At 49.5% G+C, this 119,562-nt stretch overlaps 49 protein-coding genes across 49 annotated transcripts; 24 read left to right on the top strand and 25 right to left on the bottom strand.

The window, feature by feature from the left end:
* Window positions 1–13,183: 13,183 nt before the first annotated feature.
* On the top strand, window positions 13,184–13,959 carry N7462_009763 (ThiJ/PfpI; the record flags this gene model as incomplete). Its single annotated transcript, XM_057081477.1, has 2 exons — window positions 13,184–13,778; window positions 13,835–13,959. 2 exons carry the CDS (start codon window positions 13,184–13,186, stop codon window positions 13,957–13,959), a joined length of 720 nt encoding a protein of 239 aa, XP_056928517.1.
* An 85-nt stretch (window positions 13,960–14,044) lies between these two features.
* Window positions 14,045–15,702, bottom strand: N7462_009762 (MFS general substrate transporter; the record flags this gene model as incomplete). Its single annotated transcript, XM_057081476.1, has 4 exons — window positions 14,045–14,278; window positions 14,339–14,714; window positions 14,778–15,520; window positions 15,592–15,702. 4 exons carry the CDS (start codon window positions 15,700–15,702, stop codon window positions 14,045–14,047), a joined length of 1,464 nt encoding a protein of 487 aa, XP_056928516.1.
* A 1,044-nt stretch (window positions 15,703–16,746) lies between these two features.
* On the top strand, window positions 16,747–17,497 carry N7462_009761 (uncharacterized protein; the record flags this gene model as incomplete). Its single annotated transcript, XM_057081475.1, has 2 exons — window positions 16,747–17,026; window positions 17,100–17,497. 2 exons carry the CDS (start codon window positions 16,747–16,749, stop codon window positions 17,495–17,497), a joined length of 678 nt encoding a protein of 225 aa, XP_056928515.1.
* Window positions 17,498–17,732: 235 nt separating this feature from the next.
* N7462_009760 (putative MFS transporter) lies at window positions 17,733–19,324 on the bottom strand (the record flags this gene model as incomplete). Its single annotated transcript, XM_057081474.1, has 3 exons — window positions 17,733–18,808; window positions 18,889–19,096; window positions 19,178–19,324. The coding sequence occupies 3 exons, from the start codon at window positions 19,322–19,324 to the stop codon at window positions 17,733–17,735; spliced, it is 1,431 nt and encodes a 476-aa protein (XP_056928514.1).
* Window positions 19,325–20,160: 836 nt separating this feature from the next.
* N7462_009759 (putative glucokinase regulator family protein) lies at window positions 20,161–22,405 on the top strand (the record flags this gene model as incomplete). Its single annotated transcript, XM_057081473.1, has 5 exons — window positions 20,161–20,393; window positions 20,465–20,918; window positions 20,983–21,356; window positions 21,425–22,325; window positions 22,388–22,405. 5 exons carry the CDS (start codon window positions 20,161–20,163, stop codon window positions 22,403–22,405), a joined length of 1,980 nt encoding a protein of 659 aa, XP_056928513.1.
* A 94-nt stretch (window positions 22,406–22,499) lies between these two features.
* On the bottom strand, window positions 22,500–23,222 carry N7462_009758 (phosphoribulokinase/uridine kinase family protein; the record flags this gene model as incomplete). Its single annotated transcript, XM_057081472.1, has 1 exon — window positions 22,500–23,222. The coding sequence occupies one exon, from the start codon at window positions 23,220–23,222 to the stop codon at window positions 22,500–22,502; it is 723 nt and encodes a 240-aa protein (XP_056928512.1).
* An 873-nt stretch (window positions 23,223–24,095) lies between these two features.
* Window positions 24,096–24,705, bottom strand: N7462_009757 (uncharacterized protein; the record flags this gene model as incomplete). The annotated part of the gene is made up of 2 exons (XM_057081471.1): window positions 24,096–24,555; window positions 24,686–24,705. The coding sequence occupies 2 exons, from the start codon at window positions 24,703–24,705 to the stop codon at window positions 24,096–24,098; spliced, it is 480 nt and encodes a 159-aa protein (XP_056928511.1).
* An 889-nt stretch (window positions 24,706–25,594) lies between these two features.
* N7462_009756 (uncharacterized protein) lies at window positions 25,595–26,336 on the top strand (the record flags this gene model as incomplete). The annotated part of the gene is made up of 2 exons (XM_057081470.1): window positions 25,595–25,819; window positions 25,998–26,336. 2 exons carry the CDS (start codon window positions 25,595–25,597, stop codon window positions 26,334–26,336), a joined length of 564 nt encoding a protein of 187 aa, XP_056928510.1.
* Window positions 26,337–26,550: 214 nt separating this feature from the next.
* N7462_009755 (Con-6 family protein) lies at window positions 26,551–27,008 on the bottom strand (the record flags this gene model as incomplete). Its single annotated transcript, XM_057081469.1, has 3 exons — window positions 26,551–26,641; window positions 26,706–26,864; window positions 26,929–27,008. 3 exons carry the CDS (start codon window positions 27,006–27,008, stop codon window positions 26,551–26,553), a joined length of 330 nt encoding a protein of 109 aa, XP_056928509.1.
* A 497-nt stretch (window positions 27,009–27,505) lies between these two features.
* On the top strand, window positions 27,506–27,724 carry N7462_009754 (uncharacterized protein; the record flags this gene model as incomplete). The annotated part of the gene is made up of 1 exon (XM_057081468.1): window positions 27,506–27,724. The coding sequence occupies one exon, from the start codon at window positions 27,506–27,508 to the stop codon at window positions 27,722–27,724; it is 219 nt and encodes a 72-aa protein (XP_056928508.1).
* Window positions 27,725–28,613: 889 nt separating this feature from the next.
* N7462_009753 (uncharacterized protein) lies at window positions 28,614–28,843 on the bottom strand (the record flags this gene model as incomplete). The annotated part of the gene is made up of 2 exons (XM_057081467.1): window positions 28,614–28,736; window positions 28,757–28,843. 2 exons carry the CDS (start codon window positions 28,841–28,843, stop codon window positions 28,614–28,616), a joined length of 210 nt encoding a protein of 69 aa, XP_056928507.1.
* An 830-nt stretch (window positions 28,844–29,673) lies between these two features.
* Window positions 29,674–31,485, top strand: eng2 (putative GPI anchored endo-1,3(4)-beta-glucanase; the record flags this gene model as incomplete). Its single annotated transcript, XM_057081466.1, has 1 exon — window positions 29,674–31,485. One exon carries the CDS (start codon window positions 29,674–29,676, stop codon window positions 31,483–31,485), a length of 1,812 nt encoding a protein of 603 aa, XP_056928506.1.
* Window positions 31,486–31,861: 376 nt separating this feature from the next.
* On the bottom strand, window positions 31,862–35,210 carry N7462_009751 (uncharacterized protein; the record flags this gene model as incomplete). The annotated part of the gene is made up of 4 exons (XM_057081465.1): window positions 31,862–33,010; window positions 33,072–34,086; window positions 34,145–34,893; window positions 34,953–35,210. 4 exons carry the CDS (start codon window positions 35,208–35,210, stop codon window positions 31,862–31,864), a joined length of 3,171 nt encoding a protein of 1,056 aa, XP_056928505.1.
* Window positions 35,211–37,439: 2,229 nt separating this feature from the next.
* Window positions 37,440–38,530, bottom strand: N7462_009750 (sugar phosphate isomerase/epimerase family protein; the record flags this gene model as incomplete). Its single annotated transcript, XM_057081464.1, has 2 exons — window positions 37,440–38,290; window positions 38,332–38,530. 2 exons carry the CDS (start codon window positions 38,528–38,530, stop codon window positions 37,440–37,442), a joined length of 1,050 nt encoding a protein of 349 aa, XP_056928504.1.
* A 913-nt stretch (window positions 38,531–39,443) lies between these two features.
* Window positions 39,444–40,888, top strand: N7462_009749 (uncharacterized protein; the record flags this gene model as incomplete). Its single annotated transcript, XM_057081463.1, has 4 exons — window positions 39,444–39,614; window positions 39,704–39,863; window positions 39,918–40,041; window positions 40,114–40,888. The coding sequence occupies 4 exons, from the start codon at window positions 39,444–39,446 to the stop codon at window positions 40,886–40,888; spliced, it is 1,230 nt and encodes a 409-aa protein (XP_056928503.1).
* A 432-nt stretch (window positions 40,889–41,320) lies between these two features.
* N7462_009748 (translation initiation factor eIF-2B subunit family protein) lies at window positions 41,321–43,110 on the top strand (the record flags this gene model as incomplete). Its single annotated transcript, XM_057081462.1, has 2 exons — window positions 41,321–41,566; window positions 41,656–43,110. The coding sequence occupies 2 exons, from the start codon at window positions 41,321–41,323 to the stop codon at window positions 43,108–43,110; spliced, it is 1,701 nt and encodes a 566-aa protein (XP_056928502.1).
* Window positions 43,111–43,500: 390 nt separating this feature from the next.
* Window positions 43,501–44,451, top strand: N7462_009747 (alpha/beta fold hydrolase; the record flags this gene model as incomplete). The annotated part of the gene is made up of 1 exon (XM_057081461.1): window positions 43,501–44,451. The coding sequence occupies one exon, from the start codon at window positions 43,501–43,503 to the stop codon at window positions 44,449–44,451; it is 951 nt and encodes a 316-aa protein (XP_056928501.1).
* Window positions 44,452–44,803: 352 nt separating this feature from the next.
* N7462_009746 (putative kinesin family protein (KlpA)) lies at window positions 44,804–47,808 on the bottom strand (the record flags this gene model as incomplete). Its single annotated transcript, XM_057081460.1, has 6 exons — window positions 44,804–44,980; window positions 45,043–46,607; window positions 46,669–46,800; window positions 47,200–47,526; window positions 47,590–47,728; window positions 47,791–47,808. 6 exons carry the CDS (start codon window positions 47,806–47,808, stop codon window positions 44,804–44,806), a joined length of 2,358 nt encoding a protein of 785 aa, XP_056928500.1.
* A 625-nt stretch (window positions 47,809–48,433) lies between these two features.
* On the top strand, window positions 48,434–50,727 carry N7462_009745 (coronin; the record flags this gene model as incomplete). The annotated part of the gene is made up of 9 exons (XM_057081459.1): window positions 48,434–48,467; window positions 48,512–48,555; window positions 48,613–48,672; window positions 48,749–48,891; window positions 48,956–49,004; window positions 49,060–49,163; window positions 49,219–49,680; window positions 49,736–50,498; window positions 50,551–50,727. 9 exons carry the CDS (start codon window positions 48,434–48,436, stop codon window positions 50,725–50,727), a joined length of 1,836 nt encoding a protein of 611 aa, XP_056928499.1.
* A 1,341-nt stretch (window positions 50,728–52,068) lies between these two features.
* Window positions 52,069–55,106, bottom strand: N7462_009744 (RING finger protein; the record flags this gene model as incomplete). Its single annotated transcript, XM_057081458.1, has 6 exons — window positions 52,069–53,297; window positions 53,375–54,058; window positions 54,129–54,375; window positions 54,440–54,828; window positions 54,893–55,002; window positions 55,063–55,106. The coding sequence occupies 6 exons, from the start codon at window positions 55,104–55,106 to the stop codon at window positions 52,069–52,071; spliced, it is 2,703 nt and encodes a 900-aa protein (XP_056928498.1).
* A 919-nt stretch (window positions 55,107–56,025) lies between these two features.
* Window positions 56,026–56,834, top strand: nctA (negative cofactor 2 transcription regulator complex subunit BUR6; the record flags this gene model as incomplete). The annotated part of the gene is made up of 2 exons (XM_057081457.1): window positions 56,026–56,494; window positions 56,578–56,834. 2 exons carry the CDS (start codon window positions 56,026–56,028, stop codon window positions 56,832–56,834), a joined length of 726 nt encoding a protein of 241 aa, XP_056928497.1.
* Window positions 56,835–57,433: 599 nt separating this feature from the next.
* N7462_009742 (uncharacterized protein) lies at window positions 57,434–60,110 on the top strand (the record flags this gene model as incomplete). Its single annotated transcript, XM_057081456.1, has 5 exons — window positions 57,434–57,442; window positions 57,513–57,617; window positions 57,671–58,353; window positions 58,417–58,638; window positions 58,694–60,110. The coding sequence occupies 5 exons, from the start codon at window positions 57,434–57,436 to the stop codon at window positions 60,108–60,110; spliced, it is 2,436 nt and encodes an 811-aa protein (XP_056928496.1).
* A 436-nt stretch (window positions 60,111–60,546) lies between these two features.
* N7462_009741 (putative MFS transporter) lies at window positions 60,547–62,378 on the top strand (the record flags this gene model as incomplete). The annotated part of the gene is made up of 3 exons (XM_057081455.1): window positions 60,547–60,940; window positions 61,005–61,251; window positions 61,328–62,378. The coding sequence occupies 3 exons, from the start codon at window positions 60,547–60,549 to the stop codon at window positions 62,376–62,378; spliced, it is 1,692 nt and encodes a 563-aa protein (XP_056928495.1).
* A 290-nt stretch (window positions 62,379–62,668) lies between these two features.
* N7462_009740 (lysophosphatidic acid acyltransferase LOA1) lies at window positions 62,669–63,804 on the top strand (the record flags this gene model as incomplete). The annotated part of the gene is made up of 3 exons (XM_057081454.1): window positions 62,669–62,699; window positions 62,763–63,000; window positions 63,069–63,804. The coding sequence occupies 3 exons, from the start codon at window positions 62,669–62,671 to the stop codon at window positions 63,802–63,804; spliced, it is 1,005 nt and encodes a 334-aa protein (XP_056928494.1).
* Window positions 63,805–64,342: 538 nt separating this feature from the next.
* N7462_009739 (uncharacterized protein) lies at window positions 64,343–64,804 on the top strand (the record flags this gene model as incomplete). Its single annotated transcript, XM_057081453.1, has 2 exons — window positions 64,343–64,726; window positions 64,757–64,804. The coding sequence occupies 2 exons, from the start codon at window positions 64,343–64,345 to the stop codon at window positions 64,802–64,804; spliced, it is 432 nt and encodes a 143-aa protein (XP_056928493.1).
* Window positions 64,805–66,208: 1,404 nt separating this feature from the next.
* N7462_009738 (uncharacterized protein) lies at window positions 66,209–67,240 on the top strand (the record flags this gene model as incomplete). Its single annotated transcript, XM_057081452.1, has 1 exon — window positions 66,209–67,240. One exon carries the CDS (start codon window positions 66,209–66,211, stop codon window positions 67,238–67,240), a length of 1,032 nt encoding a protein of 343 aa, XP_056928492.1.
* A 142-nt stretch (window positions 67,241–67,382) lies between these two features.
* On the bottom strand, window positions 67,383–68,252 carry N7462_009737 (lipase family protein; the record flags this gene model as incomplete). The annotated part of the gene is made up of 1 exon (XM_057081451.1): window positions 67,383–68,252. The coding sequence occupies one exon, from the start codon at window positions 68,250–68,252 to the stop codon at window positions 67,383–67,385; it is 870 nt and encodes a 289-aa protein (XP_056928491.1).
* Window positions 68,253–68,605: 353 nt separating this feature from the next.
* On the bottom strand, window positions 68,606–69,202 carry N7462_009736 (uncharacterized protein; the record flags this gene model as incomplete). The annotated part of the gene is made up of 1 exon (XM_057081450.1): window positions 68,606–69,202. One exon carries the CDS (start codon window positions 69,200–69,202, stop codon window positions 68,606–68,608), a length of 597 nt encoding a protein of 198 aa, XP_056928490.1.
* Window positions 69,203–69,807: 605 nt separating this feature from the next.
* On the bottom strand, window positions 69,808–70,128 carry N7462_009735 (mitochondrial dihydroxy acid dehydratase; the record flags this gene model as incomplete). Its single annotated transcript, XM_057081449.1, has 1 exon — window positions 69,808–70,128. One exon carries the CDS (start codon window positions 70,126–70,128, stop codon window positions 69,808–69,810), a length of 321 nt encoding a protein of 106 aa, XP_056928489.1.
* A 52-nt stretch (window positions 70,129–70,180) lies between these two features.
* ilv3 (dihydroxy-acid dehydratase ILV3) lies at window positions 70,181–71,733 on the bottom strand (the record flags this gene model as incomplete). The annotated part of the gene is made up of 2 exons (XM_057081448.1): window positions 70,181–71,603; window positions 71,666–71,733. 2 exons carry the CDS (start codon window positions 71,731–71,733, stop codon window positions 70,181–70,183), a joined length of 1,491 nt encoding a protein of 496 aa, XP_056928488.1.
* A 1,864-nt stretch (window positions 71,734–73,597) lies between these two features.
* N7462_009733 (putative protein kinase) lies at window positions 73,598–75,623 on the bottom strand (the record flags this gene model as incomplete). The annotated part of the gene is made up of 2 exons (XM_057081447.1): window positions 73,598–74,145; window positions 74,210–75,623. The coding sequence occupies 2 exons, from the start codon at window positions 75,621–75,623 to the stop codon at window positions 73,598–73,600; spliced, it is 1,962 nt and encodes a 653-aa protein (XP_056928487.1).
* Window positions 75,624–77,139: 1,516 nt separating this feature from the next.
* N7462_009732 (uncharacterized protein) lies at window positions 77,140–78,039 on the bottom strand (the record flags this gene model as incomplete). The annotated part of the gene is made up of 1 exon (XM_057081446.1): window positions 77,140–78,039. One exon carries the CDS (start codon window positions 78,037–78,039, stop codon window positions 77,140–77,142), a length of 900 nt encoding a protein of 299 aa, XP_056928486.1.
* Window positions 78,040–78,334: 295 nt separating this feature from the next.
* N7462_009731 (alpha/beta hydrolase) lies at window positions 78,335–79,282 on the bottom strand (the record flags this gene model as incomplete). The annotated part of the gene is made up of 1 exon (XM_057081445.1): window positions 78,335–79,282. One exon carries the CDS (start codon window positions 79,280–79,282, stop codon window positions 78,335–78,337), a length of 948 nt encoding a protein of 315 aa, XP_056928485.1.
* Window positions 79,283–79,838: 556 nt separating this feature from the next.
* Window positions 79,839–81,098, top strand: N7462_009730 (cyclase family protein; the record flags this gene model as incomplete). Its single annotated transcript, XM_057081444.1, has 5 exons — window positions 79,839–80,023; window positions 80,082–80,193; window positions 80,250–80,292; window positions 80,365–80,475; window positions 80,533–81,098. The coding sequence occupies 5 exons, from the start codon at window positions 79,839–79,841 to the stop codon at window positions 81,096–81,098; spliced, it is 1,017 nt and encodes a 338-aa protein (XP_056928484.1).
* A 353-nt stretch (window positions 81,099–81,451) lies between these two features.
* N7462_009729 (flavin-containing monooxygenase) lies at window positions 81,452–83,080 on the bottom strand (the record flags this gene model as incomplete). The annotated part of the gene is made up of 1 exon (XM_057081443.1): window positions 81,452–83,080. One exon carries the CDS (start codon window positions 83,078–83,080, stop codon window positions 81,452–81,454), a length of 1,629 nt encoding a protein of 542 aa, XP_056928483.1.
* Window positions 83,081–83,649: 569 nt separating this feature from the next.
* N7462_009728 (SDR family NAD(P)-dependent oxidoreductase) lies at window positions 83,650–84,731 on the top strand (the record flags this gene model as incomplete). The annotated part of the gene is made up of 6 exons (XM_057081442.1): window positions 83,650–83,698; window positions 83,758–84,118; window positions 84,172–84,284; window positions 84,333–84,355; window positions 84,408–84,460; window positions 84,542–84,731. 6 exons carry the CDS (start codon window positions 83,650–83,652, stop codon window positions 84,729–84,731), a joined length of 789 nt encoding a protein of 262 aa, XP_056928482.1.
* A 129-nt stretch (window positions 84,732–84,860) lies between these two features.
* N7462_009727 (Zn(II)2Cys6 transcription factor) lies at window positions 84,861–86,723 on the bottom strand (the record flags this gene model as incomplete). Its single annotated transcript, XM_057081441.1, has 1 exon — window positions 84,861–86,723. One exon carries the CDS (start codon window positions 86,721–86,723, stop codon window positions 84,861–84,863), a length of 1,863 nt encoding a protein of 620 aa, XP_056928481.1.
* A 2,629-nt stretch (window positions 86,724–89,352) lies between these two features.
* On the top strand, window positions 89,353–89,856 carry N7462_009726 (uncharacterized protein; the record flags this gene model as incomplete). The annotated part of the gene is made up of 1 exon (XM_057081440.1): window positions 89,353–89,856. The coding sequence occupies one exon, from the start codon at window positions 89,353–89,355 to the stop codon at window positions 89,854–89,856; it is 504 nt and encodes a 167-aa protein (XP_056928480.1).
* A 681-nt stretch (window positions 89,857–90,537) lies between these two features.
* N7462_009725 (protein transporter TIM23) lies at window positions 90,538–91,209 on the bottom strand (the record flags this gene model as incomplete). The annotated part of the gene is made up of 2 exons (XM_057081439.1): window positions 90,538–90,561; window positions 90,619–91,209. 2 exons carry the CDS (start codon window positions 91,207–91,209, stop codon window positions 90,538–90,540), a joined length of 615 nt encoding a protein of 204 aa, XP_056928479.1.
* A 295-nt stretch (window positions 91,210–91,504) lies between these two features.
* N7462_009724 (uncharacterized protein) lies at window positions 91,505–96,909 on the top strand (the record flags this gene model as incomplete). Its single annotated transcript, XM_057081438.1, has 9 exons — window positions 91,505–91,668; window positions 91,723–92,651; window positions 92,704–93,685; window positions 93,740–93,973; window positions 94,029–94,568; window positions 94,618–95,138; window positions 95,186–95,326; window positions 95,381–96,012; window positions 96,064–96,909. The coding sequence occupies 9 exons, from the start codon at window positions 91,505–91,507 to the stop codon at window positions 96,907–96,909; spliced, it is 4,989 nt and encodes a 1,662-aa protein (XP_056928478.1).
* A 338-nt stretch (window positions 96,910–97,247) lies between these two features.
* Window positions 97,248–98,363, top strand: N7462_009723 (uncharacterized protein; the record flags this gene model as incomplete). The annotated part of the gene is made up of 1 exon (XM_057081437.1): window positions 97,248–98,363. One exon carries the CDS (start codon window positions 97,248–97,250, stop codon window positions 98,361–98,363), a length of 1,116 nt encoding a protein of 371 aa, XP_056928477.1.
* A 358-nt stretch (window positions 98,364–98,721) lies between these two features.
* N7462_009722 (PX and BAR domain-containing protein) lies at window positions 98,722–101,816 on the top strand (the record flags this gene model as incomplete). The annotated part of the gene is made up of 9 exons (XM_057081436.1): window positions 98,722–98,731; window positions 98,830–99,114; window positions 99,170–99,435; window positions 99,484–99,762; window positions 99,816–100,650; window positions 100,701–100,867; window positions 100,967–101,080; window positions 101,162–101,253; window positions 101,468–101,816. 9 exons carry the CDS (start codon window positions 98,722–98,724, stop codon window positions 101,814–101,816), a joined length of 2,397 nt encoding a protein of 798 aa, XP_056928476.1.
* An 836-nt stretch (window positions 101,817–102,652) lies between these two features.
* Window positions 102,653–104,012, top strand: N7462_009721 (putative endo-arabinanase; the record flags this gene model as incomplete). The annotated part of the gene is made up of 3 exons (XM_057081435.1): window positions 102,653–103,748; window positions 103,808–103,836; window positions 103,950–104,012. The coding sequence occupies 3 exons, from the start codon at window positions 102,653–102,655 to the stop codon at window positions 104,010–104,012; spliced, it is 1,188 nt and encodes a 395-aa protein (XP_056928475.1).
* A 1,069-nt stretch (window positions 104,013–105,081) lies between these two features.
* N7462_009720 (uncharacterized protein) lies at window positions 105,082–105,368 on the bottom strand (the record flags this gene model as incomplete). Its single annotated transcript, XM_057081434.1, has 2 exons — window positions 105,082–105,209; window positions 105,269–105,368. 2 exons carry the CDS (start codon window positions 105,366–105,368, stop codon window positions 105,082–105,084), a joined length of 228 nt encoding a protein of 75 aa, XP_056928474.1.
* Window positions 105,369–106,563: 1,195 nt separating this feature from the next.
* On the bottom strand, window positions 106,564–107,634 carry N7462_009719 (uncharacterized protein; the record flags this gene model as incomplete). The annotated part of the gene is made up of 1 exon (XM_057081433.1): window positions 106,564–107,634. The coding sequence occupies one exon, from the start codon at window positions 107,632–107,634 to the stop codon at window positions 106,564–106,566; it is 1,071 nt and encodes a 356-aa protein (XP_056928473.1).
* Window positions 107,635–108,285: 651 nt separating this feature from the next.
* N7462_009718 (putative ubiquitin-specific protease UBP12) lies at window positions 108,286–112,980 on the bottom strand (the record flags this gene model as incomplete). Its single annotated transcript, XM_057081432.1, has 5 exons — window positions 108,286–108,947; window positions 109,013–109,661; window positions 109,715–111,051; window positions 111,110–112,715; window positions 112,936–112,980. 5 exons carry the CDS (start codon window positions 112,978–112,980, stop codon window positions 108,286–108,288), a joined length of 4,299 nt encoding a protein of 1,432 aa, XP_056928472.1.
* A 465-nt stretch (window positions 112,981–113,445) lies between these two features.
* On the bottom strand, window positions 113,446–115,152 carry N7462_009717 (putative C6 finger domain protein; the record flags this gene model as incomplete). The annotated part of the gene is made up of 1 exon (XM_057081431.1): window positions 113,446–115,152. The coding sequence occupies one exon, from the start codon at window positions 115,150–115,152 to the stop codon at window positions 113,446–113,448; it is 1,707 nt and encodes a 568-aa protein (XP_056928471.1).
* A 491-nt stretch (window positions 115,153–115,643) lies between these two features.
* Window positions 115,644–116,024, bottom strand: N7462_009716 (uncharacterized protein; the record flags this gene model as incomplete). Its single annotated transcript, XM_057081430.1, has 1 exon — window positions 115,644–116,024. The coding sequence occupies one exon, from the start codon at window positions 116,022–116,024 to the stop codon at window positions 115,644–115,646; it is 381 nt and encodes a 126-aa protein (XP_056928470.1).
* A 1,877-nt stretch (window positions 116,025–117,901) lies between these two features.
* On the top strand, window positions 117,902–119,539 carry N7462_009715 (autophagy-related protein 17; the record flags this gene model as incomplete). Its single annotated transcript, XM_057081429.1, has 1 exon — window positions 117,902–119,539. One exon carries the CDS (start codon window positions 117,902–117,904, stop codon window positions 119,537–119,539), a length of 1,638 nt encoding a protein of 545 aa, XP_056928469.1.
* Between the last annotated feature and the right edge of the window lie 23 nt (window positions 119,540–119,562).

Here is a 119,562-nt window from a genome sequence, read left to right as displayed (position 1 = left end):
TTAACTATATAAATTAGGGGTTTAGTAAGCTTAGTCGCTTCTAACTAATAGGTTTTAACGAATATATAGCTAATAAGATTAACTTCTGCTCCACTATCTAGATCCGCGTGGGTTTCGATATCGTTTCGGATAGTAATCGAAATATAAAATCGAGTTCGGGTCCCTACTAAGGGAGATAGAGATAAAGGCGTAGGGTCTACTCCGTCTCTAGGACTTTTCCCTACTATACTACCTAAATTATTACTAGTTTAGGGTCTTAAGCCCTAGGGTAGTAGGGTAAGTAGTACTCTTCGCTTCCGTATTTAAAATATCGGGTTCGTTTTCCGTCTTCCCTAATACGATTAAGTCTTCCTTATAGAGGTAATCCTTTAGATTTATCGTTTCGGGTTCTCTTATCTTAGGAATCTTCTCTTTTAACCGTAGATTTATAGACCGCGGAAGATATTAATTGTTTTCGTAAGGGTTTTATTAAGTTATCGGTTCGTTTCCTTTTACGTATCTATTCTAATTTTTCTAGATCCTAGAAGTAGTAGGTAATATTAATTATATCTTCGCGGGATTCTAGAAGTTTGATTATATATCGCCGAATAGTTATTTATAGGTCGTACTATAGCTTAGTAAAGTAGGAAAGTGCTCTTTCTTTCTTAGCCGACTATAGAAAATACTGTTCGAGAGTATCTAGTTATGTATAGAACTCTCTAGGATCCTTATCTCTTCGCTGAAAAACCTTTTCTAGCTGTCCTATTACTTCCGATTCTAAGCTTGCAGCGTTTTTAATTAGAGTAAGGATCTACTCCTCGAAGTAGGGCTAATCTTCCTTTATATTTCGTTAGGAGGTCGGAGCCTTTTCTTCGATATATCGATACTATCTCTGCCTATATATTTAATCTATATAGCTAATCGCTCCTAGGATCCGAGTTCGGTCGTTATAATATTTCTTAGGGGCTCCTTTAAATATTTATTGTAGGTTAAGGAGCTACTCCTAACGTTGTTAAAGTAAGGAATTAAGTATAAATTTTAGAAGATCTTTAAATTTGATTTCCCTATCTAAGGATTCGTAGAGGTTTCGGCTAGGATTTATAGAGGATTCTTAATTGCTCCGTAGTATAATCTAAGATTTTAGAATCTCTACTTGCTCCTATAGTTCTTTAAGCTTCTACAGTTTTTCAATAGTATCTTAGGTTGCTTAGAGTCTAGTATTAAGGTCGGTCGGTGCTATCTATTGCTCCGTAGGTAGGCTTAGAGGATCAGCCGTTTCTTCCGTCGAAGGAGTAGAGCGAGTTCTTAGCGCTATCTTCCTAGGTAATCGAAAATAGAAGAAATAGAAATTATTAGAGAATAACTACTTATACAGGGTAGAAAGCCTATCGACTAGGTAGGAAGATAAACGTTAAGTAAGGAAAGCAAAACACTATTTCTTGCTATTATAGATCTCTCTATAATCCTTAATTTATATACAAGCTTCAACACTTTTCCTATATAACTAAGCAAAGACGATAGATTATATTATAATATACGGTCTAACGTAGCCCCTATATATTAGAGATAAGCAAAGGCTACAGAGAAGAGGGGTCTACGAATCCCTAATAGAAGGGCACCGAACCCTTAGGGTCTTATAGGTTATACATCCTTGTTAGGGAGACGTAGGGCTGTTATAACGAAGCCTAACCGATAAGGTGTCGAGTTGACACCTGAGGCGTGAAGTTGGGAATAGCTTCATGTTGCAATATCATATGATAGCTCGATACGCAAGTCACGGTACTAGTACTAATAGGCGCCGCTAACGTAACTCTCACGCTTCCTAAAGTAGAACTATTTAACGGAGACCGTACCAAGTTACAGGGGTTCCTAATATAGATAGATATATATATCTATATAAATAAGGGGAAGCTACCTATAGAACCTAGCAAGGTAATTTTCGTGTTAACTCACCTTAAGGGGAAGGCCTAGGAGTAGATCGAGCTATACGTAAGAGAATATTATAAGAAGGACAAGAGTAAGTAGGTAGGAACTACTACGACGATATTCTCCTACTATACCTAGTTTAAAAAATATCTCGAGAAGATATTCGGCGATATCGATATAAAGAAAGCCGCTAAACGAAAACTAAGAAGACTACGATAAATTAATTCGACTTCAGCCTATATAGCCGAATTTATATAGCACGTAGTAGTACTAGGATAGGAGGACTACGCGCTAATTCCGTACTATAACGATAGACTTAAATTATACGTTAAGGACGAATTAGCACGAATAGACCCTATCGAGGACTTAAATAAGTTAATCGAAGCCGCTGTTAGGATCGATAATCGATATTATAACCGATAAGTATAGAAACGAGAAGTTAATATATAGAGATAAGGTTAGAGTAGACTAAGTTACTAATAGTTATATAGACTAAAAAAGGAAGACCCCTATAGACTACGACTAATAGAGCTCGATATAGCGAGACTCCTAAGTAGAGAGTAAGTAGAAAGGAAAGAGAAGAACCTATACTTTAAATACGGAAAACTAGAATACCGTATTAAGGACTACCTAGAGTAGTATAGCTAGGGTAATAAGCCGAGAGAAAACTAGTATAAGGGCTAGGGAAGGACCTAATAGCTAAGAGTAATATCCGATAATTAAGGCGGATATAATACTATAGGTATCCGAGTATAGGAACTCCGAGCTACTAGTAACGAAGACTAGAGATAGTAGTAGATTACTACCTAAGACTATAAATAGAGCTAGGAAGAGTTTCGGCTAATAAACCGATACGAACGACTCTTTAAGAAGCTAACGCTAGAATAATAAGAGAGAATACTTTAAGGTAGAACTAGCCTAGATCCTAGTAAAATAAAGGAAATCGTAGAACTAGCACGAGAGAACGCCTAACGGGCGTAGATTAAATAATAGATTAAGTAAATACTTAATAAGAATATCGAGGTACCTAAGATATAGGTTACTATAACGCTATAAGACCCGGACTTTAACTAGCTATTTAGGTACTTAGGACCTACGACGCTACGATAAGTAATAAAGAGAAAACTAAGACAACGAATACCGCTAGAGCGAGAAGAAGCCCTTATAAGCAAAGAGATAAAGGAACGATTCCTATCTATTAAAGAGGATAGAGTAGAGAGCTAAAGCTAAGCTTAATATCTTACTACGAAGGATAGTAGCCCTATAGATAGTAAGAGGGAAGAGATTAAGGAGTACGAATAGATATTAAAATCTCTAACGTACTCTACGCTACTAGAAATCCTAGAGATACCTTAAGAATTCCCTGTAACTACTAACGATATAAGCGAAGAAGATAATATAAGTCTTAGAGAGTTCAAGCTATAAGTATAGTAAATACTCGACGAAGAAAGTAAGGATAATATTAGGTAAGCAGCCTTAGAAAGCGTCGCTAGTATTAGAGATAAGATTAAAAACCTATAATAGATAGCCGATAAACTTATAGCGCGTTATCTAAAGGGATACCCCTATACTAACCCTAAATACGTATATATTAGGTACGCTCGATACCTAAAGCACTACGAACGAGCGATAATAGGGTACTACGATAATAACTACGGGATCTATATATAGGGAAAACTCGACTTAGGTATCGAACCTAAACCCTATATATAGATAAGCAAGCTATAATAGAAAGGAGAATTTATAGGACTCTAGATAGGAAACCGGAGGATAAAAATATAGCAACTAGTAGCAATAATATAGGGTAAATATTAGGTTATCGAAGTAAACCTAAACTACTAAACTATAAGAGTAATAATAGACTCGGGAGTAGTAGGAAACTTTATAAGCCTAAGATACTACTAGTAAAACAATATCGATACGATTAGGAAACGAGACCCTATACTAATAGTAGGTCTTAACAGAGAAAGACTAGGCTTACTTATTAAGAACGAGAGTAGACCTATAATAATAATTATCGGATAACACCTAGAAATAATTAACTTCGATATTACCTTAGTCGGGAAGTATAATATCGTTCTAGGGATACTATAGTTAAGGAAATATAACCCTACTATAGATTAGAACGCTAAAGTAATCGATTTTAACAACTACGAATATTATAGGACTAGCTAAATCTAGTCGGGAATCTCCTAAGAGGAGTAGTAATAGTAAAAGAAGAAATAGAAAGGACCTAGCCTAGGGAAAGTAGGTACCTATCAAGATCCCTATTCGGAGAAAGGTAAATCTTAGCCTAGGGGTAGAGTATAGGGGAAACGTAATATAATAAACGTTAGCGTATTCCTTATAATAGAATAGAGACCCGATATAATAGATAATAAACTACGAGACTATGTTATAATCGACTACGAATCGAAGACCTTATATACGACTAAGGAGGAACCGATTATACTAGCAGAATATAAAGAATTTAGAATAATCTTCGAGCTACCGCTAGAGGGTAAGCTACTAGAAAGAGGACTATTTAACTACGAAATTAGACTTATAGTACCTAATACGAAACTACGATACTTAAAAATATACTAGCTATCCGAGAAAGAGCGATAGACGCTAAAGGAATATATTAACGAGAACCTAAGGAAAGGTTATATTTAACTATCGAAATCGTTAGCTAGATCTCCTATCTTATTCGTTAAAAAGAAAGATAGATCGCTACGACTATACGTAGACTACCGATAACTTAATAGAGTTACGAAGAAAGATCGATACCTATTACTACTAATTTAAGAAATTTAGGATATACTTGTAGGTATAAAATACTTTACGAAATATAACGCGGCTAATACGTATAATCGAATTAGAATTACGGAAGGAGACGAATAGAAGATAGTATTTAGATACTACTACGGTCTATTTAAATACCTAGTAATACTATTTAGGCTTACTAACGTACTAGTATTATTCTAACGATTTATTATAGATATATTAAAAGAATACCTTAATATATTTATTATCGCCTACCTAGACGATATTCTAGTATTCTTACGAACCCTAGAGGAATATATTAAATATAATAAGATAGTACTAAGATAATTATTAAACGCTAAGTTCTACCTTAAGCTATCTAAATATAAGTTCTATATATAGGAAACCGGATTCCTAGGATATATAATTACTAAGGAAGAGTTTAGTATAGAGGAAGAGAAGATAAGAAGTATTACTAAATAGCCTATACTACGGAACGTAAAAGAAGTTTAGTAGTTCCTAGGCCTATACAACTATTATAGACGATCTATCGAGGGATTCGGAAAAGTTATAGTTAACCTAAATAAGTTAACTAAGAAAGATACCTAATAGGCCTAGACACCCGAAGTAGAGAAAGTATTCAACGAATTAAAAGAAAGCTTTATAAAACGATAAATTATAAGGATATTCGATAAGGAGAAACTAATTACTATCGAAATAGATATATTAGATTATACGTTAGGAGCAAGATTACTCTAACCTATAGATAAAGAAGGTAAGGACCTAAAGCTAGTCGCCTTCTAGTTACGAAAGATAAGCCCTATAGAGCTTAACTACGATATCTATAATAAGGAACTATTAGTAATAGTTTCCGCGTTTAAAGTATAGAGATACTACCTAGAAGGAGTAAAATATTAAGTAATAGTAAAGTTAGACTATAAGAATCTAATATATTTTACTATAACTAAAGAACTTATAAGACGATAAGTTCGATAGGCGGAAGTCTTAGTAAGTTACGACTATAGGATCGAATATTGTAAGGGAATAGCTAATAGCTAAGTAGATACTCTAAGCAGAAGACTAGACTACTAAGAAGGAGTTAAACTAGTAGAATATATAGTATTCAAGACTAATAATAAAGGGTATTTAGTATATAACTACTAAACGCTCGCTATAATAAGCGAAGTATAAGAATCTAAATAGATATAATAGCTTATATAAGTAACTAAGAGTAATAAAATAATTAACAAGCTTATAAAACTAGAGAAGGAAAACCTTATCTAGATAGATAAGGGATTAGTCCTAATATACGGACTAATATATATCCTAATAACGCTACGCGGAGAAGTAATTAAACGATATCACGATAACCCTACAAGAGGATATACGGGAATAGAAAAGATAATAGAATAAATATCACGAAACTACTTTATACCTAACCTACGATAAAAGGTTATAGGATATATCTAAAGATACGAAATATACTAACAAAATAAGCCTATAAGGCACGTACCCTATAGAATACTATAAAAGAGCGAAATACTAACCGAACTATAGGAATAGATAACGATAGATTTTATTACTAAACTACTAAAGAGCTAAGAATAAGATATAATCCTAGTAGTAGTAGATAGACTTACAAAATATACCTATATAATCCTAACTATAGAGACGATTAGCGTAGTATAACTAGCGTAGATCTTATTAAAAGAAGTATTTTCAAAATATAGAATACCTAGAAGAATTACGAGTAACAGAGATAAGCTCTTTATATCGAAATTCTAGTAGTCGTTAATAGATTTAATCGGAATAGAGTATAGACTCTCTACCGCTTATTATCTATAAATAAATAGATAGATAGAGAGAGTAAACTAGATACTCGAATAATATCTACGAATAAATATAAACTATATTCAAGATAACTAGGTTACACTATTACCGTTAGCCTAGTTTATATATAATAACGCGGTTAACGTAATAACCGGAGAAACTCTATTCTTTATAAATTATAGAAGAAATCTAATAATAATTAGAGAATTAATAGGAAACTATCCTATTATAGAAGAGGCCCGGTTAATAGTAAAAGAATTAAAGTAGCTACACCTATAGCTATACCGAGATATAGAGTTTATTAGTAATAGGATAGTACTCTACTACGATAAAGGTAGATTAAAGGGACCTAATCTAAAAAAGGAGAGGAAGGTTTACCTCCTAAAACGTAATATTAAAATAAAATAACTAAGTACAAAACTCGACTACCTACGAATTAGACTATACGAAATTAAAGAAAAAATTAGCGAAGTAAATTTTCGACTAAAACTACTAGAGAGAATAAAGAAGATATATCCGACGTTCTATATATCGTTACTAGAACTAGTACCGGAGAACGCTTAATATAATAAAGAAGGAGAAGAAATCGAACTCGATAAAGAATTCGAAGTAGAAGAAATACTAGACGAGAAACGAATTAATAGAAAGCACTACTACCTTATTAAATAGAAAGGATACGATACTAATAATAATATATAGGAGCCTATCGAGAATCTAATAGCTTACTAACTATTAGTAGGATAGTTTTACCGGAAATAGAACCGTAACTAGGAGGCTATAAGAAAGCGTCTAGATTATCCTAAGAGAAATCGGAAGACCTAAGGACTTACGATAAACTAGGAAGATCGGAAGTCGCTGCGAGAACCTAATAGTTCGTAGAAAGAGTAGTATCGTTATATCTAGTAATAGTACTAGACTCTGCTCTACGATTATTAAGAGTAGAGGCCTCGATATATTCCTTTTCGAGACGCTCTAGCTCTTCCTTTTCGCGACGCTCGAGCTCCTCGAGCTTAGTAATATCTTTATATTCACGAGTAATAAAATTACCCGCTCGCTTTTTTAATAAACGCTTTTATTTTCAGAGATAAAGGAGTTTAGCTAGGATAAGCTCCTCCTCCTTATCGATTTTACTTTACGAAGCTAGTAAGCGACGCTACTTAGCGTTACTAAACGACTCTAATAGTATTTTATACTTAACACTATAACTAGCGCGGATATAATAGGAATAGTTCTTCGAATAGTCGGAACGAATATAGACGTAGTATAAGTAAGTATAACAAAGATAGGGAACGAGAGACTTAAAGCCCTCGTGTTTAATAAGCTAATAGAGCTTATAGTTAGTAATACCTAATAAAGATATAGTTAGGAAATATTACTAAGAGGAATAAAGGGAAGATCGCCGATAGAGGGAACTTACGACTACTTATATCTTTCGAGGACGAAAGACTAGAAAGAGAGGGAGGTAATATTATAGACCTACCCCTAGGATACTAATTATAGACTCGCCTAAACTAATTAGTTTAGTAATAAGGCGGTTAGATAGATTCTACTAGATAGTCTATCGAGATACTTAGGCTATAATACCTAAGTATAGGATCACGTAATAATCCGTTCTATTAAACGGAACGGACCTAACCGTTAATAGGAAAGGTCCTATCGAAGGAATAGAAGGACTAGATATATAAGGACGCTTATTTACCTATATATATTTAGTTCTTCGCGTTAATTTACCTATTATTACTTATAGTTACTACGAGCTATATTTATTACTTATAATTAGACTTAATATTCGACTATCTTTAAGAGACGTAATACCCTTATAGTATAATATAAGGATACACTCTAACTAGGAGGAACACTTAGTAGTTATCATATAACTACTTAGTCGACTAACTAGGCGCCCTTCAACTATATACGTCTTTGGTCTACTCTATAGATCCGAGCCCGTATAAGGCTAGAGTAGGCAACGGTACGATTACGAGATAGATTATCGGAGATTACAAGAGAGGTACGTTACGATAACGCATATATTACGTTAACCAGTTAGTAGCGCGTAACAGATAGGTAGTAGTATTAAAAGAAGATCAGAGCTAATAACCGAGGCTAAGTAGCTTCTAGAGGGCTCTAGTGTTACTAAGTACGCTTTATTAGGAAAATCAAGATAAAATAGATCTAAAGTATCCTCCTCGTAGACGGACGAGGAGGGGAATCTAGAGTACTAAGATATAGTAAGGGTAGGGGAAATAGAGAACTTACAAAAGGATTAACAAAAGTGAAAGGAATTCGTAGTAATAAAGAGGAGTAATAGGATCTCTACGATAGCGTGTAGGATCAGAGTCGATATATTATAATATAACCTATTTAGACTAGTATACGTCTTCTAATTAGCTAGGTCCTAAGGGTCGGTAAAGGTCACCCGCGGGTTACCCGCGGGTAACCCTTACCGACCCTTACCGACCCTTAGGATCCTCAGCGAATTCTTCTACCTACCCTAGTTTTCTAACTATAGTCAAAAATATCGTCGAGAGGATAGAAGAGTTAGTAGAGTTATCTAATATCTATTATCCTAACCCTCTCCTACCCTATATTTCTGACCGTGGTTAGAAATATAGGCTGTAGGATAGTCTTTTATATGTAAGTATTTCTGATTTTAACCGTGGTCAGAAAATCCTGAATAGCAGGATAGAGATATATATATCTCTCTCAATAGCGGTTATATACATAATAAACATACCTACTTCAACTAGGATAGAATATTCCTTACTATATAAGCTTAAGATTAATTGAATTTCAAAAAAGTTTATAAAGATTTCAATTTAATTCCTTCGATTTAAACTATAATCTTGATTGTAATACTGAAACAGCTATAAATAATAATATTTAACTAAGATTATTCAGCAAAATTATGCATCCTAATTAGGAAAAGCGTCAAAATTTTATGAAAATAAGGGTCGCTGAGGGTCGCTAAGGGTAACCCGCATGAGGGTAGGCGAGGGTCGCGGGTCGGGTGACCCTTATAAGGTTTGGACCCGACCCTCGCGAGGGTCGGGTCGAGGGTCTGAGTCTTGGACCCTCGCGAGGGTCGTGCCGAGGTCTAGTTATTAGTAAGAGCGCTAGTCGTACTCGACGTTTAGGTCCTACTATAGTACTATACCTACTAGATTAGGTTATAGATACTTCGATCTTATAGAAAGCTATTAACGTCTTCGTCGCTAAATACGCGGAAAGTATAGGTATAACCGACTAATCTTAGAAGTAACTATCTTCTACCCCTATACCTAGGATATCAAAAAACAACTATCTCTTGGCAGAATCGAATTCTTGCGATATCTCGCTATCCAGAGGTCCTAGGATCTCTAGACCTAGTTCAAAATCAATCCAACTTCCTACTCTATCGTTTGATACCGGCATTGACCCTGTATCAACGATAGTAGCGGTAGGCGTAGCCGAAATAGGGATTTTGCACCCTAACCGGGCGCGGAATTTTCGCGAACCACGGAACGTATAAACTTAATTCTAACTAGACATCTTCAGGGCCCACGAAAGCCCAAACCCGACCACGGCCCGACCCACGCGTGGGCCGGGTTTTGGGCCTGGTCCTTAGGCCCATAGTGGGCTGTGGGCTTAGCCTTTCGGCCCATAGTGGGCCTATGGGCTTTTCGTGGGCTCTAGAAAAAGCAAATATAGTATTATGTCGTGACTACATAAAATATATAGTATGTAATTCTGATAAGTAAGCTATTTTATGAACGCCAAGACCTTGATTTTATGCAAAGATGGGCTTTGTCGGGGGCCTATTGGGGGCCCGACGTGGGCCTAGTGGTCGGGCTTGGGCCTAAGGTTTAGGCCCAAAGCCCACGTCGGGCTGGGCTTTGGGCCCGACCTTGGGCCCGCTGGTGGGCTTTGAAGATGTCTAATTCTAACGTAACACGCGAACTAACTAGCAAGCGACTACTAATAAGCTATTAATTAACAATCACTCTTCGATAGAGGAAATTGCCTACGTCGTAAGAAGAATCTATAACTAATATATAAACGATATTAACTCTATCGTGCGAGGATTTATCCTCTCTATTGAGCGCTACGCGTTAAATACGCGCGAGAATAATACGTAGAGGATAGCCGTAGTCCTCGCTGCTATCGCCCTTATCGATAAAGGCTAGAAGGACCTTACTACCCGAATAATACGTATTAAATTAACTACTAGCACTATATCCTCCTTCTAGGAATCTGTTAGAGAATAACTACTTGTATAGGGTAGAAAGCCTGTCGACTAGGTAGGAAGATAAACGTCAAGTAAGGAAAGCAAAACACTGTTTCTTGCTATCATGGATCTCTCCATAATCCTCAATTTATGTACAAGCTTCAACACTTTCCTATATGACCAAGCAAAGACGATAGATCACATTATAATATGCGGTCTGACGTGGCCCCTATGTGACAGAGGTAAGCAAAGGCTACAAAGAAGAGAGGTTCACGAATCCCTAATGGAAGGGCACCGAACCCTCAGGGTCTTGTAGGTCGTACATCTATGTTAGGGAGAAGTGGGGCTGTTATGACGAAGCCTGACCGATAAGGTGTCGAACTGACACCTAAGGCGTGAAGTTGGGAATAGCTTCATATTGCAATATTATATAACAATAAGGTAAGGTAGTTTCGGGTACGAAATTTATAAATACAAATATTTTAATTCGGAATATAATTTCTCTAGTTACGAAATATTTCAAAGGTTACGTAGTTTTTAATAGGTTTTTAGGTACACAGCCTACCTAACTATTTTAGCGCGGCCTACTAAGCTCTTAGCGGGCGCCCACTGAACTGCGTTCTCCTTCACGCCTTAGGTGTCAGTTCGACACCTTACCGGTCAGGCTTCGTCATAACAGCCCCACTTCTCCCCAACATAGATGCATAACCTACAAGGCCCTAAGGGTTCAGTGCCCTTCTATTAGGGATTCGTGAACCCCTCTTCCCTGTAGCCTTTGCTTACCTCTGTTACGTAGGGGCTACGTTAGACCGTATATTGAAATATGATCTATCGTTTTTGCTTTGGTTATATAGGAAAGTGTTGAAGCTTGTACATAAATTAAGGATTATAGAGAGATCTATGATAGCAAGAAACAGTGTTTTGCTTTCCTTACTTGACGTTTATCTTCCTACCTAGTCGACAGGCTTTCTACCCTGTACAAGTAGTTATTCTCTAACATATAAACCCGATAATATTATAGCGACTATAGAATACTAGTTATTAACTAGTAGTTATAAGGTAGGAGAAGGAAGGAAGTAAGGGTATTTAAACTTCGATCGTTATATCCGGGAGGCCGAGATCTTTCTTTAAGACGTAGGCTGAATACTACTAGTAAGCGGACTTTTTTTAAGCCTAAATTATATTAGTTCTCTTGCTTTTTCGGCTTATTTTAAAGCCCTCGATAAGGAGGAACTTTTTGCATATAAGGCAGAGCAAATACCCTTAAGTATAAGGACTTTTATATTTAAAAATATTCGTTATAGTAGGCGGGCGTAAAGAAACGACGTAAAAACGGGGTTTCTGCCAGGTAGGGAGTAAAGGAAGTTACGTTCGGTTCTGTAAGATCTTGGCAGAAACCTCACTTGCAGTAAGCCTCAGGCATATATTCCAGTACGGCGCCTACCCACCGCTCAGTGGGTGCCTACTGAACTATAGTCTCCTACTGAGCCGTAGTCACCCTCATTTCGGTTTTCTTATGACAGTTTAATCAGAAACCTTCGTCTTATATTTAATTAGAGGTACTCGGCTTTTTCGTACAAATGTAAACGTACTAGTTGTTACGGAATAAATAACCTTATCTACTATACTGATTCCGGGATAGCTAGAGATATACTAACAGATATACGTTGATTGGATGCTACGTATAAGAGAGGTAACTAAGCACTGAGCGATCACTGAGCGATCACTAAGCCTGTGTGATTAGTCACTGAGCCATCACTGATCGCTAGTCAGCATATACATGACTTCACCTGATCTGATCTCTGAGTCTGATCCCGTGCTGACATCTACTCACTGAGCCTGAGCCTGAGCACCCTCACAAAAGCGGCGGCCGCCAGGATAGGAAAGCCCTACCCGCCAGCCATTATGTGGTCTATATAGCTGCGTTTTCCCGGTTATCTAGACTAGCATAGTTCATGGAAGTACAGATTCCTATGTAGCGTAAGACGTAGCAAACCATTGTTCCCAGAATTGGTTGTCACATTCTCCAAATGAGCCTTTCTTTTTCACAAAAGAGTTATTAGACTGCACTGGACTAAATAAGCTTCTCGTGCCTGTCTCTCTCGTCCTTGAAACCAAGCTTTCCCCGGTGCCCTACAGCCCATGTCATGCAAGCCTAGCCCAACGCCAGAGTCGTCTAGTGAAGAAAGAGTACGAACTTTGGAAAGTGAATAGTCAGGATCCAAAACCTGGGTAATTGAGCGGGGGCTTTGGGCCTTGTCAGCTTGTCCTTCCTTCGAAGTGCACCAATAGCGTCTCCATCCTCAAGCCTTCCAAATGCAGTCAGCAAGCAAAATGAAGAAACAATGAGCTTGATTCTGCACTTCGTATATGCGCCATTTGCGTTATTTAAACTAGCGACCTGCTTCGTTTGGCTCACATTTGATTTATCCTTCTCGTTCGTACCAAGGCAACCCTTGTCCGATAAATTTTCTAGTAAAGCCAGCCCCAAAGCCCACTATGGCACCCTCTCGAAAAGCCCTAATTGCTGTGACTTCGGCCAAGGCTAGCCTCTTCAACGGCAAGGAAACAACAGGTCTATTCATTACCGAAGCTCTCCATCCTTTCAAGGTTCCTGTGGGCGCCGGTTTCGAGGTGGATCTAGCGTCCGAGACAGGGACCTACACGCCCGACTGGTTATCCCAGCAACCCGATTTCCTGAGCAGCGAGGACTTGGAGATCTGGAACAACGTGGACAGTGACTTCCGGAAGAAGCTTGATAATATGCCCAAGGCATCTGAGCTAGATGGATCTCAATACGGTCTATTCTACGCCTCCGCCGGCCACGCTGCCCTGATCGATTACCCGACGGCGCACGGACTTCAGAAGATCGCCGAGCAGGTCTGGGCTAGCGGTGGTGTAGTCGCCTCTGTTTGCCACGGACCTGCCATCTTCGCGAATATCATCGATCAATCGACAAGAGAACCCATCATAAAAGGTAAAAGGATTACTGGCTTCACCACCGAGGCCGAAAATACGATGGGGATTATGGCGGACTTGAGAAGCTGGAATACCGAAATGGTGGAGGAGCTTTCTGCGCGACTCGGCGCTACGTGTAAGTCAAGAAGCAGATATGTCCCAACGGCTAGACTCTAATTGTGATTGCGCCAGATGAACGATCAAGTGGAATTTGGGATGACTTTCATGTTGTTGATGGGCGTCTGGTTACTGGACAAAACCCTGCCAGTGCAACTTCAACAGCCAAAGCCGCAGTAAAAGTATTCGATAAGCTGTAAGGTGATTCAAGGAGAAGGTTGGCATATGAGATAGATTGAATTCTATGACAATCATTTATATTAAGAAAAGGACAGCGGAGAGCGTTCACGCGCCACGAAATCGCTTCATCGGTCCATAGCTGGAGGTAAAAGCCCGCAATGAACCACCGTAAAGATAGAGTGGGATCGCAAACAGAATGCTCACGACCTGAATTGCGGTCATTTCACCAAAGACTGAGCTTGTTCCTTGTCGCTCGATCCAGTCGGTAGCATAAAGCGACAAGAGCATGCCGATGGTGTTTCGAATAACGAAGATGCTCACCAATGCCTCGCCGGTCACCTTGCCCGCAGTTAGTAGAGGAAGAATAACCAAGGTATTCTAATTTCAATTTTCACGTACCGGTTTATACATATCCAAAGCATATGTGACAGCCACATTCGAAATGGCAGCGACACCAAACGCTTGCATGGCGTACCCAACGGCAGGCCCGATCCAATGTGTCTCGTGTGCAACACAAAGTCCGAAGATCAGGATTCCCGCTGGGCCAATCGTACCTGGAATCACAATGGCGGGTAGTCGGTATTCAGGCAGCCGAACACCACCATGACGAACAGTGCTTCGTGTGGAAATGACGTCGATCAGGCGTCCTCCCAGATAAAAGGCAAACAGACAGCCAATGAATCCAGCTATAGACAGCAAACCGATATCCCCTATTTTCCAATTATAAGGTGGCGCGGTAAATGTTTTTGTCGACACAAGTTGCACCACAATATTCCTAGATCATAGGTCAGTATCTTATTAGAAGGTCGAGGTGGATCGGACTTTGCAGTTCACTGACCAGCCCACGGAGATCCCAATGGTAAGTGAGCACCAAATAAGTGGAGGATAGGCGGTGTTGGCCAAGATATCTAACAGTGCTTGGAGAAACGAGGCGTCTCGATTGAAGCCCACCGACAGAGACATCCATTCTCGTTGGGAGCGCTTGCGACCTAACGCCGCGCTGCGATGCTTGATGTAGGAGGTTTCCCGAATAGTGAAGATGGCGATCAGGAGGACGACACCGACAGCGATCGCCAAGAAGTAACACATCCAACGCCAGTTTTCATCCTGGATTAGATATGCGTTGATAACTGGGCCCAAGAAAAGCCCTGCCGTGAGCGCCAGATGGAAAATCATCATATAATGACCACGGTCTGCCGCCGGAACCATATCCGCAACCACGGCGGGGACCGTGGCATCTGCAGCTGCTGCGGGAAATCCGGAGCAAATCCGCGCAGCAAGCAGCTCACCATAGCTAGTAGCTTGACTGGACCAGACATTCATCATGCAGAGGCCCAACATCGCCAATAGGTAGACAGGGCGCTTCCCGATCACCCGCATCAGGGGAACCCAGAAGACGTTCCCAACACCGAACATAAAAACATTGAAACAAACCAGTTGGCCAGCCTTAGTTTGATCTACGTGAAACTCCTTAATGATCGCTTTAGTGGCGACTGCGAAGTTGCTGGAATTCACATTGGCCAAGAAAGTGAATGAGCAAATTGTTAAATAGGTGACTAGCTTGGCGGTTAAGGACCAGTTCTATGGCGCAGGTTAGTTTCTCCTGCAACTCATCTTATTTAGAGGGACAGCGATAGAGACTAAAATCATACCTGCGGGTTGTTGGGATCCGGCGGCAGGATGTCGTGCTCGTCCACCCCGGGCATGTTTTCCAGGTGACTGGAGGTGGAGGACAGCTGCAGCTCCTCTTTTGTATCAGTCATGTTGAGAGGTGGCTTGGGGTTCACAGCAGTGGAAGTCTGTCAGGAGACACAACAAAAGATGATCATCGAGGGGGCCAAGTTATTGAAATAACCTACCATTCACCATTTCTCCAGCTAACCGACCCCCAGGAATTCCTTTTTTCCCCACAATTGGATATGGGGGGAGTTCCGCGCAGCCAGTGGCAAATTGGTCTGATTGGATCGAGGCTGATGGATCGTGAGTGAGGTGGATTTGGGGACTCGTGGGTTCAGTGAGGTGGCTCGGCAATTCCGACTGTTGGATCGGCCTGATAGGGACCTTTCGGACCCGAGTGGGTGGAGATGAGCGGGCACCGAAAACATAGCCTAGTATTTTCAGGCTGGTTCTTCGATTTGAATTCCTTGGCTGTCATGTTTCAAAAGGATCATCTGGGAGATAGATCATTCGAAGTCCAGTTCATGCTCTCCTGTGATGATGTGGGGACACTTCTTTGAAGCTCCCATGTAGTGTTTGGGTGCTATGTCCTCAACCAAATCTAGCCGGGAATCCCGGCTAGATCGCCCTCTTAGCGCTCTCTGGAATTTCCGTATGGAATGAAATGACGGAATGCGTTGTCCCTATGTGCACATTAGTAATTCATTACTGTAGATTCCCATAGGGCGTATCAAGCTAGGCAAGTGTGGTTCACCGAATGTTGTGGGGATGAAAGGACAGTGGTGGTAACATGACGACAGCTTGTGTTATAGAGCAGAACACGTGCACAACTGGACAGCTCCGTCAGTGACGTAGAACAACGAAGTCAACTACTGCTGATATATCGCACGACAGTCTGGGCACAAGTATCTGAAGCCTTTTGGGTCCACGAGCATGCCCTCCCGGTTCAATGACCAGGTGCAGGAGGCTACGGGCTGAGAGCTCGGCGACAAGCCCGAGAGCTGCTTGGGTCCCGCCTGCTCCGCTTTGCGCTGCTTCAATTCGGCCTGCTGTTCTCCGCATCTGCTCAACTTCCTCCCTTCGCTCACCTTCAGCATTTTCGCGCCTCCCACTTTCCACGCCTTACCACAATGGGTCTTATCAGCCGTGTCTTGAAGGTGTCTGCCGCCGGCACCGCTGCCACGGTCGGAGTTTTCTTCGGAGCTACACGTAATGACGTCTTCCAGCCCATGGACACCTCCGATCCCATCTTCTCCTCGCCTTTCTTCCAGAAATTCAACCCCAATCGCAACCCGACCCTGCACGACTTATGTGTGCGCCAGGTCCCCCTGGATAAAATTGACCCGGCTCTGCTGGAGAAGAAGGGCAAGCTGGTGGAGGCATTCTGCGCTGGGGTCTGGGGCGGCATGGGTAAGTGACACCGCATGCAGAAAGCTCTTGGAGTGTGCACAAAGAACCTTCTAACATTCAATTGTATTTACAGGCTATATTCCCCAGCGCGCCTATCTCGCTCAAAAGTACCAGGGTCCTGAGACCGCCACCAACCTCTGGGAGCGCAAGGATCTGCTCGCCAGCAGCTATGAGGTTGGAACCGTGATTACCGACCACTTCGAAGTCCTCGAGAAGACTGACGACCGTATCACCGTGCGCTGCGGTGCTTCCCCTCGCGAGCGTGATGTCCGCCCCTCCGATGGCCTGTTTGAGATCGGCGCAGTGGTCAAGCAGGAGGAAAACGTGGCTGAGTTCACTCTCAAGAGCTGCTTCTACCAGGGCCTGGGCAAGGCTGAGGCAGCACCGATGGGTCCCGTGATGACCTGGCTGCACCAACAATACACCAAGCTGTGGCTCGAGACTGCGATCCTGAAGAACTGTATGAAATGAACGGGGATAGCTGCATCTTGAGTGCTGTGCGCTTTGTTTGCGACAATCCGTGTACATACTCTTAATGGTCTACTAACAAACGACGGCACCCACAGGTTCATCATGGGAAGGAAAGGCTAGAGAGAAATTCTAGTCTCATCTATTAAAAACCACCACCATTCCATTGCATACATTTCAGGTACTCGACTACTCGATGTAACATAATCGAAGACCTCTGTGATGACCACCATCGCCATCAAGCCTTCATTTCTACGCGGGGCTTCTCCTCGGAATTGGCGAAATCCCGGCCCTCAACCGGCTCAGGGTTCGGCTCGCTAGTCAGAGTCACCGCAAGAACAGTAGGGATCGCAATCACCAGCGAGCCCATACAAAGACCCCAATCCATCGCAAACTGTGTCATGGCCGGTTTCTTCAAGGCATTGATGCGCCAGGCCATCGCACCACCGGTCGCCTGGAAGGTCTTGTACGCCCCCACTGTGATAGCGGTCTCGGCTGGAGAGTTGGATCGAGCCCCCATGAGCCAATAGCAGAAGGACTGCCAGAAGGCATCGTATGCGCCGTAGAAGATATACAGAAAGATAGGGCCCACGGAGAGACTGCCGTCTGTATAGTCGATATCCTGCTTCAAGCCCTGGGCTATGCGGCGATCGAACCACTTCTGGAATGCATACCCGCCACCCCAGATGGCCATGCCGGTGACGAAGAGGAACACCCACGCGATACGCGCACGCATGGGCCGCGTGAAGCCAGGCAAGTCAAGGATGAGGCCGATAACCAGGCCACCCAACATCTGCGCAATCCAGTACAAGGCACCGTTGAGCGAGCGCGTGCGGATGTTGAAGGTCATGCCGTTGACCACATTTTGCTGATATGAGTAGAAGACGTTGGCGGAGAAAAATAGCGGGAGCATGCAGAGAACACGCCAGTCAGTGATGGTGCGAAAGGCTAGGCTGGCCGTCCGCCGCCAGTTCTTCTGGCTAGCTGGTGTGGCCTGGAGTTGAGAGACTCGTACGGTCGCGGGCGGGCAGATGAAGACTCCGAGGAGCCACCCGATGGCCATGATGATGAGCAGGGCGATGTAGGTTCCGTTCGAAACGGTCCCGCTGGTAGAGTGGTAGTTCAGGCCGAAGCTAGCAAGGGATCCCACTCCTCCACCCAGGTTGAATATGATCCAGAATGCCGCGATGGCTCGTCCCTTTTGCGACTCCGACACGTACGTTGTCATGATAGCTCCCTGTGCAACCCATAAGAACGATGCACCGACACCAAGAATCGCGCCGGATGCGATGACGAATGCACCATTGTTTGTCGCTTTGAAATAGGAAAAATGATCCAAGGTTAGCAATTGAATCGGGAGAAAATGTGTGAAGAAACTAGGGTAGCTGCCATACAGTTGAAGCACAAAAGGCTACCGGAGTATAGAGGATAAGTCCATCCGCCGAGCAACAGACACACTCGCGGTCCGACACGATCGAAGATTGGTCCGACAACAAACAAGGCTGTTCCGGCGGTCGCAGCGAGTAAAGCGACAGTCGCATTGGCAGCGACTGTCTGGTCGACCTGTCCCGAGCCTCCGAGTCCGGTCAATGCATTGTACATCTACACAGGTCCTTCTAGGTCAGCGGTCATCCCAAAAAAACCCCCCCAAAAATGAGGAGCGAATGGGATTCAAGCACGCACACCAGGACAGCAGAAGCAGATAAAGCTGATCAGCAAGATCTGGAACCAGCAATGCGTATAAATCTGGTAGAAGATCGAGCGCTCGCCATCTTGGCTCGACACGACTTGCCCTGCCGCATCTCCTCCAGTCTTGGTCTCGTTCGCCATGGTGTCGTTCGAGTGCAGAGCAAGACCAAACCCTCGCCTATCAACAGCTCACAGCAGATCAAACAGCCTTCACGAGAGTCCGGGGACGACGAGTGGTTCCGAGGCCCCTCAAATACGAGCGTTGTTGTGGTTTTCTGCAACGCTGCTGCCAACGAGATCGCGCCTGCCGATCCCTGGATTCCAACCACGCGCAGTGGTATCTTGAGTGGGGCTCGCCAATCAGCCATTGCGGATAGAGTGCTCAATGGCCGTGTTGATGCCGTGCAACCGGGATCTAGTTCATATCCCCAGTTCTTCTTCAGTCCGTGGCGGGGTGGCCCGCGACCGCACTCCACATCGGGTAGTTCCTGGGGGAGAAGACGAGGAGAACACTCCACCGAATGTCGCGTGTTTGTCGGTTCAACCGCGGTTGAACAAGACGGGTAAAGGCCTGGGGGTCCTGATACCACCACGTTGGGTCCTCGCTGCGACTCTGGCTAGTAACACCCCCGCATTGGTGACAGCGGCGAGAGTCGATGGAGATACGGCGCCCCGTGCGATTGGTTTATGTTTCCGCATCGGCAATGATCCGAGCCCGTGGGCAGTGTAAAAACAAAGTCTCATTCGGGACAAAGCCGGTAACATTGTCGGCGGGACCCTGGCTAGCGTGGGGATTTGCTCAACGGCCAACGACCAGCGGCGCTTGCGCGATTGTGCCTCTTAGAGTCCGAGAAGCGAGCGGCAGGAAATAGTGGGCCATGGGTGGGAAATGAGATGACTGCCCTCGTCTTTCCTGTACAACGTTTGAACTTCTCACATACACGTCGACCGGGTTCCTCTGGAGATAATCCGACGCTATGGACTTGAGCAGCCTGGCAAAGCTGCAGACGGAGGGGGTGAATCCCCATACCGTCCATATCGACCGCATGTCAACGCTGGAGATGTGCACGGTTATCAATTCCGAGGACCATAGAGTGGCAGAGAGCGTCGAGCCCTGCCTAACAGTAATCGCTGGCGCAATTGATGCTTTGGCTTTGCGGGTGCGACGCGGCGGCCGAGTCGTATACGTTGGAGCAGGCACCAGTGGCAGGTCAGTAATTACTCGCCAAGATCTATACAACGCAGCTCGAATTCATGATAATGAACAGCAGGGCTCTGCAGACTGGGCATCCTTGATGCATCAGAAATTCCGCCGACATTTGCAGCATCGCGTGACCAATTCATTGGCCTGATTGCAGGTGGAGATGCCGCCATCCGCCAGGCCCAGGAGGGTGCGGAGGATAATGCACAGGAAGGCGAAATCGATATGAAGAACCTCCAACTAAACCCCGAACTTGATAGTATCATTGGCATTGCAAGCTCTGGCCGGACCCCGTATGTGCTGGGATGCCTCGCTTTCGCGAAGCAGCTGGGATGTTTGACCATTGGAGTCGTTTGTGTATCGCCCTCGGCACTAAGCCAGTCAGGCAACGCGGATTACCTGATTGCGCCTCTTCCGGGCCCAGAAGTGGTGACTGGGAGCACCAGACTGAAATCCGGCACCGCAACCAAGTTAGTGTTGAACATGCTGAGTACCGGAACTATGATTCGAACAGGGAAGACCTACGGGAACATGGTATGCCTGCCTCTCCGCCCCTCAAATGAACGACTCGATACCATCGAGCCTAACATTGCTTTAGATGGTTGATCTGGTGGCATCAAATCTCAAATTGAAACAACGGTCCCGGAATATCCTACGTCGACTCAGCACCGAATGCGCCGCCATGTCCGACTCGGGGCTAGATGCACTTCTTTCGCAGTGCCAGCACAGTGTCAAGCTTGCAATCTTGGTTGCTGAAACTGGCCACTCCGTTGATAATTGCAAACAACACTTGGTCTCTGCCGGAGGTGTATTATCCAATGCTCTGGAAGGGGCATCGCAACCCGTGGCTCTTGAGCACACGCCCTCGCGAAAGTTCACCCTCTGTATCGATGGCGGGGGCACCAAGTGCGCTGCTGTGGTTACTGACGGAGCTAACATTGCAAGCCATGGGTATTCTGGGCCTTGTAACCTGTATGTTGTCGCTTGAGAGTCTGATTGAGTTCTATGAGGCTGGGTAAACGCTAATGTCCTTTCTATAGAACTGATGGTATTGGCAACATGGACGGAGTAATGGCCACCTTGGTCGAGGCCACTAAGAGTGCCTTGAAGGCGCACTTACCAGATCCTCTCTCAAAACTAACACAGGCCGAGTGGAAGCACCATCTCCGCTCCTGTTTCAACTCCGCCTGGATTGGCCTGGCTGGCTTGGACCGTGCTGGTGTAAAGGACGCCCTGGCTCCCAAGCTCGCTGAAATATTTGGCCTGGACCCCGCTACTAAAAGCTTCTGTTTAACAAATGACGTGGACTTGTTGCCGGCATCGATCCCAGTGGACAAGAGCATTCCGCCTGTCTCCACACTTGTTCTAATCGCGGGCACTGGTAGCATTTCCATGCGGTATAGCTGGACTGAAGATCTGGGATACCATCGTGTCGCGCGCTCCGGCGGCTGGGGTCATATTCTGGGCGATGAGGGGGGAGGATACTCGATCGGCTTGGCTGCGATCAAACAGACGCTGGCCGTCCTTGAAGAGCAAACGCTGGGTCTTCGGCCAGGCTTGGGACAATTCGAGCACGCAGTGGTCAAGAAGCTGGGGTGTGAGAAAGCCAATGATGGTAATATTAACCTTCTCAACGATCTTCTTGCCCCTCATGAGCCCCAGATCGCCAAGGCTCGCATTGCGGGTGTGGCGGAGGTGGTGCTGAACCTGGTTCCCTCTGATCAAACGGCGCAAGACATTGTGACCAAGCAGATTGAATACCTGGTGTCGAAGACCCTCGGTCGTTTGCTCGATTCCCGCTCTACCGGATATACCGTGCCGGAGCAAACACAACTAGTCCTAGCTGGTGGATTGATCAAGAATCAAGGATATCAGGATTTATTGAAAAGTCAACTTAGCCAGCAAGGATTGGGTTTCCGAGGCATTCATGTCGTCGGCGACGTTGCTCTCTCGGGGGCCCCGGTACCTTCAAAGTCAGAAATAAACTCCTCAAGGATGTCTAGTCTGGGGGCCAAATCTGATAGAAACCGATTTATTCCTATCTATCACCATCAAAGCTCAACCTCCACGTTATCAACCTTATATAGAAATAGAATCCTATTGATTAAATCCCTTTTACTCCGCTTTATCAAACAACGATACGCTCTTGACCACCAAATCCGGATCCAACAGCTTTTCCCGAATTGAAACTCCATTCAAGTAGTCGTTGCTATCCACCCTCCGATACCCTTCCTCTAACGTCTTCTCAATGCCCGCTTGCACATGTCGCCTAGCCGTGCGCTCGCGTGCTTCCTCCAGATCCGTATCTACAAAGACGCGGTAGTCCACCAGCGGAGCTAGATCCCTCCACTCAGGCTCATCTAGTAGAAGGTAGTTCCCCTCGACAATGACAATCGAGGCATCAGGCGTCACCACCATGCCGTCCTCAACAGGGTCTTTGGCCTTGTGGTCGAACGCCGGCGCTCGCAGGACATCCGCGGCGGCCCATGACCCGGAGGAAGGGGTCGTCAGGGGCGTGGAGTCAGCCCACGCGCGGAGCTCGTGCATGAACGCGACGAATCTGCCAACGTCGAAGGTCCATGGGGCGCCGCGGCGGAGGTGGGCTTCTGTGGGGTCGGGCAGTCGGTCCAGCGTGGCCCGCGACAGATGGAAGCCGTCCATGGATAAGAGAGCGGCGTGGACGGCAGGGTCCTGGTTCAGCAGATGGATGACTTCATGGGCTGTGGTGGTTTTTCCGGAGCCCGGAATCCCGGCGATGGCAACGAGGTAGCGCGGCTTCGAGTGGCAGGCAGCTTGCTGGCGGATGCTGGCTGCCAGCCGGTGATACTCGGCGTCCATCTAGGTTGAACTCGTTAGGATCTATGTATACAAAAGATCTCGAGATAGTTAAGTTCTTACCGTGGGCTGTGTGGGTTTATAGATATAGCATTCACGAACATTCACGGCGGTATAGTTGTTAGATCGGGCCGAAGTATAAAGTTGGATGTCCTAGTATCGAGTCTGCGGACTAGGCTCAACATGACACATGCCAAATCATTCAGCGATTCATGACGTGAATAGGATGATTCAGACCGACTGGTGAATACTGCGATGAAAAATAATCCGAGCCCTTTGGCCGCATTGCCATCGCCATGTACATGGTGGTGGAGCAGGCCCGGGTCACAGTGCTCCGACTGGAAAGTCCGCAGAGAGGCCAGTATCGGTCATCATCCGCGTCAGTTGGCCGAACCAAACAAGCCGGAAGCGGCCCAAACTAGTATTTGACGATCCGATGTTGGTATTTTCGCCGTTGCTGGTCCATCACACCGATGTGCAGCATGGCGTCTGTCCCGTCTTTCTTTGCTACGGTCAATGATATTAGGCCATCACAGATCATTCGACCATTTGTAGAAATATATATTGGTCCTTGATTGATGACTAGGAGAGGCCCGAGAAAAGAGACCATTTCAGTGCCGACTTTTCGTGGGGATACCACCCTGTCCTATTATCATAAGTACACAGTTGTAGGTTTAGGCGGAGAGCAGGCCTCCGGTGCGCGCAAGCCTTATCCCCATGGCAAACGAAACCCCGCCAACGCCGTGGCCGGAAAATAAAAATAAATAAAAAATAACAAAGCCCCCAGAAAGTCATGTCGTTTTCGCGTGATCGTCGTCGATCGAAATAAAGAATGGGATGCGGGGAAGAAACGGATATACAGTGGATCCTGAGGCCTCACCCCGGCCTGGCCTCGATCAGGGCCTGCTCGCTCCCGGTCGCGCCCATAGAGCGCTTCGGCTTGCGCTTGCGCTGCTGCTTAGGGCTCACGTAGAAACAGATAATCTGCTGGTCATAGCAGTGGCCGCACTGCGGACGCGCATGGTCGCAGGTCACGTTCCACTCGCGACAGCCCTTGCAGTCGAGAGACGCGCTGTCGTAGGGCTGGATGTGCAGGGTCGGGCGCGGGCGCGACGGGGAGCGCGGAGGGGAATCCGGAACGACAGATTCGCACGGTGCGCCCCACCTTCGGGGCCACAGCCAGTGGCTGAGACGACTACAGATTCCCCGCGAGATCGCGGCCGGCTGGGCCGACCCAGAGACGCTGGTGCCGGTTTGGGCTGGGGCTTTGATCTGGGCCTCCTCCAGTGCGGGAGACCGTCGAACGATGGAGGGGTTCTGAGGCCCGGTGGACTTTCTAGAGGAAATGGTCAGTTAGATCTCGAGAAGGCTTTTGGATGTCAAACAAGGGAGAGGGCTGGAATGGTTCGCTTTCGATCTCATCTTGTTTTGATTCTAGGTCTCCTGTCTGATGTTGGGCTACTTACCGTGGCGTGGAGCTGGCCATGTCTCTCAATTCTCGAGAAGGAGAGAAGAGCAGCTCACGGTCTGAGTCGTCGATACCATGGAGGAGGAAGGCCCGGGGAGAATAGAGAATAGGGGATGCGAAGGGAAGAAGAAAAAGTAATGGAAGTAAATAGGGAAGCTGGTCAGGCTGATGATGGGCACGAGGTGATCTCGCCTGTTGGCCACGCGCTCGCAACCTCCTCGTCTCCCCAATTCCTTTTTTTCCCATTTTTGTTCCCCCCTCAAACTGACCCCAACGACCAAGCCTCAACTTTTACTCCCCCTTTTCTTGCTCCGTCGACTCTGCTCTGAATGGGAGCACGGGGCTCTCAGACCCCCCACTTGAATGGGGCAACCCGGGCACCGGCCAATCCTTAAATCGCGCGACCTTTGGGCTGGTTTAGGTGGTGAGCTGTCCATTCTTCCTAATTGCTTTTGCATCACATCTCCCCATTGTGCCCCTTGGGCTAGACATTAGTCTTATCGCTAGTGCAGACCGAGTCATCGCGAATGAGTAACCCGTCGTGCAGCGATCGTTCGTCTCGACCAGATGACCAAGGTTCAGGGACGGTGTGACAACTTGGACATGTGGATTGGCTCGGGACCCGATCCCACACAAGAGAAGGACAAGACGAGCACGGTCTCGACACTAAACACCGACCAATGACCATCGATCGCAGGCAACAAAGATACAGAGAACGGGAGTGTCCGCAATGCACGTCATGATCACTTCAGCGCCGATGTCGCCTCCCGAGTTCCATGTCTTTGATCGGGGGGTATATGGCGATATAGTAATGGGAGCGCAGGAGCGCAGGCCTTTAAACCGTCGACTTCTTGATTCTTTCCTGTTCTTCCTGGTGTCTCTCTGCTTTCCGTCTTTTCTCTGCGCAATGGCCCGCATCTCCGACGCCATTTGCACTGACCATAGCGATCTGCAGTCATGCTACGATCGTATCGTCACCGCCGACGACCCAGACGAGCAGACCCGCTACCAGAATCAATGGACGTGGGAACTCGCGCGACATGTTGTGGGCGAAGAAGCGGTGCTCTTCCCAGCGTTGGAAACCCACCTAGGGCCTGGTGCAACCTCTCAGGATCGGCGCCAACACCAGATGGTGCGTAGCACCTGTTGTTAGTTACTTGTTTCGTGGCACCTCATATTCTGTTCCTTTTTCCCGCTTGGCACCAAGCGCGGTGGATATTTAAATATCGTCCCCCTCCTCCCCCCACTTGCCCCCGCCCACAAGCCAAGCCCAAGCCAGAATCACCTGAATAACACGAATCTTGTCGCAGATCAAACAAAGACTCCAGGTCTTCCAAGATCTCTCCGCCGAAGACCCGCGCTTTCTGCCCACGTTGACCCTGCTCATGGATGATTTCGCGTCCCATGTCCAAGCTGAAGAGGCGCAGGTTTTGGTGAAGTTGGAAAACGCCATCAGTGCCGAGGAGAGCGCGCGGCTGGCCAAATCCTTTGATCGTACTAAATTTCTAGCACCAACAAGGGCGCACCCGGCTCTGCCGGATCAGCCACCATACCAGACCATCGTCGGCTTGATGGCTGCGCCATTGGATTATCTGCAGGACCTATTTCGCAAGTGGCCAGACCACGTGCCGAGTTTGACGATGGAATAGATCTCGAGGTAGACAAAAAAGACCTAGTAAATTTGTCTAGAGAGAAGCGAAATATCAAGCAGACTACGAATGAAAGAGACTTGTGCAACAAGATACCAAATCAATGCTAGGTCGACAGTGACCATTTTGACTAATATGAGTGCCCACGGCATGTTTGTAGTGGGCGAGTACTCCTCAATAGAACCAGGCTTCCAAGGCTTTCGGGGCTTTTCAATCACTCCTCCGGACCCTGTTGGCTCATCTGCTCGAGCTTTTCGACAGCGTGCTGCCTGCCTTGATCGGTCACACGAGGGTTGCTTCGGGCCCTGCGAAGTCTTCAGTATCTCGTCCTTGGACAGATTCCCCCACCACAACACAATGTAAACTTACGCCTTCAGGGCGCCGGCGACTCGAATGGGGTCCTTGCCTTTGGGATTGTCGTGTTCTTCACTGGGCTGGTGCTGTGATGCCTCCCATCCAAAGTCGTGGCTCAACACGCCTGCAGCATGTGTTTTGGCCTCCTCGGACGTTCGGGGATTCCTCAGCGCCCTGGGTGTCTCTCAGCTGGGGGCAATTGAGGTGGTGGGGCTATTGATTCGCTATTGCGACTCACGCCTTATATCCGCGCATCTCATGCGCGCGATGATCTTCAGTCGAGACACTGGCATCCTTGTATTCCCTGGAGCGGCCCATAATGAGACAATTCCGAATAGGACAGGATAAACAAGACTCAAATCCAAAGCAGCGTACACGTATGTGTTATGGAGTCGAGAGGAGTATCCATCAACTGCACAGAATTTGATCCGTTGTAGAAGAATGCGTCATTCTGTCGTATGAATATCAAAGCGGCGACACAGTTTCCCCAACCGCGGGTTCTTGACCATGGGACCTTCTGATCCAGAACAATCGTGAACCATCCAGACTATGGGACGGGCAATGTTTCTGATGTCAGCGTGGCGGGAGGTGGCAGTCCTGGAGGAGGACGCCGAGCATATATATTCCTGCGAGTCGGTCTGCCATCCCGGTCAGATTGGACCGGCCCTGTCATGTCCACATCACGTCCACTCCATCCCCCTTGGATACAATCGCCTGACTTCTCCGAGTGGTGTACCGAACCAGCTTGGGGACTCTCCGTGCTTGATTTGTCCGGATTATCGTACTAGATTGCAGCACGGATCAGGGACAGCTTCATGTTCGGCTCCGCGGGACCATGCGAGGCCGAGTGCCGTGAGGAGCAGAAGACCCGAGTGGTTCCTCAGATCCGCCGATTCAGTGTTCAATTGCCGGAACCAAGCCGCAATGACTTGTCTCGAGGACAGATGCCGATTTTGGGGGATGACCTTGATCTGGAGGATCCTCTGATGCTGGAATACGCTGAGATGGAGGATAGCCGAGGTAAGCAATTATGAGATGATGTCTCCGGGGGGGGGGGGGGGGGGCTGCACAAGCTCATGTGGATAATTTTTTTTCAACAGAGCAGAATCCAAAGAGAACAGCCCCTGGCGATGCGTCTTTCGCTCCCACCCACGCCGGCTCGGCCTATCCACCCGGGGGCGTGGCCGGTGAAAAGGCCAGAGCCCCCTTGCGGATGATCCGTCGGATTTCGTTGATGGTCCGAGGTGTCCGATGAATGGGAGAAGGTGCGTGAGGGTATCGAGGTATGAGTTGTATATAAGTGTAAATGTAACCTATATAATTTCTGGACATCATCTTTCCACTGAAAAAGATACTCTATCACACCGTATAGGCACAAACCAGTGTGTTCACACTTTTCGTGGTCTAGCGGTCATTTACAGTTCGACATTAATGCAACAGCATATATACTATCCGAGTATGCCATGTCCGGGTACAGTGAGACGGTCCCAGAGAGGGTTGTATCCTGCTCAATCCTACCCGGCTCCTTAGACACCCGGATCCTCCCATCAAATCCTTTACGAGGGATTGGGGTGATCCGTGAGTCTCGAATCTGAATAGAGTATGAATAGACTCGGGTGTACCAACCCTCGTCCTCGTTGACGGCCCCTGCCAAGCCCGCCACTCCACGCGTCAGACCCCGTTATCCGTTATCGCTTATCGCGATCTCCCGGATCCTGACGGAGTACATCCTCCGGCCTTCCTACAACTACTATTCGGCCTGAGTTGGATTCTGACCCCGGTGGACCTGGTGTTTGACCTGATTTGTTCTTCCATTAGCTGGTTAATTTATGCCCTTTTTAGTTCACCCTGGTCAGAGCACTCTCGACTCGGAGACCCCAGATCGCCCGGCTGTTAAGCTCTGGATCGGCAGCTGCTCGGTCGCTACGTAACCCAAGAATGTGACATGCTCTCAGCAACAACAATGACATAGCTCAGAATCCAAATCCCAATGGCATCCCAGAATGCTCGAAAAACTGTCAGATGGCTCGCATCACAAAACGAGAACTTGGTCGGACTACACTTACCATTTTCCGAAGACGTCCCTGGACAAGGCGTTGCTCCTGTTTCACCGGTCGTTTGGGAGTTGACCGTGCCGAGCCATCCTGTTTCATGTTGACTCCTGGGCCCCGTTCACACCAGCCCACGGCGGCCTAGCTCCAGGTAGCCGCCAGGCTCAGGGCCAGTCAGCAGCCCTGCCTGCTCGGCTCCACCGTCATGAAGAATGGACGATCGTACACGTTGGTGCATTCATGGTATCTGCCCGCTGGGCTAGACCCGCTGGCATGGTCGGGGCCAGGAGGGAAACCCTGCCTACCTACCAATGTGACAGGCCCAGTATTTGCCCAGAAGGAGCGGTGGATGTCGTGGAGGTCGTGGATGTCCGTGGATCCCGGACATCTAGGCCCCAGGAGCGTTTGAATGGCTCACCCGCCTAGGAAGGAAGACAACATGAAGCAGGCTAAGCAAGCCTAATCACCTCGGCATCCACCAACCACAAATCAGGGACAGAAGATGTTCCCAGTCTATGAATTAAGATTTAAAACAACAAAATAGAGGGAGAATGAGTCTAAATACCATCCATCCGCGCCGCCTCGCGCTGTCGCACATTCCTCATTCTTTTGCTCCTTGTTACTTGTTGACGGCGATCTGGGATTGTCCGCCTCTCGTTCTTTTTCCTTCTATTCGTCCTTCTTTGCCTGGTGCAGACGTGGCATACCTCATTCTTTTCCGATCGGGACCCTCGATTCAGAGTACCTCTAGATCTCTCTGATCTTTTTGTGGCTTCCTGTCTTTTCCTTCTCCCCCGCGGTTGTGGTGCCTTCGATAGTGTATCAAACCAAACACTCCGGCCCAACCCATTCTGTGTTCTGTTTCATTCTTTTCTACTTCCCCTGATTATACGTGATCCCTGTTATCCTGTGCCTGTTTTATATCGGTGACGATGGTATCCTCGTCGCTGTCCCTTAGCGCTGGTTCGCTGTTCCTCCTGTGGCTGGCATCGCCAACCGCCGCCACATCCGATAGTTACGGGCTGGTGGAGAATTGGCACGGCAAAAGTTTCTTGGACTACTTTAACTTCTATACAGGATCCGACCCAACCAATGGTTTCGTGACCTATGTTGACCAGAGCAGTGCCGAAAGTGCGGGATTGGTGAAGGTCACCGACAGTGGCAGCGTTTACATTGGTGTCGACCACACCACCACCCTCTCGACCACTGGCAAAGGTCGAGACTCCGTTCGTATTGGCAGCAAGAAATACTATGATCACTCTCTGATCATCGCCGATATTGCACACATGCCAGGCAGCATCTGTGGCAGCTGGCCAGCTTTCTGGTCCGTTGGCAAAGAGTGGCCTGCCGATGGTGAGATTGATATCATTGAGGGCGTCAACCTACAGGATCACAATGAGATCGTCATGCACACAGCTGGAACTTGTAGCATCACAGACACCGGTATGACAGGCGCGGTCAATGCCACCGGGTGTGGCGAGGACCTCGGGACTGTGGGCTGCGTCATTGAGGGCGATACCGGGAGTTATGGCACCTCATTCAACAAGCAGGGTGGTGGTGTTTATGCCATGCAGTGGACCGAACAGTTTGTCAAGATCTGGTTCTTCCCTCGTTCTTCGATCCCAAAATCAATTTCCAGCGGCAGCCCCGATGTCTCCCAGTTCGGCACTCCCATGGCTTTGGTTCAGGATGGCTGCGATGTCGCCAGCAGTTTCAAGTCCCAGTCTTTCGTTTTCGATGTTACTTTCTGTGGTGACTGGGCTGGGGGCGTGTTCGGCACATCTGGATGCCCCATGTCCAGCTCCGATCCCTCGCAGAGCTGTATCAACTATGTCGCCAAGAATCCCGCTAAGTTTGAGCAGACTTACTGGGAGATCAACTCCGTCAAGATCTACCAGACCGGCGTGGAGACTGACTCTACCTCATCTTCCACCCACGCCGTGGCCTCAACCCATGCTACTGTTGTTGAGGCCACCAAAGCCACTCAAGCTGTGGCCGAGACCACTGCCAAAGCCACTATCGCGGCTGCGGAGACCTCTGCTGCGGTTGTAGAGAGCGCTGCCAGTGGTGGCTGGAGCAATGCCGACACTTCCTCTGCTTCAAGTGCTAACACCGTTGGCGTTGTTGGTGAATTGACCGGTCTTTCAGATGCTACTTCGACCGCCGTTGCATCGTCCTCCAAGACCACTCGCTTCGTTACAAAATTTGTTACCGAAACCACCACTTTGTGCCCTGTTGCTCAGGCCTCTGCCTCGTTGGCCTCTTCTTCGAACGGCGTCGAGACACCTGCGGTTGTCCAGACTACCGAGTCAGTCCAGTCTGCTGCGCCAATTGCAACAGACGCGGCCAAAGAGGCCCAAACCCCAGTGCAACAGCCCAGTGCTGCCACCTCCGAGGCTGTCAACAGCCAGGTTCCCAGTCAAGTTCCCACTGGCGCTGATGCGGTTTCCACTAATGCTCCTCAAACTGCTGCTTCATCGGACACCACTCTACCGACAATCATCATGGCCCCTGGTGTCAACATCGGCTCCTCCAGCCTTCTTCCTAGCCCACATGGCACGCAAACATCGAAGGCTCTCATTCCGGCTGCCACCGGTGCCTCTGCGGCCTCTAGTAGCTCTGGAGGTACTTCCCAAGGATCCTCCACCACCGCCGTGAGCCCGGTCTTCACTGGTGCAGCCGAGAGGGCGTCCGTCAAGTTTTCGACGATCATTGCTGCCTTTGTGCTTGCTCTGATGGCTTAGACCCTCCGAGCTTAATTTGATACCAGATACACTTCGCGGCGGATGGATTTGAAATTCCGATGGTTGCGTTCTGTTTTGTCTGTCTTCGTCGCATGTACAATAGACCTTTTTTCCGACGTCCATAGATGCCCTACAGGCTTTGGATTCTCATTAGAATAACAATGGTAGTTAACAAACACTCTTTGCCTCAGATTGAATCTTGGATTTCCTCCATATACGTTTCTTCGACATGAAAATGAAACTGCCAGAGGTCAATAGAAGCTCTGAACGAATATATAAACTTTATAAGAATTCCATCTACATATCACCTCTGATCCCCTCTCGTCCCAGTTTGCAAGCCCTATGTACACAATCTGCTTTACCCTCAACCCAACACTCACGACCTCATCCATCGGTTCAACCAGTCTCGTACATAACAAGAAAGAATCCCATCCTCAATAATCCTCAATCGGCCATTTCTCAGAGTCACACTATCCCTCTCAGCTCTCTCCGTAACAAACGTCTTGTGCCCAATCTTTGACTTCTCCCCATACATGGCCTCATAATGCCCGATCAGCTTCACCGCAGGATTAACGTCTTCCTCGCCCCGGGCTTCACTAGCCCTCAGCTTCTCCAACCAGATCTCAAAAGGCACCTGCTCAAATTGGAACCCGCTACCGCCCAGTTTCTCCAGCAACGCTGCCCACGAGAACGAGCGCGTATTGCACACGTTATAGACCGAGTCATCGGACTCCGCACCTGCCGTGCCACTGGCCGTGTCACCCTTCCCTGACCCGCGGTGCTCCGCGCCAACTGCGCGCCCGATTTCGACGACCACCGAGGCGAGCGTGTCGACGGGCAGCCAGGAACAGGCGTGCGGGAGGGTCGGCAGCGCTCGTAGGGTCAGCGCAGAGCGCAGCATCAGCGGGAGGGCCTCGCTGTCGTTCCACAAGCCCTTCTTCGAGTGACCCGACACCTGGCCGATGCGTAGCGAAAACGCCCTCGCGCCGGTGCGGCGTGCAACGTTGACGACGTGCTCGCCGACGAGTTTCGACTGCCCGTAGCCGAGGTACGCAGCTCCTGGATCTGCGAGGGATTCTTCAATGCAGGACGACGGCGCCGCGAGGGTTGTGGAGATGGATGAGCAGAACAGGACGACAGCTGGCTCAGGACGGGCCACAGAGAGCGAGAAATCGAGAAGCGCGTGGAGGCCTTGGATGTGCGGCTCGAACCTGGCGAGAGGAAGGTTGAAGTTCACGGGCCAAGCGGCATGGATGATCTGCGTCACGGTCTGTCTCATGTACCGGAGCTGGTCCTCGTCTGAGGGAGTGAGGCCGAAGTTGGGCATGTCGAGAGAACAGTTCAGTGCAACGATCTTGGTTTTTTGGAATGAGGTTATGGCCAAATCGCGCGTGGCTAAGCTGTTTAGAACAGCTTCTAAAGGCTGGGAGCGGCGCGTGAAGCAGAAAACTATGGAGATTGACTCGTCATTGAGAAGTTCGTATAGCGTGTGGGCGCCGATAGAACCAGTAGCTCCCGTGAGGATCTGTGGAGTATTCTATTAGCAGCATTCAAAAGTGCGAGGCGATATAATCAATTATACGTACCACGCCTTTTGTGTCGGGTGTGAGCGCCGGCTGGGGAATATGCCTCTGAAATGTGGAGTACTTGCGAACCAAGCTTGACATGATCTCAGGATCGCTCTGACCTGGAGAAACGAGGTCGCCATTTTGTACAGCATAGATGTGCTGTGCTAGACGTTCAATGCTGCCCGTCTCATAGACGAGATTTAGACCCACGGGGCTCGAGCCGAGCCAGAAATTTTGGAGAATCAGACGCCGGAGATGTATAGCCTTCAGGCTATCAATGCCCTGAGCGAAGAAATCCTCTTTCTCGCTAGAAATCGGGGCTCGGAGCTCTTGTCGGCATAACTGCATCAGAAGAGACTGTGTCTCTGAGAGACCAAGCCGAAGACCACCTTCAACTCGCTCTGCTTTTGTATAGATATTATCAATCAACTCTGCGTAGAGCGAATAAACCTGCGCTCGGATCATCGAGCCCTTGTCAGTGCGAGGGAACTTTGATGTGGGAGATATGATTGCCACCAAGTCGCGGGATATTTGCGAAAACCGCTCTGCCCGAGCATTGGCACCTTCGATAGTGGGCCAGATCTCATCGAGATATGCTTCATCAGAAAGGGTTGTTTTCTCCTCATCTTTGGCCCGCAAGACCAGTAGCCCCGGGGCTGCTTTGCCCAGTCCAACGACCACCGCCTCATGAATCAAAGGATGCTGCTTGATGTAGCCTTCAATTGGAAGAGGAAGCACCTTTTCTCCATTGACCAGCGTGATCCTGTCATCCAATCTGGAAGCATACTTCCACCGATCTGGTATCGTCGGATGTGGAGTGAAGACGTCCTTGGAATGAAATGAGCCTGGAGGATCACTTGAGTTGGACGTTGTCAAAGCCGGATGGCCCGCCAAGTAGACGCATTCGTAAAGCGAGTTGCCGATTGGCTTCATCCAGATATACGGCCGGATATTGTCAAAGAACCGTAGATAGTTCCAGTGAGGGTCACCCTTTGGCCGAGATATCGACTCTGCGACCAGTCCTGCTTCCGTGCTGTGAATGGTCAATTAGACTAGGGGTATTCTTTTTAATGCAATTTTCATCAACTTACAGGCCAAATGAGCCTCCAAATGGGACGCCTTCGCTAACTAGCCGATCTCCAAGCTCATCGGGGCACGGTGCTCCACCATACGTGACCAGCTTGCAATTTCGGAGCGCAGCAATACCTCGTGGGCTATCCACCAATAACTGAAGCATGTAAGGAACAGCTGCAACGGACTCTGGCCGCGCAGCCTCAAGGACAGACACAACGGATTGAGCGGTTAATGGCAGTGCTGCATTCCACATAAACGCTGTCTTACGCATCCACATCGCCTGCAATGCAGTGGAAAGACCGTGGAGATGGTACCAGGGGAGAGGATTGAATGAAGTCAGACCGGGGCCACGCAGCGGGTGGGTCATAAGGGCACGATTCGTAAGGAACAACGGTTTTGGAGTACCAGTCGAGCCCGACGAATGAAGGATGAGCACGGTCTTATTTCTTTGAGCCTCTGAATTCCGGGTTCGATTCAGAACTAGGAAGGAAGTCTCTGTATCTTCACTTGAAGCCGATGGCATTGGCCGACAGCTCACTGGTTTCTCTTGTAGTATTTCACCGACTGTGGCGCGGATGCTTTTAGTTTTCCCGTATATAATAGTCTCGCAACCCACGGTGTCGAGTAATGATACACAGGCATCTCCCGACAGTCGTGGAGAGAGCATCATTACGGTATAACCCAGTCGACTAAGTGCAAAGAATGATATAACCATGTTGATATCAGACAGAGTAAGAAGGGCGACAATGGCTCCATCCTTTTTGGGCTGGTTTGCGGCGGGTCAGTCATTTTCCTCTGTCAGATGCGATATTTGGGATAACGAACTGGTTGAAACCCATCATTCATGAGGATCGCCACTGTATGATCGATCATCTCATCCAAATCCCGTCCAGTATAGTAATTATAAGTAGCAGCATGGTCATCGGAGCTAGGATAGGCGAGGATGGGGTGTTGAACAATATCAGCCGCACGAAGCCTAATAAGATCATCCAAAACATGGAGCTGGCCAAATTTCCGAATAAGAGGGTCTCCCACGCTAGATGAAGTAGCCGTGGTTGTCTGGTCGCCTCGTTGAATACCCATTTTGACTGCAAGTATTGCGGACGAGGATGGGAGAGGTAAATGAAAATTTCCATGGGTGCGCTATATATACAGGAGTCAAATGGAAGTTCTTAAAGAAAATCTTTCAATAATGATAGCTAATATTACTTCGGCTCCTGTGTCCCACCTCGATTGCCGACTGCTTTCGGGATTCTCGGGAGCATGCTGAGGTTCCGTTTTTGGAGAAGTATCGCGACTCATTCAGCTTGGCCCTGAACGCCCGGTAATTGCTCCATATCGGGACCGTGGAGCTGATCAATCAGCAGAGATTGGCAGGCTAGACCGCTCATATCACCTGAAAGAGAACTTATTGAATGAAGTATACATTCATGCGAACTAGAGGCAAGCCACAAGTAAGCCAGCGCACATTGTGGCTTGATACGGAAAAAATTCCTGAAAATCTTCCTGTCAGCACGATCACAGACAAATTTTCACAGCGAATAAAATTGATCCTTGTGGCGAAAATAAATGGCTTATTATTGTACAGGGGTGTGGTAATAATAGCCAGGGATTTACTCACCGACGTCTCCTGCATCCACGAACCGTTCGCACGACTGATGCAGCGTACCTCGGACGTAAAAATTTTCCCTGTCCTTGAAATAGGCCAAATTCTTATTTTTCTGAGCGGCAATGGCTACACTGCAGAGCTGCCCAAATTAACGCCCCGCCGGAATCGAAATCTCGTTGGAACAACCCCTTGGAGAATCCCGTCTCTACGTCTTGGGGCCGAGGTTGGAAACATCTAGATGTATCGCAATAACATTCTCCTGGATCTTGCTAACTGAAAAACTGGAATCTAGAAAATTGAATAAATTCTTTAAATCTCAATGATACCGGTTAGTCGTAAAGTCGCTGCATATTTGAGGTAATTAACCCTGGAATGACTTTGTTTGCAGCAAACAAACCAGCAGATGCACACCTAAAGTTCATAAGAGCAAACAGCCTTGCGCCGTTAATTCAAACAATTCCTGCTAATAGCTTAGTGATGCCTGGTTATATCCCAAAAAAAAAAAAAAAAAAAGGCGAATGAAACGGTTGCCAGCCATATGCTTAATTGACATAGAAAATAATTTTCAAACATGATATCAAGACAAACGCTGACATTGGCCAGAAATGGAATGCTTGCTGAAAACGTAGAGCATTACATATGACATCAGAATATATCCTCTCCGTAGGTTCCTTCATATAGAAATCATGTTCGAATGCGTATATCTGTGCCTGGCAATAAATCTGATTTCTTCCAGAACTCAGACAAAATTCACGCCCTATCCGATAAAATACCCGATCAATTATCCTAGATACCTTTTGACACGGATCCACATAGCCTGAGCTTTTGATCTGCATCGTCCCGAACCCGCGGGAGCTTCGTTCCTGGAAACCGGAACGGCGGGTACTATGGGCCGAGGGGAAGTTGATTCGAAGAATGAATGAATCTTGTGTACTATTGGCCTTCAGGGTTTGAACTGGGTCAGACGTGGCCCGAAAGCGGCGCTGTAGACTGATCAAGTGGAGCGGACTCTTCACGGATCGTGCCGCCGTTTACCGGGAGGAATGCTAACCGTCCGATCGGGTTCTAGCATGCCGATGGTCGATCATTCGAACCTTGTTCTCTTTTTTGGAGACTGCTGTCGTGTTAATTCGGGCGATGATGGCCTAGACAGCATTCTTACCATACGGCTTGCTGCGGATTCGCCCTAGCACGTATCACAGATGCTTGAGGTCAAAGGCTCCAGACTAGGTTGCAGATGACATAGGTACATAATATGCTTTTTGACACATCAACTGGCCGTCAAGAAAGCCCCAGGGCCCGTCAGATCTTGTCTGGGCATTTCTCTCGTTCAAGACAACATGGCTATCCGGACACGGATCCGGTGTGGTATGTAGACGGAGCTAGTTCTCAACCCGATGGCACGGAGCTCTTACGGCAACTCCGACAGGGGTGTATACTACGGATATCCCATGCTAGACAACGGCAAGTCAAGCATTCCTGGACTTTGGGGCCCTAAGCACATTATGCCATCATCGCTGCTACTATGTACATGAATTAGAAATATCTATGAACATGATATACATCAGATATCAAATCTAATTTTGTCTATAACCAGTAGGATGTGAAATGAATCGCAAGTCTATACTCTAAGCAACGCCATGAAAAAAAGGCAAGGAAAAGACAAAACAAGATAAGGAATTCTTGAGGTGACACAAGACCGTTTAGGGAATAATCGGCTGAACTTTCTCAGCCCTGTTATCCAGCTGTTGCAAGACCCGCTGCCAGGATCGGCTAGCCCGTGCGGCATGCTCGTCTGGGACCAACGGGTTGTCCTCCCCAAGGGTTCGCGAGAAGACTTCCATACTGACCCATCCAGTGTAGCCTAGCCCATTAAGACAGGCCTCGGCTACCTCACGAATAGGCAGATATCCACCGCGTTCCTCCTCGCAGGGGAACAGACGTGCATTCCGAGACCAGGCTAGAAGTTTGGGTAGCCCTGGAGCTTGGAGGAAAGGTGTGTGTGGGTCGACGCGCTCGCCATCTGCCAGCTGCACCATCATAACTCGGTCCGGATCAATCTTCCGGACGAGCCGTTCCATTGATGCTTGTAGATCATCGTCCGCATGCGCAGGAAGACGACCCGTCCCGCTGGTCGGATCAGCCCACACTCGCGCGGCAATGTTAAAGGTATCCAGACAGATGCCTAGGTTCGGCCGGTTGGCTCGCACCACGATGTCCCAGCAATCCTCCCAGGTATTGACGTAGGTGCCCCAGGCGAGGGCCTCGTATGCGATGCGAACAGGGGATGCTACGTCGGCCGCCTCGGCCAGATCAGCCACCAGCCGGTCCCGATCACCTGTGATCATGGATGGATCCAGGAAGGATGATGGAATGAGTATGAACAGGTCGTCGCCCAGGATCTGGCACAATCGCACCCAGTGCTTGAGTTCGTCGATGCGCTGAGCATGCTGGGCGGGATCCAGGAGGCCCTCATAGTGTCGGAAGGGCTGCAGCGCTAGAATGTGCACCCCCGCTCGGCGCATAGATCGCGAATGGCGTGCGCGGCGTCGATCTCATAGTCGCGATCGGTGCGGGCCGTAGCCGTCAGCTCACATGTCTGACAGCGCAGCATCTTGGCGAACTCAGCGAGATCATCATGAAAGAGCTCGAGCCCTCGTTGGCCATTGCGCGCGGCGGCCTTGATCTTCGCTGTGATCGGATGAAGGTGCGCTGCGCCCAAGCTGACCGTGGCGATGGCGGGCGACCATCGCGAATCGCCTTCGAGCGAGGGTGGAGTCGGGACACTTGCCATTGACGAATGCCACCGCTAGGAATTAATGGAGGATATCGGGGTGGACGGGGCAACGGTAGATGAGTATATGCCAATGAAAATTAGTCTTGCTTCACGTCTGGTTCGTCCGGGGCCTTGGACTTCGTCGGAGCGAGCGACAGAGGTTCAGATTTAAAGCCATCATGCGCTCAAAGCATATTCTGTTGCGTCTCCTGTTTCCGTGTCGATCGGCAGTGAGTCTCAGGGGCGAGCAAATGCGTCAAATAAGTGGGCCGCCATCGAAGAAGGCCGAGAGTGACGGAGTTTGGCTTCATCGCGCGGCCCAGAATGCAATCCTGGGCGGGATGGGTCCACGTACAACCTGCTGGTTCCACTCTCTGCAGGGTGCAAGGGCTTATCAAAGTGGAGGGGGTTGGAAGTGGTGCAGCGTTGCAGGGTTGATGCTCGGAATACGGAGGACATGAAGTGAAGTGAACGTGATGTCGAACTCTGCCGCACCGGGCATGCCGTGCTGTGGCGCCACTCCGTGGCCAATACCTCGACCGAAATCGAGATTGAAACGAGCAATGCACGATTGAGATTACGACAACGGCTGGTGATCTCCTCATTCCTGGTCGAATCCATCGATGGAGTCAGACAAGGGCTGCTTTCGGGCTTTTTTTGCCTCGACTTCAGCTCCCCATCCATGGGAATGGATGCAACTAGTTTGCGATCCATGACAGAATAGACGATGTCAGAGTGAACCGCATTCGAACGCAATCGTCAGCTCAAAGGAGACGGAATGCGCAAGTGATATATAATCTTAGCAACAATCCGGTCCATAGAGAAGAACAAGAAGAACAAGAGTCGGCCATCATCCCCAGTCGCATTTTTTGTGTGACTTATCCTAACTTCCATCCCCGATCCCGTCAGATCTTCCGTTCAACCACCCATCATGACGGTGATCACTCCTCTGCAAGCCATCGTCAATCGCCTCGGGCAGTTAGTGGTGCAGCACGGCTCAAACCCGTCACCGAAGGCCCACTTCGACCTACTCCGAATGATCGACCAACTCAAATTGGCCGTGGAAACCCCGACGGAAACCGTGTTGCGCTTGATTTACCAGGTAAGGGGAAGAAGCATCATTGCACGCGATGTTCTGCCCCGTTTACTCGAGACTGTTCTTGTTTCGATCTGACTGTGAACACTCTATAGCCTCCTCAAAATGCGGCCCTCCGTACCGTGATCGATCTGGAGATCTTCCCATTGTTGGTCCAGAAGCAGTACAAGGAAGTCGGCATCTCCGCCACTCAGCTGTCTGAGTTCACCGGAGCAGACCGAGACTTGATCGGTATGATCTCCACCTTCAGTGGAAGTTAGTTGTTGTCCCGGTGGACCCAATCGAAATAACACCGTCGGTTTTTTTTAGTGCGCTTGATGCGCGTCATGGCCTCCTTGGGGTTGTGTACAGCCCCAGTGCCGGAAGTCTACCAAGCCAACGAGAAGACTGTGGCGTTGACGCAGCCCATTGGCCGAGATGGTGTGCCATGCATGTATGTGGGCGCAAACCCATGTTTGTCCTTTTAACCGAGGAGGGATGCGCAGTGGCTGACTGGCCAATATAGATATGATCTTACAGTGCCCACCTTGAGCAAACTCCCCGAGTACCTCCGGACTCATGAATACGCCAATCCTGACGACTATGCACGCTCCCCGATGCAGTGGGCGGTTGGGCAGAGCCAGTTTGAATGGCTGGCTAGCAATAAGAACCAGCAGACGCTATTCAATTCTTACATGGCCAGCCGGAGACAGGGCAAGCCTATGTGGTTTGACGTGTACCCCGTTGAGCGACTCCTCGGTCATGGCGTGCCCTGTCAGGATACCGTGTTTCTGGTCGACATCGGGGGCAATCAGGGTCACGATCTGAGCCAGTTTCGGCAAAAGCATCCCCATCTCCCCGGGCGGCTAGTGCTCCAAGATCTGCCCAAAGTAGTGGAGGATGTCTCGGGCAGCGCCGCGGGCATTGAAGTGATGGGATACAGTTTTCTCGATCCACAGCCCGTCAAGGGAGCCCGGGCGTACTATTTCCGGGCCATCTTCCATGACTGGCCAGATCATATCTGCCAGCAGATCCTGCGCAACACCATGTCCGCGATGGCTTCGGGCTACTCTCGCATTCTGATTGTGGACTTCGTCTTGCCGGATACGGAAACTCCTTTGTTGCAGGCCTCGTTGGATATCCAGATGATGAGCATCGGCGCCGGGGTCGAGCGGTCTGAACGCCAGTGGCGCGATCTGCTGCACAGCGTCGGATTGGAGATTACAGGAATCTGGAATCACAGCCCAGGCATGGAGTCCGTGATCGAAGTGGCTCCAATAGCGATAGTGGCGGCACAGTAAGATCTCCCTTTGATGACACCTGATAATGGACATATTTTTAGAATTAGTTTGCTTAATTGATTACGATTTCGCTTTGACACTTGGCATTGATATCGCTTAAATGGAGCTGGACAAATTACAGGGAAGATATCGTCATATCGTCAGTAGAAGCATATAACTATAGGGAGCCCAGGCAGTTTGGTAAGACGTTTGCATAATATCCAGGTCAGACAGATGATTCGCTGTTTTGGTATGAGGGACCTGATCGGTCATAGTAGAAAAAGGAGGACGAGTCGGGATCGGTACGTCTCACGGAATGCCTTGGTGCCGAGAGCAGCAGAAGACTATCGTGAGAATCGAATGTTGTCAGCTCATGGATTGCACAATATTACTAGTAGTATGATCGCGTGCGGTATACGAGGTGTCGTACTAGTCTATTTCGTATTTTGTCAGATGCACGGTTACGCCACCGACCCGCGGGCGTTGCCGTCTCGGGCAACGGATCCGTCACCACTCTCGTTCGACAGCACAACCAGTTCAACCAGGCTTGAATTCTCAGTCCTTTCTGACGCCACAATAATCGTTCTTCTGACATACTATGACCAAACCGCGATCAGTTGTTTCGTCTTTCATATTCGAAGCAAATGGCCGACCTCGAGTTGCCTTGTTTCAGCGGAGCGACAAAGTATCCACATATCGGTGGGTTTGAGAGCCCCTTCAGAAGAGACTATAGATGCCAAGAGATCTCTAGGTTGATCTCGATCTGAACATTGCTCAGCTGCTAACAGGCCATAAGCCATCATCTCGCGCCTATCTCTGGGAGTATAGAAAAGCACGAATCACCCATTGCAGCTGCGTGGCGCGAATTGAAGGAAGAGACAACCTTGACAGCCCAAGATGTGACTCTTTGGCGGCAGGGGAAGCCATTCACATTTGCTGATACCGAGGTTGGGCGGCAGTGGACCATATATCCTTTTAGCTTCCGGCTCACCAATCTTACCGATGGCGGCCGGGGTGAAGCCGGCATTCAGATTGACTGGGAGCATGAGCGATGGAATTGGTATCAGCCAGATCAAGTGATCGGTGATGAGAATCTCGGTGGTGTTCCTCGATTGACGGACAGTCTACGTCGCGTTTGGTTCGAAGGGGATCTGGTTGAAGCGGCGAGCAGAGCACTCCAGTCCGGTCTTGAGCAATTGCAGACGGACCATGTGAGTGGATCACATGAACTGACTGCAGTCGCCCTCCGGACCTTTCGTAATGTGCTGATACATTTGGAGAACGATCCAACATGGTGGGAAAGCGCTCGAATGGCAGCATGGCACCTGTGGAAGAATGGACGGGAGAGTATGGGATCAGCGACATTGAATGCCATTCTCGGCGTTCTGGCCGAAATAGACGATATACGGAACCAGGAAATTGACAAAAGACCAACATGGAATCGGATCCTAGCTGTGGTAGATCACCATCTACAGGACCGAACGACGATGCCATCGCGCATCAAGGACTCTTTTGTTGCCTATCTTCAGACCAACTTTCTCTCCACGGCCCAGTCACAGAACCAGGATAAACTGACGATCTTAACCCTCTCTGCCAGCTCCACTATCCGAGACAGTATCATCGATGCCTTTGCTGCCCTGCCTCTGACCTACCTAGATTTGCGCGTTCTTGAATCTCGGCCACTCTGCGAAGGAGTTACGATGGCATCGTCTCTTCTTGAAGCATTTAAATCTAGGTTTCCAGCCTCAGCTGGCCGTTATTTCCAGCTTCAGATCTTCACGGAGGCTTCAGCAGCTCTCGCTTCCACCGATGTGGACTTCGTGCTGTTGGGAGCTGATTGTATTGCGAGCTCGGGCGCAGTTAGTAACAAGGCTGGGTCACTTCCGGCTGCACTGAGTGCCAAACATGTCAGCTCCAAATCAAAAGCGCTGATATTCAGTGGACTGGAAAAGGTAGCTGAGCCTGAAGAAGAGGAGAATCGCGAGCCAGAGGAGAATGATGGTCGCGAAGTGATGGCTCTTTGGATGAACGGCGGGAAGGAGGGTCTGGATCTTCTCATGGAAGGTCTTCAGGGGAAGGCCCCAAACTGCACTGTTCAAGTGAAGAACACCTACTTTGAGTGGGTGCCTGCAACGCTTATAGACGCATACATCTGCGAAGAAGGGGCACTGGATGCCGCTGCAATTCGAAACAAGGCATCGCAGGTGAAAGAGAATACTGACAGATACTTCGGTTTACTCTAGCTTGAATATCATAGCATATACTTCGGCTCATTTATGGTTATAGGAAGAACCTAGAATCATGAAAGTAAAGCGTTCTTTTTATAAGTCTCCTTTCGATCAACACATAATATTTCAACAACTATTTCATAAGTCAGGCCCTCAAAGTTGATATTTTGCAAATAGTTGTCAGAAGAAGTGAGTCAGGCAAAACAACCAGTTGGCGAAGCCCTTGACAAACAATCATACGCTAAATCATGAGCTTATCTTGACTCTTGGACCTTCATTCACGCTGTTCTTGTTCATCTCGTCTCTTCCGCCATCCCCATTGAAGCCGAGAACTAATCACCCAGTGACGTCACCCTTCGGGTCTTAGCATCGTTCAGACTGCGTGTGTCCCTCTGTCTTTCATCAATGGCGGACACCCTCTTGGATCCCGGAATTCACAAATTCACGGCCCCAGGCACTGGGCTAACCCTCGAGTATGTGGTATACCGGCCGTCTTCAATCTCTCAGGAGGAGGCTAGGCGCAACTTGATTCTAGTTCAGTGTCCCGGCTGGGGCCTGGGCTCTGAGTATCTTGAGCGCGGCCTGTCAGAGCTCTGGAACCCATCGACCGAGATGAACAGAGATCGCCCAGCAGTATACCCGGTTTTATTCTTCCATCCTCGTGGTACTAACGGATCTTCGCGTCCCCTGCATGCACGCCAGATGAGCACCATGCCCGACATGGCTTCGGACTTGGACGATCTGCGCCGCTACCTGCAGCTGGAACAGTTCTCCGTGATGCTGGGCCACTCAAACGGTGGTGCCATTGTACTCGCCTACGCCCAGATGTACCCGGAACGCGTGCAGAAACTGATCTTGCTGAACCACCAGGTCGTCGGCATGCAAGACCGGAAGAAAGAGAAGCTCGAGGCAACGCAGAACAACCCCGCCTATCGAAACGCATGGCAGAACCTGCTGAGCCGTACCGCTGACACCGATGAGGAGTTTACTGAGTCTGTCAAATCTATCTGGCCTCTGTACTTCTATAACCCGGCCCGGTATGTGGATGAGCTGGTGGAGGCGATCGGAAACCGAGCCATGCCGGCGTGGTGCTACCATTCGCAAGGCAAGTGTGACCGGGACATTGAGAACTCGATGCAGATGGTCGACGGTATGTCGGATGTGCAGGCCAAAACATTGATTATTTTTGGTCGCGACGACATGATTTGCGGGTTGAAGATTGCGATTCGAACTATGGAGATCCGCGGCGCCGAGTTGATTACTTACAAGGAGTGTGGGCATTTCCCGTGGATCGAGCAGAAAGAATACACATTGGAGGATATCCGCCGATTCATCGAGAGACGTTACAGGGGCTAAAGAGGCCGGAAAGAGACACGAGCTTCATGAGAAACGCATGGAACGACTTTTCCAATGTACCAAAAGCAAAAAAGAAAGCCTGTAACTGTGCATTGATTAAATCAAGTTCATCAAGTCCCATCCACAAGGTAAATTACACACGCCAAAATAGGACCGACCATCGAATAACCACAGGCGTTGTAGCGGGGAATAAACGGAAACAAAAGGAAGGGGACAAAAGACAATCATAAGCCTGACCCAAACACCGAGACAGAGGACAGGATCGTCAAAAGACCTCTGCCTCCGATCAAGAACAAAGGGAATGAAAAGAAATCCGGGACTATATGCAAAACAACAAGAGGTATCATCATGTTCAAGAGTCACGGACACGCGCTTGGCGCTTGGCGGTGCCAATGTGGGTGTTGTGGACTTTCGTAGCAAACTTCAAGCTAGTCAAGGTCTCAGAGAGATGAGCCTGCAGAGGGCTGACCATGACAAACATAAGTGTCTTCGAGTTCCCGCCCAGCGAGAATTGAAGGAGATATGTGAGCTGTAGGGATGAATAGGTTAGCATCAGATGGATCTTCGGAGGCAACTGCGGATGAAAAATACCTTGCTATTCCGGTATGGGATGTGGCCGCCCTCCTTGCCTTGGCCGAGTGCGGCGATAACATCACCAAGAGAGCTGAGACTGCGGTTGATGTTCTGCGTCTCCTTGAGGCGCTCGCCTGTAGCTCCGCTGTGACTCAGACGCTCGCTTCCAGCCAAATCGACCAAATTGAGAGTGCCTTCGCTACGCTCTCCAGTGATATGGTTCTCACCAATTAACTTCAAGATGAAAACCGAGTGGGATCGAGAGGAACGCTCGTTGGCCTTGGTGGCTGCAACAGACCTATTGGCGGCTGCATGCTTAAGCATAGATTCAACCATTTCAGGGGACTCAAGCTGAACAGTGGTGATGTCGGTGATTATGGTCTTGCCGCGCTGCATGTCGTGCCGAATTTCAAGCTTCTTCTTATCGAGCTCGTCCGGGTTGCCGAGCAAATCATTTAGGTTCTCATTATAGACCTCAACAAAGTTGCCGGCCATTGTGTATCGCCAGCCCTTCTCTTCCAGGCCTTGCGCGGTCTCATAGATTTGATGGACTGCGCGAGGAATCATACCATCTTGTGAAGACATGGTATGCGTCTTACCACTACCAGTTTGGCCGTAACAAAAGATGCACACATTGTAGCCATCCAGAGCACTCTGGACCAGCTGGCTGATTTCATCAAAGACTTCACCGTTCTGAGTCGAGGGGCCGAAAACCCGGTCAAACGCAAAGGTATTGTTTTTGCGAGAGAGAGTTCCCAGGCTGCTCTTTTCCTCTGGGCCCATAATATTGATCTCCTTTGCATCCTCCGATAGGTCAGGGTAGAGCATCGGTGCGATCTCTGTCGCTGGCTCACTGTTGAGGGGTGGCCGGACACGGCAGAATACTCGAATATTACCCTTAAGCTCTTGCACTTGGTTGTGAAGCTTGCGACGCAGAGTCTCCTCCTTGCGTAACTTCTCCTTGGTTGCCTCGGTCTCGGAAAGAGCGTCCATCATCTGCTGGTTGCAGCGTTCAAAGGCTTGTGATTGTTCTTCTCTCCCCCCTTCGAGGAATTCAATTCGGGCCTTCAATGCTCGGATCGTTGACTCTAAGGTAACGCTGTTGCTGCTGGCAGTATCCAAGTTCTGACGAAGCTCATGCGCATTTCTTCGCTCTCGGTCCAAGTCTGCTTTCAAGGACTGAATCTGGTTCTGCGCGGCCAAAACTTCCCGGTTCTTGTTATCTAATTGGATTTCAGACTTTTGGACGTCCAATGCAGATTGCGACGTGAGCTGACTGAGTTCTCGGACTCGTGCAGCTTTCTCGTCGGCGATTTCACTTTCAAATTTTCGCTTGAGCTCTCGGAGTTCATCCTGATGGCGAGCTCGTAACGCTTCCGCCTCTTTTTTACCGTCTTCTCTTATCGATTCCATTTCAATTCTTTGCCGCTGTTCAAGATCATCCATTGCGATTTCTTGATCCCGTTTAGCGTCCTTGAGAGCAAATTCTGCCGCACTTAGCTGGCTCTTCAACGACTCCATTTCCACGCGCAGAGTCAGATTGGTCTCTTTAAGCCCATCGCGGGCGGTTTCAAGCTCTTCAACTAAAATCAGTGTCAGAAACGCGTCCTCGCCGACCGTTGACATCCTATGCAGATCGCTAACCTCTTGTTCTGTACACGTCAATGGCGTCCTTGAGTCCTGAGCTTTGCTGGCCATGCTCGCTCATTTTGGACATGAATTTCATAAAAAAGTCCTCCATGTTCTTCTCTCTCGACTCTTGGTCCCATTCGGAGCCTAAATGGTCAGTAAAACTTGTTAATCTGGAGTCTTTTGATAGAAATGTTGGAATAGGGGGCCTTCTCGGGGTGCGACGGGGGGACTGTGATGGAATTCGGCAAGGTTTGGATGGCGTCAGAATGGGAACCCTTGACCGTTGGTCTGATTTCGCTGGGGTGGAGGCATTTGGGACGAAGTCATCTGGGTTCTTCAAGCAAATTTTGCTTACGATCCTCGCGCTTGCATCTTTCGAATGAGCGCCTTCGAGAGACTGACTTTTCCATCCACTGGGCTCCAACACAGGAAACAACGTTGAAAAGGGCTCGTCAGGACCAAACTTGGGCAGGGGTGTCTCCATGGAAGATCCAACGGGGCAAGAAGATGTACGGTTGGGGGGAAAAGAGAATGTTTTCATACCCTTTCGTTTTCCAAGGACGCTGGCCGCGGCATCTTCAGCATGAGTATCCAATGAGGTAGTTGGGCGAATCATCGATGGGGAGTTGAGCTTGCGAGTACCGATAGATGAATGAGGTCGCGGCACAATGGAGGCTGGTCGCGAAGAAGAACCAAGGGTGGCTGAGAATGCGCCAGTCGTCGGTCGAGAGGTTGTTGAGCCGGGTCGTGACATGGTAGAAGAGGCGAATGAGTTGCCGCGGGCATGTGTCTTGGTCGTACCAGTGTTAGTGCGAGCGACGGACGGCGGTCTCTTAGTTTCGACTGGATTGGCTGTCTTTGGTCGGGTCGCTATGACAGGCTGTTAGCATCTCTCCTAATGCGCAAACTCTCAATGCGCAGGCCACTCCGTACGGGAACTAGTAACTTTGTTTGCGATCGATCCTGGTGGCGGGATACCCGACATGCCTGATCGGGAATTGGTGGTTGCAGAATTCATCTCACGAAGTCCTGCCTGTGGGATGCGTGAGCGAGTCGATGCTCGGGGTTGGGTCTGCGGCGCAATAAGTCAGCAGAGCTGCGATGGGACGATGGAGTGCGGGCACGATTGTTTACCATGTTCTCGTCCTCCATGGTGGGGTTGGTGGTTCGCCAGATCACCGGCGAGTAAAGAATCCGGGCGAGAAGAAGGAACTCTCGTCCAGCCACTGTCTCTTATGTCAATTGACGGATGTTTAAAGATGGGTGATGAGTTGGTGGGAGATGAGCATGCCAGCGGAGAGCATGAGAGCTCCGGTTTCTGGAGAGACGACGAGTAAACAAACGCTGAGTCAGCATGTCCCTCTCCTCCGCATTGGGACTAGCGGTTACCAAACCTGTCACTGTGGTGGCCACCGTACTCGTAATACCATGATGAATACGGCACGTGAGACCGTTGGGATCAAAGAACTACGTTGCGCTGCTTGCATCTTGGGCTGATGGTTGTTTTCTTTGACTCAATTACATTTTTGCCCTTTACCAACATCCAATTTTTGACCGACACAAGTCCCATCTAATATCGGCCGCCAACAACTGGCAGCCATTGAAGCATCGCAGGCGCAGCAGCGCGGACTCCACTCGGCCCGCTCCAAACACCAAAGCGCCCCAGTTCCCGCATTCCCTGGTCAGTCGAGAATAGCTGCTGGGTCTCTTCTCCTTCACCTTCGCCTCCTAGCTTATTGTACTCTAACTCAATCCCTCGAGACTCTAGGTACCCACTATGTCCGGGCGTTTTGTGCGTTCTTCTAAGTATCGTGAGTATGCTTTTGTCCGCCAACTACAAGCTCCCCGCTGACAGTCGGAATCTGTGAAGGCCACGTCTTCGGGCGTTCGACGAGAAAGGTACATTCTGGATCAAATCGGTGTCAGACGGAGTAATGATATTGACAATGTCTGCAGGAGCAATGCTACGATAACCTTCGAATCTCCAGAAATGCTTGGGACACCAACCTAGTCAAAGTGCGTCGTCCCCTTCGCGCGCCACCGCCCCTGACCTCTCACCGCAACGGTCCCCGGTCTAACGGTCTACGAATAGGTCAACCCGAAACATCTCGCAGTCAATTGGGAGGCTGGTGGTGGAGGTGCATTCGCTGTTATCCCTCTTGAGGAGCGAGGCAAGCTCCCGGAGCGCATTCCTCTGTTCCGTGGTCACACCGCAGTTGTGCTTGACACTGACTGGTGAGAATCAACCGTGGTTGCATGAAGTACTATACATGATAGCTCACATTGAGACTCCATTCAGGAATCCCTTCAACGATGACCTGATCGCCTCGGGTTCCGATGACGGAAAGGTATACTGGACATCTCAAGACCATGTGTCCGAGTGGAAGCTTACTCTTGCCCCAGGTGTTTCTCTGGCGGGTTCCAGATAACTTTACTGTTCGACCCGATGTGGATGCCGATGATATCAAGGACATTGCTCCGGTTGGAAAGCTGAGCGGTCACCCCAAGTGAGGATCAACTGTCTATTCCATGCAAGGATGAAGAAACTAATGCCCCCTGCAGGAAGATCGGCCACGTGCTCTTTAACCCCGCGGCGGAAAACGTGCTGGCAACGGCCTCGGGCGACTATACTGTGAAGATCTGGGATATCGAGGCCGGTGCGCCCAAGCTCACTCTCAACATCGGTGACATCGTCCAGTCACAGTCGTGGAGCGCCAATGGCTCGCTGTTGGTCACCACCTCGCGGGACAAGAAGCTCCGTATCTGGGATGTGCGTCAAGAACGACCTGCGCATGAGACGAACGGACACTCGGGAGCCAAGAACAGTCGTGCCGTGTGGCTGGGAGAGCGCGACAGGATCGCGACCACCGGCTTCTCCAAGATGAGCGACCGCCAACTGGCTCTGTGGGATATACGTGCGGTTCGCGAACCTATCAATGGCTTCAAGACCCTAGACTCTATCTCCGGTGTGTGCATGCCGTTCTGGGATGATGGCACCAACTGCTTGTATTTGGCTGGACGAGGGTGAGTAAACATCTTTGTGGCATTTCCTCTACTCTGTGTCTAACTTGTCTTATAGTGACGGAAACATCCGCTATTTCGAGCTTGAGAATGACAAATTCGAATTCCTGTCCGAGTACAAGTCTGCTGACCCGCAGCGTGGCATTGCTTTCATGCCCAAACGTGGTGTGAACATGCACGAAAACGAGCTCACTCGCGCCTTCAAGACGGTCAACGACAGCTACATCGAGCCTATTTCGTTCATTGTTCCTCGTCGATCTGAAAACTTCCAGGATGACATCTACCCTCCAGCTATTGGTGTGACCCCTGCCATGGGCCCATCTGAGTGGCTCTCGGGCAAAGAAGCGATTCCGCCCAAGATCTCGATGGCCAGCCTGTTCGATGGCCAGGGCCTTAAGGAGGTTTCTGGTGTGCAAGAAAAGCCAACTGGCACCATGGATGCCCCTGAGCCTACGCCCGCCGAGCCTGCAGTTTTAACGACAGCTCGCGAGCCAGTTTCCGAGCCTACTCCTGTGGCGCGTCCTGCTCCGTCCATGAAGGACCAGGGTGCTTCAATGGCGGCGATGGTTTCCAAGTTTGCCGATAACGAAGAAGAGGTCGAAGCTGCTGACGACGATTCCAGCTTTGAGGAGGTCTCCAAGCCGGTTGAGCGTCCTGCTCGCTCTCCTATCGCAGAGACTTCCTCCCCCAGGGTTAGCAGTCCGCTGCGGCCCAAGGAGGCTGAGACTAAGTCTGAGCCCAAGTCTGAGCCCAAGCCAGAACCCAAGCCAGAGCCCAAGGTAGAGCCTAAGCAAGACCTCAAGCCAGAGCCCCGCGTTGCTGTATGTTGATATTCCTTCAATCTTTGTGTTTGACCGTTGCTAATTCCCGTAGACCCCAATCGCTGCGTCCCCAGCCAGCGAGTCGAGTGTGCCGACCACCACAGTCCAGAAGGAGATTGAGGAGATCAAGAGCCTGATTGCCCAGCAGACCAAAATCATTGCCGATCAAGCCTCACAGATGCAGAAGCTGACCTCGGAGATGGAAACTCTGAAAAGCAAACTGAACTAGGCTCCCGTCATTTTCACAATTTGCAAATGGTGTTGTAGTGTCTTTTTTCTTACTGTTTACGCTCGGGCAGATGTCCTGGGCTGGGCGGACATACATGTTCATCCCCGGTGTCTCAATCTACATGACACGCTACGGCCTGTGGATAGGTACTTGTCTTGTTTTTTTTTTTAGCGGATTTGTCGATACATTGCCTGTTAAAAGCAAAGTCAATCACTTTTTTGAGCCTCTGTAAAGACATAGTAAGCGTGAAGAATTGCGAGGTCAAAAGACCGGGTGTCGATAGGGACCATTGCTCCCGCTTAACTCGTGTTACAAATCCAGTCCGTATCTTGGGCAACAGAATCTCGATACCACGTATTATAATCCTGTCCTTTTCCCTTTAGATAATCTCTTAGGTTCTGCAAATTCTAATTCCGATCATACTTGGGTATAGATTTATGCCGCATGCTCATGACACTGGTTGGTTTACAGTCGCCTACAATATATATTTTCATTTGGCTATCAGTCGCCGTTATGTACCTTCTTGCTTCGGTAACTTCTTTTGTTCGCTATGGACCCTACTCAATAGCTCGTCACAATGTTTTATCTCTATTCCACTATTCGCTATCTCTCTGGACTTTTTGCTGCTCATCCGATAATTTCCTTGAAGGCCAGAATTTTGAATGGCAAAATTCAACAAAAATCGGAAGTCCGATTAAAGCTGGGATCTCGTGACACATTCAGTTTCGAAGCCTATGGTGCGAATGTGCAGATAATCTCTGATAATTATTATTCCTCTCTATCAGGTAGTGAAATATGGACCTTCAACCAGCTGCTCCCTAGATAGAACTCGCTGTTCGAAGCAGGGTCCTCGTGTCTTTATTTCCCTCTCCTTTACTTCTCCAGGTCCACAGCTAAAACTTGATACTCTTGAACCCAGTATAGTTACGTATCAACTACGTCCGAAGGTCAACTACGTGTAGCAGCCAGATAGAGTGCCCAAATTTCACCATATCGACACTAGAGCAGCGACTACTTCCCACAAAAAAAAGACTATAAACTACAAAAATCGAGACATCGTATGCAAGGAAGTGATATACACATTGAATTTTGAATTATCTACCTGAGGCCGTTGGTACCTCGTCAATCCCATATCTACTGGGCAGATAGAGCACCATGGGAAAATTAAGGACATGCAAGAAAGGTAGAAAAACCAAAGGGGAGGGGAACCAACCAGCCATAAAGAAAAAAGCGGTGCCAGACGCCATTCCTGTGCCATGAAACTTTTTGGAGCTCGTCATTTTCATCAAAGTGGGACATTTTATGCCCGTTTTCTTTTCGCTGTGTGCTGCAAGTTGCAATCTAGAGCTCGTCCTCGTACTTGTAATTGATGCGCCGCCCACCTACGAGGCGCTCCTGGCGGCTATCCCGACGGCCGGGCTTGACTGTATTGGATTTGGCGCTGCCGCGGTTTTGCTGCTCGCGGAGCATGCGCTCGCGATTACGAGCCTCGCGCTCCAGGGTATAGGCATCTTTCTCAGGCTCGGCCGCAGGTGCTGCTGCTTTTTGTTGTACTCGGTCTCGGTCTCGGTCATCATTGCCACGCTTTACACGACGCGCTTGGGGCCGAGAAGTGTGATTGTCGGCATCGGCGGACTCTGAGCGGTCACGGCGACGCTTGCGATCTTCTTCTCGATCTCTGCCTCGGTCCCGATCTCGGTCTCGATCTCGGTTTCGCTCGCGTTCGCGGTCTCGACCATGATCACGATCCCGATCTCGGTCCCGGCGACGGTCACGTTCAGAAACCCGGTCCCGATCCCGTTTTTCCCGATCCCGATCCCGGTCTCGCTCGCGGTCTCGACGCCGGCTATCTCCAGTCCGGTTATCTCCAGTTCGGTTCCGGTCTTCATCGCGCCGGCTGGGCCGATCTCTATGGGACCGATGATTGCTGCTGATTCGGCTTGCAAGATCCCGGGGATCTCCCGCATCGGAGGATACTTTGCCGTGGCCGTTGGTCTGATTGTCCTCAGCGATCAATGGCAGTCGATCAGAAACTCGACCGTCCCCATTCTTCTTCGGGCTGCGGCTGCGGCTGCGGCTGTCACTTCGGCTATGGTGACGATGGCTCCGATTTGATCGATGTCCATTTCTTCGATCTCGGTCACTTTCACGGTGTCTGCGTCGTGAAGAGCGACGAGACGACATTCTTGATGGAGAGCGGGAGTGGCGGTCAGTCAAAGGAGGTTCCTGCACACGATCTGTGCGTTTCATATCTCGTTGGCCTTGCTTCTCGTCCTCGTCAATAAGGTCCGCAGGGCGCGAATGAGCTCGAGAACCCCGGTCTGGCGAGGGCGATCGTGATTGAGCTGCTTGTTGCGATTGTGACGGAGCTTTAGATGGAGACCGGCCGCGAGGCGGGTCTTGAGGTGTTTCGGTAGTGGCTCCTTGCGAGACACCTGGTGTATTACTGCCTGTAGCGGCCCGTCCTTGAATATGGAATCCACGCTGTCGCAGAACGCTGGTGTTGGGCAGGCCTTGCCGCATCGCACGCGGTGCGGCTGGTGCACCCTCCACGCCGGGGTTTCGGGGTTCTACCTGGGGCTGATATGAGCTAGACATCGGTCCCCCCCAAATCCGCCGCCGCGGCCTCCGGGACCACCAAACCCACGCGCGTAACCAGCTCGTCCGTATCCCGAGCCCATATGACCGTGGTAGCCACCGGGCCCAGTGGGCACTGAAGACTGGTCCAGACTGTCAATGGTTGGGATTCCCTGTAGTTGCTGATTGTCTGCCACATCTGTTTCTGCTGGAGCAGTTCCGGTGGGGGTTTCCGCCGAGGCCGCCGCTTTATCAGATACTGGTTCTGCACCGACATCTTCATTCACTTGAGAGGGACCAACAGCCTCAATGGAGGTTCCCTCTGGGCCTTCAGTCGTGCCATTAGGTACTGGACCTCCATAAGGGGGATGAGTTTGGCCATGGCCTCCAAAGCCACCTCGACTGGGGCCGCCTTGGTAGTAACCCCGGCCGCGACCTCGAAACCCACCGCCACGGCCATATCCCGGCCCGTAGTACCCAGACTGATAGCCCATGTTAGAAGGGTAAGACATATTAGATCCGCCATAGGCCCCTCCATAAGGAGGGCCCGTGCCATTTGCGAAAGCAGTTGGATTGAATTTATCTGGGCCACCTTGCCACATGTTTTGCTGGGAGCCATCCCATCCTAAGGATCCATACATGCCCTGACCATTGTAATTCATTCCCATGTTCATGTCCATACCAGTCATGTTCATCCCGTAATCTCCGAACATCCCCTGATTTGCGGCCATTGGGTCCATCGACATTGGCATACCTGGTTGTGAAGTTAGTTGATTGTTACACAACTTATCGAAAAAAAGTATGAAAGGATAGAAAAAACATACCCATTGGGTTCGGAAAGTTGAACATAGAATTTCCCATGAATGGGTTCATCCCGTTAAAATTGCCATTGGCATTCCAACCCATGCCTGAGAAGTCACCCGGGCCCATGTTCATCATCCCAGAGCCAGTCTCTTGTGAGGGGTCTTGCGGAGCATTTTCATCCTCAGCTGGTGTCTCCTCGTAAAGTGGAGTTGGGATTATCTTGGGCCCAGCTGCATCTCCAGTGGCCTGACCAGCAGCTGACTCGGACTGGCTATAGTGTTAGCACATTGCGCACTGCCCAGAAAGAAACAAGATGGGTAGAGCATCTTACGTTGATCGTTTGTTCGGGCATTTCAGGCATTTCAGGCGCACCAGTAGATTCGGGGTTGGCCGCAATGGCATCTCCCTCGGACGCAGGCTCTGTGAATGACTGAGCTGGCTGGCTCTCCACTGGCAGTGGAACATTGAGAGTGTCGGCTGGAGTCTCCTCCACCGGCTTTTTTTCAGTGCTCATCTCGATTGGAATAGCATCATGTTCTGCGGGGGTGGTGATGACCGGAGTGGAGGGAGCAGCCAGCTGACGGTCTTTCTCGCGCTTTTTCTCTTCCGTTCGCAGAAACGCCTTGAGTGTGGTTCGAAGGGCTTTGTTTGGTTTGCAGAGATCTGATGAGACTGGACTGTGTGCACAGACAGGACAGGTTTCAGGGAGGGATGTTTGGCCTAGCAAGGACAAAATTCGAGTTTAGTCACTGTCGGGTTTGGGAGGCATTGTGTGACCACTTACAGGTCTCGCAGATTGACTGGTCGCAACAAGGCAGGCGAAAGGCGTTCACCGCCAGCTTGTTGCAGATGGCGCATCGCAGCTTGAATGGAATCTCATCCTGGATGAGGGTGCTGGGGACGGGCGGATTAGAATTATTCTTCACCTGATGCGGGTTGCGCCATGGGACCTACCTGGCGATGTCCATGAGACCTGCCGGCGGATCCGCCGCAGCCATGGCTGGATCCAAGGAATCTGGCAAAAACAATCGAATTGCCGTTGTGATGGCGACGAGGAGTGTTTGCGCAAGTTGGAAATCAGCACTGGATGGGATTCATGAATTTGGACGGAGAAACGTTCCGCCGATCTAGCTTCTACGAATACGGAGTTGCGAGCCCAGAGCGCACTGCGGGTGGCAGCGGTTTAGGCAATTTGTTACCGGCACAAGAAAACGGTCATGCTTGATTACTAGCTAGCGAGCTCTAGATTGGCCAGGGATATATCGTCATCAGATTAGATCAAGTAATTTTTCGAGTCCATCACCGGCAAACAGCGATACCATCGCGTGGTGTCTTCTGGTTCCGCCTCCGGACGGGTGTCATCATCATCGACGGGGATTAGAGGTAGGGGTTCAGGAACAAAGCAAAGGGAGCAGGAGGTGCTGAAAATAGTGGGAATAACCAGATGCAAAGGTCGGTCAGAAAACAAATAGAAATATGATTGAATATCATTCTGTATCAGTGAGTACTGGTAGTCCATACATAGCCAGCCCCAAGGCAGCTGCGAGCGAGGTAGAGGGGCAGATTGGAAGAACAGGAGAAGAGCAGAGGGAGGTATAGAATAGGGCAAAGCTCAAAGAGGACCTAAATCCCCCCGAGACCACAGATGCTGGCCATCAAATCGATCCCCGAGAGCAGAGAAGTATAGAATCAGTTCCGTCATCAAGGGTCGCAAAGGTTTAAAAAGCCAGAAGGCCGAAAAAAAAAATTAAGTCGCGGGCGATCCACCGCGCGGAATTTAAAAAGGGCGCGACCGCCCGAGAGTCCCCGTGTTTCTTCTTTTCTACTTGGAGCTTGGGCCCGACACGCCAATGTCTTCCGCCTTCAGGTTTTGATATCCTATACTCTTTTTTTCTTTGAATTCCAGACCATCACAGCATGACCGAGGAGAACTATCGACCAAGATCGCCCGACTTTTCTTCTCTTCCCCCTCATACCGCCCATCCTCCTCATACCGCCAACGCCAACGCCAACGCCAACGTCGTCCACCCCACGCAACCGTACGCGCCACTGAGTCCACTGGCCCACCGCTCCTACGACGCCTCACCCTTCTTCAGCTCGTACCAGCGCCCTCCTTCGAGTCGCGTTCCTCAGCAGTACGTGCCTCCTTTCCAGCCGTTCGACGACATGGCCCGTCGCTCATCTCGCTTGCAGCCCGCGGACGCTCCTGTCCCCGAGGCACCCATAACCATGCCTACCGTCGCGCCTATGTCCGATGATCTCCTCCAGACCCGGCCCGGCGCTGGGATCGAGGTAAAGACCAAGTTCCCGGTGGCGCGCATCAAGCGCATCATGCAGGCCGACGAGGATGTCGGAAAGGTCGCGCAAGTGACCCCAATCGCTGTCTGTAAGTGCTACATCTCCCCTAAGACGCGAGCTGTCTCTTTCGACATGGCAATAGATCGTTAACATCTCGCTCCTTTGTTCCAGCCAAGGCTCTGGAGCTCTTTATGATCTCCCTGGTCACCAAAGCAGCCCAAGAGGCCAAGGACCGCAACTCCAAGCGCGTCACCGCGAGTCATCTGAAGCAGGCCGTCGCCAAGGATGAGGTGCTAGATTTCCTTGCCGACATCATCGCTAAGGTGCCTGATCAACCCGCCGGTCGGAAACATGAAGATGATGGCAGCGACCAGAACGAAGGGCGTCGCAAACGTGGCGGACGCCGCCCCAAGGAGGAGAGCGACTAAGACCAGCGTGGCTTATATTAAAAAGAAACGAACACGATTGACGACGTGCTAGATGGGAAAGGCAACTGGCGCATTGATGATCTGATAATTCTCTGTTTGCTATGGTTCTTTTTGGTTCCTTTGCTTTGTTGTTTTTTTACCCCCGGGGGGCGTTGGGTGGACTGGGTTTGATATTTAGCAACGCATATTCATGTGAATAATTCGATACAGGCCCGATCCCTGTATACACGAGTCTTTTTCTCTTCCTTCCAATGCATCAGACTCGGAGCGAGACTGTGCTACAAATGTGTTTCTTTTTTTTTTTTTTTTTTTCAAGATTGGACGCAGTGTAAAGGTAAGAAGAGCACTATTCTTCAAGGTATTGAGCGTCTGGTGGGATTTGAACCACACGTAGCGAGAAGAGTGTACCTGTCAGTTTATTAGTACTTCCTGTTATCAAGCGAGCGTGTACACTCAGTGTCCCCTCCTACTTCCTCCGGATTGCGATTTGAGTGGATGTTGGCGATCGGCGCGCGATACACCAGTTCCCACCGGCTCCACTCGTTCTTCTACCCCGTCAACTTCCCTCCCTCCAGGTCGTGAGACCATGCTGTCACAGAATGGACTTTGTAGGTTCCTCCCGACCACATACTAGTAGAGGGAAGCCTCCGAAATGAAATCTCGGCTAACTGAACTTAGTGGTCTCGTCTCATCGGCGGCTCGCGCGCGTTGTCCAAGACCTCTCGGGCCACCTCACCCACGGAACGACTCACGGCCTTTAAGCGCGCCTGCAACGCTCTTCAGGTATGGCGCTGGACTCGGTTAAAGGAGCATTGACTGATCGAATTGAATGATAGCAAATATGGCGTTCTTCCAACTCCCCCTCCCCCGAACAATCCACCGCTCAGGCACGCGCCTACATCGAACGATTGAACTCCATCCTGAGCGATGAATCCCGCGGACCGGCACCGCACCCCTGTGTGGCCTACGCGGCGTCCTCTCAGATCTTCGTCACTGTGACCAAGCTCGCGTTGTCCTACTATGATGCGGACGTGTTACGCTCCGCCACGGTCTTCTTCAACACGCTTATCGATGCCGAGGTGGATGGTGTCGTAGACAACCGGCTCTTTGCCCGTGCACTGGTTGACCTGGTTCGACGTGCTGATAAGAAGGCAGATGAAATCGAAGGTCGCCTGGTCGAGTTGCTGTTTGGGATTGCCAACAACATTCGCCTGCAACCGACGATTCTCCCTGCATGGTTTGTGCCTCGGACGACCCCCGCGGGCGTGGATGGGGAGTCGGCATCTCCCAGTAGTACGGAGTTTGCTGGCGCAACGCGCAAAGACGAGTTTCCCTTGTTCTACCTGCTGGTGGATTATGTTCATAACGAGGGCAGAGCGGGCGATTTTGCCCGGACTGGGCTGCTTTACCTCATCGAGACGGCATCCCGTTCGAAGAATCTAGAGAAATGGTTGATCGAGAGCGATCTTGCAACGTTGATGGCGACCGGACTAGGCGCGTTGTACAGCCAATTGGGCAGGTATGTCATATTTGAAACGGATGCATGAGCTATATGTGATGAGACGCGGCTGATCATGCGCAGTTTGACATTTGCGCCGACCACCGATGGCAATGTTCCCCGAATCATCGCGCTCTCTGACCACGCTTCGGAAGACACTGCTCTTCTACCAGAGCTGGGTGAAGCTATGGATGCATTCATGTCGTATCTCTTGTTCTGGCAGGACACCATCGACCACTGCAAGTCTACTGAGGTGAACGACACTCTCCTCGACCATTTTCAAGTCCTCTTTCTCGAGCAATTATTGTATTCCAGCCCCCTCATATTAACCCCCTTATGAATCACACTGACAAACCTTAAGATACCCTTCATTACTGGAATCATCGGACGTGGCAGGTGGCTCAACAGCGGCAGTTTTGACCTATCTTTGCCGTATACTTGACTCAATTGACCAAGGCGAGTTGGTGCACCGAATTCTACACTTCTTACTGGCATCGTCTCCTCCGCCTGAGGAACAGATGGATATGTCGGCCAGCCGCCGAAAATCACTCAACGTGTTGGCCGCTTTGGCGTCTGAAGCGGCCCAACCCTCCCCGTCTCTCTTTAACTTGCGCGACTTGGCTCTGATGGGGCTTCATTCTACAAACCGCCAGACTGTGCTGGCCACATTACGTCTGTTGAATGTCGTTCTCCAACGGCACCATCCCTTTGCGCGGTCACTGATTCACACCATCCCCAGCCAGCCGGCACTCCAGCGATCTGTGGGTGCTTTCAATGCCGAGCTCGAACAGCTGCTTGGCCTGGGAACTTCACTCATCAATGAGCCTACCCTAAACGAATCCTATGACAACTACGTTGCTGATGCGACCTGGGTGCTCGAGTCCCGCCTGTGTCTCCCTGTCCCCTCTGACATGACGGAGGAAGCGATTCCTCTCCCGCTACAACTTCAACAAGACGATCCAATTATCCAGGCACTTCTTTCTTGCGTCGAAAGCTTCTATACTAACAGTGTCATCGTGAACCTTGCGCTGACGGGTGTTTTGATGAGTCTGGCATCCTCGCATTTGTTTTCTTTAGATGGCTGGATATTGGTGGATCCCGCGCAATACGATCCTCCGTCCCCAGAGGGGCAATCGGAAGAGGGTGATGCAATTCACCGTGCATATCAGGCGCCGACATGGCCGGCCACTGCTAGTCCAACATTAACTGCAGCGCTTCGGCGACTTGTAGACCAGGCGCGCCAGTGGCAACGGGACCTGCCAGACTTCGATGTGCTTGTTGCGGCCCGACGAGAAGTCCTCCATCAAGAAGACCGGCCTCAAACCCCCGATCGCTCCTCAGCGCCCTCGGAGGCTGCGGCACCCATGTTCGGAGATCGTCCAGGTCTCTCTTACCCCGGGTCGCCAGAACCCCAAATCCCGGGTTCCCGGGGCCGGTCACCACAGCCGGTCAGTTCCCCTCCCATGGCACCCACTTTCATTCGGGGCGAGTCGTCTGTTCGCCCAATCGACTCCCGCGGAACGTCGACCTCCCGGACGGCAGCTGCGGGGGCTCTTCGGCAGCGACTGAGCACCCCGTTTCCGCTAGTCCCCGCTGAATCCATCTCGGCTTCGACGGAAGGGAATGCGGAAAGCGAAGACGCTAATGCCCAGGCACCGCCGGTGGTGACCCTCGGTCACGTTCTCACGAATGTGGTGGTTTTGTATGAGTTTCTTCTTGAACTCTCCGCAGTTGTGCAATCACGCGGTAGCCTATTTGACGAGGCGGGATACATATAGTGAAACTTGAGGAATGTGTATAGTGTATACTTTTTGGTCTATAGATTGTACATCTATGCTTATACCCACCTGTCTGTTACTAATCCGGCGTGATGACGGAACATCCCATATGAATTATTCCTCACTATTGTTCATGATTCTGTTCTTACCACGGAAGACCCTGAGTCTCATTCTATTCCTAATTACCATTTGATTTGGAGCTCGCGGCAGATCAACTCCTTTTTCCCGCGCTGCCCCTGAAGTGGGTCGATCTGACGCATGCACGCCAAGAAACCGTGACGGATCCGCTTGCGACGATTGGACTTGCGCCCACTGGCCACCTAGACACCATTGTCCATTGCAGAGAAGACCCTGGCCCTCTTCTCGTCATGTTCCAAAAACCCTCCCTCTCCGTTGATTTCCCTTCCTGTTTTTCACCACGGCATGCCCGGCTGCCATGCCTGCGGAACCTGAGTTCGATCGCGAGGACCGCGAGGATGCCCCGTTCCTTACTGAATCCGGAACGCCTGGCCGCGCCCACGACCACCACGATGGCAAGCCCGACCGGTCAGCGGAGACACATGCCAATGCCTCCGTGAGCAAGATCACTTTCCGGCTGAAGATCATTCTATTCGCTATGATTCTGGCCGTCGAGGTCGGCTTTGCATTCCTTGAAGGCCCAATGGTCCGAATTATGGAATCCATTGCGTGTGGCCAGTATTATTCACAGGCAGATCCGTCCAAGATTGGCGCCAATGGACAGGTACCAGAGGAGCTATGCAAGCTGGCAGAAATCCAGTCGGAATTGGCCGCTGTCAAAGGCTACCATATGTTCTTCGATGGTTTACTAAGTATGTCCAGCCCTTGCACAATTTCCGGGTAATGTGGGTGGAAAGCTGACAGGAGCCTGCCTAGGCGCGCTGATGGCCATTCCATACGGTCTGTTGGCTGATCGCCGTGGTCGCAAATCAACACTTGTGCTTGGTATCCCCGGATTCGCACTGAACTCGATGATCACCGTCGCCGTCCTGTGGTTCAACAAAATATTTCCGCTACGCGCGGTTTGGTTGTCTTCTCTGGCGTGGTTGCTGGGGGGTGGGCCGGTCGTGGCCTTCGCTATTATTTGGACGATGATGGCTGATGTGACAACGGAATCGGAAAGGTATGAATTGTGCATTGCAATTATTGACCACTACTAGTGATAACAAGAACAAATAAAAGCTGACTTGCCTATGCAGAGCTGGACTGTTCTTCCAATTTGCCATTGTATCTATGGGCGCCGACTTTGTTTCAACCGCTCTTGCTTCTTGGTTGATGACCATGGATCCCTGGGTCCCACTCATAATTGGCTTCACCATCGTTTTTGGCGGTCTCTTGTTTATATTGATTTTGCCTGAGACCAAGCATGTGCTGCCCTCTAGAAAGGAGCCCGCACCATCCCACGTTGAACTTTCCGATTTATCAGAAGAATCTAAGCCGAAATACCATATCGCCACGCCTGATGAGCCTGGACAGTACCACGACGACGACATGGACAATGGTCGTACACATGAACGTCACCTTTCTTGGAGCTACCCTGGCCAACAGCACCCATCGTTCTGGGCCAAGTGCCGTGCCAACTATCGCTTTTACGTGAAGCCCTACCTCTTCATTTTGAACCGAAAGCCGGTCATTCTCCTCTTGACCGCTTTCCTGGTCTACCGTCTCAGCCGTGGTTCGTCCTGGTTCTTAACCCAGTATATCTCGACTAGGTACCACTGGACATTAGCGCAAGCCAATATGCTGGTGGCCTCCCGGCCTACCGTATCCATTCCGGTGTTTCTATGGGGTCTTCCATGGCTCAAGAAACGTGCGCTGAATCCACGACGCACGTCGACTGAGAAGGACCTCTGGCTCGCTCGAGCCAGCATTCTATGCCTGACTCTAGGAACTCTTGGAATCGGCCTCTCTCCCTCGATCGCGACCCTGATCCCCAGTATGATCTTACAAACCTCTGGTTCAGGCTTTGTATTTTTGACGCGCTCCATTATTACCACGCTTGTTGAGCGCGATGAAACCGCTCGGTTGTATACTGTGATTGAGATTATCCAGTCATTCGGCAACGTTGTGGCCAGTCTATCGATCACAGCAGTCTTCCAGCTTGGTCTGCGACTTGGAGGATTTTGGATTGGCCTGGCCTGGATGATGACCAGCTCTTTATTTTGCATGGTGGCTGTCGCGATCTGGTGGTTCCGACTGCCAACCGCTCCTCGCACTGCGGACTTTGTGGAGGAATTTGAAGAGGAATGATTGGCGGATGGGAAATCAAGGAAGTCGCATATAGATCTTGTACAGTTTAGATCTCGGATCATTGGCCCGGAGTTTCGGTGTCATCCTTCATGTATTTTATTCATATACATTTGTTTCAAATACCATTTTCCCAGCTTCTCATACATCTTCTAACCCGACAAATATCTGTATACTTGGATCATCCCGATTAGAATAGCTTCGTGCTCCCTAGTCACGTGCCTCTCACATGCGAAAGTCCCCAGAAATTCTGACCGTAACACACCTCCCCTCTTGCCATCGCAGACGTTGCAATGGAGAAGTTTTCTCAGTTTCGGGACCGAGGTAAGTCGAGAGTCTTCGGATGCTTCATTTGTTCTTTTGAGACTAACCATTCCATCTCTCTAGGTTCGGGTATCGCACCCTTCCTCCCAATCCCCGCCGAACCGCTCGGCGTACACGCCCCCCTCCGTGTCTTCCTATTCTGCTTCCGATTGCCTCTTTTCCTGTTTGTCACATTGACCTATTTTCTGATCCTGCAATGGCTTCCGATCGGGTCGTTGGGAAAGAAAGCGGCGCTGTGGTGCATCTTGGGCGTCCCCAGTATTTGGTGGATTGATTTACAGGTGGATGGAGTGCGAAAAGGGTTCGTATCAGAAACCAAGCTTTTCCAGTGCCTACCCTTGCCAATGTCTAATTCAAATCAATCAATAGTTCCCTCTCCAAGCAACAGCAGGCCCGCCTGCCACAACCGGGCTCAGTTATCGCATCCTCCTTCACATCCCCAATCGACGCCGTATATCTGGCTGCTATATTCGACCCCGTCTTCACAGCCGCCTACCCCGATACCCGGCAGGTCGAACATATCTCCCTGCTTCAAGCTATACTCCGGGCCTTCGCGCAGCCCTCAATTCGCCCTGAGCCCGGCACCAAGCTCGTGGATGTCGCCACGCTGGTAGAGAAATACCCCAACCGACCGGTTGTCATTTTCCCCGAGTGCACGACCACCAACAGCCGAGGCATCCTGCCCCTGAGCCCCGCGCTGCTGGGTATCCCCTCGAAGACCAAGATCTTCCCCGTGAGTCTGCGCTACACTCCCGTTGATGTGGTGACCCCGTTACCGGGCAGTTATATCAGCTTCCTCTGGACATTACTCAGTAAGCCAACTCATTGCATCCGCGTCCGTATCGCGGAGTGCGTGATGAGTGGGCAAAGTGCGTTTGACGCCCCACCTGCGCGCTCGACCCGCAAATCAACGTTCAATACCAACTACCTCGACACTCTGGACCAAGACGTGGTGGACGGGGAGCTGACGTCGGGCGAGAAGGCGATTCTGGACCAGGTAGGCGAGTCGCTGGCTCGCCTGGGCCGAGTCAAGCGCGTTGGGCTCGGCGTGAAGGATAAACAGAGTTTTGTGCGGATGTGGACTAAGACGCGGCGGACTTGGTAATGGTTTTGCTTCTAGTCTACTTTTTAAATTTATAGAATACTGTGTTGAGATGAGTATTTATTTCCCAGGATCTAGCACTCGGTAGTGCAGGCCAATATAGGATACTTTATAAATTGTTCCTTCTCTTTCGTCAAGTTATCTACTGGCTCGAGGTGTACATTGATATCGAGATTCCTAGTATAGATCATTGATCTCAGTGCTAACAGCTAGATAACCAAGGAAAATAAACTAGCCAACCATTAAGATCAAATGAAGCAAAATCCAGACATTACAAGAACATAGAGCTCAAGAAAAGATCAATAAATATCAACAAAGAAGATGGGCAGTCCCGAGAGCCGGTAGGCTAAGAGTTTCAATGAAATACCGAAGCATGTCTTTGTTCCTTTGATCTGAGCATGTCAAAGACAAGACTTGTAATACGGAGCTACCTGTGTAGTCCTATAAATGCAAGCCCTAGAGCCCTAGTAAGTACATCCCAACAGAGACTTCTAACGCTCTCCAAGACTGCATGTAACCCGAACAAAAATCATCCGCTGTCATGTGTCAACAACTTTTCTTCGATTACGACTGCGGGCACATTGTGTATGGGCGAAAGCAAAGATGCAAGGAAGCTCACGTGCCGACGAAATACCGCCTCCACTGTAAAGCCAAGGGGTCGCCAATTCCCCTGCTTCGATCCCGGATCCTACCAGAGTGGATGGAGAAGAAGGCTGGAATCTGCTTCGACTGTGCGCAAGGTTTGCTGAGGGATTTGGACAAGTTTCTTGACGCGAAGCGGGCCAAAGAGTTGGAAGATAGGCTCGATGAACACCAAGGACAGCAAGAAGCTACGCCGTCTGCAAAGACTGAACAGGTCAAGGGGGCTGAGCGATCTGGAGCTCAGATCTTTGGGAGCCAGCCAGCAAGAGGGAAGAGAGAATCGGTAAGATTCTCTTTACTATAGTTTCTCTAGGTGTACGCTAAGTCGACATTCCACTTTACTTTAAGAAATTTAAAATAACAATACCAAAAAAATACGAGAGCGATCAGGTATGATTAGTACAAGCTACCCAATCACAATAAATGCATCCAGTCATAATATCCTCTCAGTAGGGTCATCATAATGATCGATATGTACTCCTACTGTTAACGCTATACCTATAAAGCCCAGCGGTTCGTTCGATATACTGGCTTTTGGGTGAAACGGCACGCTGAAGTCGATAGCGAAAATACTTATTTAATACTGATATTGTATGTGCTGGGATTGAAGAAGTGCCTACACTAACTACCAAACTTAAGTAATTTAAGCATATCTAATGTCGAGGATAGCGAACTAGTGAGGGTATACTTTTTGAAATTGCACAGAGAAAAAGTAGAGACCAAGGGAATCATAATATCGACTTGAATCAATTACAAAATAGCATAGATGTAATCGTACCGGATATTAGGTTTATGCTAGATAACCAATCATATTTGGTGGTCAGTCTACCGAACGGTCTAGGGCCAGGAAGGCTAGGGTTGGTGTATGGAGTCGTCATACTGACAAGCCTTCAATAGTTTGCGCGATAGAGATGCGTATCCCATGGTTCGGGCCTCCCGTCCGGAGTCCCCGCAAACAATAATTTGCTAAGGAATTTGGGCTGGATAACGTCATTGCCAGGCTACTTTTCAGAAATGGGTTTGCCGTGTCTGACCTTCGTATATCAGTCTTTGTAGATGTGAAAGTATGCGGTGTACTGTCACTCCTTCGGGAAACTTATGAAGAGCTAGGTCCTTTTATCTATGATCCGCAGTCTGTGAAAAGCCAAGGTTGATTAGTAGTTTAGGCCTGCTGTTCAAGAAGCTCTAGGCGACCACTTGTTCGGTAAACCGGAATTGTACTTGGATGATCTAGTGGAATTCTTTTATGATGAGTTCGAGATGCGGCTTTGAGAGTTTATTCTCAAGCTATCGGATTTCCGCCGGTATCACACCCAATCTTCATAGACAAATCGATCTGTGGAGAACTGAGTTGGTAATGCCTTCTGTCTTTTGGGTCCTCCCAGCAGCAATCGGATTTAAGCTCCATGGACGAACATTACCCCGTATGCGGTCATCCAGGCAATCCATTACCCCGTTTGCAGCCATCGACAAAACCTCAAGTGGAAGGTTTTTCTGGACTCTCTTCCTCCGCATAAATACGAAGTTTAAGGTTTTGGGAGTCTAGCCGAAGTTGCCAAAAGTAAGCGCATATCGCTAATTTTTGCCCCATGGGCCGATTGTCTTCGCTTTGACAGACATCATCATTAGAAAAGCTGTTGGTCATCGTGGATTAAGTTACTTAAATCCTTTTAATCCAGATTCTTTTCAGTGCCACTATGCTATCTTTTTCATAACAACGATATTAAATTTCCTCAACAGGACACAGAAGTTTCACTCTTACACGATGGGTTGGCTGAAAAACATCCAAAAGCTCAAGTTCAAGGATCTGGATCCTTTCAACAAGAACTCTCAAGTGCGAGAAGAGTTGGCGAATCTCGACAAAAATGCAATCCAGCCAGTGTGGGATCAAATTATTGACCCTCTTTTGCTTGACCCAATTGCCAAAGCCTACATCGAATACGTAGAAGCTCAGGCCAGGGGGAAATATAAACCCTTACCTAAATGGCTCAAGTTAGTCCTCCAAGAGCTCAAGGCGTATGATGTCGACCTCAGCAAAGTCTGTTACGCCGAAGGAATCAATACTCTTCAAGAAGATAATGCGATCACGTTCGGGAACAACATACACTTTCCGAGGGCTATCAATATCGATCGGTATGATAACGGGGCCAAATCCGACGTACATTGGATCCTTCATGAGCTAGAACATGTCGTGCAGTATAAGAAGCTTGAGGGAATTAGCGCTTTTGTCAACAAGTACATTATTCAGGCTGGAGTCGGCAGCATTCAGCATATTGAAAAGCTGGGCAAATCATGGCCTTCCTTCGTGAACAAAGTTCACAACAGTATGCCTATTGAAATTGATGCAGAAAACAAGGCCAACCAAATGATCGACACTGTTATGACAGCCCGCGACGAACTTTCACTGGATCGTAAGACAACTCTGGGCCGCAACCTAGGCTCACGAATCCTTCTGCAGAACACCACAATGTACGAAGGTGACTATTTGCAATCTGAAAACGCTCTGTACCGCTTCATTCTGCAAGGTGACGGCAACGTGGTGCTATACGCACCGGAGAACAAAGTACTTTGGGCCAGCTCCACTGACGGTATGGGGAGGCCTCCCTATCGAATCGTGGCACAGGATGATGGAAATGTGGTCCAGTACGATGGACACAACACACCGGAGCACGCTTTGTGGAGAACCGGCACAAATGGAGTGGGGGGAGAAGTCCTCATTCTTCAGGATGACGGTAACCTGGTCCTTTACGCCAGCGGGAACAAGCCCGTGTGGGACTCATTCAAGTTCTCAAATTGAATATCTCACATTTCAGAGAGGTATGGTAGCATTAAGGCTCCGGAAAAAGCCCAGGGTAGGAGGAAAATATACGTAAAGCTCATTTTTCTCATATTATCTTTAATTTTATTCTCTTTAACAGATATACATTAAAGAAAAGACCTCACTGTAGCTTCTGTACCGGACAGTCTCTAGCCAAGGTCTCGATACGACGAGCATATAGGTCCATCAGGTGCATGAGCGGGTCACCGAAGACAACGCCATGCATTGCCGCATCAATTATTCCGCAAGCCTCTATGTCCTCACGAGGCGGCAGCGGCGGACGACCGTCAAGACGAGGGTGGTGCACAGCAGCGCGGCGGCCATTTAAACGGCTGCGATCACGCAACAGAATCAACCGCCCAGCGGTTGACAGCGTTGAAGGGGGGACGCGCCAGTAAGCGGTAGGCTTTTGTTTGCGTCTGGGGTCAAGTATAGACCACAGCGACCCCGGAGCAGGGGAGGCATATAGATCTAGCAGAGAGAAGAAATAGTCCTTGTCCGCGCGAACAACGGGATCACCCTCGTTCACAAATGAGAAAAAAATCGACTTTGAAGGTTTAGCAGATGGTGGGTGCACTAAGGGGCGGAGGGAAATCGGGGGTGCACCAAAGGTGATGCAGTGAATATGTCTTAAGCAGCCGCGGAGATGAATCAATTCGGATGTGACGGCTGTAGACTCGGAAAGCAGGTGCATGTAGAGAAGACTCGCAACTGCGCCGCCAGCGGAGTGTCCAGTGATTAGAAGCGTGTACGCGATGCGGTTAGGATTCTCTTCGATCAAAGTCCGGAGCCGAGCTGCGACAGGCGCTACCATTTTACGAGCCACGGAAAGAAAGCCGGCATGGCAGCGATTGGAAGGATCATCAAGAAAGCCAGTTGGTGGGACTGGCGCTGTGTGTACATTTACAGCCCAGTCGATAAAACTTTGAGTACCACGAATAGCGAATACAATAGTGTTCATATCGTCGATTGGTAGCGACTTGATCACCATTGCCTTGGTGCCTTGTCGCCAATCAGAGTCGACATACGACTGTCGTTCTCGACCGCATGGCTTGTCATAAACACGTCGTGAATACTGCGCTGCTAAACGAATCAAAGGGTACGTTGCAGGGTAGCTGGAAGCAAGTCAGTACAGAAAGATTCAAGCCATGGAGTCTGTCTGCATCGACTCACAATCTCAAAATTGGCATATTTGGAGGCATTCGGCAGTTAACATAAAGATACACCTTGGAGAAATAGTCGATTGAAGTTGAAGGCTTAGTCGCGATACGATGCGCTCGATAGTCTTTCTTTCGTTCGTTAGACTGAAAAGGGAGTGCGCAAGCAGCAACTATCACATAACTGTTAGCGCTTCCAGACTATCAAAACCGGCAGACCGCACAGCTTACGGAGCTCATTCTCTCTACCGCAAAAAGATCCAATATCAATCCAGGTGATGACTTGGTCGAGCAATCGTGAAGTACTGCTACGAACATTTGAACCTCCCTTCACACACTGCAGGACTAGGTCCTCAAGTTCCAGAATTGTAGCGTTGGCTTTCCCCGCAGTATGAGAGACAAGATTAGAGACGGAATGGCTTAGACTCGAGTATGATGTCCATTTTGATAGACCCGACGAGGGATAAGCTTGCGGATGCCATGCTGGCCGCGTGAGATTCACCGGTAGCTCACTTGTCGATGGTAATGGCGGGGGAGCTGAATTTTGTAGTTGCGGACCAGGAGGAAGATGGATCATAGACATCGTAGCAGCATTTTGTGGGCGATACGGCAGAGGTGGTGGTGGTGGACGCATGCCTTGTATTGCTTGGACCGAGCAAGCTGCAGCGGGGGCCATGAACACTGGCGGCTGTGAGGCATGGTGGTTCTTTCCTTCGGCCGCTGCTTGACCCATCCATCTTCGAATACGTCGGTGTTTGGATGGATCCGACTGGACGTAACTCATAGTAAACAATCATCAGGTGAAGTAGACCCGACGACAGAGGGAGATAAACAAAGACTGGGATGGAGATATCATGCTTCCGGGCAAAGATGGGGTAGGTAACACCAGAAGCCGAGGCAAGAGTACGAGTGAATTAAGAGTTTCGAGATGCAGCGAGATGCAGGAACTGCGGCGTGACTTGTCGAGTCAAAGATCCGCGCCACATCCCAGCTGAGACCGTATTCGCGATGGCTGGTGATTGGCAACGGAGCATGCACAGCCCCAGTCCCCGAGAGGACGCTACAGCAAATCAGAACTCTCCCACTACTACCATGCAAAAAGAAAGAAAGGACTAAGAATTTGGTGGAAAAAGATGCCAAGAAAAAGCAAAATCAGCTGGAGAAAATCGAAAGTGTTGATCGTATTGAAAGTGATATTATATAGCACAAGTCCCAAACAAATACATCGCTTTTATGCTCGGGCGAACACCCGGACAGATGAGAAATACGGGTGGTTTCATTTACTCTACAGCATCAGTGATGCAGCCCTGGCTGGCATCCTTGACGCTCCTGTGACACAAACTGTTAGCGATCTTGGGCGATTCCCTTGGGGGTGAAAAGGCCTTGAACTTACCGGGCATACTTGCCCAGAGTGCCACGCATGGTCAGACCAGTCTCGGGCAGCTGGCCAGCGGCCTTACGGGCCTCCCAGTCCTTGCGGCGCTCGACAATGTCGGACTCAGGGACCTCGAGGTCGAGGATGCGCTTGTCGGCATCAATAGTGATGACGTCGCCGTCCTGGACGAGACCGATAGGTCCACCAACGGCGGCCTCGGGGACAATGTGGCCGATCAGGAAACCGTGGGAACCGCCGGAGAAACGGCCGTCAGTAATCAGGGCGCACGAGGAACCGAGACCGGCGCCCATCAGAGCCGAGGAGGGCTTGAGCATTTCTGAAAAAAAAAAAAAATCAAGTTAGTACGGGAAGAGACAAGGAATAGACCTAGGCGCATGGATACGTACCGGGCATGCCGGGGCCACCCTTGGGGCCACAATAGCGGATGACAACCACGGTCTTCTCGTCCTTAGAGATCTCGTTGCGTTCCAGCGCAGCGATGAAGGAGTCCTCGTTATCGAACACACGGGCCATGCCAGTGAAGGAGGTGCCCTCCTTACCAGTGATCTTGCCGACACTGCCACCAGGGGCGAGCGAGCCGCGCAAGATCTGAATGTGACCGGTGGGCTTGATGGGATCAGAGAAGGGGCGGATGATCTTCTGGTCATCAGGGAAGTCGGGGGCCTTCTCCAGGTTCTTGGCGAGAGTCTCACCGGTGACGGTCATACCAGAGCCATCAATGAGACCCTCCTTCCAGAGCATCTTCAGCAGAGCCGGAGTACCACCGATGTGGAACAGATCAGCCATGACGTACTTGCCGGAAGGCTTCAGGTCGGCCAAGAAAGGAATGCGGTCCGAGACGGACTGGAAGTCCTCAATGGTGAGCTTGATGCCAACAGAGTCGGCAATGGCGATCAAATGCAGAACAGCGTTAGTGGAGCCACCGGTGATGTTGACAACGACCATGGCGTTCTCGAAGGCCTGGCGAGTCAGGATATCGCGGGGACGGATATCCTCAGCAAGCAGCTTCTTGATGGCGCCTCCGGCAGCGAGACACTCGAGGTACTTGGCCTGGGAGTTGGCCGGGTTGGACGAGGAACCAGGCAGGGTCATACCCATGGTCTCAATGGCAGTAGCCATAGTGTTGGCAGTGTACATACCACCACAGGCACCCTCACCAGGGCAAGCGTGACGAATGACATCGAAACGCTGAGGCTCGGTAATCTCCTTAGTGATGAACTGGCCGTAGGCCTGGAAAGCAGAGACAATGTCGATATCGGCATTGTTCTGGGTCACAGCACAACCGGGCTTAATGGTACCACCGTAGACCATGAGACTGGGGCGGTTCACACGACCCATGGCCATCAGAACACCAGGCATGTTCTTGTCACAGCCGGGAATACTGATATTGGCATCATACCACTGGCCACCCATCACAGTCTCGACGGAATCGGCAATCAGGTCACGACTCTGCAGAGAGAAGCGCATACCACTGGTTCCCATGCTGATGGCGTCACTGACACCGACGGTATTGAACTGAAAGCCGACCAGGCCCTGGTCCTGCACACCCTGGCGCACCTTGTTGTTTAGGTCGAGCAAGTGCATGTTGCAAGGGTTCCCGTTGAACCAGACGGACGAAATGCCGACCTGGGCCTTGTTCATGTCCTCCTCAGTCAGACCGACGGCGTACAGCATGGCCTGGGAAGCGCCCTGGGAGATGGGCTGGGTAATGTTGCGGGAGACCTTGTTCAAGGCCTTATCGGCCTTGTCGTCATTCTGGAAGCGGGGAAGGGTGGTCGAGAGAGTGCGACTAAGTCGAGACGTCAGCGTGAGCAAGAGCAATCATTGTGAGGCGGGTGGAAGGGGACGTACACAGTCGTGGAAGACCGGGACAAGCTCCGCAGAGCAGCGGGCAGGCGTGCCCGAGTGGGAGGGAGCATTGTGAGATGAATTGAGCGGAGAGCACCCAGGAGAACCACACTACACAATGGTCTAGATGGGTTTGTGGAAGGAGATCATAAGATGGCGGGGAGCCGGGGTCGCGAGAAATAAGAAAAGGCGGAAGCTCAGGAAGGTCGGAGTTGGGATTCTGCTCCCCGGCTCCACCGGTCTCGGCCATCCAATCTGGGGCCCGCAATTGTCATCGATCATTAGTGTCTGAGTCATGCTTCGCACGGATATGCAGCGTACAAAGGAATTATCCAACAGCCGTAGCCATTATAGCTGCATAACAGCTCCGATTTTATGAAAAGGTGGGCCAAGAGGCTCGAGGAGATCTTATCAGGCTCGGAGACCTCCCCGAACTATTGCACACAGATCAATGTATTATGTCAAATCAAGCCATGAATTAACTAATCGGCAGCAAAACACGATCCACTACATGCACATATTCGCGGGGCCTTGACAAGCTGCCTTTGGGGCCGCACGGGGTCTTGAATGTTCAAAGAGACATGCGAGGCGGTCCTGCATGAACTGCTTTGCCGCTGGGCGAAGGGCATCGACCTGAGCTGAGAGGCTGTCCTAAGCTTGGAGGCATGAGGTATAATGGGTATCGAACTTTCGGATTACGGACACAGCTTTCTTGAAGATCAGGAGATTCTAAATGAGTGTCGGGTAATTTCCCGTATCCACTGTGCGGGGAAGGTAACCTGAGCTTGGTAGACCTCATCGAAGATATGGTGTAGATCCGGCTTGGCCTCGATGAGGGCTTGTTCGAGAAGATTGTCTTGCTTGGTCTTGGCGGCAGCGTCAACTTTCGGATCTCGCCGGCGTTGTTAAAGTCCTCGGTCCATTCGCGTTCTTTCTCTGCTTGACGGGTAGTAATTTGGTCCCTAAATCGACATACTCATCGGATAGCTTGACACGGAAGGAGGGCAGCTGGTACTCGCCGACATCGCTCACTATCATCTTCGTATAGGGCGAGAGGTTGTGTGACGGCTTGAGACCAGCTTGGAGCTCAGGGTGAGGGCTTCGTAAAGTGAAGGGAGATGATCCAAGTTGATTATGCGGCGTCTCAGGAGATGGGTGTCGCTTGTTTCGTTGTAGGGGCTAATGAGCCGTAGCAAGCTCGGCGTACCTGGCGGATAATTCTACGGGGGTAAGAACCCGGATGGCATCGACGATTAATCAGCTGTCGGGGCCCTTCATATTCATCATGTAGATTTTGCTGAAGGTGCTCTTCTCGAAACTCCTTTTTTAATGACCGGTGCTTCCTGATGGCCGGAACATCTGGACGAATAGCCACGGGAATATGCCAAGAGACGCAAATTAAAATCCAGCAGTATTATCGGACTTCGTTCTCCTAGGATCGAGTGTCCAAGAAAGATGCATCAGCTGCTCAGATGATGTCTTGCTCACACAGGAGCTTGTAGCTCATTACTAAAGTGTATTTGATAACAACTACTTGTTGCTCCTAACTTTCTGAAGAGAATACAATTTTCATGAGTCCCGCTTGAAAATGGTGGGAATGTAATAGTAGTAGTATAGTATATGATAATGTAATATAATGGGTATAACACATGGTCTAGCCACGAAGAAGAGAAAAAAAGACCAAAATCACGAAAAGAAACCCCGAATCCGAGCTGACCTCATCGGCCATGTCAATATGCGTCATGAAAAAGGAAAGGGTGAGAATAAATGAAGGCAAAAATATTTGCATCAAGAAAAGGTGTGTATCGGAAGAAAAAAGGGGAGAAAGGCCACACGAAGGCGATTCGTCAAAGAAAGATAAGAGGGAGAGTAAACAGTAGAGAGGAAAAAACGAAGACAGAAGCGTAGAAGTCAAAGAGGCGAAAGAGACCCGCTCTACGGCACCTCTTTGTCTCCTCGCTTCAGGCCATCAGGCACATTGATCGCATCTCGCACCCACGGGATGGCGGCAATGTCATCCAGCGTCTTACGCTTGGTGTTGCGCTTTAGGAGCCCTTCCACACAGTTCTGGGCCCCATCCAGACCCTGACCCTTTTCAGGATCCCATTCCTCATCCTCATTGGCATATCGATACCAGCTCCACTCGCAGCGCGCAATACGATGTGGAGTTCGAGCGCGAAGTTTGGCGGGATCTCCTCGGGTGCCAGGGAGAACATCAAAGGGAAGGCGGTTCTCCATGATGGCATACAACAGCACACCCAGAGCCCATGCGTCAGTGGAACGGCCGTCATACGGCTGACCCATGAGGATCTCGGGAGCGGCATAGTCTTCACTGCCACAACGGGTTTGTAGCAACGGACTCTCCGGGGGCTCTGGAATGCGACGAGACAATCCAAGATCACTCAGGGTGACAACCGCGCGATCGTAAGAGTGCCAGTCTGTGATAGATTCCATGGCATGCAGAGGCATGGTCAACAAAACGTCTGGAGAGAAATGTTAGTAGATGAACCATTGCACGAATAAGGGCTGTGTATGCCGGGAACTCACTCTCGAGTTTGATGTCTCGGTGGACGATGTAGTGGGAATGGAGATAACGGACTGCATCGACCAATTCCGCAAAGATCCGCTGGATGAGGCCTGGTGACATTGGTCGCGGACCGGATGTCGCAAACTCGAACAAGTCACCACCGGGGCAGTAGTCCAGAACGAGGAGAGCACGTTTCTCATCGCTGCCGAAAGCCTTCAGCTGAACCAGGGAGGGGTGGTTCACCGACTTCAGGATCTCAACTTCACGCTTGAGGGACACTTCCAGTCGTTCTTCATCTGCACCACCGGCTGGGCCATGTTCAATGACTTTGACGGCGACCAATTTCTGGGTTATTACAGAGGGAGTCATGTCCCCTGCACCATCAGTTGGGGGCGAGAGAGGAGTCTCTGGCAGATTTTCCACTCGTGCAGCTAGGCTGACCTCACTGAAAGTACCCTGCCCGAGCAGTCGAAGCTTTCGATAGATTCGAGCCTGTTGGGTACGGACTGACTTCACCGAGTATATCTCTTCGGTAGTCGACAATGGGGTCGGGTATTGAATGACTGGCTCTGTATCGCTATCGCCATACCCACTGCCGCTGCTCCGAGGCGGGCTCGGAGGGCGCACGGTGGGGAGGGCGATGCCCCGGTGGACAGCAAGATATTGTTCGCGATGCATGCCGGTAGACTTCGAGTCGGTACTTGAAGATGGTGCAATGCTGGGACCCGTGCCTGAGACTGCGACGGGCCGGGGGATGGACATGCGGCCGGGAGGCGCATAGTCACTGAGACTACGGTTGCGGACATGCTTCGAGGCCGAGTCACGACGGAATCGGTTGGTCGGCGAGTCATCTCTCGGGTTTTCTAGTCCTGTATATGTTTTGCCTTGCGGACGTGATACCGGCGGGCCCAGCATCTGGGATGAGTCACTCAGGCGCAAACTCGATCCGCTGCGTGATGCAGTGGACGAGGTACGAGATAGCGACGGGAGGTCCCCGCGGCGCCACGGGACTGCTCCGCCGATCGGCGAGGGCAGCGGAGTGATATCACCCATGGCGTTTAACTGCGGCGATGACATGATGGAGGCCGGCGACAAAGAGCCGGCACTCGAGAGGGGCGGGGCGGCGAGGGCGCGTAGACTTGGGGTGCGCTGCGGCAGGCTGCCGGACGATAAGCACAGCGAGCCTAAAGGGTCTGAGTCCCGATGCGAACTGGTTGGCCGGACAGTGGGAAGGTCGGTTCGAATCTGCAGCACTGGGGTGGTTGGATTCATGAATACGGGAGCAGGCGCGTCTACTTTCGGAGTAGGAACGGATTCCCGTTCCGGATTCGGGGACGAGGCACTGTCATTGTGGTTGGGAGCGGCCAACTCTGGACCCTGAGTCGAGATCGCAAGGCCTGACCTCTCGGTCGGTCCGAACTCGGGAGTCACCATGGACGAACCCGCGAACAGTGGTCTTACGGCAAGGAAGCGATTAGAGGCGAGATAAGGTGCGAGGTGTCTCAGCCTCCAGACCTAAACGGCCTTAGCGTGGGGGAAAAGGGAGGGGAGAGGGTTAGAAGACCCGTTGAGGGTCAACGGCCTAACGTCTCGAGCCCAGACGGCATGCGACGGAGGAAAGGAGGATCAAGAGAAAGAGATGAATGAAAGAAAGAGAAAGCCGGGAAAGGCGAGGTTAAAACCCGGCGCCAAAGTGATCGCGAAAAAACGGGAGCCAGTCACATCCCATCCCCAAGTCAGCTGACTCGCCCCCGCATTCGGACGCGATGTTTACGCCGTAGCCTCGAGTCTCGAGTCTCGAGTCTGGACTTCCCTTCCCGAGGCGCTTTGCGCGCGACACCACCGGAATATCGAGACAGACAGCCAGGCAGGCAGAAATACAGACATACTCTACTCCGTGTTCTCCGTACTGAGCACAGCGTAACCTGTCTTATGCTTATTTCCGACCACCGCTGGTCGGTCTCTCAATCCTGTGTACTCCGAGCTTATCCGCCCCATCCTCAACGGAACTTCCCAGGATAGGACTGTGGCTTTTGTACCGCGGATGTGGGAGGGCTGCACGTTTTCTTAGAGAGGCAACCCGGCGAACCTTCTCCCAGCCTGCATCGTTAACAATACGAGCTCACATTTTTCCTGGGGCGCGTCCGCAGCAGATTTCCAGCCCCCCTTTCGGCTCCCGCTGAGGCCAACAGGGAAAAGGATTGACGGTGTTGACTTGTTTCGGCGGAGAGAGTGGTTCCACCTCCCAGCGGGGGATGCAGGGGCCAAGCACGTCTGAGGCGCCACTTGCGATATGCGACAGCATCGTACAGCGCTGACGACGAGGTGGCGCAGCCAAGGAATTTGAGGCTGCAACACAAGCGGGCGCCAAGTGGGACTCCTGCAGTGCATGATGATGCTGGCAAAACCCTTAAACAGGGAAGCGTTCTTCCATCACCCCACTGATCGTTAGAACAAGGACTTAATATGGAGTAAACCGCTTGGTGCTCCACTCGACGAACCGGTGAGAGCGTCAATGCGTTCCAATTGCAGGCTTGGCCCGGTGGCCCTGGCCAATCGACGGTGAAGGGATCTATATGAACTCCCGGACGAACTACACATGGGGCATTGGTTCGTAGATATAAATAGCCTAAAGCAGGGGGTGCACATTTAGCACCCGCTCACATCTCGCACGCGCAAATGTTGGCTCGGTGTTGATACTTCACGAAGTCTATATCTGGGCTCAACATAGGCCGTAGGTGTATTCCACCATACTCAGTAATGTCTATGATCTTCGGCCCTTCAATTTTACGAAACATTGACCGACTAGAGGCAAATGGAGATAATATGAACCCTTCTGCAAGGGCCCTGGCAAAAGCAATCGAAATATACGTAAAATTAAAGCAGAAAACAATCAAATCGCATTACACTGATATTTCGACCCAGTAGATTCTAGTCCTACCGTGAGCATCTAGAATCGATTCTCCGGCAAGATCAACTTGCCCAACAGCTCACCATACGCCCCCTCCACTTCACAGATCGCTTGGCCCTGGATCCAGTATCCTTTGCCATTGGGCTGCTCCGCTATGGCAGCCGTAATAATCGCCCACGCCGCATCCTCGGGTGAGCTCTTCAGCGTGTCGGGATTCGTGGTCGCGGCGAGACCCTCCACCATCGAGGTCAACGTCAACCATGGGGCGATCCACGAGATCGAAACCCCCGATGTCACCACTTCAGGCATCTGTGCGGTACTGCGAGCCAGACCCAGAACCGCGTGCTTGCTGGCCGCGTAAAGAGGCTGCGACGGGATGGGAACATATGATCCAGCAGAGGCCACTACGACAATGCGTCCCCCACCCTGCTTCTTCATGTGATGGACACCTAGCTTCATCCCAAATACCACCGAATTCACATTAACGTCGAATAGCTGGGTTGAGGGACACCGGAGGACAGCCGGATTATGCTGCTGATCGGGCTCGTCGGCCAGGTAGTTATACCGGACCTGCGAGCTCATCTGGACCTGTTGAACCGGGTCGGAGACCTGCAGCAGCGCGACCTCGGGATTAATGGCGGCATTGCAGACGAGGAGGTCGATCGGTCCCATGGTGGCGGTAACATGGTCGAAGAGCGCTAGTTGCTGAGACCAGTCGCTGACATCGCAGGTGCGGTATGTTGATCCTTGGCCGATCGTGGCACACGCCTGGATCAGATCGTCTTCGTGCAGATCGACCAAAACCACGCGGGCGCCATGCTGTGCCAGAAGGGATGCAGTCGCAAATCCAATGCCTCGAGCCGCGCCAGTCACGATGGCTGTACGACTGGATAGAGAATGGCGGACGCTGTCCGGAGTCGGTCTGGAGATGGATGTCATTGTCCGCGATGACAGGCTCTTTTAATGGGTTCAAAGGTATTTGAGAATCTGACGAACTAGAGCGACCAAGCCTGGTCTTTTATAGTACCATCGGGGGTCCCACACGGGTCCGGATTGTCCGTGTTCCGGTCTCGTCTTCACAACGGAGGCCAAACTTGCATGCATTTCTACAAAGGTTTTGATGTGCGTGATGTGTTCAGTCTCAATGATTCTACACGCGCTATGTGTGACACTGGAACTGACTACTGTAACTCCCGCTGCGTGGCGGTTTCAATATCTGCATGACTAGCCTATTTCAAAAGGTGGTCATCGCCCTGTCTCGATTGGCAATGGCCTGCCGTGTCACCGTTGCCAACGGCGCCAACGCTTCGAACCCATGTGGGAGACCAGGATAGATGTGGCACTCGGTGGGGATATTAGAAGCTACGAATCGCCGTGCATATTCGAGGCTTTCCTGCACAAACATATCTAGCTGTGGACAATCCAGGTACAGCGGAGGCAGACCGACTACACTGCCCGCTCGAGCCGGTGCAGCATCTGCGTTGATCTTATCCGTGCCGGCATCGGGCCCTAGGTAGGCGGTCCACCCGGTGATGTTGTCAACTTCAGTCCAAAATGCGAGTTGCCCAGCATGGTTGGTGGTTGTCCGATCGTCCAGCATGGGATAAACTAGAATCTGCTTCGCAATGGGCGGTGCAAGAGCACGATCTCGAGCGCGCAAGGTCAATGCCGCGGCCAAACCTCCCCCGGCGCTTTCGCCCATGAGCGCAATGCGGGAGGAATCAATAGATAATTGCGCAGCGTTGTCATAAACCCACCGCAGGCCCGCCCAGCAGTCATCCACGGGAGTCGGATATGGGTGCTCGGGGGCTAGCCGGTAGTCAATCGTCAAGATCTGGACCCCCGTACGCGAGACAGCCGAGATATGTGGCACCGAGCATTGCTCAGCTGTCAGCGAGATATACCCGCCCCCGTGGATATGTACGATCGCTGGCGCTCCAGTTTCACGGTGTGCGTTTTGTCGGCGGAAATGGTAGATGACAACTTCATGCCCGTCCGCTGTAGGTACTCGGTGTACCAATTTTTCAATCCCTTCTGGAAGAGGAGGTAGCTCCTTGCACATGGCCGCCATCATGCCCCGTCTGGTAGTGACATCGTGGAGCGCAGGTTGCTGGGTTTGTGCCAGTTGTTGAAGAACTGGTCCTGCTTCTTCAAGGAACTCGGGATCGTATTGAAGAGGCATCTTCGAAGAGTAACTGATGACTTTCGAGAGACTCTTGATCATCAGATAAAAATCGACTTTGCTCCTCCTGCCCTTTACATTTTAATATGTTGTGTCTCGGCTATACCCTATCCGAGAGCCCTTTTGGCCTCTGTACCTGCATTGCAACTACACCGTTCTTTACGCATTCCCCGCAATACTATTTCCCTTTTTTGGGTTGCCTTGTCCCTTTTGTCTATCGGAAGGTTGCGTCTCCGTTTCCCGGACACGCAGTTTTGGCGCGGGGTTGCATCTTCCTGGCTCCACGTCTCCACCAGGTGGGGACCTCATCAATGCAGCAGGAGATAGCGAGGGACCCTTAAGGACCCATCTTTCTTCCCAGGGCTACTCAAAGCATGATCCTCTTGTCACCTCGCCGTTGCCTACCTTTTGTAACGTATACAATCTTTGTATAGACCTAACACTTATTGACTTCCCAGCTGATCATGAAACTCATCAATACCCATTTGCGCCACCGGCCCTTGGTATTGGCGGCCCATACCACACTCAGAAGACATTATCAGAGTCTCTATCCACAATGTCCCTCTCATTGCCCAAATTTGATGATCTCCCACCTGTGGAGGACATGCCTCACGGTTGTGCTTGGGGCGTCTTCGATAAAGATGGTAAAAATGATCTTGTTGGAACATTGAACCTCTTGACGCCAGAGGTTGTCAGGGCTGCCGCCGCGGAGGTCCATTATGGAATCTCGATTTCCCTTAAGTAAGAATTCCTTTGCTCAAGCGGCAGCTTGATCCTTTCTTATGAGATAATTGGATAGTTGGCCCATTGGGAGTATCAAAATCCCTAAGTTCTTTCGAAAGACTCTAGAACATAAAGTGGTCAAACTTGAGGACCCAGAGGCGAATCTGCATTATGGATTTGATGACGAGGTGAAATAAAATTGATTAATTCAATATAAAATCTATTCATTAACTTGATATCGCAGGTTGAGTTCAATACTCAAGGAAGCAGCCAGTGGGACAGTTTTTGTATGTCCAAGGTAGCCTCATTAGGGCATGGAACATAAAGAGGCTTGAGAAAGAAGACTGACGAACAAATAGGCCATTTTCTTCACCTTGAGTCAGGAAAAGCTTACAATGGAGTGAAACCGACTATAAAAGGCATTATGGACCCTTCTCCAAGTGAAGAACTCAAGCTTCCCACAATTGATCGTTTGTTCAGCCCAAGGTCCAAATACTACGACAATTTAGACTGCTAACTTGGCCCAGATTGGCATGAACGCGGCTGCGTAGTAGGAAGAGGTGTTCTGATTGACTTTAAGACTTACGCCAAAGTTAAGGGCATCGAATACTCTCCATTCTCTGGGTTTCGTATTGGTATCGCCGATATCGAAGCTGTCGCAGCTTACCAAGGAGTTAGCTTCAAGCCAGGCGACATTCTCATCCTTCGATTTGGCGTAACCGAGGCACTAGGAGATATGACAGGCCTGGAGCAAGCCGAAGCAATGGCTAGTCATCATGCCTGTGGCATCGAAGGCTCCAAGGAAATGGCCCGCTGGCTGTGGGATCAGCACTTCGCCGCCGTAGCTAGCGATAATGTTGCGGTCGAAGCTATGCCTCCGATGATAGGCGGCGAGGTCCAGCCTCTGACCAATCTTGTTCTGCACCAGTGGTGCTTGAGCCTGTTTGGCATGCCACTGGGTGAACTGTGGTATCTTAAGACGCTTTCGGAACAGTGTCAGGCATACCGTAAGTATACATTCATGCTGACTTCGTCGCCTCTTAATTTTCCCGGTGCGGTTGGAAGTCCACCCAATGCACTCGCTATTCTCTGAGTAATGCTCCAAAAGTGATCAATGGAAACCGTTCATTCTTGCAAGTCATCTCGCCTTTTAATGATACTCAAAATATTCTGTGCATTGTTAGTAAACCGTAGACTATGAGAAAGAAAAATCCAAAATATATTGAACTAAAATGCATATTTCAAATACTCTCACTGGATAAAAGGTCTTCAACTTTCTCATCATCTGCAAACTCTTGACTAATAGAAGGTAAAGTGCTCCATTGCGGCAACTTTTTGATATCCTGTCAAGTCAATAAAATTATCCTAATTTGACCAAGTTTAACCAATATCTATTGATAAATTGCTATAAATTTCATATTTGATTTCCTAAAAAGAAATAACACTTTATCTCGATGACGACGTATGAAACCCATCCCACATCTCCAATGCATCCGTACAACTCTTCCACCAGCTTTGAATGCCACCCAAGTAAATCAGCGGCTCTCTTCTCTTGCCGGGAATGTTCGATCCCATGTACCATGAATCAGTCTTGGGGTACAAAGTGTGCTGGCTGACAGCGTGTACCTGGTCGCGCCAAGCCTCTGCAGCTTTTTGCGTGGGTTCGATGGATTCCAGTCCTTCTTTCTGCATCTTCCGAATCACCTTGCAGATCCAGTCCACCTGCATCTCAATGAATGGAGGGCCATTAGCCAAGGATGTCGGGGCTTGAGGACCATACACCATAAACAGGTTAGGTGCTCCCGGAACCATCATGCCTAGGTGCGTGAGAACGCCATCCTTCCACTTTTCGGAAAGTGGCTGCTGATTCTTGTCGGTGATTGCTAGATCAAGGAGACTTCCAGTGACAGCATCGTATCCAGTCGCGAAGATGACCACGTCCAAGTCGTGATGCTGTACGCTGTCCCCGGAGCCAAGAACAACTCCAGTAGCGTCGAATTCAGAAATAGGCGACTGCTTCAGATTGTGTAGAACCACGTTCGGACGGTCAATCATCTCATAATAGTCTTGCTCCAGGCTGGGCCGCTTCGTGCCGACCAGCATATGCTGCTTCAGGGGAGCAACCAGGTCCATCTTCTCCGGGTTTGTCATACGAGCGCGCACTTTCTGCACCCAGTAGTTATAGAAGATAGTGTTGGCCTGTTCATTAAGGAGGAAGTCATAGTAGTTTGAGACCAGGAAGCTGTATCCACCACGAGCCCAGAGTTCATCGAACAGTTCCTCCCTTTCCTCGGGGGTTGCCTGGAGAGCCGACTGAAAACGAGTATTGTGGGGAAAGCCACTGGCAGACATGTAGCAGCGGTCGAAGATCCCATCGTAGTAGCCCTTCATCATCTCCGCTTCCTCTGGTGCAATCTTGCGCTGCTTCATGGGAATCGCAAAGCAAGGCGTGCGAATGAATACATTCAGCTCACAGTCTTCTTTGGCCAGAGACTGCACGATTTGAAGACCGGACGCGCCGTTTCCGACAATGCCTACCCGCTTCCCCTTCACGTCAAGAGACTCGGGATAATCTGCGGCATGGACAAGATTTCCGACGTATTTGTCTAAGCCCTTGAACTGCGGGTAGTGCTTTTTAAACGAAGAACCCGTGGCGGCGACAACATACTTGCACGTCGCAGTCAGACCGGTATTGGTACGCACAGTCCAGCGGCCGGAGGTCTCATTATACTGGACCCGGGTGACGATAGTATTGAAGAAGGTGTCTTTGCTTAGACCAAGGACATTGTCCACATGCTGGAAGTATCTGCGCAGTTCGACATCGCCCGGGAATCGTTCGGACCAGTTCCACCCCTTATAGACCTCGGGGATGTTGAACTGATAAGAGGGCATTTCAGTGTCCACGCGGGCACCAGGATAATGATTCCAGAACCAGACGCCGCCGAAAGCACTGCCGGCCTCGATCAACTTGACAGACAAGCCGAGGTTGCGGAGCTTGTAGAGCGAGTCGCATCCTCCAAAGCCGCCCCCGATGACAATGGCATCGGTCTCGATCTGGGATCCTGTCCGGGTCATCGTACTGAATGTTCCAAGGCAGAAGTGATGGGAATCATAAAAATGAATTTGAGGAAGAGACCAGCCTTTGAACAGGAGTTATTGGGCTCCTTGTGCCTTTCCCGTCATGATCTAGATGAAATCGTTTGGAACATCCAATTCTGCAAGATCATCGATATACTGTCGGAATCTGGACCGGCAGCTTGACATCCGAAGCCGTGTGAAGATATGCTCCATCATACTCTGTTGCATCCAAACTGTCATGTAGATTGAATCGCCCAAAGAGGAAGTCGACGGCGAGATGGTTTGCGGGTGAGATCCACCTCGGTACTGCGCGGCGCCACAAGCGACCCGGCAGCACAAAGATGTATGGCCCAGACCCAATCGAGGAGGTCCTTCCCACCGCGCAAAGTACCGAGACATTTGTCAGGCCGGAAAGTGCTTTCTCCGCATCCGCTCGGAGTAGTTCGATTTCCAAAATTGCCTCGGAGGTAAGGCGCTCAATTTTGTTGATGGGTATAACCACAAAGAAGCCTCGCTAGTCATTACTGGGTAGGTATCAACTGTGTTCAACTCGTATGCAATTCAATATGGCGTGCCAGGTCAAAGGAACCGCGTTCATAACCGGCGGTGGATCAGGTATATCCTCTGATAATTGAAACAGGAAGCGAGATCGTGCGGACTGCTAAAGAAGCCAGGAATCGGCAAGGATACTGCAATCGCTTTTGCAAAAAATGGTATTCGCGCCATTGTTCTCGTCGACGTGAATCTCCCTCTTCTGGAAAGCACCCGTGATGAGCTCTCGAGTCTTTTTCCTGCAGTTCAGTTAGAAATCTTGAAGGCCAATGTGGCCGACGAAGCATCTGTGGAAGACGCTGTGCGCCAGACTGCAGAGAAATTTGGAAGCATTGAGATCGGAGTCAACTGTGCTGGAATTAGTGGCAATCCAGCGCCTACCGACCAAATGACCCTCGCTGAATGGCAGAAGGTGATTGATGTCAACCAGACTGGAGTGTGGCTATGTCAGCGCGCGTTGATCCGGCAAATGCTGAAGCAGGAGTATGTTGTATCTGCACCCGAACTAAGTCAAATCCGTTCTTACCCGAATATAGATCACAGGGATTTCGCGAAGGCCGTGGCGTGATAGTAAATGTTTCTTCTATGTTTGGAGTTGGCGGTCCCCCTGGTCCGTTCAGCATCCCACACTACACCGCTGCAAAGCACGGTATGTACTCTGGCTTCTCCTCCTGAATGACGCTACTAACGAGAGCAGCTGTGGTTGGCTTGACAAAAATGGTATGTATTCTGCCGGTTATGCTTTATAGAAGACATGATTAACATAAACTAGGATGCCAAAGCCTATTCTCGTCAACAAATCCGTATAAATGCCATCTGCCCTGGGTATGTGAAGTATTTGGCAGACTGATCGGTCAATCTTTGCTATCGAATTCTAAAACTTATTGATTTTTATTTTTCTATCAGATTCGTGGACACTCCGATCATCAAGCAGCAAATCGAGTCCGGGTCAATGAACCCAGCATTTGAAATGACACCTGTTGGTCGTCCGGCTCGGGTGGAGGAGATATCCGATGCCATTCTCTTTCTTTCATCTCCTATGAGCAGCTATATGTGTGGCGCCGCGCTAGTTGTAGATGGAGGGTACACTGTCTAGATTCCTTAACTGTAATTTAACGCAGTAGCACAAGAATTAATTCATGCATGCTCAGAAGAAATACAAAATAGGAGTATAGAAAAGGGAAGGAAAAATATCTATTAAACTACAATGCATAGATATTGAAGTCTAGACCAGCATAATATCAAAGTCCGCTTCTTGTGCAATCTCCTGCCAATAGATTTCTTGGCCAGGCCCGGCCCGAGCACGCCGTTGCCATAATGTTTGAACGATCTCGCAAAGCACATTGATATTCTGGATCCCGTGCCGACTCTTCCTGTCAAATGAAGCCAACATGCGAGCTTGCAAATCCTCTCGTTGACATTCAGCGGCGACGACAAAGCTGGCCCAATTATAAGCACAGCCTCCTTTGTCGTCTCCTCGAACATCGACGGCTTCTAGTTCTTGAATGGCCTTCTCAACCAATTCCTGCACATCGCACAGCGGTGCCCGTCGTAGGGTTCGACGGAAATAGACAATTGTGGCGTAATAAAATGAGTTCAAGGCATGCTGGATAATGATTGATCCGGGAGCATCAGGGTTGGATAGACATGGAAAGTTGAGATAGAGCTGTAGTTCTAATTTATCCAGCTCTTCTGTAGGAACCCGCGATTTCGAGTCGATGATGGAGGTAATATGAGCCAGGAACTGAACCAACGGGCCGGTAATGCCGTGCGATCGTTCTAGATAATGTCGAAGCTCGGAAGGCCCATTGAGAAGTGACATCAGCTGGGCTGACATAGGTAAGCTGCAAAGAGAGGAGAGGGACAGGTAGCTCTGAAGTAAGCGAGAGGCGGTTGGGCCACGTACCCAACCGCCGTGAATTTCGTTTTCCAAAAGACCAAGTCCGCCAGCAACGTGCGCTCTCCAACGGCTTCGTCGTCCAGACATCGCCTCAGCCGTGATGCAGGAGAGAACAGCGGCCAAAGTGGGCTCGTCAAGACGCTTCGCTCGTTGCAAGTTTTCGCGCAAGTGCCGCAAGGCAAGCTGATCGTGATGCATGGCCAAAGACTGATATCGGGGGTCTCGGCGAAGGTGGAATAGACTGAATGCAGATGACGCGCAAATTGCATGGAAGATGGAGAGATGGATATTGGGCTCTGACGGTGGGGCATCGAGCCCTTTCAAAGCCATTGGCATGAATATCGTTCGGCATGGATTGTCAGGGGTATCTATCAGTAGCATGTTCCCACTGAGGAAAACTACCCAATGGTGAACAAGCTCCGTTTCAGGCCTCGGAAGCTGGATAGGATTGATTGCCATAACCGGGAATATGTCTGATAATAATGAAGACGATAGGCCCATGAGGTCTTTTTGACTATTCTTCTCCGGAGAAAGGCCATTTTCCGGACGTCGATGACCGACAGCCGAAGCAGTTCTGATACGATCACTGTCAATTCTGGCGGCCTCCTCGGATAGTCTCGGTGATAGCCATTGTTCATGGCATGAGGTTGATGGGGATGTGATTGTAAAATTGATTTCTTCATGTACCGGTTCCGGGGAGGCTTGAGCGCTACTTCCACTGCGACTGGAGGATTCATTCACCACAAGTGGAATCGAGATGCACCGATTCACCAGTAATGGCGAGTATTCGGCCACATTATACTGTGTTTCTGCAGGTTTGGGGTCTTTAGGGCTCGGTGTCGATGCGGAGAACACCGAGAAGGGCCCCCGCTGCTGCGCGATGCCGTCGCCGGAGCACCCGTCCAAGTCCGCCAAGAGGGCCGTCACAGCGGCCGATGACAAGTCGTGCGTTGACTGTGGAGTCGATGACCATATCTGACGCCGATGAGAACGGCTGCCCGGTGTTTGTGACCATCCTAGACGCAACCCATAGCCCTGGCACTGCCAGCCACTTCGGCGGCAGCGACGACAGTGCGGTCGCTCGTCGTCGCACTTGACTCTGCGGGCCCGGCAGGTCCAACAGCCTGTAAAGGTCTTCGTGCGTGATTTGGGAGTCTTCACATTCCCGGATGATGTACTATTCGGCATCCCCACAGGTTTCTTTTGGCTCGATGGTGGGTAGATGTTCAGGGGTGTTGTGGCGGACAGCAAAATGATTCTTCTGTCTCCAAATTTGCCCCCGCATCGGCGTCCGCCGGTTCCTGATCTACGTGAAGCTTAACCAGGAAATTGATGTCCAGGGTCAATGCGACCAATTGACCCGTATCGGAGGCTTTGTGAGACTCCGACTCGTTTTGTATTGCATGAATCATCCTACCCGATCGTTTTGGACATCGACGATTTCAAAGTGGCAATGGAAGTGATTTCTCCACGCATGCCCTCCCCTGCCTTCTGCGCCTAGTAACATGGCCCGAGCAGCAACCATCAAAGGATGAACTTTCTAACCTGGTCTTAACACACCAGATATCTTAGTGCCGGCTCTTTTTTCCCTTTTTTTCCATTTCCATATTTTCCTAGGTAATTGACATGCACTACAATTTACAAGCATGGATTAACGAAATAATCACAACCTAGCGACGCAGTCTAGCCGCCACCTTGAAAAACTCTAAGTATCAACAAAATCGGGGAACTGTTTATTAGGCCAGATTCAGATCCAAACAAAATCTGCGGATCCTCGGTTTGTATCGCCATCCAAGATGCGCTGGGATAATGGTGGCTTTGTCAGTGATATCTCAAGTTCATGCAGAATAAAGCACGTATTACTAGTATCACAAGCGTGTATATGACCCGAATGTGATAATTGGTGCTGAATAGGCGTACTGTTTGATCAGAAGCCAGCCAAAACTATACTTGAAAAGCCTGAAGAGATTTTTTTCACTGGCAGTTGGGACTATATAGGCATGTGACGAATCAGCGTACATCTTGACCTGCCAGGCAGTCCTCACGTCAACGTGAGTACAAGTGTACTTTATGCAGCAACCACTCAAGAGGGGGTTTCCCGGATCCAGCAGACAATATTTGAATGGACTTTCGCAGAAATCAATTTGGGTTAAAGGTCTCGACCCAAAACCCAATATGACCTAGTTTAACCCAGCTTTTTGCACAAAGTCCATATAGAGCTGCTCTCCAATCAAAACAGTAGACTATATTAGTTACTTTCTTTAGTCTATAACAGCTTATACTAGTTAAATTTAATATATTACCTTTTACAACTAGGTCGTTTTTATGATATCAAATTACATTACAAGTTAATATAAAGAATAATTTTGAAGATATAGAGATTTGATATAGAGCAAGGAAATAAGAAAATACAAGAATTCCAATTTAATCCTATCCAATCATTAAAATCTCTCCTAAAGGAGAAAGGAGAGAAAGAAATATATAGCTTAGATAGTTAATACGGCTTGGCATGTGTATTATATTTGCGACCTAACTAGGACCCCAATTTAGATCTAGGTACTTGGTTCCAACGCTAAGCCGGAGTCTTTGACCCCAAAATTTAGCCCGGGCTGTCCGGATTGGGTCCGGGTTATTTTGGGTCGTGTGGAAGACCATCCTTGAATATGGTAGGTACCCTGAGGAGGATATATATTATTCCGGCGAAACAGATTTTCTCCAGATCATATGTGCAAATGTACAAGCACATACCGTATAGTTGCTTGCGCTAAGAACCGCAGAACTCCATGTCTTTTGTCATCTAGATCGCGAGTTGATCATGGCTATTAGGTCAAATAGCTGTGGATAAGTGCTTCCTCATCTAACAGGTAGCTGCTCTATTTTTAGAAAATCTTGACAGCGCCCGAGGCACCACCCACTGGGTACCAATTAATATAGGTCACATCATGGCGAAGCATTGTAATTCAAAATGACAGACTGGATCGCTCGCAAAAAATTGTTAACTAATGAGGTATTTGGCGACGAACCGCTAGTAAATATTGTATTGAGTTGATAGTCTGTAGAATCAGCCGATCTGCAAAACGTCCACTGTCATATGGTTTATATTCCGTATAAATTTGGAGTTTTATGATAATAAGGAAGAAAATGACAATCATTGAAGAATTTTCTTGAATGAACATTTGTACCAGGGCAGACCGGCATTCATTCGGGTTCTGATGTGCTGGTATAGATTTACCCACGGTGGGACCCTGTAGCTCTCTAGACCCCAAGACATGTGGATCTCAGGGAACAGGGTCATGTTATAGACGCGTCATTAAGTCCTTGATAACGAACTATTATCGTAAGCCAAGACATTGGATGATCCTATGGGCGGAATGGAAATAGAAAGCTTGGCTGATGCATTCTGGTCCACATCGGCTAGCGAGATGACTGCTCTAATTTAAGATAAGCCGTCGGTTTGGGTACTTTTGAACGCCGAAATAGTGCAAGATGGGCCATATGAAGGTGGACCTACATCCTGATATGCATGGCACCGTGGCATGGAAGAAGACCTAGCCGTAGGTCCTGCGCCTTGGTCCCATTGTGGCTGATGGTAGATGGAGTTGAGGTGGAAATAAATGCCAAGGGAAGTGAAAATCAGAATTCATTTTCCTGACATGCGACCAGGGTATAAGATGATCTGTATTTCCATTCCTTCTGTCGGCTACAGCAGGCAACTTCGTTCAGCTTGGCTCCTTTCTAAGTGGACACTTCACTCATTTAATCCTCTACTTTTTTCAACGAATTTATTCATAGAAATCCCTCCAATATCTGAGACGACATGTCTGTGACAACATCAAGCACTGTTTCTTCTGCTTCGGCAACCTCCAGCTGCCATGCAAAGCTGTATGACATCCCGACGCACGATGCCGCATGCGCCATGCCGATCAAGAGTAACTACTCTTCGATCATGAGCAGCTGCTGCTCCTCAGCATCTGTCGTTGAGTATGACAACTGTGATTATTACTGCCTGGCTCAAGGCCAAACTGTTGGTGCTTTGGCCGAGTGTCTCATCAAGGCTTCTGAAGCCGGCGAGGTCTGGTGCAACACGAACGCCAATGCGACGGCCACAGCCACGGCAACAGCTACTGGAACCGGCGTGGTGACTCTGGGAGCTACCACCACCGGGGCTGATTCCACGGCCTCGGCCACTTCTAGCGGTGCCACTGCAGCATCGACTGCGAACGCTGGTGCTGCTGTGGTTGCGCCTCAACCTCTTTCGAAGTCGGCTATGGGAATGGTGGGACTTTTGCTGGCGGGATCCTTGGCTGGGCTTTTCATTTAAAGTACCTCATGGAGGAGTTGACAGGCAGACTGAGTGATATCGTGGGAGCTTAGCGAAAATTCGCTATAAGAACCACCATGGGGTGTTGTTTGACGAAGGCTAGTGTCTTGAGTTGTGTATACAATGCCAAGAGATGGGGTTGCGCGAAACTCTTGAGCTTCCATTCTTTTCTTCTTCTCTTCTTTCATTCGTTCTGGTATTTGATCCAATTTCAATCCCATTCAATCCCTATTATTGCGAAATTGAATATGCAGTTGGGTATAATAGATGTCGAACTCGGCCCAGTTGGATGCGTAATGATTCTTCTATTGGAAGTCCCTCACAGAATTAAGGATACGGAACGAGACACAGAACATGCGTCGTAGTCGATAAGCCCCAGAAATGCAAGAGACTTTTCTATGTACAAAGACAAAAAGCAATAATAAAAAGTACAAACCCATTTGCACACCCCGTTCCAAACCCACGCAGAAATGCGAAACAAGGATGCTTTGAGCGCCGGAGTGAAGAGAGATCTGCAGGGAAAAAAGTATAAAAGCCGTTGTAATACATCGCAGGTGGAAAGAAGTTGGCGGTGATCGTCAACCGCCTGTTGTCGTTGGTGGAAGGGCAGGAAGGGTATGAATGGCCGGGTCACCGGAAAGGAGTATAATGGAACAAAGGTCAGTTGTGGCCAGGACGGTTTTAGAAGAAGGCCTTTCTCGTCACCTATATGCAAATGTTAGCGGGGTTCAAAGTCTTCATGCGTCATTTCCGGATACGTACGGCCCAAGCGCCAGCAATTGAAGCGACGACACCTCCGGATATCATCATTGGCTTCAGTCCACGCGTGCTCTTGAATAGCATTCCACTCAAGGCACCGGCCACAACACTGTTGGCAGAATCATGCTTGCCTCGCACATATCCGATACCCGAGTTGAAACCGTTGTAAACCATGGCCACAACACCCGCAGAGTTACCGAGGAACGGACCGCGCCGGGTGATTGAGTTCAACACGCCGTTCAGACGGATTTTCGGAGGAGCGGTGGCTGGTGTTTTGTTTAATCCTTCCGCGAGACCCCATGCGCCTCCAAGAGTCAGAGCAGCCAAATATGTGGTGCCAGCACCGTAGCAAAGATCGTCAGACCAGCCGCGAGAGGGCAATACTGAGCGGGAGCCTGGGAGTTCATCAAGCGCGGAGTCTTCAAGGGTGAGATAGTCGAGAGTGTCTTGGTTCAAGCCAGCCAGGGGATGGAGTTTGGAGGGATCCGGAATGGCGACCTCGGAGAGGAAAGAAGTGGCATCTTGGGCGGAAGTGTCGAATGGGGAGGGCGCTTGGCTCTCCTTACGACCGCCGAGGGAATCCCAGATAGGCATGATGAAGGTGGAGGAGGAAAGGAGATAAGATTATTAAAATACAGGACGAAGGAGAGAAGGACGATGTCCCTTGATCGCAGCTCCACTGACTGTCGGAGCCAGCAAAAACTTCGGTCCCGTGACTAGCGCTATGGGATATCGTTTCTCCGAGAGCATGACGCTAGTCTGCTTTTGGTAACCCACATCCAAATTTCAATGACGTTGAGGCCTGAGGCATCGCGGGGTGCTTCGGGCAAATTCAATATTTCGACGGATTTCACGAACAATTGATTTTCAACAAGTTAGTGCATGTGGCATGGCACTGGCGATGGAGGCCAATTTGTCCCTGGATGTCCCACACGCGGATTCCGTTAGCATTGACGAAATTGCCTCCGATATACAATTCCTGTCCACGAAGACCTTGCAAGATATTGCCAGAGGTCCTCTAGTCAAGCTCATCTCGAATTGTGATGATAAAGAGTGAGTCGAATGATAAATTTTTACATACCAATCAAGCTCACATTTGTGCAAAAGGAAGGTAAAACGCGTGTGGCAATCGCTGATCACTACACTATCAACTACGTCTTTACCCCATCAGCATACATCGGCTGCTTGCAATGCGGTTGGGGCTTTTCTGGAAGCAGCTGTCAAATCCAAAAATGTCGATACTAAAAGACTAGCGTTGTCGCTAGAAACATGGCTGGCCGTCATTAATATTTTTTTGAACCGCTACGAAGATGCCAAACCGAAGCCACTCAAGCAGCTCTTACTCTCCCTGGCCACAATTATGGCTAGAAATTACCAGCAGCCTCAAAAAGATTCCGTGCAACAATTAATTGCCTTTGAAACATTGCCGAGCATTATTCTCGGTGAGCCTCGATCACGATTAAAGACTTCTTTGACGTTCCTGGAAATCTTTGTCCGCAAGAACGCCATTTCGCCTTTGGAATTGATCACCTTGGCCCAAAAGTGGCTTACCGATCACTTTGCGGAATGGACTCCTATATTTGAAAAGGATAGCCAAATCCTTTATTCCGATTGTGATCAGCATCAGACTGTTGGCATGCCCCGAGAACCGTCTCAACAATTTGCCGCAAGAGTCTTCGTTCTTGGCTTGCTGAACCAAAGCACGAACCGGGAATTAAGCGGAGCATGCAGCGGTTTACTTGCAGCATTTATCCAGCGCATGGGAACAGAAAAAATTTCATGGCCAATATCCACAGCTTGGGTTGCTCCGGTACGCCATGTAATGTTGCAAAACTCAAATGATCTCGACATCTTGTCGACCAATCTACTCGAACCAGTATTTCTAACTGACCCCACTGGATTTTTTTCGTTTGTGGAAAGTTTACCCTTGAAAAACGTCCTTGCGGGCGACATACCTGACACTGAACATTCCGAGTATATGCTTCTGCTTTCTGCTTTGAGGATAGGCAAGAAGACCAGCCTTGTTCATGAAGACTGTATGAAACCGAAAGTTTCCTGTGCCTCGAAGACTATACTGACCTTCTCTAGATGACGCTTCTAAGTCCAATAAAGGGAAGGAGAGTGTGAAACAAAATTTGGTCCTGAAGAGCGAAGTTCTTGGCAAACTTCTCCTCCATCGCGAATCCGATGTTCGCATAGCAGCTCTGTCTCTCTTAATTGCTGGATCTTCAAGCATAAAGCCAATGACAAAAGCGGCGACTGACGCCATTCTACAAGCGCTTCCATCGCTGCACGCCGAATCTGACTCCTACAGCCGAGGAGAAATTCTGAGTCTGACGCGCAAGTTCATCATCCGACTCAAGAGCGGCATTCTTGCAGAACATGATGTTTCCCAAGTATCGCTTCAGGCCCCTGCGAAATTATCAGCTACATTGACCGCTAGCAATACCGAGACAAAAGATTACTTGAGAAAGTACCTTGATTTTCTTTTAAGCGACTTGTGTGTCACAGCATCTTATCCCCGGCACATCAGCGCCCTCAAAGTGATCAACTTATTGTTAATATCCGGGCTGGATTCCCGAGCTGGCATTGCTCCATTAAAGTCTGAAGTTGAAAGTCGATGGAAAATTCAAATGGACATTTTCGACATCCGGCTACTGCGCTTGCTAGTGGACTTGCTCCTCGATCAGTTTGAGGAGGTACGCCAAACATCGCTTTCTATCCTTAATCTTTTTCCTCAAGATATCTTGATGGTTGGACTCATCAATATGCCAAATGGACCATCAGGACCCGGCACTCGACTTGTTGATGCGCTGACCCGAGCTGAAGGCATTGCGAGTAAATCAAGCCGAGCCGATCACGCTGATACTGTTGCCCGTCTCTACCATGTTATCTTTTGTGCAGCAGGGTCTACTAGCTCTCGTGTTTCTCTCTCTGATTGGTGGTTAACAAAAGTTTCCGTTGTGAATACTATTCTGGGTAATTTGGAAGACCGACTTTCATCTTCCAATGGCTTGTTCACAGGAACTCTTCGGGAGGCCCCTCTTCATGGGTATATGTCTGGACTTAGGTAACCTTTCCTTTCCAATGACTTGCTAAAACAAACCAATGCTTACACTTTCAGATATATTGTGTCTATGCCGGATTTTCATTCACTTATCTCTAACGATTCTACTTCTACATTTTGGCGGAATGTTCATGACCGAATCTTGCAGATTTGCGATAACGTATGGCAAGAAGTGAAACCTGTTCTTTGTGTTGACTCGCCTGAAGGCCACACTGATGAACCTATTGACGAACTTTCGGTGGGGCCCAAAGACATTCTCTCCTACTCATGGAGAGCTCTGCGTGAATCAAGGTACGCTGTCTTATAGAAACTCTTGACTACTTCTGGACCTTACTGATAAAACTAGTCTCTTGTTACATGCAACAATGTTCAATGTCACATATGGACCTTCCGGACCTAATGGACTTCAGCGTATGGATTTTGAGAATGTTGGAAGAGCCAGTTTCACCCAACTGGCTGAGCTCCGTCACCGTGGGGCGTTTTCAACAGTCTCACAGACATTTGCTACATGTTGCCAACGGTGTAGCAGCTCGAAGGACCCATCCATCCAAGGCCTTCCTCATGCTTGGTACCAAGAGGCCAAATCAATTCTTTTCGAGTCGGCATCGAAGCTCACTCGCAGATCTGCTGGATTACCAGCATTGGTTACCGGCATTCTTTGTTCTAGTCCAGGTACTCAATTCTTCAAGACTGCCATGAAAGAGCTCCACGATATCTCTCATCTTTCTGTGGAGTATGACCAGAACCAGCAATACTTGAAGCTTCCTCAAGTCCATGCAATGAACTGCTTGAAAGATGTTTTTACCAACACCAAACTTGTTGCGTACACAGAGCCATTCATCATGTCAGCTCTTACATTATCAGCTGAGCGACTTGGATCGCCTATGTAAGTGACCTAATATGGCGCCTCATTGTCATATCTAACAGCTTTCCAGATGGGCGCTTCGTAACTCTGGCTTGATGCTTTTCCGTGCTCTATTGAGCAAAATGTGCCGAGTGATAACAGGCACCACCGCTGGTTTTGGCGGCGCCTCTGGTTCCGAACCCGGCTCTAAAATCTCCTTTCAAAAATATCCTGGTTTACTAGAGCTACTATCAACTCTTTTGGCGCCGACTGAAGGAACTATCGCGCAACAAGGCACAGACATTGTGACGGAACGAATTTTCCCTGCCCTCGAACTGATCGGAGAGAAAACTCCATCCATCGGAGACAGCAGCGATGTCATGATTTGTAATTTGGTGCGCGAGCATCTCAAGAGTCCCGTTTGGGGAATACGCGAACATGCTGCACGTGTCTATGCTTCCCTGCTGGCTCGTACTAATATTCTCAAGGATGTACGCGATCTGATCGGTCTTCTTCAAGATAATGTCTCAGAAAACTATATCCACGGGACCGTTCTTTGCGTTCAATACTCTCTCAGACGATTTGAAGCTACGACTGATGTATTTTGGACATGTAAGAAGCCCATTAATTCATGGTTAGAAACCTACTGACAATGACAGCAAACGTGGACGATCTTCAATCCACACTCTGCCTTGTTTTTAATTCGGCCTTCTCTGTTGCGCGATCACCTTCTGTTGTGACTTCCCTTGTTGAGATCTTGAATGATACCCTCGAGCGTAGCATGCAGGCTCAAGTTGAAGGTATGCCGGTATTTGCTTCAGACTTCTTAACACCATCAACTAATACACATACAGATCACTTTATACCTTTACTCAACAAAGTTTTTGATGAGCATGACCTGGAGGGAGTTGTAAGCCATCTGTTTGATGTCTCGCATGATGATTGGAATCTCACGAGTTTGACTCGTGCATCCTCGCTTCTCCGGAGGGCTCTTGCTTGGTGCACGATGTTGAAAATGTTGACTTCACAGAAATGGTCTGATATACTCTCGTTCTACCATGGCGTCCACCTGTTCGATGCAGATACGGCCCACTGGGTATCTGAACGACTTCAGGAGACACTGAGTCAAGACCATCGGTACAGGAAGCCTATGGTCGATCTATATTCATGGATCATTGTGGGGCACTATCGTTCAGACGTGAAGACACAGGCAGTATCTAATTTGGCATACTTCCTGGAGGAACAGCTGGTGTCGCCGTCAATGGATCCTATTGAACTCCCAGTGTCCCTAGAGGAGCTGGAAACGGGCTTCAGACCCCATACGGATATCCAGGAATGGAATCGGCAGGCAACAGATGCAGAAGTGCGTCTTCAAGGATGCATTCTGGCGCTGCAGGCTACATCAAGCAAAGTCCAGGGCTTTTCCGTAAACACCGATTTCAAGCACTGGATTGTCAAGCTGCGCTCAGCACTTAGCGAAGAAACAGTAAGTTATTTCATCTCTTCTCAATGGAATAGGTACTGATAGCGTTATTAGGAATTCACGACTCGCTACGCCGCTGTGAAATCAGTACACACCTTTGTTAGAGGCCTTCGCACCGGAGATCAACCCGCTCGAGCAGATGCTGGCTTCTTTGATCTGTACTTGATCCTTTATGACTTTCTGAACGATGATGATGAGGAGGTGAGAGATATTGCTGCCTCTGCTGCCTCCTGGGTACTCTCATATTCGCCTATATCCCCTGACAAGGCAATTACTCTGAGTCCATTGAATGCCAGCACGCAGTTGGTACATTTTATTATTGATCATTATTCGGACTCGATGGAGCTTGCTCGACGTGTAATTCGGTACATTACTGGACAGGAAGCACGTATCAGCGGCTCTGACGATCAAACTCATCTCTTGTCTGTCTCAGATTTGATTGCGGAGTACAGCCAGGAAAACACCGTCCTGTTTAGGGAAGAGAAACAGAATCTGTTTATTGATGAGGTACGAGAGGTGGACATGTGGTCTCAAGCCCTTCTTTGTCTGACCAGACAAGCCTACCCCGAAACTCTGTTGCGTCAGATCTCCAGTTGGGTGTCCGAAGGATTGGAATATCTCACAACACAGGTTACCCAGGAAGACAGCATAGATGGCCTCCTGGGCTGGATTTCAAAGCCAGAATCATTCACGCTAGGCATTCGGATTATCAGTATATCTTCTGCTTTGATCTCTCCGCGCTTCTCGGCACCCGTGTTGATGGATGTTTCGCAGCAAACGCTTCAAAGCCAGTTGCAATCGCTGCTGACTGGTGGAAATGTTGTATCCATGCATAGCAACTGGATGTGCAGGATACAGAAGGGCCTAGATGTGAGAGGTAACGAGATCAACCAAGCATAGACAAAAGTAGAACTGATAGTTAATCGTACATCTTGTTGTTTATACCGAAAGTGCGTGACTTTGACGTTGCCCCGTCCCACGGCTGCACCTCGCACCTGCACCATTCGTGCCCTCTCTTCCTCTCTTCCACTCACCCCTCTGGAACTTGAGATCTTGTTTGATATGCCGAAACTCTTCTTGGTCTTCATGTTACTCCCCGATATCGTCTTTCTGTGGCTTTGAATCCACGGTAAGCCATCCTCAACGGCCATCAATTTCTAGCCGGCATTTGGAGAACCGGCAACATCGTCATCATTGTCGGCCGACGAGCACAGACTTGATCGTATCACCAATTCATGATGCAAGGTAACTTGATCATCGGTCTCCTCTTCGCCATCCTCCTTATTGTGGGTGGAATTGGGTGGGCAGTCTATTGCTGGTACAGCAGACATGTAAGCATCGGAATCATGTTTAGCCAGGCGCATCAACGAGTGAATCGGGATCGGCAGCATGCCGGAGTTGATCTTGAGAGAGGTGATGGTCTCCGAGTCCATATCCCTCGATATACGGGCTATGGCTGGCAACGGCCGCGATATGCTACTAGAGAGCCGGGCTTGCCACAGCCTGACTACGTTCTCCTTCGTCGGGTTGGTGGTGACCACAGCCCAGACCGTCCTGTATCAAAATCCAACCTTTCCAACCACAACCGAAATAATCATGAAGGTCACAACCAGTCACAACAGCAGTCACCACAATCACCTCAATCGCCACCCCAGCAACTGCAAAAAAATAAACCAAAACAGAAACAATCAAAGCAAAAGCAGAAATCGAGAAGCAATAACACTGGGAACAACAACAACCAACAACCAAAGGGAAAAAAGAACAACAAGTGGGCCAAGAACAATAACAGGCAGAATGGCCATGCCAATAATCATGATCGATCCTCTACTCAGAGATGGGATGGACATTCGAACAATAACGACAAAGATAAGGGCAACAGAGATCGCTGGGACGATCAACCCCAGTTGAATAACCGGAGTAATCAAAACCAGAACCAGAACCAGAACCAGAACCAGAACAATAAACAGCACGTTGAAACACATGACCAAATTGACTGGAACAACGACATACATCCTCACAAAGACGAAGCCTTGGAAAGCCGCGGTCGAAGGTCAGGGAGAAGTTACCAGTATGGATCGAATGGCAACCGAAAGGCTCGCAGCGGCAGCCCTCAGAAGGATTGGGACCATCGGTCAGGAAGTGGCTGGAATGGGGTAACGAGGAGCAAAAGCCGAAATGGAAGCATACATGACTACAGCAAACGAAATTTAAGCCCTGTTAAAGATGACTGGCATGTTGCAGATGAGGATGATCCTTGGGCCCCCGAGAGGAAAGCCGCACAGGGCAACGCATGGGATGATTACGATAACAGGAACGTTTACGCGACAAATAATGGAGAGACCACTAAATGGTAGCCTCGTCAGCATCGAGGGATGACATCAAGAGATCAGGTTTGGGGCACATATTCATTGTGGAACAAATCCTGAGGTCTACAGCATCACGACGGAATGGGCTGCTCTAGGGATGGGGATAGGATCCATGTCATTGACTGAGGATATGAGGATAGTGTAGATTTGTATCATATTCTCATTAGGAATATTTTCTGTTCTATTTTTACATTAAAGAAGAAAATATAGGTGTTTTCGCATCAAGCTCATCAAACTGGTAGTTAGTAGAGGCCCATGCGCATAGATCCGAGATTATACAGATGTAAGTATATACTTTACCGTTTTCGTTAGCCATTTATGGAGCGGTCTCACGGTGGAGCGAGGTATGAGCGAGTGTAAGTAGGCTAGAAACAGATGATGATATTGATTTGGGACAATGGCAGCAAGTTGACTCTTTCTACGGAGCGATTTTAGTTGTCATGTTTCCTTATAGCCGAATCTCATGCGGGCTGGTTTTATGGATCGATCGGCGCCTCAGCTGCGCCACTGCGTCACCGGTTGCTGCAACCTACCGTAGTCGGTGACGTTGAGGTTCCCCCGCAGATCCCCAGGCACAGCTTTCCAAGCTTCAACCCCGAAGGCTTCCTTTCTCAGGTCCCTGGTCCTTCGGAAACCTCCAATATCATGTGGAATGACGAGGACAATAACCCCTATGGGGCGTTCGACCACCACGAGTCCCGCTTATCGGACTCCCTTCATTCCGCCGCCATCTCCCCTCGTAAGCTACCCTCTGGACTCTCCTTTCTGACGACCATGCCGCTGACGGAGAACAGCCTTGTATGAGCACGATTCGACACCGCCATCCAGTCGCGACTCCAACCTCGACCCGCCAGACTTCATTTCCCATCCCGAGGATCTGAGCGATCCCGAGGAGGCCGAGTATGGCGCTGCAAGCGAGCAGTACCCGCGGAAGAGTGTTTACGACAGTCGCATCGAGCAGATCCTCTATGAAAACCCGGAAATGCCGATTTTAATCACAGATGCCGGCAAAAACCATGAAGGTGGCGGCAGTTTTATTGTGTATACAATCCGGACTGCGGTATGAGCGCTGTGATGATGGGATAAATGCATAGCACAGAACTGACAGAAGCCTCACCAGGACCTGGAAGTCCGTCGCCGGTATTCCGAATTTGCATCACTACGTCAGACTCTAGTCAATCTTCACCCTACTCTTATTGTTCCCCCAATTCCCGAGAAGCACAGCATGGCCGACTATGCGGCAAAGCCAACGAAAGCCAAAGAGGATACTGCGATTATAGAACTCCGGAAGCGTATGTTAGCGGTATTCCTAAACCGCTGTCGTCGAATGAAAGAAATTCGGGAGGATGGTGTCTGGTGGCGCTTCCTAGACCCGAATGTCAGCTGGGTAGGTGGAAGAGCTTCCCTGCGATACGCTTCAGCTAATTGAATGGCGTACAGAGCGAGGTCCTGCATTCCCACCCTGCGTCCTCCATTCCCAAGAATAATCTCAAGGCTCCCCCTCTCGATCCCGCAAATCCAACCCAGGCGCATGGCTGGCTACCAGTTCCATCGTCCTCCGCGAAACTCAAGTCCTCAGGAGGCTTCCCCTCATCTCCTACATCACCCGGAGAAACGACAGATGGTCCTGCACCTCCTATTCCAGGGCCCGAGATTCTCGGCCGCTTCCCACCCGAATCGCGTAAGTTAAGTGAACAAGAGTTAGATCCATATTTTGTGAATTTCGAGGCCTCTACAAGGGAATTAGAGCTGCTTCTACAAGGAAATATCGAGAAGGTCAATCGGCGGACACTGTCCCACCTGTCATCACTCTCTGCCGATCTCATGGAACTTGGAGCCCGCTATAACGGATTCTCTCTATCCGAGCAATCCCCAACCGTGGCTGCTGCAATTGAACGGATCGGTCAGGCAGCGGATACATCTTACATTGAGACCGAAGAGCTTTCTTCTGCATTGAGTGCCAGCTTTGCTGAGCCGATGCGCGAGAGTGCGCAATTTGCCAGCGTGGTTCGAGGGGTCCTACGATATCGGGTTCTAAAGCGGGTCCAAGAAGACATGACCAGAGATGAGCTAGCGAAGAAAAAGACCTTGTTAGACTCTCTCGAGCGCAGTGAGCTTGAAGCCAAGCGGATCGAGCAGTATCTCAACCGTACCGGCCCTCAAAGCGGTGGAACTAAGCCACGGCGATCGCTGTCCACATCGTCTGCTGTTAGCAGCGAGGGGGAAGTGCGGTCGAAAACTCCGTTGAATCGGAATTTCCGCCTACGCACGGCGAGTCCGTTAGCCCGTCCCAATCGTCGCCAAATCCCGCTTCTCGAAAGCCAGATTTGTCGCCAGTGACCTCGCCCGCCCACCGAAAAACTTCGAGCGGAACCTTTGTGGCGAATAAGATCTTCGGTCGCATTAGCCACGCCATTCATGGCTTCGCAGACGTCGACCCAGAACGCACTCGTCGAGATCAGATTGGCAAGACCAAAGAGAGTCTCATCCAGGTATGTATCTATTGAAAATAGAAAGAAATACCGGAGTGGGCCAGTGGGGCCCGTGGGCCTGGACGATAGGTTTAGTCCCATGCTAATAGTTCCATACAGCTGGAGCAAGCTTTGGAGGTATCAGAGAAGGATGTGAAGGACGCGAGTACAGGAGTTTTGCAGGATCTGCGACGCTTCCAGAAAGACAAGGAAGCCGATCTTCGGCGGTACATGGTATGTAGCGCGGCTACCTCCCCCGTTTTTCCCCACCCGCAAAGGACAGTGTGGACTAACCACGGCTGGGACATATTTTAGGTCGCATATGCGCGCTGTCACTTAGACTGGGCACGGAAGAATCTCGAGACATGGACTGAAGCCAAGGACGAAGTGGACAAGATCGTCGCGCGGTAGATGAAGCCATCCTCGGGCCCTGCTGCTCTTGTTGCTCCTTCTAGGCTCTTCGGGGCTCATGATTGCTACTCGTCGGCGTTAGTGGTGTTTTGGTCTTCGGGGGCATTTTCATTCTATCTCGTGTATTTCTCCATAGCTAGCGAATAGCTGAACGCCCAGGCTGTTGATCCCCATACCATCACCGCATCCTCCTGCGCTGATCGATTCTAGATATCATTCCATTTTCTCTTCAAGCTTTCGTGTCGTAGTCCTGCACATAGCTCCGATTGTCGCGATAACCTCTGATGGCGCCCCGCCCACGACGCCATCCGTGGTCCGGTTCGCTAGCTGCATCTTGGCTCGGGCCGAGACAATCGCGTTGTGTGAGAGACAGTGCAACCCTGCGAACCCTATGCCAACCACTATGATCGATCCGGAACCCAGGACGGTGAGGTCTGGAACAACCCGCGCGTCCGATAGGATCGAAGATCCTGAAATCCGCCCTGCGACGGTGGTAGACGGCGGCCAGATCTCTGAAAACCTCTCGGCGCTACGCCAATCAGGCGACACCGTGGGATAGAACCTTCCGGCCCTGCGACGGGAATGGCAAAGGGCACATTCCAGTTGATGGGGTTACAAGCCTGATCGACCGTCGATTGCTATTAGTCCATGGTCCCTTCACGAGGGATGATGATCGACAGGGACAAAGGAACCGCAAGCGATCGACGGGTGTAGAAGCAAATCAGCACAAGCTCAGGACGGGGGAGAATCACCCTCACCTCGTCTCCTCCTGTCAACCACTTCCACGGGGCAGAACCGACCAGGGTTTTTTTTTTTTTTTTTTTTTTTTTTTTTTTTTTTTTTTTTTCAGTTCTTTTTTCTGCCCCTCGAACAAGGGACTCAGCCTTGCTGTTGGCTTTAGAGTGCTGAGATCCAGGGTCTTGTGGCGGAGCAAAACTCGTCCAAACAATCGCGCGCGATCTAAGATAACGTGACATGAGCGCCGCATTCGTCCCTGGTGCCTGCAGCTAGGATCAACCGACCCCAACAGCCCCAAGATACAAAACTCGCTTACAGCAGGCGCTTCCATTGGGGTGTTCCTATTCGTATACTGTCCCTTGCAGGGATGCGCCCGCAGTGGACCCCCGGCTGGCGATAACCAGTGGATCGCGTTGCATCCCTCACGGCGAGCCCCTCAGGCGTTTGAGGATCGTGAGACCGTTCCTTCGCCCATGGCCCGCGCTGCGCCCTTTCTGAAAACGATGATTGCAGGGGTCCATAACCGCCGAGATGGTCTTATGGCGCCGACATTTATCACGGCTGGCGAGGCTGGCTTCTCGTTATGTAGAGGGCATTCGCACAGGACGGCGCTTTTGGTCTCGGTGCCAATTCTCCCTCTCCCGACGCTGGTTGAAGATGCTCGTCCTACTTGGTCTTGTCTCTCTGTTCTCCTTCGCCCTCAGTCTCAGTGTAAACCTTCATGCAGCCCGGGATGCTCTGACCAGGGACGATGGGCATACTTCTTTTCCAGCTCCACGACAGGCATGGGGCGACAAAGCGCATACCACCAGGCAGAATACTCACGACCCCACCATTCTGCTTCATGGTGACACCTTCTATCTTTACACTATCGACGACCATATCGCAATTTACAGTGCTCCCGACTTGGCAGGTCCATGGGAATACCAGGGCAGCGTGCTAGAGGCCGACAGCATCATTGAAAAGGGTGGAACAACCCGGAAGAGGCCTTGGGCTCCGACTGTCATTCAATCCCAGATGAATGGCTATTTCTACTGTTACTACTCTGTCAGCAGAACAGGGTCTCGGGACAGTGCTGTCGGCGTTGCGACCTCTGCCACTCCTGGTGCCGGAAATTGGTCTGACTTCGGAGCCGTTGTACAGACAGGAAGCGGAGATGGATCTGATGTCGCCCCTTACACCCGCTCTAATGCGATTGACCCCAGCATTGTGACTTTGAACGACGGTCAGGATGCATATTTGTTATATGGCAGCTATTGGACAGGGATCTACCAAGTGCGCCTCGACGAGGTCTGGGTCCGCCCTTCGGATACCAAGAGCCCTGAATTTTATCAACTTGCCTTCCTTCCCAACAAGGCAACGGCCAGCATTGGTGGACTAAATCCCGAGCTGGAGGCCACTCGTTTGAAAGGTGACCCGACCGGACCACATCCCATTGAAGGCTCCTACATGTCCCAAAATTCCGGTTATTACTATCTCTGGTTTAGCCACGGGACCTGCTGTGGCTTCACTGATGTGAAGTCATTGCTCACAGATGCTCTTGAGAATGCATACAGCATTAGAGTGGGTCGATCAACAAGCCCACATGGGGGCTTTGTCGACAAAGATGGAAACTCCCTTCTCGAAGGCGGCGGGTCGATTGTCTATGGCACCAACACTCAAAGGGTTAATGGACAGGAGTACCAGATATATGCTCCTGGAGGTCAAGGCGTAATTACTGTTGGTGACACAGACTATTTATTTTACCACTACTGTGAGTCAAGTTCCCATTCCATGCTTTGTTGGCCGAGACTCTTGCTGACTCAATCACAGTAAACACCTCTATAGGAGTTGATTTTCAAGTGAGTGCTTCGCCCAAAAGACATGGATACTGAGATCATGACTTCTCATATTTACACTCTTCTTCAATTCCCCTTTTGACCTCGCCTATACATATCTGCTAACGCCTATTCAGGACGCCCTCCTTGGCTTCAATCCTCTCAAGTATGTCGACGGATGGCCCGAGGTACAGGCGTGAGAGATCGACCCCTGAGTGATTGATTGCACGCCCTTTTCAACCAGACCTCATTCTCTACAATAATCTTTCCGATGTCACATTCCCACATGATCGATCAGCCGTACACGCATTGATTGTTTATACCACCTTTATACACCGCCAATAGACCTGCACATAAACCGCCAGCAATAGACTTTCACCTGATTTTCTTGGTTTCTCTTTGTTCGACATAATCTGATCTGCGATCGATTACTCCGCTATCCATCACCAGCGACTTCACTCTCTTAAACTCTTCCATAACTTCCCAACTTGCATTTTGTGCGGAGATGGAATTATTTTGTTGCATGGTTATTATTTGTGTGTTTGATTATTTTCTTTAATCGCTCTTGTTTTATCGGTTGGGATCCCTTCGAGATTCCATACCTCGTATATCCAATTGCCTGTGTTGAGTTACATAGTCCGAGCATTACTTGGTAATATATATAGCTCTCCGTGATTGGTATTTGCCCCCACTGTCAACTGATTAAAATTATCCACTTGGTCAGCCTCAGTTTGAAGTTCATGAATTATAGCTGTTCTGCGACTCCCGCTCTGCTGGTGCCTTTTGCCGCGTCCGGCCCGGAGCCCGTGAGTCATGGTGAGAGGTGGTTTTTCGATTAAGTAGCATGTAAGCAGATATAAAGATAAGGTATGAAACATTCTCGCAGCCTTGCAAATAGCAATGTATCCATGACTCGATACTACTACACATCTTTCATGATTGCAACGACTCTCTTGGCGTCGAAGGACGCCTTATGCCCACAACTAAGGGCCTGATCCACGATCCTCCCATTCGGAGTCTTCCAACAAGAGGGTTGATCCTGATTGAGGTAAATATCGCAAGAAATTCCTCCCCATTTCCATCCGATGTTGTTCACGGCATCTCTTCTCGTATACAAACAATTGAAAGAATTCTGAGCACATTTCAAAGATCACACTGTATTGTTTGCTTGACTTGCGACATGTAAATGATAAATACTAATAACACACCTACATTGTCCCCCTCGTTCTGGCTATTTGTAATGAGACAACTATCATCTTATTGAACCTTCTATTTCGCTTGCTGTGGGAGATCGTCCTCGTCAAGTTCGCGGTAACCGGTAGAACGTTGAGGCTTTGCGTGACGTAAACCCGGGGCAACAATGTTCGACTCGTTGATGGCTTCATGATCATCGGCGGCTAGTAATCACACATGCCAATCAGTGAATGCGGCAAAGTCAAGACTTTTCAGTACAAACCGAGCTGTTCATCAGAATCGAGCTGCTCATTGTTCTCAAAGCCCTCATCCTCGAAGTCGTCATCGACGATCTCGGGCTGGCGGTCAAAACCAGAAGACATGGTTGAAATTCAAGGTTAAGAGCTAAATTTAAGATTCTGAATGGTTGCTAGTTGCAATGAGGAATAACTCAAGGGTGTCGTTGAGAAAGGCTCTACGGCTAGACTCCCAGCGCGGTATTTATATCTGAGGATACAATTGTCTTTGGACATTTGCGCGTCATGCTGACGCGCAAGGTGACATGCCCTGTATTACTAACATCACCCATATCCCTGCTGGAAAAACAGGTTTCTTTTGCCAAAGCGAAGTTGTCAGGATGCACCCGTTTGGGGGGTGTTAGTATGATTCCCGTGCTAACCAAGGCGGGGTTAGGGTTCGATCTGGTGGATCGCCGATGGGATGCCCCACCGGCATCGAGATGGCGTCATGAACGTTCCAGAAAAGAGGACTAGACCCGGTGAGAGCCGTACTTGGAATACTTGTTCTTCTAATTGTTCTCCATTTGAGAACCAGATCATCTCGATGCATCAAATTTTGTTGATTTGAAAGCATCGCTTTGCGGAAATCCCTCGTATTCATTGTGAACGATGTGAATGACGTTGACGATTCGATTATATTAATTTTAAATCATGACCAGAAGATTAAGCAATGGCAGTTTAAGGTTCCGGAGAACCAAAAAAATCAAGCCACACAGAAGCTGCAAAAGAATGACAATGGGTCCAAGTCATTCATTGTTTCTGTTCTGCAAAAAACTGATATACACAGAACTGCAATAGGCAGATCTGGGGTCAAGTCTCCTAACATCCTCTTAACAATCTTATGGGTTTAATTTCAATAGAATTCAAGATTGATGAATTGGCAGCTTTTTCTATGCAGGTGAGAGACAAGGTAAATAAGATGTGATAGGGTATTCGGAAGTGGAGAGGAAGACTAATAACCCACATTGGGATCTAGGAAGATTAGTCTAGACGAGGCCAAATCACTGAATTTTGAAGGGAGAATATGTGAAGTGATAAAGTTGAATATAATTAAACAACGAAGGTTGATAGGTATGGCCGCTATCAAATGGATTAAGATACAGGGAAAGATTTGTCAAAACTGCATAATGATGGCTCTGAATTAAGTATTAAGTTGTCTAAGAGTAGATAATCGAGTAGGAATAGCTAGTTGAGTAAGAATAGTTCGCTCAGTATCATCATGACTTCTCTCTCTTGACAAATCATAACTCATGATTTAAATTCATTTCCTCCAGGCCGTTCATAGAGATTCCCTGCAGTTGATGTTGCACAGACGGATATTTTTGTGCTGCACAGTCTGAGACTCGCGATGCGGCCCATCAGGCGCAGTGTCCATCTCATCCTGATCCTCACTATCTCGATGATCCTGGCGCTGGCGCATGTCACTGCCAGTGTTGGTCATTGGAACGGCATTAAAACCAGGAAAATGAGGAGGGCGAGAGAGCCGGGCAGAAGCCTGGGTTGTAGTTCTATCCACTCGGGCCTCATCAGGAATATGGAAGGTATCTTCAGTCGAGGCGTTGACACTGTAGCCATAGCCATAGCCATAGCCATGCACATTGCCAACCAGTGGGCCACTATAGACACCCGGGCTGAATCCGAAGGGCGCGATAGAGTGCTGGTTTCCGCGCGAGTTCTCTGAGTTGGTGACGTTCAGGCTTCTATTCTCGTTGATGAGAGATGGGTTGGAGTTTCTTGGGTGCAGGGCATCGCTCAAGACAGGACTCCCGGCAGACGAATGGTGGCCAGAGCTTGATCGTTCATTTGTATTGTTGTCAAAAAGCAGATTATTCTTATCGGAGTGACCAAAAATAGTCAGAGACCCAGGCGAGTGAGGCACTGTCTTGAGAGTATCGGAGAGAGGTGTGGGTTGAGGATTCTTTTCCTTCGACAAGTGAGGTGGCCCAAGATCCAGAACGCTGATATCACTCTCACTTTGCATGGACAGTGCACGTCGCTGAGCGGCGGCATCAAGAGGAGGGAATTTTCTCAGAGGCGGCATTTTGGTACGTCTAGCATTACCGGAGATTCCATCTGAGGATTCAGGTGATGGGATTGGTCGCATGAGAGGTACATGCCTGGATTCCATGAGACATGCGCAATAGATCTGGAGAGGCAGTAGATAAGTCCGTTGATGATAGACGTGGATAAGGCTCAAAGGGGAATGAGGTATCTCGAAAAGTGGGACTCGGTCTTCACACTGGGGTGGAAACACGATCTCCACACAGTCATTTAAGTAGTCTGGATGCAGAGTTGGCAGACCCAAGGCCTCGGCAAGGGAGAGGTTGACAGGAGGGAAGGGACGAGACATTTTGACAAAGTGCGTGTGCAGGCGTGGAGGAGCGATCGTCGCCTGAGGCGAAAATGAAGCCTTTCATAAACACCTTCCCAAACGGGTAATCAGTGACGAGACTCAACAACACTGCCAGATTTGCATGTGACAGCATGTGCTTACTGTATACTTATGAGACTTATGGAAGTAGCTGTAGAATAACTGGGTTTCTAGGCCGTGAGGCTCTAACCATTCTATACATTTCCTGTTTCTGTCCTAGATGCCAGGTTGCAGGCTATGGATGCCCATCATGCAAAGACAAAGAAAAGCGGCCATGCACAAGCGAACATGACCGAAGTGAACGTGATCCAGATCCTGGCCCAGTATGTTATCCAGTGGCAGTCATAAACAGAAAAGGAAAGGCATGACATTAAAACAACAAGAACAGAAATGAAGACCATCAGGAACATCTCTTGCAACATGAACATTCATGATCATAAGATGATCATTATAAAATTCGCAGGTAAGCAGACACCCCTTTTTTTGTATGTCCTATAAACACGCCATTCGCCATCATGAACAGATATGGAAAATTGTATGCACGCGTTCCCTTACCTCCGTACATAAGGAAACATGGAAATGTGAAATACTTCGAAACCGAAGCGTACCTCACGAGCGTGAGGTCCTGTTCTAAAGATCAGAGGCCATCTTCTCATCCTCGCCAACACGCAGTTCAACAACAGGCAGTTCATCATCCGAGCCATCTTCCAGGAGAGGTGGGACATCCTCGAAAGAGCCTTCGTGGTCTGAGACAGGGGCCGAGTTGTCAAGCTCCTTCATCCGATCTTCAAGGTCAGAGTTTCCATCATCGACAGCCTCATTGCTTTCATTGTCCCCGAACAAATCACCGTCCCCATTTTCTGAGGCAGGGTGAACAGTTTCCATGGCTCCAAAACCACCGCTTGTGGCGGCACGATCAAAGGACCACGAGGGCGCCGAGAAGATATCATCCAGCGGGTTGTGGTGTGACTCTTCATCTTCGTCATCACTCTCCTTCGTCTCCGGACTCGCCGCCCCCGAACCACCACCTCCCACTCGGGGAGCTGCTCCGGCTGCGGTTGAGACGGTCGACGACCCATTGTGGAATGAGTCGCCGGGGCGCTGTCCTTCCCCCGAAGGCGAACCGGATCGTGAGTTTTCAGCGGTGTGATCCTCGCCATTCTTGAATTTGTTCACAATCTTTTGAAGAACAGGGCCGCCTAGAGGCTGATCAGAACGACGGCGGTAGAACAGCAGGTATGCTTGTGGCGTTTGCATCTTAGTTACATCTCGGAACACGGAAGCGGACGAATCTGAAGTGAGTTGTTAATAAATCAGATGAAATAACCAAGAAAGAGATGATAGAGATAAACTATACCGTTGAAGCTGCACCAGTCGTCCGTGATGAAGTTCTTCGCAAATGCCGTGTAGTGACCACCAGACATGCTACCCGAGTGATTGTCAACACCGATCAAGTCATACACTGCAGACTTGTCGCTAGCAGGACCAGAGATGCGATCGGACAAGTCAAGTCCCTCAATGGGGAACAAGACATTGGTGCTGAGCTTGGCTCGTGAGAAGCGTGAGTGGGTCATGAAACGCTTAAGGTGGATGACTAGGATATCGGGGGCCGACCACAACTCAAACTTTTTCCGAGCCTGACGATGCTCCTTGCAGCGTGGACAATACCACGCATCCTCTTCCGATAGAGTCTCCTCCCTGCTGAACTCGTCGAGACATTCGTCCAAGCTGACTCCTTTGTTAGCCTGAGCAGAGCGCTGGGCACGGCGCTCCATAAGCGCCTGGTCCATAACGAAGGGAATATCATCGAAAGTCGACCCGCCACGGAGGGAATCCTTTTTGTTGAACTTGCCGAAGAGCGCATCGTGTGCTTCTTCGTTCCAGTCTAGAATGATTCCCTCACCGGGATTGACGAGCGGCTTCCGAGTCATGCCATTAATTTGCTGGTCAGATGCATCGGAATTGCTGCGTGCATCGCTATCATCGTCATCCGAATCGCTTGAGTTCTGGTGAAGAGTTAGTTCAGTCCATACCGAAACAAGTAGGGTATTATAAGTACCTTTTGGGAAGGGTTCTGAGTCTCCCAGCGAGATAAGATAGAGTCATACTGTTGGTATGCGGACATATAGCGACCAGTGGGTAGCTTGCCTTCGTTATAACCCTTCAGAATCTTCATCTCGAAAAGACCCAGGAGGCCTTGTGGGATCACACCGGCCAGGGGATGGGTAGGCGACTCGTCAGTTGCATCTGCATCCTTTGTTGAGGATGCGCTGGGAGTCTGCGAGGCATCATGCATAGAGATATCTACAATGCTGTCTTCACCTTCGACAGAGGTCGTCTTGATTCCGGAATCTGCGGACCGGGCATCTTCTTCGTTCATTACAACCGTGTCAGAGTCCTCGGGGGCCTGATCCATGTCGTCCTCTTCATTCTCGTTGTCGTCTTCCGACTCCGATTCATTGAGTATGTCCCGTGTGGTCATTGTAGAGACATAGCGAAGAATCTTCTGGTAAATGGCCTTCAGATCCTGGGCCTCCTCCCGAGTAAAAGAAAGGATAAATGGCAGAGCAAACGCCTCACGCTTATGCACGCCTCTGCCCTTCGCAGAGGGTAGAGACTGCCGGTGGAATAGAGGAACCAGAATACGGTCTTCTGGGAGAGCATCCAGCTCCATGAAGGTCAGAGGATCCTTTTCCTTGATGTTACAGTCGCTGTAAGGCCGCTTGTCCTTATCATAGATTTCCCAGAAGGTTCCTTCAACCAGATCACCTCCGATAAGCTGGCTAGGGTTGATATTCAGCTTGGCGGCCACGGCCGACTTGAAGGCGCCGATTGTGTCGGACTTGTCATATTCAACCATGAACCTCTTTGGAGGCTTGTCCAGTTGCTGATGAATGATTTCTTTGTAGGCAACCTTGGACTGAGGAATAGGCAAGGTCAAACTGCTGAAAGGATCAAAGATAATGCTGACCTTGTCACACGCGGGGCAAACGAGGGTCGACTTGTACATGCCAGCAAACAAATCGGTGATGACACTGTCATTGCGGGCTTTGTATATATCCCATGATCGTATGGCAAAGTCTTCGAGTGCCTTGCGATCATGGAGCATTTCATCTGTCGAATCCGGCCGCTCAATAAATGGCTTCTTCAAGATGCGGTTCAGGTCTTCGGAGAGACCATCAAGGAGGAACATCAGGAATTCCTGACTATCTTGCTGATCCCAGCCTGCCATGGTGGGGTTGTTTCGGCCGACCTGGTTGCGAAACTTTGAGGGATTGAAGGACGATGGAGGTGGATCACGATAAATGCCCTGCAGGAGCCCGCCGTACGACTTTGCGAGCTGTCCCTGGAATCCAAGGGGATTCGACGGGTTCAGATCCCTCTTGTGTGCATTCGCTAGATTATTAAATCAGTATCAATGAACTTCAGGAGACACAATAGATCGGTCCCATACCCAGGAAGTAGTAAGTTAATTCTTCAACGCTCCGGACACATTGCGTCGCCGCATTTTGATAGCAAGTGTTTCCAAGGTTCGACAGACCAGTGAGTCCAAGGCGATGGCCGTGGGGTTTCTTGCCAAAGAGGGACTGTTCCCGATCTGGGCTTGATCGGCCACTGGTCGCCGGGCTCTTGGTTACAATTGCAGTGATCTTCTCCTTCGGCTTATTGATGGGAATTCCAAGCCGCTTGAGGGTCTGAGTTGAAGCTTCGGAAACCCATTCTCCACCCTTCGATCCACCTACCTGTTCCTCAAGGACAACGACATCTGTACCCACTAAGCCGGCCATAGTGAGAGACATCTTGCCGTTATAATTGGGGTTGCTTGTCTGGTCCTTGGCCTCGAGCAACTCGCGTTGGCTACCCTCATTCAAAGACAGGAATGTGTTCAGGTCGACCAGCAAGTTCCGGCTTGAGGCAGAAATTAGGGCAGAGGAAGGCGCAGGAGAGGCAGTGCGTGAAACAGCTGGGGTAGTTGAGGTAGACGGGTTGACACTTGGGAGACCACCAATAATCTTCCACACACGGACCTTTGTTGACATCTCAATGCCGGCCAACTCCTTGGCCTGCCGCAACCACTTCTGGTAATTGGTTTGCCGGCCAGCCAGCGCTTTGACAGGTGGGAGGCTCTTCTCCTTCAGCAGTTGAGGTGTAGTTCCGCCAGAGGGGTTGGAGAGCTTGAAGATGGTGAAGACCGGAGGGTTGAGCTCGTACAGGATGTTCTCGGCGCCGTAAGGATTGGTGTTGTGGGCATAACGCACGATGATAGGCGACTGGTTAGCAAGACCATACCACTTCATGATCAAGTCCCAGGCCTCATGCGGAACAATCTCGTAATCCTCGCCATACTGCAACCCCGGGCGCAACGGGATATATGGCTCTCCTTTCTCGTCCTTAAAGTTGCTATTCACTGGATCTGTGTCAAGGACGATGTCGCTGTTGTCCACAGGACCCAGCTCGGCTTCGAGTGATTCCTTATCCGCCTTGTCCATGTGCGTCGAGCTTCGGGCAAGAACTGTCTTCAGCCAGGTGGACGATAGAACGTAGCCCTTCTGGCCGTCCTCGATCGGTTGCATCATCAGGGCGTTCACTTGGGCGACCTGCTCATCGATCGACATCGGCGAAGCGCCATCGTCACGAATTGTACTTACGCCGCCTTCGGGCTCGGAATCTGCGATCTCTGAAGCTGGGCGCTTCGCACCGGGGGAGGGGGATCGGCCATCACCGTTCGTCGGTGAGGTGGCGTCTTGCGGTTCGGAGGGCATCTCGGAGTGTTCGCTCGAGAGAGTCAGTCCGGCGGTCGCGGTCGCGGGGGTGGGCGAGCGGACACCGGGCTGGAGTCGAGTCCCGGCGACGTGGGACTGCAGATGGGCGGGGACGTAGCGAGGAGGTGACACGGACAAGCTCTTGCTCCGAGGATTCGAAGTAGATGAAGAGCTTCGTGGTGGCAACGGGGGAAATGGGCGATCGGAGCGGCCGTGACGTTGTGTCTCTCCTGGGCTGCTGCGACCTGGCTCTGGAGAAACTTTGCGACGCTTTGTGGGAGACGTCGTGACTGTGAGCTGCACACAACACGTGGCAGCTCGGGGGAGATAAGGGAGAAAAGAAAGGATGAGAGGTGAATAAATGGTTCCCCGCAGCAGCCTTCTTCTTGCAGGAAAAGAAGAAGTCGGAGCGAGAATATGTTGGTAGCAAATTGTGCTGGCAGAAAACCGGAGCCGTTCAGTTTTTTTTCCGCCCCGGGAAGAAACCCTATCGGGGATGAGCAGACGAAGCACAAACAAGAACGAGATGTGGGGAGCCCCGGCGCAGGTCGTTCCGAAGCATAGATTTCTTAGAAACGAAGAAGAATACAGAATATTGGTGAGCTTAGAATTTGAAAGAATAGAAGTGAGTGAATCGAATTATATACTTCCCAACAGCACAAACACTGCAGGCCGCAGAGAGCAGTGAGCGGAGCCTAGTGCAAAATAGACAACAACTTCCACAATAGAAACGATATAGATTTGACATACTGGTGATCTTTGTTGGTATCATCCAGAGAATAGTGGTCCTTAGGCAGCAACTAAGATGTCTAAAATCGTAGGCAACACATGTCCTGACTTGAGAACCTTAGGTCAAGAGAATCATTTGATATTGATCTGAAATAGTGTATGATATAAGCACAAACTGAATAGAGGTTGTTGGAAAATCCCGAGAACATGGGCATAGTATGTTAGCGAAAGGAACCACAGAAGCAAAGCGGGCTGTAGAAGATGAATGTCGTAATTTGGTAACGGACTCGGAAGGCTTTCATTCCAGCTGCTTAAGATTCTCAATCTGGCGAAGTAAATAGTTTGACTCGAGAGGAGTCAGGATATACTCCACATCAGCCCGATATTCAGTCCCATTTTGAGGATCACTTCGACCCCATTGCACCACCTTGTTTAAATTTCCCTGGAATCTCTTTGTAAAATGGGCGCAATAGTCACATAGGACAAGCTCGCATCCTAGATCGTAGGACAGATAACCGGCAATTAAAACACTTTGACTCAAAGAATGCGGAGCTTTGCAGCACCAAAATGCAGGCTCTTTGCAGAGACTGCACCAGGGATTTCTTGTGTTGTTGAAAGGCTCCCCATATGCGGCTGATGCTGGATTGTACAACGCCTCACCAGCCTGAGCTAGATGACGATAGGCACGAGCTGTATCAAATTGTCTGCCTGGTAAATCAAACCCCGCTAGTGGAACGATGTCAATATGAGAGCATTTCATGATTTCAAGCCTTTTGAAGACACAAGCTTGGCACATGCGGCTGGTTTCCTTATCCTCCCCTTGATGGCCATCTGCTAGCTCGATTAACTTGCCATCACCAAAGTCCAAAACCTCAGGATTTCTGACTCCAAGCCCCAGGATTCCATAGGCAAAGTTATTACACCAGTGACACGGCTCAGATCCGTCGTTTGGCGGGACATGTAGGACCTTTAATGGATGTGCAAACTCAGTCCATACACGATGCACTTTGCCACCCAGGTACTCTTTCTGGGATTCCAAGGACTCCGAGGGTCGGATACCCGCATTATTCTTTTCATCGCAATTTACCCAGCTATCAGAATATTCGCCTCGCTCCGGCGGACTCATTATACCGCTGCCCACACGTTTTCCAGGGGAGGCAGGGGATTCATTCGGCCCAGGAAGCTGCGTTTCATTTATGGTCTCAATATCTGGAGTCTCGCAAGGTTGAAGAGGCGGCAGACCTTTCGCAGGACCGGCAATGCATTTGAATCCGTGTTGTCGGCATTCTTGACATGGTAGACTGTGGTCATAGTCCCTGAAATTGTATGAGCATCGTCGGGGGCGTCGTAGCCTGCAACTCTCACAAGTGCGTTTCCACAAAGGTGGAGGCTCAAGCAAGCAGTCACACTTGTCATCCTTGCAGTTCCGGCAAGGGTAGTGAAGTGGTTCTAGTACCAGAGAACAGTCCAAATTAATGTCTTGACACGCAAGACATCCGTTGGGGACAATGGCTTCATGAGGCACATCAGTCATTTCTGGCGGGGTTCTAAGATCGGCCAACGAAATGAAATCAGGAGACCTCTGGCGAGGGCGGAGGAAGTGCCTTTGATTTGGATCTCGTTCATGTTGAGGTTTCCAAACAAGGTCCCACTTTGAAGGTCCCAGGTCTCCCAGGGTGACTGGGATAGAAGGCAAGGGTTGTATTTCAGCCCCGCAGTCTGTCTCTAGAAGAGGTGCCAAGGAAGGCGAGAGGCTTCGTGCGCGCTTTGAACGACCTCTGGAAGATCTGTGAGTATGATCAGAGGGCAATTTTCTCTTCAGTCGAGGCTGTCGAGGATTGTAGTCATCATCGTCATCATTGTCGACCCAGGAGGAGCCGATGACGGTATTGTGCGGGCGGTCTCGATTTCTCAAGTCGTATTTGTCTTCGAACTCGTAGTATTTCCGTGTATGGCTGGGAAATAGCCTGCGGGCTTTCTCCAACCTTTCAATCGTGTATGCCATCTTGATTGCAAATGAAGGTTGGTTGTCGTGTGGAGGAAGAGTGGGATGGAGAAGAGGGAAGTTTCAATTGAGGTAATGAGGCTAAGCTGAGAGGTTCTGATATAGGCGAGAAGTGAGTGGTTTCGGATTGAAAAATATAGTTAATCAATTTAATTCCATGGTTAAAGAACAGGTCAGCATTGAAAGTTTTTATCAAATAACCTTAACGAAAAGAAAAAAGTCCATAGCAAGTTGATGGGTTTCCTCCTCTTGCTCCATTCTCCACCAGGTCACAAATCAATCATATTAAACAACATATCGAAAAGTACAAAGAGTGATCAGATATGTGACCATACATCACTTCGAGGCCAACCACTCAATCACTTTCTTTCAGAAATATATCTCCTCGAGGGATATGAGAACCAGGGGGAACAGACGAAATAAATTCAGAAGTAAAAACAAAAGCAAAACAAAAACACATAAGAAGACTTGGGGAGATGCCTTCTTAGAAACTAAGATGTAAAAGGGACGCTGATTCTCATGACTGGAACTTTGACGGAAGATACAGTTGAGAGCGACGTAATCTCGGTTGGAGAGGTGGTTGGACTTGACATGATCATGACCGGATAGTTAATTGGCAGAGCTCGACGGTTGTACATGTACCCTTTGCTCCACTTATTCTTGTTCCGAACCTCTTGCTGATCGGATTTGAGAATGGATTCGGGAAACATGGTGCTCTCTTTGATCTTCTGTTCTTCCTGGACCCTTTGGAACTCCGCTTCTTCCCAGAACATGTGACCCTTGTAGGCCATATATCCAATGAACCAGGCGATAAACCCGAGAACAGGTAAACCGAGCAGAAGCATAACCTTTAACTTCTTCTTATCTGACATTTCTTTCCAATTTCTTAAAGGCCGAGCCCAAAGATTGGCCCACCACTTTCCCAGTCGAGACCTTCGGACCGGTGGGTGAGTTGCTTCAGGAGAAAGATTGATGCCCGGGAGAGGACTCGTAGTTTCTTCGAATTTGATCTCTGGCACTGCACTAAGCCTCTTGCCAATCTTGCTCACATGAAGAATGGACTCACCAGACTGAACTTTGTACAGTTCGCCCCCTTATAGATCTCGCCCATATGGGCCGGGGCAGGGCTGGAAGGAGTGATAAAAGAAATGCGAGACATGGCAGGAACGAGGTATGGATGCCTCTCTTTAGATACTTTGCTTAGATAATTTGACGAAAGCAAGAATATGTCTCAGTAAGTTGAAGTTAGGACAGGCAGTGGTATGGAGGGTGAAAGGAAGGACGAAGAATGGCATCTCACCAGAGACTCGTTCCCCTTATTTACCACCAGCTGCAAACCATACAGGATGTACTCATCCCTAATGAGATGAGCTTTCTCCTATCCCAGAAGTTGGCTATCTAGAAAGAGTTTAGTTGTTTCCCTTCCTGGCGCCGCTTCCATCATGGGGAAAGCGGGTCTGCTGCCGAAGTTAAATTCGGCAACTGAATGTAATGATCTCTGGAAGACAACTATATCACGATAAGACTTCTGAATAACTCGAAGAAGCGTGACTAGGCGCAAGTCCCGACAGCAGGATGTAGGGCGTCCGCACAAATGCGCTGGAAAGGTCAAGTTATCCATTCAATGGCCTCTCATTTCCTGCTTGGGACAATCATATTCAACAGAAGTTGACCAAAGGGAAAGCGTCGCATGCCTATTTTGAGTGTGCAGTCAAAAACTTTCATAGGTTCAATGATACACATCAGGAAAGAGGTCATCGTACCGCTGATAGTATCAGTTTAAGTATTAAGAAGCTCTTATTATTTATCCCTGATCACTGTGCTTTCATGAATGTTGATTGAAGCCTTGCAACTACCAAGTGCAAATGAATTTTCTACAGGATATCTGAATAGAGATGTCTATTTATCCTATCTAGATATGGTGTTGACCGTGATGAACATAAGGGAGTATAGTGATTGGCATTAGATTATGGGGCTAGGGATGATATGTTCCGGCTGACCAGAATTTCATGGATCGGCCTGACATCACAATCTGTCACGGTCCCTTGGGGTATCTTCCATCGCAGGTGGAAGCTGGAATTAGAAGGCGGTGAGACTTTTCACCCGTGAGCCACGAAGCTCGGCGACTAGGTCATATGGAATCACGTGTGATATCTCCGCCGTAAATGAACCTCTTGTCATCTTCACCATGATATGCTATTGCTCTTGCCAGGGTCCTCAGCGATCAAATGCTCCTCCTTATGGTTTTGGCGGATTGCATTAACTAATATCACACACTGTACAGTTTGGGACAGATGCTGTATTACTCACATAGTCCTGGTTGTGTCTGTGAAGTAATATCGATGGCCGTTGACGTGTTCCACCTATGAAGCTATTTGGCTTTCCCACAGACTGAATATTGGCCTCTAAATTATTTTCTAATACTAGGTATGTCATTCTGGATTTATCTGAGCTATTTTGAAGCCCTGATAGGCATTTTGAGAAGAGCATGAGCTGCTGCGCTGTATTTGGAGCTTGGAGGCAGCTTGTTGAACTCCTGCGGCGATCGACACTTCAACCTCAAGATCACTTGCATTGTTTATATCCTTCAGTACTAATTTTTTGAACTCAGGGTAGTCAAATTTGAACTTGACTTAATATCGACCCGACTCTCCCCGACCCTCCCCGACGCACTGCGACTCTCGACGTTTCTGCTTCATTTTTAACCTCATTCACACGTGCTTTGGACAGCGACAATCGGGTTTATATTATGGCGTCGTCTGAGTCATCAACTTCTTCGCTGCCAAATCGTGACCAGCCTCGTCACATCGAACAAAAGTCTAAATTCCAGTTGGATACCTTGCTTTCGCATCTTCTGGCGGCTAAACGTTCACTCTCCTCGATCAACCATGTTTGGAGGGCCAATGAAATTGTGACATCTGCTCGAGCTGCTCTTGAGGAGAGTGTAGTTGTCTCTTCAAGGACAGGCTTCCTCCGTCGTGGGCTGAATAACCAATTGCAGCTGCTCTATAATGTCCGGTCGGAGGTGGAAGACATTTCTCACCGCGGGAGAGAAGACTTTGCAAACGCCTTAAAAAACCTGGACGCGGCCGATATCCGGCTTAGGAGTACCTTGGATTTGCTCAGGAACACTGTTGTTCATGCTTCTTTTCGCGCTAAAGATGAAGGTGCAAAATCGCTGCATGACTTTGTCGATGAGCGCGGAGTTGAGGAGCTTCACGTTTCTATGAAATCCTCTATTGACCGTACAAACACCGCTAGAGCAGCCTTGGATAGCTCCAACCGAGAGTTTGACCATGAATTAAGCTCTATAAGGCAAGCATTAAAGCATTACCGGACTGCCACCAAGATGGCCACCTCGCGCCCTTCTGCCTCTTCATCTTCGTCCTCTACATCAGAGCCTGTCGTTATAACCCTGTCGACTATGCCCGGAATGATTCACGCCTTGGAAGAAAATGCCCAAGAGATGGCGGGTTTGCTGGAATCACTAGTCCGACATTTTGACCTCTGTGTGACAGCCGTGAAACATACTGAAGGCGGTGGTGCGGCTGCGAGGTCTATTACGGGAGACATTTCAACGGAGGTTCAAGCGAGCGGTGATGCAATGCCTAAGATTGGCGAAGAAATCCACGCCAACTTGAATGCGCCACTGGATCCCATGACAGACTCAGAATATGAAGAAATGGTCAATGTGATCATCAAGGATGCGCCAGAGGCGGATGAGGTGGTTATCGAAATCCAGGATCGAATTGCAGATATGGAGACAGTATTCGAGCAAGTGATAACGCAACGCAACGCCCTCCTGGCCATCTCGAATGAAACCCTGAAAGTCCACAATCACCTCACTACGCTGGCTTCCAATCGGCTTCCCAACTACATCTTGCAGGCCCATGAATTTACCTCCGTATGGAATGGAGAAAATGACCAATTCAACAATGGTCTCGCCGAACTAGCTGATCTAAACGCCCTGTATGATGGGTTCCTGAATGCTTATGACAGTCTGATCCTTGAAGTGGCCCGCCGTGGTCATCTCCGCCAACGAATGGAGAAAGTCCTCCGCGACACTCAACACAAACTAACACAGTTGTATGAAGAGGATGTTGCTGCCCGTGCTGCCTTCCGCGTCGAGCAAGGGGATTTCTTACCCTCAGACATCTGGCCAGGCATTGCCAATGCACCCATGCAAGTCCGATTCCTGCGCACTGCAGGAGGCCAATTGGATGGAAATCATGTTGAGGAAGGCGATCCCCAACCACGAACTGACTCAGGCGCTCCCGTAGGCATTACAGACGACAGTGTCGAAGGCGAAGTCATTCCAGACCTACCGAAGGACGTCGTTGAAAAAGCATATGCGCGTATGAAAGCACGGAGTCGAGAATTCGTCTGATGTGATCTAATGAGATGAGAGAT

The sequence above is a fragment of the Penicillium macrosclerotiorum genome (genome assembly GCF_028827735.1).
Source record: "Penicillium macrosclerotiorum strain IBT 26536 chromosome Unknown utg000010l_segment0_segment0, whole genome shotgun sequence".
NCBI classification, from domain to species: Eukaryota; Fungi; Ascomycota; class Eurotiomycetes; order Eurotiales; family Aspergillaceae; genus Penicillium; species Penicillium macrosclerotiorum.
Note: the sequence above shows the minus strand (reverse complement) of the source record. Positions and strands in the feature narration are given on the sequence as shown.